The sequence below is a fragment of the Peromyscus leucopus genome, chromosome 22, assembly GCF_004664715.2.
Source record: "Peromyscus leucopus breed LL Stock chromosome 22, UCI_PerLeu_2.1, whole genome shotgun sequence".
Taxonomy (NCBI): Eukaryota; Metazoa; Chordata; class Mammalia; order Rodentia; family Cricetidae; genus Peromyscus; species Peromyscus leucopus.
In genome coordinates, this window is record NC_051081.1 from 55,673,095 (window position 1) to 55,817,273 (window position 144,179).

Consider the following 144,179-nt stretch of genomic DNA (forward strand, 5'->3'; position numbering starts at 1 on the left):
GGAAAGGCCATTGGCCAGACCACTCCCTGTTGGGAACTCCCTTTGAGATGACCTTGGTCTCATCTAACAACCTTTCATTGCAGCATCTTCCAGCAAATGCCTCAGGAGCCTGCCGAGAGCAACAAATCCGAGACCCTCAGAGACACACGGTATCTCAGACTCGAGGAGGGCAGCTGGGGCATGAGGCATTCGCAGCACCCTTCTGGAGTCCCTGTGGACTGTAATAAATGCCCCTGCCATTTGTTTACTGTCTCTAGACAGTGAGGAACATTCAGATAAATGAAGTCGGCGCCTGTAAGATTTATGATGCCCTTCTGTGCTTCGTAATGTTTAATCCGGAAGTCAGCATATTATAGTGTAAAATCCTTTACATGCATGTACAAACTGAGGGCTGCCATTAGCGCTCTGGCAGGCTCAGGGGTCAAGAGGCACCCCAGACTCTAGAGCTCCAAAGGTAATCGCAAAAAAAGCCACACATGGCTGCAAACAACATTGGTGAAGACTGGAGCTTGCCCCCCCACCTGCTCCCACCCCGCTCCTGCCCCCTTGTTTCTTTCTATTTACTTTTTCCTCCCCTCCTTCATTTTCTCATTTGGGATAGGCAGTGTGCTGAGCAGTAACACAACACACATACTGTGCTCCTCCGTATCTGGGACCCACCAGAGAGCGAGGGATTAGAGGAAGGTAAAACAGGGTCAGCAGAGGTGGCGGAGGTTAGGGTGTTTGGACAAGGCTGGGAGCCTGTGGGGGAAGCAGCATGAGCTATCCCACCTGGAGGAGGAGTCATGGCTCCAGCCCCAGTGCCATAAGCCTGGCTCCATGAAGTCTAGCCAACATCTGGAATGGATATCAGGAGACACAGGAGGCCTTGCTGGCTCGCCCAGCTACCTTTGTACTTTTCATTGCAAATTGAAAAGCAAAACAGACATCAAGGATATATTTATATAACTGTCTTCAAGTTGCATTTTCTACTCCCATCTGCTGCACATGATAAGTTTCAAGTGTTTTCTAATAAAGGGAGTGGGGGCCCGGGGTGGATTGGAAGGAAGACTCGGTGTGCGTACAGCTGCCTGAATGCCTGGCTCCTTATTTGGTGTGGAGACTGATCTTGCTTAAGCTTCATTTAAAGATGCTAAAATGCCCACTGGCTGGAAGCGCTTCTGTGGAAAGACGGTCCGATATTTTGCATGTCATATTTATTCAAAAATGTGTGTTGGATCCCATTAAAGGAAGGACGGAGTATCTCCTCAGACCCTTCGGCCCTTTTCCTTTGGTGGCAATGGAAGCCGCACATATTTTTGTTGTTAAGTCTTTGGAGAGAGGAGAGATGTGGGGGCGTGAGATGGCAGGAGGAGATATTTAGAGAAAGAAATACAACACAAGATAGAAACACATCAGGGCCAAACCAAGATAATTTAGGTTTGTCTACATTTAGGTAAGTACGTGAATCCAGATGTGACCTTGCTGGCTATTCATGGACAAAGCTGGAATCTCTGTCAGCCAAGTTCACTGCAGAACTGAACACTTGAGTTACCAGCCAGGGCTGAAACTGTTCTTTTCTTCTTTTTTTTTCACTTTTCAACTAATAAGAAAAAAAAAAAAAAAAAACTCGGATAGAAGGAATCTATGATTTTCCTTGTACCGTGGAGCCACCCACAAAGAGAATCACAATACAACTAGGCAGGGACCATGGTTTAGTCGGTAATGTGCTGGTGGCTGTTCAGATATGAAGATCAGAGTTCAATCCCCAGCACCGGCATCAAAGACATGCTGGGAGTACATGCCGTGGCAGCCGTAATCATGGTACTAGGGAGGCAGATGCAAGAGGATCCTCGGGGGCTTGCTGGCCATGCAGCACAGCTGAGCTCCATCCTCAGGGAGAGACCCTATCTCAAAATACAAGGCAGGAAACAACTGAGGAAGACACATGATATCATTGACCTCTGGACACATATATGCACACACATGTGAACCCCCATTCACTTGAACGTGTGTGTGTGTGTGTGTGTGTATGTGTGCATGTGTGCGTGCATATGTACCAAAAAAAAAAAAAAGACAACTACCCAGATAATTTGGAATTTAACAAAACAAAACACTATGCCTAAAGATCTGGATATACAGGGTTAAAGGAGAGCATTCTCCAAGCTTCACTGGTAGTCTGTTATTCGCTCTGAGGACAGTCTATCTGGAGCTTGTTGAAGAAAAATTAGAGTGTCCAGGCCAATTATTGATCAGCCCCCAAGAAGTTTCCTTCTGGTCATTTTTTTTTTTTTTGCATTCAAATGAAGATAAACTATGCTGATCCAGAAACACCACGGTCCCTATTAACATGCTGGACACAGAATGGTCCAGGAGCACGCAGCAGAGTTCTCAGAACACAGCTGGCTGCAGCCCCAGACAGGGGTGGAAAGATCGAGGCCTTGAAACAAGATAGATGGAGGTCCAGTTCTGCTCTCTACCACTAACTGCCCTGAGAGCTGCATAAGCTTTTTAATTCTTGGTGACCTCATCTGGAACATGAACGTGCCATGGGGATAACATGTGTATAATGTCAAATGTGTTCTTCTAGGTAAACAACATATAATTTTACTGTTCTTGAACCCCTAGTAAAGTGGGATATATATACACCCCCCCCTTTAAGCCCCTACCTACCCCAGGTGGACATCCGAACATACCCTCAGCACTGTGCCCTTCAGATGAATTTTCATCAAAACTCAATACGCACAAGTCACTCTAAGCTAACATGGTCTGTCTTGGTCTTACTTGGGCCAGTCTTGTCATCAGGAGGAAGTAGTCACGGAACTCATGTGTCAGGGGCCTTTCCCATTTGACGGAGGTACATTTCCCTTCTAGGAAGAGGTGCAGAGGACCTGAACATCTGAACTTCCTGCACCAAATACCCCGCCTTGCTCTCCATCTTTCTGCCTTTGTCTCCTTATTTCATATCCCTCCCTTGCTCAAGGACTTCAGATGGCACCAGAAGTGAAGACAGAAGTTTAGAAGGAGGGATGTGGAGCCTCCCAACAGAAGAGGCCAAGCTACATGTTAGCACGGTGTGTCTAAATGTAGGAACGGCTATTTCTGGGTCACACAGAATATTTTACTGAAATAATGTGTGCTTTAACTAAAAACATGAAGCACATTCCTCGGAGATAGAATAAGGAATTCTGCTTCTCAATTTCACACTGCGATGAGGAAAGAGGCACTGAGAACCAGAGAGAGAGAGGAGACTGCCTGTCCAGAGTTTGCTCTCCTCTGCAAACTCAGAACCTAACGAAGCTTGAGGCTTCAGAGTTTACTGGTGTCTGAGTCATTCTGAGATTGAATTCTCTGCATCTTCCCTCCTTCCTGGGGAGCCAGCACAGGCTGGAGACAGCTGGGACAGAGAGAGATGGGCAAGACTGGACTCTAACCTCTGCATGGAGACTGAACAGAGAATCCAGCAGGAGACAGCAAGTTTGCTGAGTCTACTTTATCAAAGTAGACGGGGGAGATGAACAGTAAGGAGATGGTATGAGTTAGACATGGAAATACTTACTATAATACCAGTATTTCGGATGCTGAAGCAGAAGGATTTTGGGTTCAAGGCCCGAAGAGAAGGGTTGGGGACAGACACTACATTCCAATGCCAGTCACCAAGCCAGACTATGAGCCATCTGGCCACATAGAGTGCCACAGCTTCAGAGGTATAATGGAGACCAGGAGACCAGGACAGTGGCATCCTGGCCTTCTGGATTTAGGAGGCACCTGGGAAGGCACCCACTCCTTGATGACTGAAAACTATGAACATCCTGTGATTACAACCAGCAGTGTCCCAGGGAAGCCCTCAGGAATGTAGGCTCATGACTTGGCATGTGACTAAAGGCATCACAAACATTCACCCATTTACTTCAGAAGCCCAAACCCTGCTCACACCTCTGATAATTGCTGACGAGTCCATATAGCCTTTAAAAAGCTAATTTCACTTTATTGAAAACAAAACAGTTTTATTTAGTTCAACAGGCCAAAACAATGACTTTTTTTTAGGATCCTGAAACTTAAGAACTATGTCCATTTATTCCTAGGAACCATGTATAACTAATTTTGTAGCAAACTAAAAACACGTCACATGTGTCTATTTGTCAACATCCCAATATCAGGCCATTGGCCTGGACAGGGCCCCTGCTCTGCCCCCCCCCCCAGACTGAGCCAATGTGGTGTGTGGCTCACGGTGACATTCTCCCACACCCAGCAGTTCCTCCAACCTTCTGTAAAATCAGCGGAGAAGGAGGGAGACCAGCCAAGTGCCTGAGAGATGAGAAAGCGCCTCAGTGTAACCGTCACAGGCAAGAGATTTCACAACAGTGTGTCCATCCTGTGTTCCAATCCCATTTCCTTGGCCCTTTCTTGTCGATGATGTGAAGCTTCTCAGCCCCCTCCTCAGAATGCTCCTTCTAAGTTCAGAACAGAGTGCCGCTCAATTCATAATTGCAAATAGAGGCCAAGTAAGATCTGTAACTATGTTCCTTGTGATTTTCCCTTAAAAGTCCTGTGAGTATGCGTGTATGCACACTTTCTCATCTTCAGACTTGGGGGGGGGGTCAGTGTCTAGCGTATTTTAAACATGAATGTTATAACTGTAAGAGGAAAATAAAGTCTTTTTACAAAGTCTAGCAAGCATGTTGCTGTTTGGTGAACTTTGGCTATTGCTCACTAATAAAATTTTCAGTTTTGCCTAATGGCTAGAAGAATGCTGGGAATAGTTTGGCCTCTTACCTCAGCTGTGTCTGAAGAGGTTAGCATCAAGCCTGCAAGACTCTGATCCAAGAAGGGATAGGCATGTTTTCAGTCATTCTGAGACAGTTATGAAATATCGCAACACAGATGTCAATATTGAATCTGTCTTTAGTTGCCTAAGGCTCCCTAAAACTAAAGACCAAACCAGAAGGTGGGAAATGAAAAGGCTTGTGTGGTCCACAAAGAAAGAGGCCGTGCTATAGTTTTGTTGGGATGGAGGGCAGCAGGGGTAGAGGGGGTGGGGCCAGGCCAGGAGGGGAGAAGAGGGGAGGGCAGCAGGGGAGCAAGGGAGCATGTAAAGGAAAATCCCTTGCCAAGCTTCAGAGCATAGACAGTTTCGATCGGAGTTTACATTTTGAGTCTATGATCCAGAGTCTCCACTGCTTCCTCCCCAGCCACTTCACCTGTGAATTAGGAACCAACATAGTAACTCCTTCACGGTATTTATAGGCTGGGAGGAGCAGACAATTTGATGTATTTTAAATTCTTAGGATAGCGTCTGGCACAAAGTTTTAATCCACTTTGTGATGACAGGACAGGACTGAGTGAAATCCCGGCACTTAGAGAGGGAGATGCAGAAGCAGAGTGACCGTCGGGGCTGGGGTGAGCAGTGCGGAGGACCTACCTAACAGGTATGAGTGACAGAAGTACACGGCACTAGACAGCATTTGTCACACAACACCGTGAATGTGTTAAACGCCAGTGGACTGCACACTTGGAAACCGGCTAACAGCTCATTTGAAGTTATATGAACTTTACTTCAAATTTTCTAGGGAAGGAGGGAGGGAGAGACAACCACTGATGAGCCTAAACGGACCTAGAAAAGGATGACTTTGTGAGTGTGGATTGTGTGTGTTTGTGTGTGTGTATGATCATGTGTGTGCAGGTGCATGTGAGTTCGCGTGCACATGTGTGTATATAAATTCATGTGGCGGCCCGAGGTCAGTCTCAAGTGTCCTTCGCTGGGGTCCATCCACCTTGTTTTTTGAGATAGCTAATTTGAAGTTAAGTGAACTTTACCAAGCCAGGGCCTTTCTGCTGCTGTCTCACCTCAGATCAAACATTGAGCTAGACAGGACACGCCCCTGGACTCAGCTGCGACAGAGGAAGGATATGAGGTCCAGGACAGTGGCTGATCAGAATGCATAAGAGGCAATCAGAACAGAACTTTCAGGGACTCTTCCCTCTAGGGAGGTCTTCTTCATAGTTCGGGTAAAGAATCCAGGAGAGCAAACACTCCATTCCTTGTATTTGTAAGAGACACGAAGTCTCCTAGCCAGGTCTGGCTCTAGGAAGCAGCAGAGCCCCAGACCTCAGCCTACTTTATTTTTTTCCTCAAGCATGCTTGAGAGGCTGCAGATGTGCCTACATCTGGAAGTGAGAAGGGAGCGAGCCCTCAGGTCTAAGGAGTGCGGCGCAGATCCAACTGGTCGGTCCCTGCCAGCTTACAGATGCACTTCACAGCTCTGAGACACAGCCCAGTTCCTCCACCACTCCCAAAGAGTGTGCATCCTTCAGTCCATTTCCCAGCATCCCTCACCTCCAGGGGCAGTGATAACTGCTCCAATGCTGGCAGCTGCCAAGCAGGAGAGCACTTCCAGCCAGCCTAGCCAAGCATGTTCAGAGGGCATATACCTCTGGAGCCCAGGCAATGGCTTAAGCACCCTGGCTTCCCTGGCCAACTCTGTCTCTCTCTCTCTGTCTCTCTCTGTGTCTCTCTCTCCTTTCTCTCCTTCTCTCTCCCTCTCCATCTTCCTTACTCCCTCTCTCCCTCTCCCTCTCCCTCTCCCTCTCTCTCTCTCTCTCTCTCTCTCTCTCTCTCTCTCTCTCTCTCTCTCTCTTTCTCTCCCTCTCTCTCTCTCTCTCTGTGCTATTTTTCAAAATTCAATTGTTTACTACATTTGCTAATTCAATAAATACATACTGAAGACGTTCTGTATGTTCAGCATGGGAGAAAAAAATTAAAAGTAGTCATCAATCACTTTAGGAAGGGCAGGAGCTCCATGGGAAAAGATGTTTGTACCTCGAGAGATAAGGACTGCCCCTTCCCCAGGCTCCTTCAACCAAGAGTCAGGAAAGATGGTATCCATGAATCTTGAGATTTACTGTGTGATAAGAATGGTATTTCCCAAAGAGATTTCCTACTGAGGCAGCCTCCAAAGCTTTATGAATTGAAAATGATGTGTTTATAGTACTTTATTCACTTTCTCATTGCTGAATTATAGTTCCTTTCAGAAGGAAGAAAAGTAAGAATTTCAAAGAAAGTGGAGGAAAAGAAAGAGAAAGAAAGAGAGGAGAAATGGAGAACAATTTGTGACTTGGTTCCAACCTCATAATGAGAGAGTTCAATAACCAAAGACTAGAAAGAGGGACTGTACTGTGTCAATAGCGTCCACAGTGAAAGGGCCATTGAGAACCCAGCCAAGTACTTCCAAGACACCTAGACTGTCTATGTCCATCTGTGTATGTTTGTAAATGGATTTCACTTTGACTCACTATAAGACCCTTCCAATCGCGTGATTTTCCAGCACACCTGGATTTTACAGGTTCTAGAACATATTCCTTCCAAAGCAGCAAGCCGCCAGGATGGTGCAGAGTTGGGGAAGAAGTCATCTCTGTGTTTAGGATGAGGAGAAAGCCCAGGAGAAGCTCGATGTCCATCCACTCACACCAGCCAAGAAACGGCATCTAACTGCTGTTTATCCGCAGCTATCGGCACAGATCACAGGACCATCTGCCTCAGAAAACCTATGCATCATGCTCATCCAAAGGCAATCAAGAGGAAATCAGGAGCCCTCTCAGCCTTAACCAAGACAGGCACTGCAGAATTGAACTCTGACTCTTAGGAGCTTGCCTAGCTCTAAGAACCATAATTTGGGGTGTCTCCTTAAAAGAAAATTGAAGAGCCTCCAGTTTCATCAGATAAAAAATGCTTGAGGCAAACATTGTTCTCAGGTGAGAACATTCCTGCAGGCGAACAGAGATGACTCACACCATCATGGAGTTCTTAGAGTCAGTATGCTTGGAAGGGCTAGCAGGTTCTTCACAAGCATTCCTTGCAGGTGGGGAAACATTAAAAAGTGCCTGGACAGAGTTAGGAGCCTGTCCATATGTCCACTGACCCTAAGCTCAGGCAGAGAGTCCATCCCTGCCAACCATAGACCTCGCTGGCACAAATCACAGGTCAAGAAACCATCTGGAATACCCCACGAAGAGAAAACTCTCACTTCAGAAGAGCCGTCGTCGTCTGCCGCAGGGACAGAGCAATGCCATTCCTGTGAAATCTATAAACTTGAAGCAGGGACAGGGAACTAGTGGCTGCCAATAACTTTAACTTCATTTATCTATATTTGGCAAAAGCCGCGCTGCAGCTGGGCATGAAACGCTGAGCTGGATAACTGCGGAGGCGTGAGCCCCAAACAGCAATTACTAAAGCTGCGTTTCCTTGTGGAAGATTTCACTTTTATTTATTGTTTTAAAGCAACACTATAACCCGGTACCAGTGCAGGCCACACTGTCAGTGTGTCCGCAAGGCCTGGAGCTCAGAAGCTCTTGGGCTCAGTTTGTCTGGGAAGGTGTGTAAAGGGAGGGGAAAGGTTATCCTAGAGGCCACCTGAGTGCAGCTTTGGCACCAACCTCGACATCAGAAACACCTCTCTCTTGTCCGTCATTAGAAGAAACTATTTTCACATTCAACCCAAACCTTGGCTTATCGTATACTTCACAACCATGATGATGTCTCCCCCTCCCCATTTTTTTTAAATCAGTAAAGATATTGATAATTATAATTGGCAGCAGGAGAAAGAAGGCTATAAATATCTCATCAGCTGCCACCAAGCAGGGAAGTGGGGGAGCAAAAGAGGTGGTCTCTACAGCTCCGAAGGGGGCTGGCTGGGTGGGGGAACGGAGCCGCTCAGCCATTGTCTCTCCAGCCAACATCTGTTTCTTATGGTGGGTGATGATTTTCATAGAATCATAGAAATTAGAGCTAGAGAGGACCTATTAGGTCATCTAGCACAACTCTCTGCCAGTAGAGGAGGATTCTCAAGTGGGGAGACCAGCCCTTTGTTCTCTGTAACGCTCTAGCACTCACACTCAGGGAAGGCTGGAAGTAGAGGCAACAGCGTTCAGACATTATTGAAAGTCTACTTCTGTGCAATGGGGGCCTTTTGTATGTTTACAAGACACGGAAAGATGGGATGTCCACATTTTCCAGAGCCCAGGACTAACTCCACCCATAACATTAGAACTCTGAGCAAATGCAATTTCTCTCTCTCTTTTCAAAAAACAAGGAGGAATAAAGAGCTGGCCATGCAGCTATTGAAGTTATTTTTTAATCCAGTTCTAAAATGGTTTTTAAAAGTTGAATTCTCTGAGGCTTGGCACATCCTTATGTGGGTGTGACCATCACCCACTCTACCTAGATGTAAACAAGATGGCTCACCTTCGGGCTAACTCATTCATTTCTGTTTCTGAAGCACTCTGTGTCTGGTGCTGCTTGATGCACTGCACACGTCCCTGACTCTCAGATCCACCTTTATCTACTTTGGTCTCTCCACACCACAAGAAATGCAGAATCTTCGTACTGAGTACCTGCTACTTCTGATTCATACTGCTGAGAGGGATCATGAACTTGAGAGAATCACCAGCATCAAGCCAACAACTCCTCATGCTTTCTAATCACTAGCAACCAGACCTTCTGTTTCCTATCTTTGACTCCTTTCTCTTATCTTAGGCAGTAACGTGTGTCTCAGCTTCACACACATCTGTGAACTCCTGCCCATTACGTACGGCCCAATAACAGACACCACCTCAAGATCAGAGGTCTGCCTTTCAGCAAGGAGTCACTCTGAAATGATGGGAAGAGAGAGTTCTCTCTGACTTGATGTCCTGCCATAAGCAAGCCGGACTCTTACAGCCTGGCCCTGGCAATGCACACTCAACCCACATTTAAAAAAAAAAAAAAAAAAAAAACGATGTGTCTGCTGTTTTGGAGAGCGATGCCTGTCAACTTCTGAAGGGATTTCACACCCCCAAATAAATGTGGGGCTCAATACTTTCTCCACCTGGGAGCTCAAGCAAAGGAGCACCAGTTGACTGAGGTGTGAATGGCTGCTCTCACTTCTTCCAGCCAGGGAGTGCCATCATCTTATAGCAAGGATGGAGTCACACTAGGATCTACAATTCGTTGTAACAGGTTTGCAACCATGTAAAGTGCATGTCTGCCAATTTGTCGGGAAAATCTTTAGACCTTCGTACAATCTTTTCTCTAATGTCATGACAATGATCCAAGAGTTGTTAGTAGTATTTATTATTAGCAATTGATAGCTAATCTGTTGTCAACTTGACACACCCGGAAAGAGAGAAGCTCACTTGAGAAAAGTTCTGCATTGGATGGGCTTGTGGACGTATTTGTGGAGCATTTTATTATTTGCTCACAGATGCAGGAACCCACCATGGGCAGCGCTATCCTTTGCAGCTGTGCCTGGGCTGTATCAGAAAGGTAGCTAAGCCAGCCAGGAGAAGCAAGACAGCAAGCAGCATTCCTCATGGTTCCTGCCTCCAGATACAAGCCTTGAGCTCCTGCCTTGCCTCCCCTCCACAATGGACTGTCACTTGTAAGCTGAAATAAACCTTTTCCTACCCAAGTCACTTCTCAGCATGGTGTTTTCTCAGCAACAGAAAGAAAACTAGGACACCAGTGAAGTTATGACTACCACCCAAAAGCCATTTAATCAGAATCTGTTTTGAGCAATGAGACCACACAATTAAATTATCCTTATTCGACTTATATTATTTGATGTAATAATCACAGTTATTCCACAATAAACTATGTCTGATTATCCATTATACACAAAGCACTGAGCATGGAATAGGGGTGAGAATTTGAGGATAATAAAAGGATGCATGTGCTGCCTAGCACAGTTAAAAGGACCAGCTCAATAAACCAGGGAAGCACAGAGAAAGGCAGGAGACATAGTCTCACCTTCCAGAAAGTCACATACCAGTCATGGGTCTCAATAGTGTGCCAGGGGGAAATGGTTGGGGAATGGAAACAAGTGAATGTGAACAAATCTGGGATGTCTCTCAACTAGTCATAACATAACCTAAACCCAAAGAGGTAGATCACATTACAGTCTTTTAAGAAATGCATTCCTCATCTTAATGCAGGATTCACCTTAAACCAAAGACTAGCTAAGAATCAGGAAACCCCCTTTGTTCTGTCCTATGTCCTCCAAGCCACCTTGGCTATGCCATGCCTTCACTTGCTGAGGTCACACAATGCAGTCATTTCACATCTGTGAGCATCAGTTTCTAGAAAATGGGCTCAAATATATCTACAGATGAAGACAACAGACCACACATCCAACCTATGAGGAGGTATTATGTATGCTGAGTGATTTCTCTTTCTAAATCAGTAAATTTAACCAGTTTACTCATTACTTATGCATGAAAGTGATTTGCTAAAGACATTGAGCAGTTGTATTTCTAAGTCAGTCTTTGAAAACAATCATAGATGCAGACAATGTAGGTTAGTCATCCCCACCCCAACTCCCTCCAACTCTCTAGGGCCTCCTCAACTCATCTCCATCTTTACACCTTTTTTTCAATTAGTGCTGTCCATATGCCCATGAGTATGGAGCCTTCCTCTAGGATGCAGACAACCTACCAATGGCCAACCCCCACCCCTGCCCCAACAAAGAAAAACAATTCTTTCTCAGCAGCCATCAATTGCCATTAGCTTCTCAGCAAAGGGCAGGACATCAGGAGCCCCTCTTCTCCTGATGAAATTGAACTGGTTTGATCTTTTGCAGGAAAACACAGCTGCTAAGAGTTGGTTTGTGCAACACCCAGGACATGCATGGAGGTCAGCATTTCACTGTACTCCTCCCTATCCTCCGGCTCCTGCATTATGTCTGCCCCTCCTCTCTGAAGTATTATCTGAGCCTTGCAGGAAGAGGGTGTTGATGAGGATGTTCCATTTATGGCTGAGCATTCATGGCCACCTATTCTCAGCACTTTTTTTTTAACAGCTATGAGTTTGTGAGTTGAGAAGGTTCTATGACCATGGTTGAAGCTGCACAGACCTGTTGCTGCTGGCACCTAGGAGTCTAAGCTTTTTTTTTTTTTTTTTTTTTGCCATCCTTAGACTTCGTTTCATAAACATGTAGTAAGTACTTAGTGTATGCTGAACCTTGTCAGAGTATTTCAGGCATTACAACGCATCCCTAGATCAAGAAAAATCTGCAGAGGGTTTAAACCTTAGAAGGTATTTTTGCTTCTCCTATTGATATTTTAGGTGGGCTCTTGTAGCCAGAAGTTTTCTTGTATCCTGCAGCTGCTCGATCCCAAATAAACACACAGAAACTTATATTAATTATGAACTGTTTGGTCTATGGTTCAGGCTTATTGCTAGCTAGCTATTACATCTTAAACTAACCCATTTCCATTCATCTATGTACCACCACATGTCTTGTGGCTTTACTTGTGTTCTATTACATCTTGCTTCCCTGACTCTGCCTTTCTTCTCCCTGTGTCCTTGCTTTGATCTCCCACCTGGCTATAACCTGTCTTGTCATAGGCCAAAGCAGCTTCTTTATTAACCAATGGTAGCAACACATATTCACAGCCTACAGAAAGACCATCCCACAGCAGGTTCTGTGTCTGGTTCTGCTAAATTTCTTATGGAAACTTGCTTACCATAAACCACATGGGTTTCTTGGTGCCCATAGTCTGAGGTTATGGTCCATGTAGTGGTTTGAAAGAAAATGGCCCCCAAAGGGAATGGCACCATTAAGAGGTATGGCTTTGTTGGAGTACGTGTGGCCTCCTTAGAGGAAGTGTGTCACTGTTGGGGGGGGAGGGCTTTGAGGTACCCTGTGCTCAAGCTATGCACAGTGTGGCACTCAGTTCACTTCCTGTTGCCTGAGGATCAAGACATAGGACTCTCAGCTCCTTCTCTAGCACTACATCTGCCTGCATGCTGCCATGTCCCACCTTGATGATAATGGACTAACCCTCTGAACTGTAAGTCACCCCAATTAAATGTTTTCTTTTATTAGAGTTGCCATGGTCGAGGTGTCTCTGCACAGCCATAGAAACCCTAACACAGTCCATCATGGCAGGCAAGCATGGTGGAAGGAGCGTGAAGGAGCTGTTCAGTCGTGCCCATGGTCAGGAAGCAGAATGAAATGAAGGCTGGCGCTCAACTCACACTCTCCAGCCCATGGAATAGCACCACCCACATGCGAAGTGGGTCTTCCCATCTCAGTGGACACATTGTAGAACCTCCCTCGCAGACATGATGGGCTGGTCTCCTGGGTGATTCTAGAGCCTGTCAGGTTGACAATTTAAACCATCACCGACATCGTCACTGTTCCTTGGATGATGACCTTCTGAGGGAACACATCTGATGAGTGTTGCAACTTGGTGATTCTAAGCAGTTGACCAAATGATGAAAACCCCAATTCTCTCTCTCTGCAAGGAAACAGGAGGAGAGCCAACATCCCGAGGTCCCTCCAGAACCCAGCCTCTCCATTTCCACTTCCTTCAATGACCCATGACAGCAGCAACTGATTGGCCACACTGAAAAACAAATGTATGCTTTATTTCTAAAAAGCACTACAAATTCATTCTCAGCAAGGAGATAATATTAAGTGCTGGTAGAACTGTAAGGGGTGCCGGAGCTGTAGGGGGTGCTGGAATAAGGAGGTGCCAGAGCTGTAAGGGGCACCAGAGCTGTGAGGGGGTACCGGAGCTGTAAGGGGGTGCCAGAGCTGTAATGGGGTGCTGGAGCTGTAAGGGGGTGCTGGAGCTGTAAGGGGTGCTGGAGTAAGGAGGTGCCAGAGCTGTAAGGGGCACCAGAGCTGTGAGGGGGTGCCGGAGCTGTAAGGGGGTGCTGTAGCTGTAAGGGGGTGCTGGAGCTGTAAGGGGGTGCCACAGCTGTAAGGGGGTGCTGGAGTTGTAAGGGGGTGCCACAGCTGTGAGGGGGTGCCGCAGCTGTAGTGGGGTGCTGGAGCTGTAAGTTAATGCTGCAGCTGTAAGGGGGTGCCACAGCTGTAAGGGGGTGCCAGAGCTGTGAGGGGGCGCTGGAGCTGTGAGGGGTTTCAGGACAAGGGTTTGACATGGGAACTGGGATTGTTTCTTTGATGCTGTCAACATTTTCTTACAATTGGGTGAAAGATGTGGGTGAGAGCAAATGTTACCCTTGATCAATTGTAGCCGGCTTCCCATCACAGAAGCCTGAGAGTTCCCTTCTCATGAGCATCCTTGCAGCTGGACAGGTCTCACTTCCCTCATCCATTGTTACTTCCCCTCTCCACTTTCTGCACATAGAGGTCAGACCCTCTGCACCACACCGGACCTCACGCTGCTTCCTCCACATGGGGCATGGGCATTCATTATTAAGGCTGTGCACGTTTTCTGAAAAGCTCTTTTCCTCTGTGTTCCTGAATTCCTGTTTGCTCCTCAACATCCAGCCCAGGCCACTGTCTGTAGATCTGCACTGTGTTCCTTGGCTCCCCAGACTTCCAACTACTCCCTCCTCTGGCTCAGACCCTCTTTCTAGCAAGCCATGGCATCACAGTGGTTCTGACAACATAGACTTCCCTAGCAGGCCTCTGGGTTCTCCCAGACAGAGATGTCCTCTTACTAAGCTCACATCTGCACCAGCCTCAGTAGAGGAGACAGCTCCACCTGTGCTTCCCCGTCTCAAGGCGAGCATTAACAAGCCATTACTTATTTGGCTTTTTGTAACCCCATCACTGAGTAGGAACACTCTTTATGTGAAAAAGCCAGTCTTAACCCTAGCGACATCAGAAGGACAGAAATAACAGCCCTGGCATTGAACAGCAGGGCAAGATGTCTGGCAGGCAGGAGGCAGGGGCAACCTCAGCCACTGTTGGGCCCCCCTGTCTCTCATGTGTTTCTCTGGGTATGTTAGAATGGCTTGTGCTTATGCCTACCCCTTCTAAGAGGTTGTATTCTCCCTAAGGATGCAGTCTTCAACTGTATCCTTTGGTCTTGCTGACTAACAGAGAGCACGTGCAGACCACAAGGACAGAGGTTCATAGGATCGCTCACTGGTTGAAGTTCTTCTGTGAATCCCATGTTTAATAGCTCATCCCATCCTCGTGTGACCTAGTACGACATCAAGTAGAGTAGCTGGACATCCCCAGGAGCAGAACAGCGTGTGTATAGGGTGGGGGACGATCGGCTCCTATCACTGTGAGGTGGTGAGTCGTCTGCAGTCGGAACGGCAGTCGGAACGGCATCCCCACAGGCTGGCAACCCCAGGAAGAACTGAAGCAGCAGCTGGAACCTGGAGACATCTGGAGGCAGAAGCCTGTCTTCCTCAGAAATTTCCACCTTTTTATCTTAAGGGTTTCCTGATTGGATGAGACCCTCCCACCCTGTGAGGGGCTTCTGCTTCAGTTAGGTCCCTTGACTTAAATGTCTTCTCATCTGAAGAGCATGAACCTACTTCCTGACTAGCAGTTGGTTGAATATGGTCCCCTGCCCCCGACCCAGCTAAGTTGACATACAACATTATCAACTATAGGATGACACCATCCCCACCTCCATTCCATGGAAGAGGAGGAAACATCACAAACTGCTTAAATAACTGCCCAAGTCACAAGATGATAAAGGGACAGTTGGGACAGTTTGTTTCCTTAAAATCCAAGCTCTGGCATTTTCCTACCAATTATTGCCTAGTAGCAAATATTTTGCCAAAAGGCTGTGTCTTAGCTATGTGATTGCTGTGATAAAACACCATGACTAGGGGAGGAAAGGGCCTCAAGGAAAAGAGTCAGGAAAGGGCCTCAAGCAGGGTAGAAATCTAGAGGCAGGAGCTGATGCAAAGGCCATGGAGGGGTGCTGCTTACTGGCTTGCTCCCCATGGCTTGCTCAGCCTGATTTCTTACAGAACCCAGGACCACCAGCCCAGCAATGGCCACCCACCCATGAGGGAGCTGGGCCCTCCCCCATCAGTCACTAATGAAGAAAATGCCCTACAGGCTTGCATGCAGCTGGATCTTCTGGAAGCATTTTCACAACTGAGGCTCCCTCCTCTCTGATGACTCTAGCTTGTGTCAAGTTGACATAAAACCAGCCAGGACAGGCTGTGTGATGAGGAACAGTGGAAGATGAAGCATGCCTTTCTGACACAGCCAAGTGTGAAATGTTATAAGACAGACGTAGCATTGAGCAGAAATGCTTGTCCAGGAAACAGCCCAAGAAGATGGTCACATACCTAATTTGGTCACATGTTAACAACCTGAACATTAACCTTAAACCATTGGGCTATTCATGGGAAAGTTGCTGCTGGAGGCCCCTATGCATGTGCATGTGTTTGCTTTGATTTGGGGGCTGGTGTGTGTGTGTGTGTGCGCGCGCGCTGTCTGTCCATCCATATGCTTCTTGAGGAACCTGCTTCTGGTTCTTTGAAGTTGCTAGAGCTATACTTTTCTATTCTGACATCTACACCTGCCTCCTACTGCGAAGGACTGGACCCTGACTGGGCTACATTTGTCTTACACCCCCAAAAAGAAAATCAAACTTGCTGTGTAGTTAAGAAGACTGACTCCAAATTCGGTCTCTTACTGTCTGCTCAATGCTTTGAACATTTACTTAATCTTTTCAAGTTCCGATCTCATTCACGCAATGAAGCTAATGGGATACCTCCCTGGGACAGACAGTTGCCATGGTGACCTAGAAGGAAGGATGCAGGTAAGCACGGCCGCCTAGGCCTCGCTGGAGGAGTGGGCACTGTGAATGTGAGTCATTATTTTGAAGGATAATTAATGTGTAAGTTATCTTCAGTATTTCCTTACCAAACCATTTTAATTACCATTTTATGACTCTGTGTTAATTATAAATTATATAATTTATGGGTAAAATTAATTATTTATTATATTAATTATAAACATGCAATATATAATTAATTATACAAAGTAAAGGTTTTCATTATAACATTTCCACACATGCATATGATTTGCTGATTAAATTCATTCCCCCTATTAACTCTTTCTCATTTTCAGGGCTTTAAATTTCTTCCTACTGTGTGTGTGTGTGTGTGTGTGTGTGTGTGTGTGTGTGTGTGTGTGTGCACTCATGCATGCCACAGTGAACATGTGGTGGTTCACAGTGAACATGTGAACTTGTAGGAGTCGGCTCCCTCCTCCCATCGTGTGGGTCCCAGGGACCTAACTCAGATGGTTAGCAGCAAGCACCTTTGCCCATCGAGTCCCCAGTGACATTTTAACAGGAAACAATACCTCAACCAAGTAACCTCCACATTCAGAGCTTGTCTACAATGCAGGGACTTCAAGAATCATTTAAAGATTGTCCCAGCTGACACCCAGATCCTTGCATCCTTCCTTGCTCTTCCCATTACCAGCTTGTGGTGACTGACCCTCCTAGCTCCAGGTCCCCACCCCAACAGGAAGCCTTTCCCAGTTTCTCTCCAGACACTGGCCAGTCACCTTCCAGTACCTTCCAATAGGAAAATGCAGTCCCAGCCAGGGAGCATCTATGGGACCCCGCTGTGTCTGGTTACTATCACCCTCACACAGAAGAAACTACAGATCCCCAAATGACCCCTATTTGTTCCCAGGGGAAATGTTTCCAGTTATACATCCCTGGGCACCCTCCTTCACCTGCTCTTCTGCAGAAAATTAAGTGGATATGTCGATGTGTCTTCAGAACTCTGACATTATTTCACATACACGAACACTGATCCAGGGCTTAATGCATTCCAGCCATCCTCTGTTCTCAACTTCTGCTCAGTTCCTCTGCCACGAGTCAGAGGAGAGCATTTTCTCACAGGGCACCTCCATGTTCCTTTCCAGTCTCTGACCTTAATATTGAACCCTCTCCCTTTGCAGAAACCACAGAACGTATGTAGGAGCCTCCTGGCCCTCACGGACAGTGAAGGACATTCACTGAGCTCCTCACAGGACAGTGAGGGCTCCCTGCCGCTGCTGCTGCCACCCCACACAGGGAACAGCAGTGATAATGGCAGTGAGGGCGGAGACTTCTGGGCATCACAGCTGATGGGGGCAGGAAGTGTGAAGACCAGAGCTCCTTCCAGGAGCCCCTGTGAAGAAGCCAGGAGTGTTGGCACTTGCTTCTAACCCCAACGCTGAGGAGGCAGAGACAGGTTGGTCCACTGGCTTATTGGAAAGCTACTTCAACCTTTTCGGTGAGCTCAAGGCCGGTGTGAGGCCCTGTCTCCAAACTCAGGTGGATTGCACCTGAGGAGTAACACCTGAGGTTGTCCTCTGGCCTCCACTAACACAGGTACACGCATACACAGACACCCACACCCCAATGCATGTGCGCGTGCACACACACACACACCACATACACACATCACACACACACACACACACAAAACACACACACACACACACACACACACACACACACACGACATTTTCCTATCATCGCCAAGCTGTCATCTCCAACTTAACACATCTTAAGTGAAGAAGTGAATCAAGAGTCTGAGGACTGAGCAATTTGAAATTTATCTTGTTGTTGTTGTTTTTAAGTTTTAAAAGCACAAACAAAAACAAGACGTTGATGTCAGATGAGAGGGAAAGGTCATGGTCTGGAAGTGAGAATGGGAGAGAAAACACTGAGTGGCATTTGGTAAAAGACAAAGCCTCTCACTGAGGCTTGGGGGTGAGATCGGGCAGAGGCAAGGAGAACACACACACACACATACACACACACACACACAGAATTGAGGTGTGCACAGGAAGAACCTAGGCAAGGCCTCACACACACAACATGACTATGAGAGAGACACAGCACCGGGACCAGTGTATGAGACTTAGCCTCGGGGGCTGGAGAAATGGCTCAGCAGTAAAAAGCACTGGCTGCTCTTCCAGAGGTCCTGAGTTCAATTCCCAGCAACCACGTGGTGGCTCACAACCATCTGTAATGAGATCCGGTGCCCTCTTCTTGGCCTGCAGCCATACATGGACACAGAACACTGTATACATAATAAACAAATCTTTTTTAAAAAAAGAAAAAAAAGACTTAACCTCAATAAACATCAGGGCGAGGGACTGAAACAGGAGTCTGGGCCAGGATCCCCGAGGTGACCCCTCTGCCTGTTGGTCCTCTTGAACCCACTAGAAAGGGAGAGACTCTCCTTGTGGTGATGAGAAGTGACAAATTCGGCTTAAGGAAGGAAGGCCTTACTGTGGCTCACAGTTCAAGGTGACAGCCCATCACAGCAGGGGGCGGGGTGGCAGCTGAACATGGCATCCGTAGTCAGGAAACAGACAGACAGATGGATGCTGGTGTCCAGGACCCCAGCCCATAGGAGGCTACTACCCACATTCATGGTGGGCCTTCCCACCTCCATGAACCCACTCTAGAAACTCCCACCCAGACGTGTACAGAGGTTTGCCTCTCCTCGGTGATTCCAGATCCTGTCGGGTTGACAGTCAAGACTGACCATCCCAAGGATGCAGCTGGCCACGTAGTGCGACGGAGGCTGAGCCCAGGGCGACAGAGAGAGACACATTTTGCAGTGGCAGGTTGCACCTCATGTCTCCCGAAGGAGATGCCATTAGCTTTCTAAATCATCCATCAGGCTATCGAGAGGCAAAACCTGCTACGCGGACATGGAGGAGCAGGTGGAGTTATAACCAGTGTGGAGACATCTCTGCACCCCTGGGGTCCCATGAGACACAATGGCCACACACTGCAGACATAAGGTATTAAAATCATCTCAGAAACAACTTCTCCAACAAAAATGGGACCGTGTCATGCCCGTCCTGAGGCTTCATGTCTCTGTGAAAGCTCGACGGATGGGCTGTCCAGTCTCCCTGGGACAGCGCTGGGGATGCTGGGAGCCATTGGTGCTCTCTGCTCACCCTACACCATCCCGCACACTTGGACCGTCAATGGTCCGATATCTAGTATTACGATCATCACAGCCTTTTTGTGGACTCAGCACATGGTGTTGGAAGACTCTGTTCACACCTCTCCAATATTTCCTCCACTCAGCAATCCTTCAAGTGGATCTTGCTAACTCCATCTCACAGGCGAGAAAATTGGGTTCAGGGAGGTTAATTGACTTGCTTGTGATCCAACCGTGAGCAAATATTATGCTGAAACTCAGATGTGAGTCTTGGGCCTGCACATCCAATGCTTTCCTTGTCATAGCATCTCTTCTGTCCTAGTCACACGGCTCTTAACGTCTCTGTGCCCACTTCAGCCCTGTGGCCATTCTGTGCCCCAAAGTCAGAGGGAGAAGCAGTGTTCAAAAACCTCCACAGAAGCATCCCTTAAGCTTGACAACAAGTCAGCAAGTGACCCCACATCTGGTTGGATTCTTACCTGGAAAACGTCATAGACTCTTTCCTGCGTGTTTCCTCTCTAAGGTCTTCAAGCCATAGAAACATTTCCCAAGTTCAGACCCTAGTGGCTGTGTGTGTGTGTGTATGTGTGTGTGTGTGTGTGTGTGTGGTGTGTGGTGTGTGTGTGTGTGTGTGTGTGTGGTGTGTGGTGTGTGTGTGTGTATGGTGTGTGTGTGTGTGTGTGGTGTGTGTGTTGGTGTGTGTGTGTGTGAGTGTGTGTGTGGTGTGTGTGTGTGGGGTGTGTGTGTAGTATGTGTGTGTAGCATGTGTGTGTGTATAGTGTGGTGTGTGTGTGTGTGTGTGTGTGTGTGTGTGTGTGTGTGTAGGTATGCATGTACACTGGCTTCTTTAATGCTGACGATGTCTCTTCTATGGGAAAGGATATCAGCGGTATCTTTCACACATTCATTCACAGACAAGTCATTTGGTATGAAACAGCAGTTTGAATGGAGAGTGTCCCCCATAGACTCACGCACTTTAAACACCTGACCCCCAGCTGGTGGCGCTGTTTGGGAGGTTATGGGACCTTTAGGAGGTGGAGCCTTGCTGGAGAAGTTTGTCACTGGGGGTTCTTTGTCACTTAAAGTTCTACAGCCGGTTTGCCCCACCTCCTACCTTCCCTACCCCCGCTTTGCTTCCTCATCTCGAGCTTAGTCCCACACTCCCTACCACTTCCATGCCTCCTTCCCTATCAATGGACTTAATCCCCTGGAACTCAAGCCAAAAGTACACCCTTTTCTCCTATAATCTGCTTTTGGTCATGGTATTGTTATCACAGACGGAAAAATAGCTAATACAGAAACCATTTCCATTTCACACGTAACACTTCTATAGGTCCCATGAAGTCTCAAGGGAGCCGCATGACCTATCTCCATAATGAAGAGGCTCCTGTAAAGAGGCAACCCTCTTCAAGTGGCTCTGAAAAGCATCGCTCTGCCCTAGACGATGACCCCAGGTCATCTCAGCGCACGAGATGAGACATATTGTCAAGTATTTTGTCAACTGCTCCTAGCTCTGTTTTCACAGGAGATGAAGGGGAAGTTAGCTCCATCAAGAGAGGGTTGTTGAACCACTCTTGTTTCTGATCCTTAACGTCCTACCTCTGAGGACAAGGACAAGTCTACAGAGCTGCAAAGAGATTGGGGACTGATACTGGAAATGGCCCATAACCATCACAGCCAGAGTAGTCAAAAAGGGGCCACAGTCAGAGAGCAAGGAGGGCAGTGGGGTACAGGGAACCATAGGGAGACCTGGGGAAAGGAAGTGATTGGCAGTAAGACTCAGTGTCTGCACCCAGACCTCTTCTCTGTCTGTAGCTGGTGAATTGTATGAGACGACCATCACACCACCGCCTGACTGGTTAATGAGGAATAGATTTCACCTCTGTCCCACCAGTAATGAGCCACTTGGCTGTGGCCAGTTATACCATTTCAGTGACTGGGTCCTCGCTCTGCACACAGGAAATGACAACTTCCCACAGTAGTGTCTTAAGGACTGAATAGAACACTGTGTACGAGAGTGCTCAGCATATTAGCCAAATGACAGTATGTGGATGTAGCCAAAACGAATGAGCTAACTGAACAGCAATAATAACGACAAACACTTTAGTCCCTTCTGAGTAACCTATACAGTGACCTCTATGTGTGTAATCTGGTTCATCTGCCAGAAAGCAACTCCTGGGGGAGGGAGATCTTCACATCTGAATTTAGTAGATGAGGGAAATTAAAATACACACCAAATTACCACACAGCTAAGGAACACTAGAGACAGTTCAAATGCCTGTGATGGATCTAAAGTTCACATTATTAATCACAAAATCGGGGAGATAACAGGAGGGGAAGGAAAAAGAGAAAGTGGACAAAGAGGAAAGAGGAAGAGATAGAGAAGGAAGGGGGAGGAAGAGGGAGAAGAAGAAAGAGGAGGAGAAGGTTGAAGTCTCATAGCTCTTTTGAGCCTCAGAGTGATTCTGAGTCAGGTATTGCCTCAACCCATTTCACAGGTAAGAACACTGAGGGGCTGGAGTCTGGCTGATGAGCCTTCATTAGTGGTTTGAAAGCAGAGGGAGTCATGATGACCCAGCAGCACAGGGTGGTGAACAATGGGTTGGTCACATGGTCAAACTTCACTCAGTTCAAATCTCAGCTCCACCACTTGCTCTGTAGCCTCAAGCAAGCTGCTTGGCCTTACTGTGCCTTAGTTTTTTCCCTCTGTATAATAGGGATGTAAATGATTACTGTGAGGATTAAACACGTTCATCAATGCAAAGAGCCTGCTGTTCATTGTAGGATCTCCACAAGGTCCACAGCTCCTGGAAGCCTGTTAGAAACACAGCCTCCGGGCTGCATCAGCCACTCTGCCGCAGGCTGACTTCTGAGAAGACCTGAGAGGGACATGGCAAGATCTCTATTGGCTCATGCCTCTGGGGTGGGTCGTGGCTGGGGCAGATTTGCTGGAGGAGCTGGGAAACATGGGGAATGATCTAGGCCAGGGGGCTGAGGCTAAATGGTGAGCGGTCCAGCCCGGGAAATAAGGACATAGAGAGAGAGATGCCCTGGAGGGTGGGGCTCTCCAGGCAACAGGGAAATAACAGAGAATTCTCCCCCATATGCGAGCAACCAGACAAACGACTGAGCCTCAGATGAGCAGGCACCGTTAGATTCTCTGACTGCAAACCATACCCACCCGATTCACCCAGCTATGGGACATTCTTGACGCTCATAGAGACACAGCAGGCACAGACTCTACCCAGGCCTGTGTGTCTCAAGTCTGGCTCATCCAGGACCTACCATACCGATGAATTCCTTTTACTCTTCACCCCACTGTGAGTCCATACAATCCTAAAATTGTCCTAGTTTCCATCAAGGTCTATTACAACCTGGGAAACTCTACCCAGAAGTGAGGATCCAGCTTGGACATCAGGTACCTTCTAGTAGGGAAAAGCCCCAGATTTCCCATGAGCGGATTATAATCATGAACTTACGGGTAGAGACTGAGGACAGGGAGGAACAGCCAACATTCCTCTACAGTGCTAAAGAGGGTGAGACTGGGACTGGTGTTTCTCAAACACAGTTGAGCACCCAAACCTTCACATGAGTTCATCGTGCTCCCAGAGCTGCTGAGCCAACAGAATCTGGAATGTGTCATCCAGCTGGGTTATAATGCCAAGCATCCACAATGGATCTCTTAGCTATACTGTTACTGTATCTCAGCTCTGAGGGTCAATAGGCCTAGATAAGACCATCTACTGAATTGGTGGCTTCAAAGTGCTCAGACCCAGTCTTAACCCTGTTTCAAGAGCTGAGTTGGTCATAAGTGGTGCCTCTTGGCTTGTGGGCCCATCATCCTTGACTTCACATTCAGAAAGTACTTGTCATATACATGGGTTATTTTATGGGTGTGGGCTGATGCCAGTCCATGCATGGAATGAGGACATAGGCACCTTTAGGATGTCTTAAACTTTCCAGCTACAGGGAGACTCAGCCTCTTGTGGAACTAAAACACCTTCCCTTAGCCAAGGGCATTTTTATTGTTCTCTAAATTTACACTTTTAGCAAGTTGATTTCCATATCCCCCAGAACACACTGACAAAGCTTCCCAAGGGTCAATGCCAAATGCAAATTCTGGAATAAGGAATATCGATCACAGTGTGCTGGATTTTTCCCATTCAAGTTTTACATACGCTTTGTACCCTTGGGAAACTCCTCAGACAAGATTCACATAGAGGGTAACAAGAGAAACAAGAGACAGATTAAGGTTAGATGCTAGCACTCTGAAGCCAAACCAGGCATAGCCCAGTGGGAATTCTCCCACATACATGGATAGCTTCCAGATTTTTTTCTCTTAATAAGGACACTGGTTACATTGAACATTGGTGCTCACACTCCGATATAAATTATCTCAACAATGTGCATATGCAACTACCTATCTTCAAATGCAGCCCCATCCTAAAGGACAGCAGATAAGACCTTAGTATGTGAACTGTGAGGAAACACCACTTACTTCATACCCCCGGACCTTATCTTGCATATAAGTCTCAGCCTCAATCCCTAGCAGAGTCCAGATTAGAACAGTAAGGAATGTGTGTGCCCTCACTGCCAGACTCCCTAGAATTCAGCAGGAAGAGAGCTCCAGGCCTCTGTAGCAGGATGTCTCGAAGCTTCGGCCCATCCGTGTCCAGCTAGTGAAGGCAGTATTCATTAGGCTCACTGGTCTTCTGTCACTCCTGGCCCTTCTCCTTCCCAAGACTCCAATGATTCCCAAAAGAGCTGACAATCTGGGTTTACTGCAGTTGGTATGATTGGTAATCCGGCGTGATTGGTGCCACCGGTAAATTGAACCACAGTCTAGAAGTAGAACACTCTCTGTTCATTAGACCCCGTGTTGATGGCTGCATTGAACCAGATAATTTTTCTGCTTATAACAAAGGAAAGGAAGAGGAGGAAGGAAGAGCAGGAAGGGAGGAAGGGGACGAGCAGAAGAAAAGCCAGTCGTGACGACAAGGCTCTGTTGCCATATGAGACTTTGCAGTTTTGCTTTGAGGGCGAAGCCGCCCGAGACGGATTGCAATGTTGCACCAGCTCTGGCCCCATGAAGGCTGGTGAGATGTAAAGTGAGAAATCTTAATTTTTTTGGTGGCAGTCGCACAGAATCAGAGCTGGAAATCCAAACTACCCAGAGTCCTATTCCTCTCATCACGTAGGCACTGGCTGCGCCTTTGTTTACCCCACGGCGGCTGCTTAGAGCCATCTGGACCCAAGGCTCCTCTGCGTCTCCTCAGACCCCAGACCCTCTGGGGTGAGTGCCTTGGGGGGTCCTATCACCAGCTGGAGGACGCTTGGATTGGATGAGTTAAAAGAGCACACACACATTTGTAAAAATCTATGGTTTTCCAGCTCAAGGCCCTATTTTTAGCCATCACCACAAATGTTTTGTTTGTTTTGAATCTGGAGTCTGCCTCCCTCTCGTCAACAGAATTCCACGGTTTCCTCTTGTCGGCCTTTCTTTCTCACATACCTCACCTATAGCTCCTGGAGATATCAAAGTGGAAACAAAACAACCACCTTTGAAATAACAAAGGAATGCCGGAAGAAGAGAATGCGAGTCGAGGGGCTTTGTTTTAATGTTACAGAGCTCAGTTGTAAAACGGCCCTGGTTTTTACCATTTCATCCAGGGATGGGAAACCTTAAGACATCAAAAGTCCTGTGTGAGCATCCTTGTCCATCATCCCTGCTTTGGGTCCACTTCACTGCCTGCTGAGAAAACAACATCACTAGATGGACTCAAGCCATTTCTAGCCTCCACCCTCTTCCTCAAAATTGGGCCTGCTCCGTGCCAATGGGCAATTATTGGGCTCACATGGTTCTCTCTTGTCCATACCCAACCTCCACATGACCCACCCCTTTCTCTCCTCCAGCCGTTCCTCAGTTCTCACTTCCAGTAGAACACACCTTTCTGTCGCCACAAAGATGCCCCTGCCTCCACCCAGGGGTCAGGCGTCTCTGCTCTGACACTCTCCCCTGCTAATCTCTCTTGACTTGGTGTTAAGTATACCTCCATGTACTCCTAAAACTAACTCTGCTTCCTGTCCTGAGAATATGTAATATTTAAAATATCTCTTCTTCCACCCAAAACTAATGTTATTGAGACACTCCAAGTCCAAGGATCGCCAATACCCTCAAACTTCTGTGTCTGCAGGGCTTTGCCACATAGGTGCGGGACATCTCTATTCAGGCTTGCACTCTGACTCCAAGGATAACCCCTACCCATGATACATGCTGACTGTATGTATCATGTACCCAGGATGGCTGACTGGCCTCAACATGGTAGCTTGCGGCTAACTTAGTCTCATCCACCTGGCTCTTCCATGACCTTGTACCTTCCACTCTCTTCCCAGCCACGCAGCCCTAGACTTTCTTCCATCTCAGGAGCCCTGATGTCCCGTCCCACCTCTCTGTCTCATAGGCCACTGTGCCCCTCATGGGTGGACAGCTTCACACAGGATGTTCCCACACTTCCCTTCTCCCATCTAAGTCTCGTCTCAGTCCGTTTCCTGTTACAGCTCCAACTGTCCAGCAAGCACTCGCCTGTCCCAGGCTCTTCGCCCCAGGGCATCCCTAGACTATTGCCCCCACGCCTGCAGGAAGCTGAGTAAACACATCCAACTCAAGCAGAGATCTATGCTGGGGCCGCACTGCTGTTCTACCCTGCAAAGCACACCCAGCACAAGATGGATACGTACGTGCTCAGAGAGCATTTGGAGCTGAGGAGGTGGCACAGTAGGCAGAGCTGGCTGAGCTGGCATGATGGCCACATTTACATGCCCTGGGACTCACACAAAGGCTGGGCAGATGGCTGTAATCTCAGAGAGAAGAAGAAAGAAACAGAGAACAAGAAATAGGGAGAGAGAGACCTGAAGCATACTCTCTAGCTGGACTTAGCAGAATCAAGGAGCTCTGGGTTCAGGAGCAGACCCTGACTCAAATAAACTAAGTTAAAAGGTGTCAAGGAGGACACCTAATGTCAGCTTCAGGCCTACACACACACACACACACACACACACACATACAAACTCGTATATACACACTCAAACAAATACACAAACTTGTACACACATACACATATACACACACACACTCAAACAAATACAGACACTCACACATATATACATACATACATTTACACTCATACTCAGAGACACACACATACTCACACACACATAGACACATACACACGCTCACACAAATACACAAACATATACACAGACACATATACACACACTCACAGAAACACACATTCACACACATACACAGACACCCACATACATATGCACACACTCACACACAGACACAGACACACTCACAGACACATACACACACAAATACACACTCACACACACCAACACACACATATACACAGACACATACATACACATACTTTCACACACACACAGACACACACATATACACAGACACACACTCACACAGACACATATACACAGAGACATATGCACACACACAGGTGCACAAACAGAATCAATCTTATCTCTAGTTTCCAGGATTCAAATGATACAGTGTATGTGTACAGCTCAGGGATTCAAATGATACAGTGTATGTGCACAGCTCAGGGATTCAAATGATACAGTGTATGTGCACAGCTCAGGGACATTTGAACTGTGCTCCTATGGAACTTTCTGAAGAAGCCTGTGGAGGGTTACTGATGCTCCATGCTGCCAGCACCATGTGTCTGATGCTTTCCTTGGAGTTAAGGTCAATGACAGAACTCTTCCAAGCTGGACACAACCCACCTCTAGGCTCTCCTTTGTGAGCTCCATCCTATCTCCATGACCTCATGTTCTGATTCTCTATCACCTTGACCTCTAGGCCCTTTTCTCAGAGGTCCTGTGGGACGTCTTTCTCTATGCTGTGAATATGTGTGGCTCCAATTGGATAGATAATAAAGAAGGTTATTTTGGCCTATGGCAAGAAAGCTTACAGCCAGGTGGGAAATCCAAGTAGAGATACAGAGAGAAGATGCCAGCCACTGCCCAAGGAGCAACAAGATGCCAGCAGACATATAGATTAATAGGAATGGGTTGAGTTATAAGAGTTAGCTAGCAAGAAGCTGAAGCCATAGGCCATACAGTTTGTAATTAATATAAACCTCTGTGTGATTATTTTATATGCAGGCCGAGTGGGACAGAGAAACTTCCACATATTTGTACACAGAGCTCTCTGCTGAGAGTGGTGCTCCAGGAATGTGTTCAGTTCATCTCAACTGCCACCTCTAGAAGTCTAGCCCCACCTCCTCAAGTCACTCAGAGTGGGCGTGGCCATGGCTTCTTTTTCTTTCAATCCAGACTTTGTTTCTCAAAACGCCTGTGCCTTACTTATCTCTAACTGGCACTAAGATGCTTCATTTCGCTCCCCTCCTAATGAATACAATTCTCTTCCATCATGCCTCTCTGTTTACCCATTAGTTTCTCAAATAAATAACTCAACGTCAGCGACAAATCAGCATGCAAGTAGGTTGGGGCTGCAATCATCCTCCCTGTGATGTAAAAAGGACATGCATAAAATTTTGCATCACAGACCTGGAACATAAAGAGTGCTCAAGACCCAACAGCTTCCATCCTTTTTCTAACACGGCCAAGTGTGGTGTATTTTGCATGATGATAAAGTTGGACCCCATGTAGATTTATGTCCCAGTTTTCTCTCTATGGCTGTGATAAAGACTGTGATTGAAAGTAACTTAAAGAGGAGAGGGTTTATTTGACATGTATGTACGAACCACAGTCCACCATGAGGGAAAGCCTACAAGAGGTCCAGGCAGGAACTTGGAGACAGGAACTGAAGCAGAGACGGTGGAAGAATGCTGTTTTACTGGTTTGTTCCCATGGCTTGTTCAGTTTGTTTTCTCATACAACCCAGGACCACCTACCCAGGGGTGCCACCATCCACGGTGAGCTAAGTCTTCCCACATCAATTGTGAAAGAAAGAAAAAAATGCTCCCACAGACCTGTCCATATACCAATCTGATGGAGGCATTTTCTCAACTAAGAGTCTCTCTTTCCAGATGATTCTAACCTGTATCAACTTAACAGAAATGAACCAGCACAATATTCAGATACCCTAGAGGTCACAGTGAAGAGTCTCTGGATAATTCCTGAGTATTCTCAGTGTTTTTCAAGCAAAAATTGCCTTAGTCTGATGTCTATCCAAGGAGATACTTCTCCAAGAGACATCAGCCCAACCTTCACATTACACAGGAAGAGATGCTTAGCTTCAGAGAAGAGCAATGTGACACGTGACACCTACTATGGGACAGTGAGAAAGCTCCAGTTGACTCTAGGTTCTGTCCATGACTGGTTGGAGCACCTCTGACCACCATCTCAGGTGAACATTATCCATAGTACATCACACCATGGAACAGAGATATAGATGCATCTTAAATTAACCCATTTTTATTAATCTAGGTATCACCACATGTTCCGTGGCTTTACCTATGTCCCATTACATGTTGCTCCTTGGACAACAGTTTGGCGTCTCCCCTGAGTCTCCTTTCTCCTTTCATTATCTCTCTTGAATTTTCCCACCTGCCATGCCATCCTACATCCTGCCATGCCATAGGCCAATGCAGTTTTATTTATCATCCAATCAGAGCAACACATATTCACAGCGTACAGAAAGACATCCCACAGCAGACCCCTACCAAAGACCTACAGAGAAAGGACAGCAGTTCTGCAAGGCTACCCATCCCTCTTTCCCACTGCTTTCCAACACAGGTTCAGACCCTGGTGTGGCTTGGACCATTTCTCCTTTCTGGGGTCTCAGACTGTGTTTCATGGGGCCATTCTCTCGTGCTTTAAAGTGGTCCATCCTTTTAATGGTTCTCAATATCCTGCTGTTCTCTTCCAACTCATTTGGAGTAGACAGATCTGGAGGTAATTGTCATTTTGATGAAAATATATAAGAAGCTCTCTTAACTAGCATAGGCAAATAAAAGTACTCTGCTTTGAAAGCCCACCCCCCAACAAAAAAACTTGTGTGTGTGTGTGCGCGCGCGTGCGCGCGCGCGCACATGAGTGCATGTGTGTGTGTACATGCGTGTATGCACGTGTGTGTGTGCATACGTGTGTGTGTGCGCGCGCGCACGCGCGCACGTGTGCGTGTGCATGTGTGTGTGTGCATGCCCCAGATGGCTCAGCAGGCGGAATTGCTCTCCAGGAAGCCTGACAACCTGAATTCAGTCCCCAGAATCCACATGGAAGAAGGAGAGAACTGACCCCTGCAAGTTGTCCTTTGACACACACCCCCCCATGCACATGATGGCATGTGCACTCCCACATGTACATACACATGCACAAGCGCACACACACACGCACACACACACACACACACTAAATATGTAAAATGTAAAAACATATTTACATGTATGCCACTCAGCCTGGCTCTCACACCAGGGTTATCTGATATACTAGAGTTACCTCTGAACCAGTGGGCAGCTGCAGGGACCACGTCAACACTCCTGCTGGCCCCCAGACTCCCTCCATGCAGGAGAACTGTATTAGTCACCTTCCTGGTTGCCGTGATCAAATGAACTAGAAGCAAATTAAAGGGAGACAGATTCATGTATCTATTACAGTGCGGAAGGCAGCAGTCCATCGTGGTGGGTAACTCATAGCAACAGAGCATGGAGTAGCAGGTCACACTCCTTCCACAATCAGGAAGCAGAGAGGCCTGCCACTAATAATTCACTTCCTCCAACAAGGCTCCTCTTCCTAAACCTCCCACCACCTTGCCGAAGAGTGACACTAGGTGGGGACCAAATGCATAAATGCACAAGCCGGTAGGGTGTGCTTCACATGCAAAGCACCATGGGAACTTTAATCCACTACATGCTCTTAGCTTTCAGATCTGCCTTGGGTCTTTGCAATATCCCTTCAGGGTCCACTGAGGAACTAATCAGCTTCAATTTATTCATAGTTAAAATTGGATGCAGTGCTCAGTTTGGAATTAAAATTGTGTGTGTGCAATCATTGTTGTGAAATGAATTATTAGCAGGGGCTTATAAGAAGGTATTTTTAGTTCAGTTGTCCACTCTGGTCCGTAGATTTGTCCTCCAAAGTTTCCATTACCAGAGGACAGCTGTGTTCTGATGTGGTAGAGCAGTGGTTCTCAATCTGTGGGTTGTGACCCTTTCACAGGGGTCACCTAAGACCATGGGGAAACACAGATATTTACATTATGATTCACAACAGTATCAAAATTACAGTTATGAAGTAGCAATGAACATAATTTTATGGGTGGGGGTTATTCCAGCACAAGGAGCTGAGAGAAAACCTTATTACAAGGGTAAGGGTGAGAGAGAGAGAGAGAGAGAGAGAGAGAGAGAGAGAGAGAGAGAGAGAGAGAGAGAGAGAGGAGAGAGAGAGAGAGACGGCATTCACAGAATTCTTATTCTAGTGTGTAACTACAGCATTCGATCTTATCAATACTGCCAATGTCTTACTTTTCCTGACCCATAAATTAATCTTTGTCATAGGGGTGAGGAAAACAGTTCATGTAGGTAGGGCTAGGTGCTATTTAGGGCTTCAGCCATCTACTGAGGTCTGGGAACACATCCCTGTGGATAAAAGGGAGTGCTGACTGTATAGAGAAATCTATAGGGTGGGACAATATCTAATCAGGAAAGTGCTTGCTGGGCATGTATGAGGACCTGAGTTCAAGCCCTGGGTCCCAGGTGAGAAAGCTGGGAGTGGATGTATGTGCTTACAATGGCAGCACTGGGGAGGCAGAGACAGGCGTGTCCCTCCGGCCTGCTGACCAGCCAGCCTAGGTAAACTGGGGAATTCTGGTTAGTGGGAGTGCCTCTGACCTCCACATGAAAGCATCCTTTCTCTTTCTCCCTCTCCCTCCCTCCCTCCCTCCCTCCCTCCCCCCTCCCTCCTCCCCCCTCTCTCCTCTCTCTCTCTCTTACACACACACACACACACACACACACACACACACACACACCCATGAACACATGCATGGACACAATAAAAAAATGAGACACTGGCCGCTCTCACATGTGAGAAAGGGAAGTCTCATATATTGAGGACCTGCAGGTCTCAGTACATTTGTGTTCCTGACATCCCTTGAGCCTCACACCAACCTAAGCAGTAGGCAAGCTCTTCCGGGAGACAAGAATCTGGGCCTCATCTGGGGGTTGTGCTTGAGCCCAAACCTCCTCCCGTTGATTTTCAGAGGTCTGTGTTCCTCTGAGTCGTCAACAAGAAACCCTGGAGACAGTAGACTTCTGAGAAGTGTGGACCGACCGGCTGCTCTTTTCTATTTAAGGGAATCTCAAAGCACACACCATAAATTATCCTCTCCTCGGCACTCTTCACAGGCGCTGGGTCCCGAGCCAACCCTCCAGCTTGGGACCAGGCAGAGCTGGTGCCCCCCCCTGTCGGGCAGCCACGGTGAGGCACAGATCCTCCCCACAACACAGGGCTCCCTTCACCATCATCCTCCTCTCCACCCGGGTGACTGACAGTGCCAGGCTGCCGGGTACCTTTTTAAAACTTGATGCATATACTCAGACGTTGCAAGACGCTCAGTTTTCACGCAACCCACTAAGCACTAGCCACTGAGATCACCAACCATTCATTACCTATTCTTCACACTTCTTTCTTTTATTGAGCAGCCCCCGTCTCTGTTTTTCCAAAAAGAACAATCATACACAGTATTTAAACAAGCAACCAGCTTTGCTCTCTCTCATTTGGAGACCAAGGTAGGGGAAGGCTAACAGCCCACCATGGTGCAACACTAGCCCCACTGGGTCTGCTGTGCCCCAAGACAGCCCTTCTAGAAGCCCCCCATGGCGTAGCAGCCCAGTTTTCTTCCTGGAATTCAGCTTGCCTTCTAATACACTGACAGTTGCATCTTAAGAATAGAGTGATTTTCTCATCCTGGGTTTGTCATACAAAACTACTGGCAGGGATATATTCCTGGGACAGCTTTTTAAAGTCTGTCTGCAAACAGCACCGAGACTAAATTGGTGTCCCTGAACAAGCGGGGGCGGAGCGTGTTGCCAAGAGAAGCCAAGAGGCCAAGAAGGTGGAGTCTCGGCTCACCCTGCCAGGAGGTCTAGACAGCAAGTGTCCGTCAGTTGAGACACACGCCATGCTCTCAAGTGACAGAATTCTAGTTAGGAATTCAAGGCAGTTTGGCTCATTCCTTAAAACCAGTGCTGAAAATCCACATCAGTAATGATCATATGGGCTCACAGTCTATGTCACAAGGCTTTCAATAATATACATGAAGAAAACATGACTACAAAGCAAGAAGAGATTCCATGTGATTAGAAATGGACAACAGTTTTGTGGCTGGGTGGTTTCTACTATAGGTTAGTCCCCCCATCCACTCTCTGCCTCCAGTGTTCCCCTCGGTCATTCTATGGCCATGTCCACTAGACTACAGACAGTTGTCACCTCTGGCTGCACTCTGGGTGTGAGTTTTAGAAAGAACAGGCAAGGGAGGAGGCCAGCTTCCCTTCTCAGACCGACTGTGTTCATGGTGTAGCTCACCTGTGAACTCTTTCTGGCTTTGTATGAGAGCAGGTGAGCATGAAGCTGATGGGTAGCCAGAGTCTGCAGAGTATTTATTATTTTTAACAGAGCAAATTGATCTGAAAAATCCCTTCAAACAGGTGCATGGTGCTTCTGTGGGTAGAAGAGGAAAAGTCTTATCATTTTTCACCAAAAGGAATTTATTTTACAATCATCACTATCATGAATACAGAATTCAATATCATACTGTTGATAAAATGAGGTTTCAGAAATAATGTGTATAGTCATATTTAAAATATCACGAATCATTTTCTAAAAAATATACAAAATATTTCAGAAGTATAGAGTTGAGACTACTTCATAGAAAGAAAATTATATGATATTTTACACACCAAACAATGTATGTGGGTGTGTATCTATCAATCCATCTAACTGCCAGCATGCCTAAACAGTAGTTTTGACCATAGGGATACTGAGGATACTTTCACTTTTTGTAAGTTTGGGGGCTGAAGAGATGGCCCTGTGGATGAAAGTACTTGCTGCTCTTCCAGAGGACCCAAGTTCAATTCCCAGAACCCATGTGAGAGAGCTCCCGACTGCCTGTAACACCAGCTACAGGGCATCTTATGTCTTCTGGTCTCTGCAGGTGTATGTACACACCTGTATACAGATACACACAAAAAATAAATTTTAAAAATTAATATGTTCTTACAGATACTGAATCTTCAAGAGACTATCTTATTTCCAACCAACAAAAAAGTGCACCAAAGCCCCCTTTCCAATAACATCTATGTGTTTTAGTCATCCCCTTAGCAGGAAAGGACAAAGCGGTATTGCCTTGTTCTCTGATTCTGAGAATATTTCAGCCTTTTGAATACTCTAAATCTAATTTACACTTAATAAGGGGGAGACATATTTCCCAAGAGGCTTCCAAATGGCTTCTTCAAAACTGACTTAAGACGTAAGACTACAGAGCAACGCTAGGTCAGGGAAGGGGCATCCTCTGCTATGGGACTTGCATTTCCCATGCTCTGCTGTATTTTGGTGTGTTGTGAGCAACCGCTACAAGTGAGTGGATGTTCTATTTTCTTGTTGGCACAATTGGTGAAAAACTAAACGACGCATCTATTCAACAAACAGCAGATATACTGGGCACCAGTTGGAGTCTGCAGAAGTGAGAGGATCGTTGAAGATGCAAAACCAGGGACCATCCCACTGCAGGGCACACCTCAAGCCAGACATTTTCCTTTGCACAGAGATGTTGCTTCCTAAAGCATTTTTTTTTTTTACCTTGGGGTAAGAGCGAGGTCTCCTATATCCCAGGCTGACCTTGAACCAGCTCTGCAGCTGGGTGTGCCCTTGCATTTCTGATCCTCCTGTCCTTACCTTCCAAGAGCTGGGGTTACAGGCATGCACTGTCATAGCCAGGTTTATATGCTGCCGGGATCAATCCCAGGGTTCCCTGCATGCTACACAAAGATTCCACCGAGCCACCCACCAGTTGCACAAGTGTGCAGTTCTGATGTTTGTTTTTAGATAGAGGCCCCCTGTTGTGGTTTGAAATGTCCCCCACAGGCTCTTGCCTTTACAGACCAGGTCCCAGGCTGGTGATACTGTTGTGGAAGGTTAAGAAATGCTTAGGAAGTGGGGCCTGGCTGGTTGGCTGGGCAGGGGTGAGATCTCTGAGGAAAGAAAGACCTTTGAGGGATCCAACTTAGGGTCCTATCCTACATCCTGGTCCTGACATCATGAGAACCTTCATGAAATACTGCTGGGGCCATGGGGCTCTTCCACCAGGCCTCCCTGCCATGGCAGATGGAAGTTTCCTGAAACCACTAACCAGAATAAATTCTGGCTCCCGTAACTTGCTTCCACTAGGGTGTTTATCCCAGACCCTCAGCTTGTGTATTTGTTTTGCTCATTCTTGAGAAAGTGGACTGTGTTAAGAGTGAATGATAGAGGTATCCCAAGCGTATCCCGGTAGACTTTGGGACCTAACAGGCGGGACCTGACACGTGCCCAGTGGAGGCAGCTGGAGCTGCAGTCCAGCCCCTGTCCCTTCGTCCTGCTTTAATTCACTCTCCGCAGTGAGCAGGACCACAAGGACCCACAGGGGGCAGGCGGACACACTGCGATTCTTACAACCCGCCAACAGTAAGACTGTGCTGGATGCTTCAATGCTCTTTCCTCTCCCAACCCTCCTAGATTTCAAAAATCGGAATACTGGGTAGGGCCAAGGGCACTCAAGTTGCCTGGGTGCTGGGAAGCTAAGTGATGAATGGCCCACGAACAAAACTGAATGTGTGAGTGATCGAAAGCAGACAGCACTTGAGAAATTCCAGGGATCAATTTCTAACACATTTTTAAACAAAACTCATCTGTTGGGAATTTTTTTTTAATTTCAAAGCATAAAGCATAAAACAAACTGTTAAGTATACCACAGGATACAACAGTGATAGTATCAGGTAGCCATAAAATTCCCCTTTAAACCTAAGCAACAGGGAAGGAAGAGAAGCAGAAGTGGGAGGTTCCTTCGGAAGCTGGCGGGCCAGCTAGACTGCAGCCCCAGCATTGAGAGGAGAAGCTGGAATGTGTAACTGGCATGCGCTTCCCTTTAGATGTTCTTAAATTGTTCCCATTTATTTATTTGGGGGGGGGCACATATGTAGAGGTCAGAAGACAACCCTCAGGAGTCAATGCTCTCCTTCCACACCTGGATTCCGGGGATTGAACTCCAGTTTTCAGACTCAGCAGGAAGCGCCTTTGCCCACTGACCCATGTCTTCCTTGGTTTTTTAGCTCAAAGATAAGAGACTGTTGTGGTGATATGTTGTGTACTCAATAAAGCTGGCCTGAGAAACAAAGAAGCAGAGCAAGCCACAGCCAACCTCACCTCACCAACTCCTCAGCCAATCCTATTTCCATGAATCCTCGGACTGAAAGCCTCCGAGTCCTCACCCAAAAGGCCTCAGCCAAAAGACTCTTTAGTTCCTGTCTCCTCACACGTTATGTACCTTCCTCTGCCCTGCCATCTTACTTCCTGGGATTAAAGGCGTGTGTGCTTCCCAAGCAAAGGCATGAGATCTCAGGGGCTGGGATTAAAGGTGTGTGCCACCACTGCCTGGCTCTGTTTCCAGTGTAGCCTTGAACTCACAGAAATCCATTTTTTCTTAGATTTAAAAGGGAATTTTATGGCTACCTAATACTATCACTGTTGTATCCTGTGGTATACTTAACAGTTTGTTTTTATGCTTTGAAATTTAAAAAAAAAAAAAAAAAACAAATCATTTTTTCTCATTAAACTTGTTTTAATGGGTCTCAAAATTCTGTGACAGATTTTTGGCCAAGTTGTTTCCATTAAAAAGTACTGATTTTGAAAACTAATAACTTAAAACTGACACACACACACACACACACACACACACACACAAATGGTCCACAAAACATTCTCTTTTCCTTCTGAAGATTTTATGAAGCATTGTTATCATTAACCAGTCTTTTACTATTAAACTTAAATGGCCAATTGTGACAAACAGTTCTGAGACCGTTCTTCCACCACTGATTAAGACTGGGGTGACAAGTGTTAGAGAGAATATGGATCTCAGCCAATTGGGTGCTAAGATTAAAGGTGTGTGCCACCACTGCCTGACCTCAATGTCTAATCTAGTGGCTGACTCTGTCCTCTGATCCTCAGGCAAGCTTTATTTGGGTTACACAATTTAGCACCATACACCATGACCAAGGTAACTTACAGAAAAAACTATTTGGGGCTCACAGTTCCGGAGGTTTAGAGTCCACAGCTATTATGGTTGGGAGCATGGCAGCAGGCAGGCAGGCATGGTGCTGGGGCAGTAGCTGAGAGCCCACATCTTGAGACACAAGCATGAGGCAGGGGTAGGGGAGGGGGGAGACTGGGAATGGCATGGACCTTTGAAACCTCAAAGCCCACTCCTAATGACATACTTCCTCCAACGAGGCCACACCTCTTAATCCTTCCCAAACAGCTCCACCAACTGAGGACCAAGTGTTCAAACATATCCTATGGGAGGGAGGGGGTGGGGATTATCATTCAAACCACCACATTCTTTCTTTTTAATGCAGAGAAAGTCAAATTGCAAGAGCCACAACACATGATATAGCAGGTGGTTTTCAAGCAAGCTCTGAGCTACATTTTTAATTTAAAGTGTCATTTGAAATCCTTAAACATTAAATCTCTCTATCTAATTACATATGTATGGGGAGAGATAAATTCGATAAAGTGCCAGAGCCCAATAAAGTAATGCAACACTGCAAAACCTCTTATAGACAGCTTGAAAAGCACACTAGGAGTTCATTCAAGCACTGGTTAACGTCCTCTAAAAGTGTGTGGTGACTGAGGTGAAGTTCTGTAGCAAGCAGGCACACTTGAGAGCAGCCTGAGTCGGATAAGCACTGTTTTGGTTTCCACTGAATATGTGATTGAAGAGTAAGCATTGGTCAGCATCACTGGCAATTCACCTACGTTTATACATTTCATCCTGTACTTTGCAGGAAAACACCATCAGTCATGTCCAGACATGAAGTCACAAGGGAAAAGTATAGTAACTCCAACGGCAGCAGCAGCAGGAGCCAGGACGAGATTTCCTAAGGACCAGGGTCTCATTGTCCTGTGATAGATGACACACACCCATAGAGCAACAAAGTGGCTGCCAACGACCCATGTGCAAACAGGAGACAGGGGTTTGCTCCATAACATGTGCATAAATGCATACATGTCTTGCAGACAAGGTGGGGATGTGTAGTCCTGTATCCAGCCTATCGGGAATGAAAACATTCTAGAGAGACCCTTGTACCCCTCCCTTCGGGTATTCAGAAATTAGTTCTCAGGAATCTAGAATTCTGCCCCCCTCCCAAGAAGGAATAGGCCAAAAACCTGATGCCAGCCAGAGGTGCACCTGTCTCCCAGAAAGATACTTCACATATTTCTGACAACTTATCCACTTTCCAAGAAAAAACGAGAGTTTAGACAGTGAGGACCACACCTCAGCCAGGATTTCTTGCCCTCTAAACCTAAGCCTCATGTCAGATCCCAAAAGATGGACTTGGGGGGTCATTAAGCCTTGCTTGTTCCTCTTCCCAGTGTGGCTGCATTAAATAACCCCCCTTTCTCTGCTTTTCACAATTATCTATTTAATTGGTGCAGGGGGCACAGGTTACTGAGATTATCTTTTAGCATTTTCAGATTCCAGGGTCCCATCAGAACAACTCCACTAACAGTCCCAGCTGCCCAGGAGGCCGAGGTGACAGAGTCATTTGAACTTGGGAGTTCAGGGCCATCACAGGCAACAGAACAAGAACCTGTCTCAACAGAAGAAAAAAAAATCTTATCTTGATTATTAAAAAATGACTACTGGTCACATAAAAAGGTATCTAAAATACAAAATGAAGGGCTTGGAAAATGGTTCCATGGGTAAGAGTGCTTGTTCTTCAAGAATGAGGACCTGAGTTTGAATGTATTGTGACTATGTAAAAAGGGTCAGTAAGATAAAGACCCAGCACTGGGGATAAAGATATAAGGATCCCAAGAGCTTGCTGGCCAGCCAACTGAGCCAAGATGTTCAGTGTTCGCAGGTATGTTTCCCCATACAGTCACTTCAATGTGTGCGCGCGCAAAAAAAAAAAAAAAAAAAAAAAGCAGCCCGCTCGCATGCGCGCACACACACACACACACACACACTTTAATGCACAACTCATGCATACACATGTATTCTCTTTAATGCATGTACAAGTGCACACACACACACACACACACACACAAAGAAATTGTACAAAAGAAAGAAAGCAATGCCTTCAGTTCTTTGGTCCTTCCTTTTAATATATCTTTTTCATTTGTATTATTTTGCATGTGTGGGCATGCATGCCAGAGCATGCATGGAGGTCAGAGAGCAACTTAAGTAAGTCAGCTCTCTTCCTTCCATCATGTGGGTTATAAGGAACTCAGGTCATCAGTGCCCTTATCCACGGAGCCATGTCCTCGGCTTCTGGTTCTTCCTGTTAAAGTCACTCGGAGACCGCACTTTCCAAGATTTTGTAATTACTTCATCTTTTTGTTTTGTTTTGCTCTTTGGTTTGTTTTTAAACTAGAATTTATGGCTATACAAAAATCCATCTCATGCACACAGTGACACATCTTTGCAGTTTCTATTGCACCAAGTATTGAAGATTAAAAAACATGGAATGAAAACATTGCAAATAGCTAAGTACGGTACTTTGGTAAATAAACATTAAAATGGTTCAGATGAACACAATCTCTAGAAAGACGTCGCCTAGGAAAGATGGGCTACAGACACCAGACCAGGGCCACATCACCACGCTCCACAGACAAAGCAGAATAGCCCATCTATGAGTCACAACACCATGGAGGTCTTAAATCTCTCCAACTGCAGCCACGAGTACAGTGCCCCAGCGAAAGGACCAGGCCTCTCCCTGCAGGCACACTGGCCCTCCTTCCCGGGGAGACTTCATGTGTAAGTGTTGGCACTGTGACTTCAGCATCATGTTGTCCCCGTGACATTAAATGCTCTTTGGTAAGATAAATCACGCTATGTTTAACTGCTCCTTTACTCTCGGACACTTAGCTGGTAACCAATCTTCTGAGATAATAAACAAGATCACAGAGAATGATAAATTTTATGTTATACCATTAAATTAAAAGCACAACAACCCAGTGACATAATTCAATCTGGATTTAACCTATCTGATTTTGAACACTGAGCAAGATTATCATAATAAATCCTAGGTCTAGCCATTCCATCTTTATAATCCCCAAACTTAATAAATGTGGCTTTTAATGCTTTCCATGATACCATCAGTCAATGTATTGGGAGATACAGGTTCCGGGAGGCACCTTGAAATTTCACTGGGCATATTATTCAGATTCGTTTAAATATACTAGACAATGGAGTAAAATCTGTCCAACTCTCACAGCTCCCAACTCAAACTTTTCCTGGGACGTTAATGAATACAGCCTGTGAAAGTCTACTAACGCGGCAGGAAAAAGACCCAGTGTTTGCCATGTACACCTCAGGAGTCAGGATTCTTGGGACTCGCATAGAAGCTGAGCAGGTATAGTAGACCGCCTCTAATCCCAGCACTCCGCATGCAGAACTGGGATCACCTGGAACAAAATGGCTAGGCTAGACAACTTGAAACTGGCAAGCTATAAGTTCAGAAGGAGACCCTGCCTCAGTATTCAGTAGAGAGCAGTCAGAGATGACGCTCATCAACACTGGGCCTCTACACTCACGTGCACACAAGTGCCTGAGCACCAGAACACACACAGCTGCACCTACACACATCCACACAACCCACACATACATGTTCCCACCCTTCTGTACTCAGCCCAGGCCTCTGCTCATAAACACCCATTAAGCACTCAAACATTCCTCTGCAGGCGAGGACTCCGTTCCACGGAGCTGACCCTTCTCATCCTGTGCCAAGTTCTTTCGTTTGGCTACCCTTCTGTCTGTGGCGACAATCCAGTCCTTCCCGACACAGCCTCCCCAAGTCATCTCACTCCCCAGCCCGTTCCTGGAGGCCCCCAGTCCCCAGACGAGACTGACTTGCTTGCTTCATGTGAATGCCTCTGCTGCCCCCTTTGACCTGGTCTCTGCCACCTCTTTGTCTGAAGTCAATTTTTAGCTCTCTTCTGGGAAGTTCCTTCATTCAGACTCTCTTCCCTAGAGAAACCTGGACTCTGAAATCAAACACTCAAACTTCCTGTTACTACTGTGTGTTCCTTATGCTAATTTGCCTTTGAGGTTTCCTGGCAGACCTGAACCCCAGCTCAAATGACTAAAGATTAAAGTCTGCCTTCTCCCAGGTGGAGTCTAGCATGAGCAGCACTTTCTACCTGGGAGTTGAGAATTGTCTATCCTCATCTCTGTGGGCAGCTGGACAGTGAGCCAGACAGAGGGACCCAGACATAGAGTCTCCCAGTCCCAGGGCAGACTGATTGATATCTAGGACTCAGCTAATAGCTGGACACATTGTGATGATCTTCACATCAGTATCTGACTTCCGGCCCAGAAGTCACCTACTCTTTTTCCTTATCAAAACGCGGTACTGCTGCTACCATTGGAAGCTCCTGGTGAATGTATAGGCTGCTTAGAAGCTAAGCTGAACAGTACCCTGTACAATTAAACATTCACTGCAGGACTACAAGCTAATGGGAGTGTTACCTGAGTTAATGGGAGCGTTGGAGAGGATGAAGTCCTGAGCAAACGTGTCGTTGCTGACATGAGCAGGACCCACGTCAAGGGCCCGACGATGCCTCAGTCCCACAGCAATGGCAAAGCTTCCTCTAGGGTAGCCACAGAGGAATGGTAAAGTCTCTGGTCTAACTAGGAGTGTTTGAGAACCACTGATCAGTGTGTATGGGAACTACCAGGCACAGGTTTCTCCTCTTAGATGACCACAACCTGAGACGGCTCCTCTACAGAGACCCCCTGTGAAGATCAGCCAAAATGGCTTCTTTGTTGAGCTGTATGCAATAGCCTACCTCCTCAATTTAGATGCAGAAAACAAATATGCCGTTTCCAGACTGCCATTGGTGTATCTCCATCAGAGGCACACCCCACCTCACCTCAGCTTTCCTGTACATACCTGTTATTTCTTCATTCCCCATCACCTGAGTCAGGGCGGTCCCTAAAGACATGCAAGATCACGGCAGTTATCATCTACTAAACACCAGGACACCAGCATCACACCCTGTTAATCAAAAGAGAGGGGAGGGGGGACATTGCACTCATTTTTGTTTTTGCTATTCATGGTAGCCTATCACTAAATGGCATATCAGTTACTTTCTTTGTTCTGTGACCAAGTTCCTGACAGGAAACAAGGGGAAGGAAGGGCTTGTTGTGGTTTATAAGTTCCACGGGCTACAGTCCATCACGGCAGAGAAGGAGCGGCAGCAGACAGGTAGCCACACTGCTCCATAATCAGGAAGCAGAGAGTGGACTGGAGGTCACGTTGACCTATCAAACTTCTAAACCCACCCCCAGGAACTCATGTCCTCCATCAAGGGTCCCTGCCCAAGAGATCATAGCCTTCTAACAGAGTGCCAACAAGCTGAGGGCCAGGTATTCGAATACAGGATACTATGGAAGACATTCCACATTCAACTCACAAAGATGGTTACTTCTATACTAGAACGGATGTTGCCGTGTTCGCTTCCAGATTCAAATGTCCTAAAAGCGAGTACAATTCTAGTAGCTCCAAATTCAAAATCTCTGAAACCCAAGAGCAGCAAATTGAGTGGGGCTTCCAAATGACTGCTTCCAGGCCACACATTCACCACACACAGTTGACAGCTATCCAAACAAGCTCCAGCTTTTGTAGTTAAGCAACAAGAATTGAGATGCAAATATGCACAACACACACAGAGCTAGATGTGTTTCACATACGTACCATGGGTTGCAAGACTAGAGTGGTAAGCTAGACAAAGGAGAAAACTACCTTTTTCTAAGTACCCGAGTGTTGCAGAATGTTTGTTTAACTGTGCAAAGATGTGCTGCATTTGTTTATGTTGCAGAATATTTGTTTGCCTATGTAAAGATGTGTTTCATTTGTTTCATTATGCAAATATGGCTTGCTGTTTTAGTTTGCCTGCCTAAGGCACCTGATTGGTCTAATGAAAAGCTGACCATCCAATAATGAGGGAGGAAATATAGGCAGGACTTCTGGGCAGGGAGAGTAAGTAGGAGGAGGAATTTAGGCTTGGGGTAAAAAAGAAAAAGACACACCAGGGGCCAGACAGACAGACATGGAGGAAGCAGGAAAGCAGGACATACAGAATGAAAAAAAAAGTAAAAAGCCCCGAGGCAAAATATAGATGAAGAGAAACAGGTTAATTTAAGTTATAAGAGCTAGTGGGACAAGCCTAAGCTAAGGCCAAGCATTCATAATTAATAATAATTCTTTGTGCATTTATCTGGGAGCTGGTTGGTCATCGCCCAAAAATTCCAGCTACACCTGAGGAAAGGGAACTTGTCTCCATTCCAAGAAAAAGAGTCTAAAATTTCTGTAGGGGCCACCTTTCTAGGGTAAGGACCTGCTCCCAGCCAATATTCCCATGTCTGACTACTTAAAGAACCAAGAGTTGTAACAACAGAACTACTCAGTTTCTTTAACATTCTTTCGAAAACTCTGAATATTCTGTTTACTCTTATTTTGTTACAGCCTCAGGAGTCTGCTGCCAGGGCATGGCAGGAGGAATATTCTCCTCTTTCTCCACAGTGAGTAAGCTGTCTGAAAACCTCCTCTACTTCCCTTCTCAGGAGGTCTCAGTCCTGTCCCTGAGGATGCTTTATCCAGTGAGATCTCTAAGCACTCTCAGCTAGGCAACATTCCTCATTCCTCCTGCTGCCCTAGGACCTGCCACCATATGGATCCGCTTATCTCTCCTCCATTCCACTGCCCTCAGTGCTGGGCACTGCCTCCCCACCCTGTGCTCCCGATCAGCTCTGACAACAGATTCTGAAACAGCAGCACCCCTGGGTCTGGGAACTGTCTGGTATGGATTCCCACCCAAGTCTTTGTCAAGGGCAAGGAGTGGGAGAAGTATAATCCCCTCCCCCTACATCTCCAATGACATTACAGAAATCATGAAAGGAAGGAGAGTGAACTCAGCCCCTTAATCACATTTGAACATGCTATCTCTGAGTGAGTTCAAACAGCTGGAGATATCAAGACAAATTACCCAGTGTCTATACAGAAAAAGAAAAAAAATGAAGAAATTAAGCTGTACTAATAATTTAAATTTTTTCATTAAAGCAAAGATCTTCTTAGCTATTGTTATTGTCAAAATGTCAGGACATTTTGTGAAAAGCTGAAAGACCTTGTAATGCATAGGGAACTTGGTAGAAACTTCCAGAATATGAGACCTTAGTGATAGCAGTAAGTAATCTTAGAGCAGTGCCTGTCCCTATCACTTTATCAATGCTTTAAAACAAGCCTTGGGGAAATTTCTGCTTTGGGAAAGATGGAGTAGACACACTTCCAAATACCTCAATCCCCCTGGACACAACATACCAAACACACACAGCAGGACCCTGACAGCTGCAGAGAAGAAAGCTGGTCAACTGGGAATCTAGAAATCTAGATGCCCCTGGGATTCCTTTCCATCTTCTATAGATAAAATGCCAACAGCAGAGCCCTCTTCATCCAGAGAGGGCCCAGAAAGAGGCAGTGCAGTCTAGCAGAAAACCTTAGATTCATCTAGTCAAATCCCACAAAGGAGTTAATGGCCAGGGCTCACCTATGCCAACAAAGACCGGATGGAACCAACATCTCCCCCAGCTGAGATGTGATTGGATACATTCTAGTTCCAGGTAGGAAGGTGCTGAGGTGTCTTTGGCTGCCAGGTGGTCATGAACCTAACACCTTTGATGACAATGGAGACGATAGGAGAGAGTGGACTTCCATTTCCACACTACCGTCCTCAAGTGGTAGCCTCTCACCACAAGGGTGGCATCATAGGAATCCTAGAAGACAATCAGGCATCTTAGCAATGTCAAGCAATAAAGAACCCATTCACTCAAGGAGGTTCCCTGAGACCCAATAGCAGGGCCTTCCTATCCTGGCTGCCGTGATGTAGTCATAGGGGAGAGTTGCAGGTCTAGCCACACTCATAGAGATGACAAATCCTCCAGGTGACAGAAGCTGACAAGAGTCAAGAAGCACACCATCCGATTCCCCTGGAGGAGTTTGTTAGAAGACCCTGAGATTTAGACAAAACTGAGGGGGTCTTATGACAATATTAAAATGCCCAGATTGCCATAAAAAATGACTTGTACTAAGAAACAGCAAGGTCTCCACTTGACTGAGAACACAGGACCCTACACTCCGACGTCAGCATGGAGAAAAAAGTGGTTCTAGAGCTGCCATCGCGGCTCATCATACTGAGGACAGGAAGCTATCAAAACAGAGAGAGAAAGCTACTGCACTCCAGCAGCGATGTGACGGAGAGGTGGGAACAACATCACAGATCTCACGGCTATCGCCATAAGCATAACTCAAAGGCAGCTCAGAGCCTGCCCAAAGCAGACTCAGAGCAGAAATTCCCTGCCACAGGACAGAAGATGTAAAGGAGAACACAGGGATCTTGTCAACTAAGAATAGCAGTAATGAAAATGCATCAGCTTGGTGGATGCTCCGTTGTAGAACTAGTTGCAAGTCTACATGAAGCTTCCGTCTAGAGGCTTGCATGGGTTGCCACTCCCTGGGGGCTGGGTTTCAAGGCTGGCATTGTCCAAGTCACCTGTGTGATGCAGATAACCCCAGTGAATGCATTAGTGAACTAAGCTGGCCTTGGGTACCATCATTTCTTTGATCTGTTGGTACACTACCTGGGATGAATAGGTATTGGATAGCACATCTAGTCAGAGTGGGCACTTAGCATCCCAGGTGAACTTGGCCTTCCATGTTCACAATGCCGAGCCCACCCTTACCACAGTGGGCTCTGGGTGGTGATGTTGATAGACCCCAGACCCAGGGTACTACCTTCTCAAGTGAGCGCTCCAAGAACCCAGACTCCGGTCCAGTTGATGCAAACAGCAAAAGGTTTATTGAAGCGGCTGTACAGTCAGTCGGGCTACTCTTGTCCTGAAAGCAAGAGTCGCATTCTACTGCAGCCACATGGGTGCTTTTAAAGGAAAAACCCACAACAGCCACAAGATTACAATTCCCATACAATTTCGTTTCGATTGATTTATGTCTAAAGGCTAATTTCACAAGATCATGGTCTGATCACAGAGTGGGTACAGTCACACCCGCGTGCACATTCTTCCCGAAACCTGAAGGAGGGTATCAGGGTGGGAGTGAAGGTTACACAAAGGTTACAGTGGTCTTTCCTGGAACACTTGCAACTATTCCAGTCACAGTCCAGCGCATCTCTTAACAGAAATCTCTTTACATTGTTACATTGTGGCAGGGGTGACTGAGTCAGTTTGCCCTTGGAACTAGCTTTTTAGTTCCTCATTCTCCTGGGACTTGGGGGGGGGTGTAAGCCTGAAGGGTTAGGGTCTTTCAATGTTTAAATATTCTTCTCTACAGCAGTCCCTTATGTTTCTGTTTCTTTATCGTGTCCAAAACCTCCTTCTTCCTGAGTGAGCCCCACTGATGTGCACAAAACCACACAGATCTTGACTTTTCCCCCCACTGCCTGTTGCTCTGCTAGCTCTCTCTAGATCTCATGAAATTCTGTGCTCCTCTGTCAGGACACGGGCGCTTGTGGCCTATTCATTCTTGGGATTTTTACATATGGGACTCCTTTAAAGTTTGCAAAGAAGTTGTAAGTCCACTATATTAAACATAGAGGCCAGACAGTGGTAGCACACACCCTTGATCCTATCACTTGGGGGCAGAGATCCACAGATCTCTGAGTTCAAGGCCACACTGGGAACAGAGTCAGGCAATAGTGGCTGACTATTTTAATATTTCACCTTTAATCCCAGCACTTGAGATCTCATGTCTTTGCTTCGGAAGGACACACGCATTTAATCCCAGGAAATGACATGGCTGGGTAGAGAATGGTATATACAGCGTGAGGAGACAGGAACTAAGCAGTAGTTCAACTGAGACCCTCAGGGGTGAGAATTCAGAGGCTTTCAGTCTGAGGATTCATGGAAACAGGAGTTGGCAAGGTGAGGTTGGCTGTGGCTTGTTCTGTTTCTCTGATCTTTCTGCTTTCACACCAATATCTGGTTCCGGGGTTTTGTTTTTTATTAATAAGACCTTTAAGATTCACGTAGCAGTGGGCTCCACTTCAATTTCATCCTTGAACATTTGAATGTATATTCCTCCAAGGGCCTCAGGTTTGTGAGAAGATGTGTTCCTGTTCCATGACCCACCTAGGGTAGGCATGGGCCTTGTATTTTCATTCTCTGTGCTCATGGCATGGAAACCAACCAAGGTCAAGAGACCAGGTCCAGTAAACACCCTCAAGGGAGGATACAGCACAGGAGGAGGCTTACCTACATTTTCTCCCCCCACTTATTTTCCTAGCTACAAATAAATAACAAATAATAATTTACTTTCTAACCAGCTCATCTGTGCATTTAAGAAGCAAGCTTTTAAATTTTTAAATCAAGTTATGATATTTTGATGCTTTTGAAGCAGAAGAGCAGCCTGAGTACCTGACTCAGCATTTTATTAAAAGTATTTCTAGAAATTCTGTCACTTCAGGTATCCTTTGTTTTGAGTAGTTCTGTTACGTGCCATTTATGAAGGATCTCTCTTCCTTGGATTCTATATCTATTTTCCATCAGTTGCACATAGAAGCACCACAGCTCAGAGCTTTAAGCAGAGAGCTACGACAGTATCCCTGCCCCACAGAGCCAGCCCAGAGCTGCCTTGCTTGTCCTGGGTGAAGCGCATCCCTTGGCTTCCCAGGGCATTCTGAGTAGCAAGAGCATGGTTGTTCACCTTATACTTACATCACTTGCTGCTGAGACAACCGTCCCACTCACAAGCATCCTGTGTCTCCTCTCTAAGAGGAAGAAACCAACGTAGACATCAGTAAGAGTGGAACTTTATCAGGAGAGTAAAACTGAGCCAGAACCTTCTCCACTTATTTTCAGCACACAGTGGCTCAGCTCTGCCACCCAGAGAGAAGACAGGATCCAGGGCAAAGGGGCATAGGGAGAGAGAGCAGCAAGACAGCCAGCCACCAGCAGGGTCTGCACGGCTGTGCCCTTTCATCTCGAAAGGCAGTGTTAGCTAACAGCTGAACTATTCTTGCAGATCTTAGTTTCCTTGGCAGCCTAAGAGCTGATAGGTCAGTGTAAGACCGTCTGATGTCACTGTGATTATTTGGCTTTATTTTGCTATTATATTTACTTACTATTTTTTTAACTTTACAAATTGTATAATTAAAAAAAAAAAAATCTATGCCAGGAAAACCATACTCAAAGTTTACACATCCCATTGGACTTTACACTTTTACTACTGAATGTATTTTATGTACATATTCACTAGCAAAAATGGAAAAAATGCATGACAGAATCAGAACTAGAAAAACAATTATCATTATATTGTCATTCATAACTCGCATCCATTGCCTACATTTGGTCCTTCCTCATCCCTCCCCTAACATCTAGCCTTTCTTACTCTTTCCTGCATGTTACATGTACGTACATTTGCATATGTACATGTATTATTGGCTAGATTCCACATATGAGAGAGAACATTCTTTTCTGAGATTGTATGGCATCTCTTAACACTGTACACTCTAAGTCCATCCATTTTCCGGCATAATTCTGTATTTCATTTTTTCCATAGAGCAGAATAGTATTCTCACACACATCAGATTTTCATTACCTCACGCATCTTTTGATGGACGATGAGGTTGTTTCCAATTCTTTGCTATGGTGTAAGCTGAGGAACGCAATTGAAATTTACTTGTAGCTGGGCATGGTGGCATGTACCTGTCACCCCAGCACACAGAAGACTGAGATCGAAGGATCATTGGTGTAAGTTCTGCTTGAGTTACATAGTAAGAGCCTTCTGTGCTAAAAAGGAGGAAGGGAGGAGGAGGGAGGGAGGGAGGGAGGAGGGAGGGAGGGAGGGAGGGAGGGAGGAGGAGGGAGGGAGGGAGGGAAGGAAGAAAGGAGGACTTCTTTCTCTGTTGTGCTTCACATGTGTACAGGTTGTTCAGCTCACATTAGCATGTTAGTGTTAACTTGTATGGTAGATTTCACTGTGATTTTTATCATAGTGACAGTGATCATCGTCATATTGTCCTCTTTAAATTAATGTGGGAAGGCGGGGCACCTACATTCCCCGTTGTGCATGTGGAAATCAGAGGGCAATTTTCAGGAGTCAGTTCTCACCTTCCACCTTGTTGAGGCAGAGAGTATCTTTGTATCTCTTCTGTGCTATGCACTCCAGGCTAACTGCTCCATGGGCTTCTGGATAATTTCCCCGACTCCTCCTCCCTTGCCCTCTGTAGAATTGCTGGGGTCGCAGGTGCGAGCTGCTGCATCCAGATGTTGATGTAGGTTCTGGGATTGAACCCAGGTCCAGCTTGGCCAGCCAGGGCTTTAATCTGCTGAGCTGCCTCCTCAGCCCTGGTACTTTCATATTTTGCAAAAGCATATAGAATATGAGCTTCACAGCTCCTCATTTTTATATGTATCCCATCACATGTAACCCTGCCTGCTACAGCCGTCCTCAGTTTGGATGTGCATCTTAAATGCCTCCATCTCACCATCTAAGTTCTGAGGGATTTGTTTTGTTTTGTTTTGGGGTTTGTGTGTTGTGTTGTGTGTGTTGTGTGTGTGTGTGTGTGTGTGTGTGTTATTATTCTTAAGCATTTATAGCATTTACATTGAATTCTCTAATCACACTGCTCACTGCTGGGGATGTTTTTCTGTATGCTATAAATGTGTTGCTCTGATTGATTGGTAAATAAAACGCTGATTGGCCAGTAGCCAGGCAGGAAGTATAGTATAGGCAGGATAAGCAGAGAGGAGAATGCTGGGAATAGGAAGGCTGAGTCAGGAGACACTGCCAGCCACCACCACCACCGCCATGAGAAGCAAGATGTAAAGTACCGGTAAGCCACAAGCCATGTGGCAACTTATAGATTAATAGGAATTGGGTTAATTTAAGATGTAAGATTTAGCTAGCAAGAAGCCTGCCAGGGCCAGTTTGTAAATAATATAAGTCTCTGTGTGTTTATTTGGGTCTGAGTGGCTGCGGGCCGGGGTGGGACTAGAGAAAAGCCCAGCTACAGCTCACCACATCTCCTTTAGGGGTGTTACCTCCAACCCTTTCCCTCTGTTCTCTGCTCCTCTTCCCTCCTTCCCTCTCCTTACTCTGTCTTTGGCCCCCTTACCTCTTCCCTCCCTTCCCCTTGATGGAAGGATCTGTCAGCTCCTCCTTGCCTGACTTTTATTCTCTCTCAAGCTGGTTTTGTTTCTGTGTTTTGTGTTTGTTTGCCTGGCTGGTTGGTTTTGTTTTCTCCTTGGATTTCTGGAAGGACCATGGGTGAGATTCTTCTCTGCCTTCTTGGAGCTACCGTCTCTGCACTTGGATAGCAGCTAGGCTGCATGTAAATATTTTGAAGTGCAGTTCCTGCTCTAAGAACTTCTAACACCGTCTTCCACTGAGTGCTGTGCAAAGGTCTGGGGATACCCTGCCTTCCCCGCCCCCACACTGACAGCTGTCATAGAACTGTCTCCAGTAACTTTAGTCAAGCAGTTATGTTCTGGGACCTAGAATATCCTTTCAATCTGTAGATCACAATCTTTCCTTAAAATGTTAAAAAAAAAAAATTTAAATATCAGTTTAAAAGTGCTTTCCAGGCACACACAAAGCCCTGGGTTTGATCCCCGGCACTACAGAAACTTGATTCAGGAGCATATTCCTCTAATCCCAGCACTAGAAAGATGGAGGCAAAAGGATAGGAGAGTTCAAGACCAGCCTCTTGGCTACATTGTGATTTTTGAGGCCAGCCTGGAATATGTGAGACATTGTCTCAAAATCAAGAAATAAAAATAAAATAGGCGGCTCGGCTATGACTCAGCCAGTGAAGTACTTGCTTGCAAGCATGAGGGTCTATGTTGGGATCTGTAGCCCCATGTGAAAACCACGGCACAGTGATTGATGCACGGTGATGATCTCAACACTCAAGAGGTACATCGAAGGATCCCTGGGAAATTCTGTGCACTCTAGATCCAATGAGAGGGCCTGTCTGAAAAAAATACAATAGAGAGCTATGAAGACATTCAACACTGGCCTCCATAGGCATGCATATACATATGCATATTCTGTGTGTGTGTGTGTCTGTCTGTCTGTCTGTCTGTCTGTCTCTCTCTCTCTCTCTCTCTCTCACACACACACACACACACACACACACACACACGGAGGAATACACATGCACACACACAAAGACACACATTCTGGCTTTCTCGTCCTCTCTCCTGCTTGTCTTCTGTATCTTCTTAGTTTTATCATTTACTAAATGATATAGACAGGTAAATGCATTTTCTCCAGAGAGCTCTGAGTGGGCCTGCTCAGCACTATCTCAGGACTCAGAGCTTCCTCTCCTCACCTTTCCCAAGGAGGGAGATTACACAATGCAGAGAGGGATCATGCTCACACAGAAACACTAGAATGCAGCTGGAAAAACAAAAGAAGTCTCTGAATAGTGTCCTTTCTGAAGAAAATCCCGGCTGAATTTCTCTATCACAAGCAAACACATGTCAGCTAAACACAGTAGTTGGAGGACTGAGCTGAGTGGTTACATATTTAAACACGGCTTGAAACTTACCCACAACTAGGCTGGGAAGCTCACTCACTAGGGGAGATGCTTGTCCCCCCAGGAGCTTCAGAGTTTGATCCTCAGAACCCACATTAAGGTGGTGTGAGTCTTGTAATGCCAGTCCAGGGGAAGCTGAGACAGGGAGATCCCTGGGACTCACTGGCCTACCATCCTACCCTAATCTATGAACTCCGGGCCAGTGATAGATTGTCTCAAAAAACCAATGATAATGGCATGGAAGAATCCTAGCATCATCCTCCAATCTTCACATGCAAATACACACCACACACACACACACACACACAACACACACACACACACACACACACACACACACACACACACAAACAAACAAACACACACTAACCTGAAATGTTATGTCCAGATTCGAAACACCTCAGGGATGGGCTTGCATAAAAAAAAAAAAAAAAAAAAAGCCTCAGGGATGAGGCTGTGTCCATTTCCAACAAGCCTTTCTCAACCAGTAGCCAATCTGGAAATGACCCACACCTGCTCAGGCCGGAGAGTGAGGGAGACAGCAGGGAGCTGCCCCTTCTTTCTGGGGGTCATAGGAGGTAACTTCCAGAGGGCATTCAGCCTGAATTGCCTCTAACACCAGACATCTAGACAAACGATGGTCAATAATCTTAACTATAATAAATTCAACCCTCATTATTGCTTTCAGCTCAAACCAGAAAACCGTGCATACCACCCCAAGCAAAGAGGAGCAGGAAATTATCTCCCAAAGTGTCCCAGAAGGGTTGATGGTAATCAAAGAGAAGAGTGCATTTAAAGATGGATGTAGAGAGCCAAGATTCCAACTGTTGGATCACTTCCTGAATTTTCTGTGCAAAAACACTGAGTTTTAAAATAAGAACTACTGTCTACGAATGCAAAACACACCAAAAAAAATTTTTTTTAATTAAAAAAAAAAAAAAACTCTTTCAAAATGTACCTTGTATCATGAATGTGTTGGGTACCTCCAGCAATTATATCAGGGCCAAGCTGATGTTGCAGACTTTGTCCCCTTTCTGGCGCTGTCATTAGAAGCCGCCTGCGTCCTGTCAGACTATACCTCTGCAGACAGAAGGCTAAGCCCAGCCCTGCTCACCTCCGACTCTGTGCCTGTGCCGCTCCCAGGACCAGGCGAATTAGCACAGCCAGAGAGGAAATGTCCCCACAGGGTGAATCAATGTGCAGCAAAGGATAATGGGATCCGTGCCCCAGCAGCTGTGGCCTGCCCCTCCCCTCAGCACCTGTCAACCAGGGTAGACAGGGCGGGGCCAGGGCAACCATTCCACTCAGCTCCCACATTGCTCATTAGCCCCAGCCGGTGCCTGCGGGCCCCCCACACTGCCAAATAGTGTAGTTTCCCCCCCAGATGCAGAGAAACAATGGCTGCTCCTAGAAGAGCTGGCATGGTCCTTGTTAATCTTTCCTGTTTCGCTTCTGTTTTTGCCCTTTGCATGGTGCATATGAAGGGGTGGACTGGAAGGTGGGAATTAGGTCATTCAAGTTAATTTCACCAGCTCTACTTAGCGGCTGAGAACCATGGGAGCCAGGCTGCATCGCTTAAAGCGTGGAAATAATAGGGCACTGATCCTGTCAGCTGAGGTGATCAATGGCTCCCCTTGGGAGCGGTTTAAAAGCCATTTGCCCCGTGGGCTTTACATGGCTCAGGCTCTCCTCCCTCTTCCTACTGCAGCAGAAGGGACTAGGCATGGAGAGAGAAACTGGGCATTTCAAAGTTTACTGACAGCCTGGAAAGCAACCAGATTTCTGTTTTTGAATTCTCAGTTTCAGAGTTCAGAAACAGCCATATATATTTACGTCTGTAAGGCTACAAAACCTCAGTCTGGGACCAGGTACTTGTCACCTGTCCTGAAGGTCAAGATGCTTTTCAGGGGCCTGTGTAGGCAAAGACCTGGAATGTTCTCAGGAATTCACACTATCGGACAGCAAAGTGCGGCCTCTGTTGGTTTTGGTGCCCGTCTAATAAAATTTGGCCTAAAACCACCTCTGTGTATATCAAGTTATAACCTACTTAAGTATGTGAGCAAATTGCGACCTAACTAAAGAGTATGTTCTTGTAGCAGAAGTAAGTCCCTGCCAATCACTGCAAAGTGAGCCTTAGCCAATCACAAGCTGCTAAAAGATCATTCCACACCCATATGAGGTGAATGCCAACCGAGGCCAATTGGTTTGCTTTCTGTCCCTCGATTATAAATCTATACAGTCTTACACATCTTGGGATGGAAAAATCTGGGCCCCCTTTGGACTCGATAACAATAAATTTTTAGATTTCTTTCTTTCACAATACAAAGTACAGTGTTTGCCCAAGAGTCTTGGTACCTCTTCAGGAGCATCAGGAGGGTACTTCTCAATCAATGTGCTGCTCAACCAATGTGCATCTTTTTTTTCATTGTGCCTCTTTCTTTGCTTCTTCCCCATGCTCCTCTTTTTCCATGGACCTGATTTTGCACTTCACACCAAATGTTGTGTGGATATTTAATCCAGCCACCTGCTCTTCCTAGAATAATCCTATTGGTTTCAGTAGGAGGAAATCAGTGGCACTGCAGAATGTCAATAATCGATTATTAATCATCTCTCCCACACATTTGCTACGGAAACCATTCACAGGCAGGCATGGCTCACTGACTTGTACCAGTGCCTGATATGCAGAAGGCACTGTTGAGACTTGGTTGTGGGGATTGACTTAGGGCCAGGAAGGAGAGGAAAAGGATCCTGTTTCCACCAAATCTGGATATTAAGGACTCTGGAAACCAGAGACCAACACTCCTTAAATTCCCTAACAAATCACATGGGTTAGCCCCAGATGCAGGCTCCCCTTCCCTGTGAGAGTCTGAACCTGTGCAGCCACAGATTAGAAAGTGAGGAACATTCACGCTAGAGATAAAAGTGAGAAAAAGATAAAATCACATTCCCATAGTCAGCATTCAGAATGTTTGGTAAGCATCCCCCGCTGTGTGTGTGTGTGTGTGTGTGTGTGTGTGTGTGTGTGTGTGTGTGTGCCTGCCTACACATGTACACCTGTGTACCTGTGTATGTTTTCTCTTGTCCGTCATGCCCAAGCCCCTTGGCATTTTGAACCACATGGAACTGTTGATTTCAAATAATTTTGACTTGCAAAAGTGTCATTTCCTAGGACTCAGCCTGACATTGAAGACAGTTTTTGAAACCAGGATGGTGGTCTGAGTTTGTTCCTATCCTGACATGTTTTCCTTTAACCATGTAGGAATTAACACTCTGGACAAGGAACACAGTCTTTGTTTCCTTCTGTTTGTGTGATGAAACAGTCTGTCCAAAAGCAATGTGGAGAGAAAAGGGTTTCTTCGGCTTACCCTTCCATGTCATGTCCATCAAGGAGGGAAGTCAAGGTAGAAGCTCAAGGCAGCTACTGATGTAGAGGCCATGGAGGATGCTGCTGATGCAGAGGCCATGGAGGATGCTGCTGATGCAGAGGCCATGGAGGATGCTGCTGATGCAGAGGCCATGGAGGATGCTGCTTCCTGGCTCAGTCTCCAAGGCTGGCTCAGCCTGCTTTCCTCTTCACCCCAGGACCCATATCCATGGATGACCCTGAGCACAGTCTCCCACATTCATCATTAATCAAGAAAAAGATTCTGCTCGTAGGCCAGCCTGAGGAGGGCAATTCTTCAACTGAGGCTCCTTTCCCAGGTGACTCTAGCTTGTGTCAAGCTGACAAAAAAAAAAAAAACAAAAAAAGAAAAAAAACCTCAACCAACGCAAACATTGTAATGGATTACAGTTAAACGTGGGCCTGGGAGAAGGCTCAGCAGGTAAGAGCATTTGCAGTCAAGCCGGACCAACAGAGTTCAATTCCTAGAACCCACATAAAACCAACTTCTGTAAGTTGTCCTACACACACACATGCATGCATGCATGCACGCACGCACGCACGCACGCACGCACACACACACACATGCACACACATACATACATACAAACGCATGCACACAAACATACATATACACATGCATACAAACACATGCACATACACACAAATATACACACATGTAAGTAAATGTAAAAAAAGTCTTGAGTTGAACAAACTTAAATGATTTCTCACACTTCTCCATGTTTCATGCTACGAGTATAAAATAAACGCTGAAGACAGCAAACTAAAGAGAAATGTAAGCTTCTTACAGATTCATTTTGTTGTGAGAGAAAAATCTACATCCCAGACACATTCCCGTCTTTGGTGCTTTGAGGCCAAACATGAAGGATGGACTCTATACACCAAGGGCCAAGAGGACCACTTACCACTTTGTAAATGAAGGCTGATTTTTTTTGAATGATTCCTATACATCAAAGCCCATACGTAGCCTTGATCCCCCACGAAATTAGTTCCTGTCATCAACAGCTTGTGCTGCCTAAATATTTACCTTTGCCCTCACTAAGACACATGCGGTCATCTATTTGTTGACATGTTCCTCCTGATTTAATAATGTCCTTTCCCTCGGGGGACATCCACAGTGAATTGTATCAGGCTGACTGCCGCTCCCCAGCTCCCTGAATATTGTGTTATACCGGTGACTATGAGCCAGGGCCGGGGGAGGGGTGCGAGAGGAACACGGGCTCAGAAAGCCGCTCTCCCCGAGGCTCACCTTAAAGTCTGAGATAGAACAGAGGCCGCAGGCTCCTTGGCAAAAGCTTCGGTGGGTTACAAGAGGGAAGCCGTGCATCTCTTCATCCACAGAAATCCTCCCTGGAGATGAGTCACCAACCCTGCACATGCCTCCTCCGTGTGTGTCTTCACCAAGTGCGCAACACAAAACAACTTAGAAAACACCCCGAAAATGTCATGCTTTCCCCACCCCCCCCAGTCTCATTCATGTCCCAGATGGTAGGATGGGAGATCCAAGGTAGAATTCACAGGCTTGTTAGATATGTTTCTAAGTTATTCAAAAACAAAGCATGAAACTTCTTCAAGAAACTACACAGAGCATTAAAAATCTTGAAGAAAAAAAATTCTTCCTCCCTACATAGTGTTTAAATTTGAATGTACAAGATTTGCTTTGGGGTTAAATCCAACCTACGTATCCCCGTACATGGAAGGGTTTAAGCCAAAGAGCCCCAAGGGTCTGCGGCAGCCTTACAGTGTAAATTCTTACTCTCTGAAAGTCTCTCTCCTGATCTTCCACACTCCAGGGAATGCACTTTCTCTTAAAACATGCATTCACTGTGGTATCCTTCCACGTCTCATCCAGAAGTGGGAGTAAGATGTCGGTCAGCTGCCTGTAAATGGAAGGCCTCAGCTGAGGCAGGGCTGGGATCAAACCTTTGATCCTATCTTCTAGTTCCACCCTCAGAGAGCTGTGTGACCTGTCAGCCCATTTCCTGTGGCTTTCTGGTGATGAACGTGGGCAGAGCCAACCTGTGGCAGTGAGTAGCAGAGGCAGCTGAGCAGGCCACTGGCTCGTGCTGGGTAGAAAGGCAACGTGGATGGGCACTCGTGTCCGAACAGCACATGTGACTGCCTCTGGGGAGCATGCTGCAGTCATCATCACCGGGGCTGCAGAGTCTTTTGTGGTCCCTGAGATGATTGATCACATCTTCCCAGTCGGAGATTAAACAGAGCCAAAGATGTAGTGATTGCTACCCCCATCCTCATTCCACAAAGGGCAATAAACGGGGATCCCACAAAGCAGGCCTCCTCCACGCGGCCAGCTGCCTCTCCTGCCCACCCCTTACTGAGTGGTGATTGCTAACACGGTTGTGAAATGTCAAACGCTATTTATGTTGACATTAAAAATATATATCTTCTGAGAGAGAAAACAGCCTTTAAAGATGCACGGTCCCAGTGGTAAGTCTGCGGCTTTGAGAGCCACTGTCCCCTGTCCCCTTGGGCATGGCAGGTGTCTTGAAGCTGTGCACAGGATTGAGAAGGAACATGGGTCCTCAGAAGTGATGTGTCGATACACTCATCTGAATGAAACTGCATTCATGGGAAACCCTGCTCATTCCAGGACCAGAGGAGATCAGACAAATAAACACAGAGTCATTGTCGACACCCTAGAAAATCAATAGATCAGACGAATCAAGACACAGTCACTGTCGACATCCTGGAAAATCAGTAATACCTGCTGAATTCATTTCCTGTTTTTTGAGAGATCTATCAAAATATCACATTGATTTGCTCTGCGGACAAGCTCTTGTCCCCAGACTGAATTCTATCAACCTTCTTATTTGTACATGGCATTTACCGATGGCATCATTCCTTCACACACGGGACCATGCTGCTGTCAGACTGAAGCAGGGCTGACAGCAGGAGACAGATAGCCGCAGATGCTGAAAATTTAAGATCCAGCCCCTAGTAGAAAAAAAAAAAAAATGACAACGTGTGGTTTAATCTATAAGATGTGTTTCTTATGCTAGAAAAATTGAAGGAAAGATGAAGGAGACACTTCTCCAGAGAAGATTTGGGAGGGGCTGCCTGAAGGAACATATCTCTCCTGCTGAGAGAATCATCTCTAGATCTTCCTACACCTACAACCAGGTGAATAAAGACGGTGGGGAAAATGCAAGGCGTGGGTACAAGTCCTCACACAGCCACCAGTGAGGCAGAAGGGGGCTGCGGAGTGCCAGGGGGATGTCGGAACCGGTGGACGGACGACCACCCCTGCCCTCACACTCCTCAGTCTCCTCTGCCCGCCAGACCCCAGACCTTCAGCAGCTGCTCAGATGAACTTGTTAGATGCTTCAGAAATCAAGAGGAGTAAGAACTAAGTGACGTCCTAACCTGGATCTTACAGAAATGCTGGCCGCTTCAATCAGAATGGGTGCGGGGAGACGGCATGCACAGAACACAGAAGTAAGCAGGTGGTGAAGAACAAGAAAATGATGCTTAGCAGAGTTGCCAGAGTTTCTGTAAGAAAAGAAGGCAGAGACGGACAGGGTTCTCCTTAGAACAGGAGGCCAGCTCAGGGATTTTTTTTGTTGTTCTTGTTCCTGGATGGTGTGTGTCTGTGTGTACTTTTCCACGTGGGCTGGCTCATCCAAAAGGTTGAAGTCAAAAGCATAAAGCTGATCAACATCATGGAAGATCTGAAAGGAACACAGGAGGGTCAGGAGGAGGTGGTGGCCTCGGCCTTGGACAGCAGCTGGACCTGCCTTGACTTTGAGATCTCTGGTCACTGGGGGCATTATAACCAAAAGAACATCACAGTGGTGTGCAAGGCAGCCCCCATGTGCCTGGAAATGGAGGCAGATGGTAAAAGGGCCAACAAGGAGCAGCTAGTTAAAGAAACAGCTGAGTACCCAGGTACTGTGACTACATTTCCAAGGTACCCTATGGCTCCTGTCTGACCTTAGAACCCTTGTCTGTACCAGGACCCCCAGGGAGCGCCTGAGAAACCCCCACCTGTCTTTAGACCTGAGTTTCTGAAGAAGCTTAGTGTTTTTATGTCTGTATTTGCATACAAGACACAGGAAAACTCCATGCTTCATACAAGATGGAGAGCCTGGAAATCACGAGAACAATTAAGCTGTAGAGTAGGAAGCCCTGCTTGCTGCCGGTCCTGACTCACTGTTTATAATAGCGCTCATTCAGAAAACAACATCAAGGAATTACTTTGTCAACATGTGCAAATTTAGCCTCCGGGGACGTGGGGAGGGGCCAGGGGAGCATTTCTGTAATTACAAGTCCTACAGAGGTACTTCAAGCTTGGCAGTGATGGGGATGTGCAAATTGAAAACTGTGCAGTGACAGTTGGTGGCAGAGATTCTGGGGAAGACGGAGCCTGCCAGGTACCGATCCGTGCGTGACAAAACCCTCGCAAGTGTACCGTGACTCACAATTTCCTCCTATGACTGAAAGCTAGCTCCCTAGGATGAGCCTTCTGAGTGGTTATGGATCGACCTGCCATCACATGTGGTCCCTGGTGACACAAGCACCCTGCTTCCTTCTCTCTCCTCTCCTACCGAAGACTCACAGGATTTTTTTTTAAATGTGGAAGGTTAGAACATCCAGGAATCAAACTCTTAGTCTTGCATTGTAATGATGTAAATGAAACAAACAAAATCACATGGCTTATAGGAAGCCCTGTCTCAGTGACCAGCCAGAGCTGTGAGCAGTCATAGGAAAGGGGACTGTGGGGTTCCATGGAACTTTCTCCTTCCTGTAGACAACAGACACTCACAAGGCACTGTGTACTAATAGCATACAGAAATATTTAGTCTTCCATTGGTGGACGTCTGTGCCAGGATGCAGCTGGGCAGCCATTCCTTACTCAGCCTGGGAGCCAGGATCTGCTCTGTGGGTCCCGAGCTTCTGTGATCTCCTCTCTGGCCATCTTGGGTAGCCCATGCCTGTAGAAGCCCCAGCCAAGGCTAGCCCCAAGCTCACATAGCGGCCCCTGCGTTTGCTCTCTTTTTATTGTGCTTACTCACTCAGAACCCAACCTGATGACCTCATCCTGCCTGGGTCCCAGAACACTAAGGTCACGCTCTGAGGTTCAGAACATTGGTGTATCTATTTCTCCTCCTTTCTGTTTTATTTGTTCATTTCCCTTCTTTTTTTTGGGGGGGAGGGGTGCACTTTAACTCATAAAAACATTTACTTTAAGTTTGTTTTTTGTTTTTTAAGACAAGATATACTCAAGTAGTCCATGTTTACCTCAGACTTACTATGTGGCCAAGGATGACTTTGAACTTCAGATGCCCCTGCCTGTCTCCTGAGTGCTAGGATTACAGGTATAGGCGTTCATGCCTGGTTTATGAGGTGCTGGGGATGCAGCCCAGAGCTCTGTGCTCTCTAGGCAAGCCCTCTACCAACTGGGCTACGTCCCCAATGCCTGTCATGTACTTCACGCTTGGCATCGTGCTGGGCGTCAAGGTTATCGTCGGTACTCATAAAGTTCAGAATGGAGAGGAAAGGTGAGTCCTTTCACACCCTGAAGACTTGCTGTGCTGACGTGAAGACAAGGGAAATGGCAGCTTCCGTTGCTGTATCCAGTGGAGAGATCTGGACAGTCAAGGGTCAAGATGTGCCCCGGAAGTAACTGGAAGGCGGCTGGGTAGCACTGAGGGGTGCCTATCAGGGGAGAGCAGCTGCTGCCTGAGGCCAGCGGGCGCAGTGGGGGCTCTTGGCAAAGGGAACGAGAGGAGACTGGGAAGCATATGTCTCTGAGCTGAAGTCGTGAAGAGAGAGGGAGAGCTCCGCGTCCCCACCGACTGCTCTCTTATCTCCCACAGTCAGTCCTGTTTCCTGCCTACTCCCTCCCCTCTTCTTACAGCACCTAGAGCTATGTAGTCTTGCATTTTCTTAGTTTTCAGGAATATATTCATGAGCAAGGCCAAAAGCCTGTTTCTGGAATAGTGGACTTCCCGTTCCTCATCTCTAGACACCACCTCATAACACACCCACCCTGACGGCCCCCTGCCTCTCTTTCACAGATCTGGGCACTCCTTCATACATCCCAGCATCTTCTGTAGCGCGGCCATTAGGAGCCCAAGTTCTGGATTCAGAGACCGCAGAGAACCCAAGCCATGCTGCAAGAGCAGCCCCCTTGCCGTACCTGGTTCTCTAGCACATGATTTGTTAGAAGGGTCAGTTCGTGTACAGGGCTAGAGAGAGTTCCTAGCATAGAACACAGCCTAACACATCTCATAGATGTCAGCTATGAGAACATGTAACATACACACCACCTGTTTTCCATCTCTTCTGAGATTAAGGACCATTTTACAGAGTGCTTTTCTCACAAGACCTTAAAAAGGAGACAAGGCCTTTAATTCCAGCACTCAAGAGACAGAGGCAGGAGAATCTCTGTGAGTTTGAGTCCAGCCTGATCTACAGAGTAAGCTCCAGGACAACCAGGCCTACCCAGAGTAACCCTGTCTTAAAAAACAAACAAAAAAACAAAAACAAAAAAAAAAAAAGGAGAATAAGGAAATAAGCTCTAAGAATAAAGAGAAGGAAAACTAAGAGGGTGAGATACTAAAGAGAAAAGCACAAACTCCTGGCATTGAAGACAAACAATAGGGAAATGTATGAAAAAAATAGTGCTTTGAAAACTCAGTGTTAGAGCCTCGGTAGCAAATATCCTCTGCCACATCGTGTGTTTAAGGACTGGTCCTCAGTGTGTGGCACTGTTTGGGGAAGTTAGGGAGCCTTCGGAGTCTGTGGTCTACCCAGCACAATTGAGTCACTGCTGGCAAAGACTCTGCCTCCTGATCCGCCATGATGTAAAAAGCTACTCTACAGGCTCCTGCTGCCACAGCCCAGCCTCGCTAGCCACGTGCTCCCCACCACCAGCACTGCCACAGCCCAGCCTCTCCAGTCACCGTGCTCCCCACCACCAGCACTGCCACAGCCCAGCCTCTCCAGTCACCGTGCTCCCCACCACCAGCACTGAGTCCTCTGCAGCTGCAAGCCCAAAGAAACCTCTGCTCACTCATTTCTGTCAAGTATGTTGTCACAGTGACAGAAAAGTAACTAAGTATGACCAGCAAAAGTCGCCAAATCTCTAATAAGAAAAAAGACAGAAGTCACTGATGAATGGAACAATGAATATCCCTACCGACCCTGAAAACACTAGGCACACAATAAAGAAGCTGTGACCAGTCACACACAACAGTGTGGTAGTGTATTAGTTGATTTTCTGTTGCTGGGATAAAATTCCATGACCAAAAGCAACTTAAGAAAGGCTTTATTTTAGCTTAGAATTCCCGAGGGATAGAGTTGGCACGACATGGGAGTAAGAAGCTGGCTGATCACATTCCATCCATACACAGGAAGCAGAGAAGGAGGGAGAAAGAGTGAGTGAGAGAGAGAGAGAGAGAGAGAAGAAGAAGAAGAAGAAGAAGAAGAAGAAGAAGAAGAAGAAGAAGAAGAAGAAGAAGAAGAAGAAGAAGCTATACACCCTCAAAGCCTGCCTCCAATGATGTACTTCCTTTAGCAAGACCCCATGTCCAAACAGTCCCATGGCCTCCCCCAGCAGCACTACCAACAGAGGACCAAGTGACCAAATGCCTGAGCCTATGGGGGACATTTCTCATTCAGACTGCCACAACAACTTAGAATAACTGGGCCCAGTGCTCAACATGCACAAACTATGAAAACTCACAAATGATCAATGTGTGATTTGAATAACACCATTGCCACTAAGGGAGTCCAATTGTATGCATTTTAAACTCCCAGAGAAGAGAATTCCAGGCCGAGTCAACTTTATCAGAGAAGTTTACCAAGTGCTTAAAGAATAATACCAATTTTGCACTCTCTTCCAACAGGGAAGATTCCCCAATCTATTTTGGAAACCTGCTATTGCTACACTGACAAATATCTAAATCAGACCAAGCCAGAAGAAATAAAAAGAAACTATGGCTAATTTAATCTTCCTCATGAATGTAGGTATTAACACTCCTTAACAAAATATTAACAAACAGAAATAAATCATCAAACAGTAAGGGGAGATACCTACCGTATGGAGCACTTTATTCCCAGTACACACCAATGTTTTAACACTTGAAACCAATCAGTAGGATCTGGCATACTAGGAATCTAATGAAGGAAATCTCAGGGTTGTATCTATCGACCCTCAAAATTTGTTTGCTAAAACCTAATACTACTTACTCGTGGTAAAAATCCCTCAGAAAGATAAGACTAAGGGACGCCTTTTGTCCTCATGAAGAACGGTTATAAAAATATAGCTCACAATGGTAACACACTGAATGCTTTCCACTCTGAAATTTGGAGCGAGGCAAAAATGACTACTTTCCCTGCTCTTATTCAACACGCCATGGGAAGTTCTAATCGATACAATATGGCAAGACAAGAAAACAAAGACATTCACATCAAAAAGGAAGAAATAAAACCATCCCAACCTGTGTACCTCGTCACCACCTACATAGGGAATTCCAGGAACTCTCCCTATCTCCACAGACTTCTAAACTCAGTAAGTTCATCAAGGTATAAGATGAATATTCCAAAGATAAAGACATGTCTGAATACCGTGGGCAGTGACGTTAAGAATACAATAGTATTTCTAGCCACTCAAAAAAATAAGTCCCTAGGTGTAGATTTAATAAAACACAGGAAAGATGATTGGCTGACAACTATAAACACTATTTACAAGAAATCAAGAAAGATGTCAGACCCCTACCCTGAACTCTCTAGCCAGGGTGGCTGGGCTGCCCTTCTCTATACAATCTGGGCATTTTTGTTACCCTGCTCTCTTTTGGGGCTTTGGGCTGCTGCACATGGTTCCCCTCTGTCCCCTGACCCACCTCTCCCCTCACTGTCCCACATGTGGCTCAGGGTCATGTCCACTCTGGACTCTCCCAGGTATTCCTACCTCTGGCTACAATCTCCCTCTTATCTACAATAAACTTTCTCCATCATTGTGAGAGGGAGAGGGAGGAAGAGAGAGAGAGAGCAGTGAATGGAAAGATACCATGGAAGATGTACCTTAGTGAAGAGACACACTGTGCTGGTTTTGTTGTTGTTTTTTATTTTATTTTTATTTTTTATTTTGTTTTATGTGTCAACTTGACACAACCTAGAGTCATCTGGGAAGAAGGAACCTCAACTGAGAAAATGCCTCCATCAGACTGGCGTGTAGGCAAGCCTGTTGGGCATTTTCTTGATTGGTGGTTGAGGTGGGATTGTGCAGCCCACTCTGGGTGGTGCTAACCCTAGGCAGGTGGTCCTGGGTGGTATAAAAAGCAGGCTGAGCAAGCCAGGAGGAGCAAGCCATTAAGCGGTGTTCCTCCATGGTCTCTGCTTCAATTCCTGCCTCCAGGTTCCTGCCCTACTTGAGTTCCTGCCTTGACTTCCCTCCATGATGGACTGTGATCCAGATGTGGAAGCCAAACAGCCCTTTCCTCCTCAAGTTACTTCTGGTCAAGCCTTTACCACAGCAAGAGAAAGCAAAGTAAGACACACACCATCTCCACGGAATAGGAGGCAGCAGAGCAATGATTCCAGTTCTCAAATTGGTGCAGAAGCTTAATCTGTTTGCTATTTTTCATAAACATGGTGAAGATTAGTTTCAAATTCACGTAAAAATGCAAAGAAATGACAACGATTAAAACAGGTTTTTAAAAAACCCATAAAGTGGGAAGAATCAGTGCCTATAATTCTGAGAAGTTCTGTAGCTATAGTGTGGTATGGGTGGAGGTGCAGACATAGAAAGCAATGGGGTACCAGAGAGAACCCAGTGAGCATGCATGGTATGCCCAACTGACTTTTAGCAAAAAGAAAGGACAACATAGAGGAAGAAACACAGAGCTGTGAACAGATAGGACAGGAGTCACTGGACATCCCCAGGGGAGGACCCCAGGTATTGATGTAACCAACCGTCTTATTAAATAAGAAACACAGAAATAATGCAAAAGAGAAAGCCGAGAGGTCAGAGCTCAGAGCTAAAATCTCACCCTTCCTCCTGCGGTGTCCCAGCTTCCCGAATGAGGGCTCTATTTCCTGTCTGTTCGTCTATTTAAAGTATTTTGTTCTGCCTTCTCATTGGTTGTAAACCCAAACACGTGACTGCCTCGTCACTGTCTGAATGTACAGCCCCCTAGGTCTTAAAGGCATATGTCTCCAATGCTGGCTATATCCCTGAACACACAGATATCTATGGGATTAAAGGCGTGTGCCACCACCGCCACAGTCTGCTATGGCTCTAATAGCTCTGACCCCCGGGCAACTTTATTTATTAACATACAATCAAAATCACATTTCAGTACAATTAGATTACCACCACACCCAGGCATACACACACACACACACACACACACACACACACAAAAAAAAAAAAAAAAAAAAAAAAAAAAAAAAAAACTCCCAGAACTAACTTACAAGTCACAAATATCCATCAACATCCAAGAAAATAGGTCAAGGGAACATAGGATCTTTCTATTTTATTGCATATCTAGAAACAAAAAATTCAGTAAAACAGAATTATTTTTAATTCAAAACTCTCCCCCGCCCGACACTGTGTGTATGTATGTGTGAAAGTATATGTGTGTATGTGTATGTAAATGTACACATAAGGAAGCCAGAGGGTCAACATCAGCTGTCTACCTTAATTGCTTTTCACTCTTTTGTTTGTTTGGTTGGTTGGTTTGGAGAAAGAATCTCTTCCTGAAGCCAGAACTCACCAATTGGTGAGGCTGCAGTCAGTGAATTCCAGGAACCCATCTGTCTCCACCTCCCCAGAACTAGGATTATAGAAGGTCACTGTGTCCAGGTTTTATTATTTTATTTTCTGTATGGATGCTGGGGACCAGAACTCAGGTACTTATGCTTGGTGGCAAACACGTCACCAGCTAAGCTGTAGATGGAGGGTTTTCTCTCCAGATTCCGCCAAGCCCCGGCAATCCAACAGCCTACTTATAATAAACACACAGACGCTTATATTAATTAAACTGTTTGGCCTAATGGCTCAGGCTTCTAGCTATCTAGTCTCTTACATCTTAAATTAACACATTTCTATAAATCTATATCTTGCCACGTGGCTCATAGCTTACTGGCATCTTCACATGCTGCTTGTCATGGCGGCGGCTGGCAGTGTCTCTGACTCAGCCTTGCACTTCCCAGAATTCTCTTCTCTCCTTGTCCCACCTATACTTTCTGCCTGGCCACTGGCCAATCAGTGTTTTATTTATTGACCAATCAGAGCAACACATTTGACATACAGACCATCCCACAGCACTAAGCCCTCTCCCCGGTACCAAAATACTGAAGATTGACAGGCAATATATGAAGTTTCTTACTATCCCTTCCTCCAGCCATGATGTGAGTGCCAAGAGAGCTGGTCATGAGGCTTGGCCACTTGTGTGCCCCTACACCAGGACCCTCAGAGCTTTGTCATAAGCCAATGCAACTGCACGATGAGTTTGCCAGAGCAGTAACTGTGAAACTACAGCTCATTGAAGAATGCTGAAACATAGGCAGGGTCCTGTCCAAGGCTGAGAACAGACCTCATTCCTATGTACTGGCTTTATAGGTGGCTGTTTGGGAATTCTTCAATAATGCTGCAGACTGGGTAGAGGAGTGTGTGCCGTGGTCCTGTCTCAGGATGCACTCTGCTGAGCCTGCATTTGGGGAATATCATCAAACATGTTTCTGATACTGGAAGCCATGACCATTTACACCTGCTGTGGAGGTCCTCAGCCCTTACCTAGTTTCCCACTGAAGTTCCCAAAGACTGAAAACACCGTTATGGTAACTTCAGAAGGTGAAAGGGAGATCCACTGGAGGGTGACAGCCTGTGGGTGCTTGGCGAAGTCTTCAAACCACTGTCTGGCACACATGGCACACACCGCTGTCTGACTCCTTCAGCGTGGCTTTTCAGAGCAATAGACTGAGCTCTAGCACCTGGGGTGGTGCTGACTCGGCGTTTCCAGGGGTCCTCTGTACACGGAGTGTTTGGGTCCAGCCGTCCCTCGCTCCCTGTCTCCCTTTCTCACTTCTCAGGCCCGCTTTACAGGAGCTGTTAGTTCACAGAGGATTGTTAATTCAGAGCATTTAGAGACATTTAAAAAAAAAATCCAATTTCGTAAAGCACCAGAAGAAACTAGAAAAAAAAAAAAAAGAGTGCCTGTGTGAGTCTAAGGAAGTGAAAACAGTTATAAATTCTCTCCCACTCTATTTTTCCAAGTCAAATGTTTTTTAAAACTGCTATGCCAATTAAAGTTTTTCTCAGTCCCCTGATTTTTATATTTTATAACATTTGATAAAAATGGCTCATCGGGCCCTGGGGCCGGAAGATGGCTTTTAAACCATTTTGTTGTAATGGGGATGTTTTTTTGAAAAATTCTTCCACCCCTTTGAGTACCTCATAGCACATGGGGGGTCCCCAGGAGAGGCCCTTGTTTCCCATGATGAGAAAAAAGACATGGCTATGGATGAATTAACTGTTCATGTAGAGAAAGAGTATAGTTTCTCTGTTAAAGAGTGGGTAGACACTAGAGAAAGTTCTAGACAAGACTCAACCCATCAAACTACAGGGGCACCTGAGGGGAAAGGCAGGAGCATACAAGGAAGCCATGAGGAAAAGAACTGTTCAAAAGGGCCCCAAGGCTGCAGCTAGAGCCTCAAAGATGGAGACTTCATAGTGGTTTTTGTACCAGAGAACACAATAGAAACATTTTCCAAATCTCCCATCAAAATTCTTATCCCCAGAAGTTACCTCGAGTATTCACTGTGATCTGGAAAAACTTACAAAGAGATTCCAACTTCTGAAACAGGCTAATGTACCTGTTAGCTAAATCATTTGATAAGAAAATTTTAAAACAGTCATAGGTATCTTTTGTTTTGTTTTGTTTTGGTTTGGTTTGGTTGGTTGGTTGGTTTGGAGACAGGGTTTCTCTGTGTAGCCCTGGCTGTCCTGGAACTCACTCTGCAGACCAGGCTGGCGGTAATGTGAATCTTAAGAAGAATAGTTCTATTCATTTACAGTAGCACAAAGTTTAAGTCTACCCTGAGGTTATCATTTGTAGCTCATCTAGTTTAACTTCCCTCAGAATCTTTCCCAGGAGTGACCACTCTGAACTCTTGACCTAGTATCTCCTGGGGATGAGAGGAATTTGTAAGAACAAGGTCATGGTGCTGAGCTGTTTGGTGGAGTCACCAGAGAGGCTTCTAAGGGCCTGGACTGCAGCAATTCTGCAGCTCTCCCAGCCATCCTGGCAGGAGTGAAAACGTTCTACAGAGGCACACTCCATCTTTAGACCTCACTATCGAAACCCTGCTCCCCCACCCCCATCACCCACCCCAGAAATCAGAACTCCCCGGGAACCTGGGAGAAGGAACAGGCTGGAGGCCTGGTACCAGCCAGAGGGAGAACATGTCGCCAGGAAGAGAGTTCACACAGTTCTGACAATCCATCAGGCCACCTTGCAGAGGACTGGAGCAGAGACAGTGATAGGTGTGACCAAGACTGCTCCTCACTTAAACCTAAACCTCTTTTCTGAACTCTGAAAATAGACTTCGGGGTCCCTGGACCCTTGGTTTGTCCCTCTTCCCAATGTGGCCGCAATGAACAAATCTCCTCACTCTGATTTTCATATCGTGTGCCATGATTTAATTGGCACATTGAGGACATGTAGCCAAGCCTAGCTTCTTGAGGCTGACAGGGTCCAACCTTGGACCTTAACCACCACCTATCCCATGATGTAAGAGGCGAAGGCTCATCAATGAGACCCATAGTGCCATGGTCAGCAGACCACTGCAGAAACAAAGGCAAGACACAGGCTGAAGGTCCAGCACCAGGGGCTCTGAAGACACAGGTCATTGAAATCTCTCAGCACGTCATGCTAGGTTGGCAGACCTAAGATCAACTATCCTCACATGGAATCACATGTTTCTCCTGAGTGCCCATTCTACTCCAATCGAGGAACTGATTCACCCAGCAAGTGTCACAGTGTGTGTTAGTCTCTATGGCCTAGGATACAAGCTCTTGTAGATAGGTAAACATCTCCAGGCCACTTGACCTAAGGTCATTCTCAGAACCGCATGTGAACTTATGAACCCACCTTTCTGTTGGGATGAGGTAAAGCCTCCTCAGCCAGTTGCCACTCACACACTTACCACCACAGCAATGGCTGGCCTTAGACACCAATGAGCTGGTATGCCCTTCTTAACATATGCCATGAATGTACAGCCCTTTGCTCTGAATATTCGTGTCTTTTCGATCACTTCCTGGTGATGGGAGTAGTGGTTGTTTTCCTATAGACACTCATGGCTTGGGTACCCACCATCTTTCTCCTGGTGGTCAACTCGATCTCTTGTAAATACTTCACAGAGAACTGCTTTCCTGGTATTGTCCTTTATCTGTGAGTTACAGTACAATAATTACCTCCACTGAACGCAGAAGCTCAACTGTGTTCCAAAGCACACACATCTATTGGTCAGAAGTCAATACTGATAGGCAAGGTGTGTTTGCACTGAGGCTCCAATGCTTCTTTTACCATGCACCAGTCTGTTCTGATTCTCTTCCAGCCAGGCCATGAAGCATCACAGGAAAACACTTGAGTCCAAGGGTAAAAAGGATCCCTGGAGTTGTCAACTGTCCCACAAATGCACTGTGTCATTAGTACAGCAGGAAGCTGGCTCACCCCTCCACACTTCCTCTTGTGCCCAGATTCTCCACACACCTCACTCGGTGAACTCTCCTACACCACCATAGAACTGAGCTATTGATAGAGACATACTGGGTCGTATTCACCATTTCCACTTTGCATTCCAAAAGCCTTGTATGAAACCAGTATTTTTGCTTGCTTTTTGAATGTTGCAAACATTTTATCCCTGATAATACAGAGACCATGTAAGTCTCTGAACTGAGAACAAAAGACAATACCCTTGCTTTAATTTGGATTTGAAATGTGTCTGAATAACCCATGCAGTAGAGGCCTGATGGCCAGTATCAGACACTATTGAGAGATAGTAGGTAGAATCTTCACTGGGTTGTGCCTAGTGGAAAGAAATTAGGTCATCTGGGTGTAGGTGGAGTTTCTCTGTGTCTTAGCAGCTGCTCCCAAATAACCAGAATGAAAATACTAATTATAAAAGCTCAGCCAATAGCTTATGCTTGTTACTAGCTAACAAGCTCTTACAACTTAAATTAACCCATATTTCTTATCTACACTCTGCTATGTGGCAGTACCTTCTTTCAACACTGCATGATCATCTTGCTTTTCTCTGTGTCTCTCAAGACTCCCAAGACTCCGCCCTTCTTCCCATCCTCCTTTGTGTCTTCCTGTCCCACCCATACCTCCTGCCTAGCTACCAGCCAGTCAGCTATTCTATCCAACCGATCAGAAGGTACCTTGACAAAGACACATCTTCACAGTGTACAAAAAGATTATTCCATAACATCTGGGCAGGGTATTATCGATGGATATTGGGAGCCTAATCGCCCCCTCTCTGCCTCCCCTAATCAGATGAACAACCTCCTCCATCAGCACCTCAGCTATGATGGGTGCTGCCGAAGGCCCAAAGCAACAAGGCCAAGCAATGGAACTCTTGGAAATCATGAGCCCCAAATAAACACTTTATTAAACTGATCTTCTCAGGTATTCTGTGACAGTGATGGAGAGTTGGCTAATACAGCTGCTGGAGAACTTGAGGAAAGAACAGAGACCGCCCCCCTCCTCTGCCACCCAAGCTCACCGGGACATGTCATCACATTGACCATATGCTTCCTTTTATGAAGACTCCATTTCAAGGCCAGCATTGCTTTATAATACAGAGATAAAAGTTGATAAATTCTGTGCCTAACTTATTTTCTTCTTACTTGGAATTCATTAGTGGGTGTTTTCTAGATGATGGGGATTCTTCAGTCATCATCGCTGTCTTTATCACTTGGGTCCGTATTTCCTATATGTTAGCCCCTGCCTAAATTACATCACTTTCTATCTCACTTTGCCAACATTCCTTTAATTATATTCTCATTTCTTTTTCACTAAGGTAGAATGCTCTCCCAGAGGTGTTTCTGGAAGCCTGTCATTTCCATTGGGATGGTATCTTTTATTCTAAACATCCACAGTTGCTATTTTGAGATCTAATTGTGTGGCATTGAATATCTGCAGCACCAGTTTGTTTTGAAGAACGGCATCTTTTAACTCCAGCCTCTGGGTTAAGACACACCTGCCTGCATGAAAACATGAAGTTCCAGCCAAAAGTAAGGGAGGGGGAGAGGGAGAGCGACTGAGAAGCAGCCAATGGGAGGTAAGGAAGTGGATCTACCTCCTTAAAGGGACCCTGTATGAAGCCTTACCTGGGCTTTAGACTTTTTACATAGCAAAGTGGATGCATGTTCCAAAAGATGACTTAGAACAGAAAATAAGTCACTGAGAATTTTGTTGAGAAGTCTGCATGGATATCAAATTCTGACAAGAATTGTTGGGAGGAAGGGAAATTATTTAGTCACCCATCATGGCCAACATAGAAAGCAACTCGTGTGTTTTCAGAGTCTTGCACCCAACCAAAATTGAAGAGATGAAACCTTCCATGCCATACCCACAGACAAACAGGAGGTCTCCTCCTAGCAAGAAACTAGTTTTAAATAACTGCATTCAAGCTATAACTTCCATCGAGATAGGTTTTTAAGTCCCTCTCAGAAACCCATGTCAGAGGGACAGTGGTATTTTTAAAACAGAAAAAGACACAGTTTGGTTTTTTAAAGGATATAATAATACAAGAACTTGGACTTTTATGCTGAGTTCAAATGAGAGGATTTAAAATTACATGGACGGAATAATTTCAACCATCATAAAAATAAACGATATGTGCACATCACAAATGTCCCCTTAGTGAGCTGTTTCCTCAAAGTGAAGTGAAGCAAAATATGCATCACGATTGCCCTTCCTTGATGGTAGAGCCACAAGCTATTTTTCTTGGATTCTCTTCACTTTCTAGAACTTTCCACATTTTTAACATGTTTATAATACTTTAAAAATACTTCTGTCACCCACCCCTAAAAAAATCGAATAAAGAATAATAATAATTGCCACCCAAAGACAGTATCTCTCTGCAAACTTTCTAAGGAAGTTCCCGGGGCAACATCGATCTGTCTGCTCTGTCCCCACAAGTGAAAACCTTTGATGTCTTTAAACCTGTGGAAAACCCTACATGGAGCATAAAGGCACTCCCCTATTGGCTGGGAGCACTCCATCAGAGCCACAAAAACAGGACAGGTAATTCTGGCTAGACGCCCAGGAGTGCCACGCAGATTAAGGTGCCTTGTTCCAGACTCTTACAAAAGCCACATGCCCCCTGCTTGAGAACTCCATGGCTCCTGTCAGCAGCTTAAATTCTCTGCATAATGTTCTGAAATAGGTATGTTCTCACGCTCACCCAGCCCAAGCCCAGTGGATCCCATTCATGCCCTGAGTGGAGGCAAGAAAAGAATATTAACCCAATCCATCCCAGTCCCTAGGGACTATTCAGGACTTTCCAAATATCACCTGGAATCTCTACAGTAGAAGTAGCATATGGTCCTCTGCCCCAACACCTCCATCACTCCTGGGGTGTTCCATGCCCCCGGGAAAGTCCTGGAATCTACCCAAAGCCACAGTTTCTCCAGGTCAGGAAATAGGGAGGAGAAAGTATCTATCCAGCTCGGAGATGTGTGCTGAGTTGTTTTGTTCACAGAACAGCTGAGCCTTTCAAAGTTCTAGGAAGCTGTTAGGGGCAGTTTCTCCACCCTCACCCACCCTCCCACCCCACCCCGACCCCACGTTGGCTTTAATGATGGACAGGGGAGGACAGAAGGAAGAGCTACAATAAGCTCCTTTGTCAAAGGAGAGAATGGCCACAATAATGTCCCTTGCAACCCTCTGGGTCCCCTGGTGTTAATGAGTCTCATTAGTATGTGCAGGTGGGTGACCCCAGTCCCCAAGATGCTAGTGTCCAAAGGCCTGGGGAAGAAAGCCTGGCGCTCACTAAAAGGATCCTGCAGTGGGTAGAGTCCTCTTGCCTTTTGTCGGAGGCAGAATTAAGGGAAGGGGCACACGGAGAGGTGCTGTTTGGCTCTAGTTAACTCTGCTCTGGTAAGGCCATTCCCCAAGCACAATTCAGTCTCTCAAGACTAGTCTGTGGTAGGAGTTAAAACAGAACTGATCAGACTGAATGGACCCCATATTTACAAGAGAAGCAGCTATTCACTCACTAGATCAAAACTGCTGCTGAGAAAGGAAAGGTAAGATCACGCTCTCCCAAACGGTCCTCCATCTGCTCAGCGTTCTGCCGCTAGCTTAGTTTGGGGTGGGTAGGTAGCTCCATGGTAAAGGGCCTCAGCATAAGCATGAATACCTGAGTTTGGATCACTCCCACCCACATGAAAGCCTGGTGTGGCAGCATGGACTTGAAATGCCAGCACTGAGGAGAGATAGGGGGATCCCTGGAGCTGACCTGACATAAAGGACCTTGTGATGTGTGCAGATAATCTCCTATGCCATTCCTGGGCTGGCAGGGGTCTGGGTCTGGAAGGATTCAGAAAGAGAATCAAATAATCTTGGGATGCAGAAGAACTCCCTACGGAGAGGGAAGCCATTCTGCACTCAGGGAGTGAAGGAGGGCGGTTAACTTTTTTAGGTTTCTCTTCTACAAACCCAAATGCCAGTGTTTGAACTCAGCTCTTCCTGGTGCTAACATCCCAGGTGGAGCGATGCTTTGTTCTGTTCATGCCCCTAACCGCTGTGCCACCATCAAGTCCACTTGGGGACTTGTCACCAGGAAGTGGCAAAGTCCACAGCTCACAGCTGAAGCCCTGCCCTCCTCTCCCGGTCACATTCTAAGCTGCCATCTGTGGTGCCTACACAGGCTTCAAGCCATCTACTCCAGGCCCTACTGCACCCTGAGCACCTACTTAGAGTAAGATGCTCATCAGCACTTTGACAAATTACTGCCCAGCATCTGGTGGGAACTGGGGTGTGAGTGAATGCAGGATGATGTTCTCAATCTACCCCATGCCACCTGGAGGTGCATAGGGCAGAGGAAGGATGAGTTGTGCTGACCTGAGATGGGAATGCTTGGGGCTCAGGTGAGTGAGGCTTTAGAGGGAAGAGTGGGAGGCAGGACTCGGGGACCTGGGAATAAACGTGGTGCAGCAGAGTGGTCCTAGGTGCCCCAAATGTTACTCATGTCTGACAAGACATTTTAGTTCCCATCACACTCTCCCTACAAGCCATCCAGAAAAGGATCAACCACATCAGAGACGCTTAGATCCATCCCCAAAACCTGCGGACCTAGGGCCCCGTTCTGTCCTGTTCTCTCCATCTCTGTTATGACCCTGCCCATTTCCTGAGGACCATCTGGAAGCAGCTTCCCCTGTCAGCTCTGTCCCTTTGGTTGAAAGCCTTTGCCCATGTGCCCCACAGGCTGCCCCATCTTTGAAGGAAAGAACAGCCTGCCTCAGTTCAGCACTCCCCCTCCCCCATAGTGCCTTCCCACCTTGATCCTGACCTACAGCATATGATGGGGTTATCTGTAGAAGTCAACTGGGCTGGGCTGGACTGGACTCATGGGGTTTGGGGGAAAATCTAGGAATCAATAGCAAATGCACAGAAATGGTCAGTTAAACAGTTTGAGAAATGGAGATATAGCCACAGAGGAGAGGTAGGTCAGCAAGGCCCAAGGACAGGAGGGAGGCAGGATGGGGGCTAGAGAAACCACTGGTGGCCACCTCCACCTAGTCACAAAAGGAAACATGAGGCTGTCATTTCCAGAGGAGTCTGTGAAGAAAACTGGAGTCCTGTAGACCAAATACTCCGTATGTTCTGAGAAGCCTTCAAATGTTTGTATAACCTCTTGAAAAACAGGATGTGACAGCAACAGCGGATTGTGCTTTCTCTTCTCCGAGCAGCCAAGTTCTTGACGCCACAGCCAAAATGCTTTGCTGACTCCACACTGAGAGTCAGATCACTTGGTGCCCAATGATAGCCTAAGAGCTGGCCTGTTATTGGGGCAGTCTGAAAAGCTGGGGCTGGGATGGAGTTGGGAGAGGCTCCCACCCTGGCCTGGAAAGGAGATGGGTCCTGCTTAAGTCTCTCCAACTTACTGTGCCAGTAAAAGCTTGGACTGACTACTTCCGGTGCCATTCCCAGCAGAGGATGCGCAGTTCTCCACATCTGAGCACGAGCACTCAGGGCCTCGAGGCCGCCCAAAACACACCAGCCAAGTGTCCTCAGGGGCTCCCTTTCTTCCCCTGGCCTCTTCTAGTTGCATGAGTTGGGTCTATTGTACACAGAACAGTCAGCAAGCAGATGGATTTGCTCAGGTGGTCCCTGGGAGACACCACTGATGGACGTTTCCCCCCAGCACATCCTGATTCCCACTGTGTCCAGTCTGAGAAAGAGACACACCAGGGCCTGGGTTCTGGACGGGCTTGTCTGTTGGCTTGCAGATGGCTCTCTTCTCTGCAAGGAGGTCATTCCTCAGTGCAGGAATTAAGAGAACGCTCTATGTCTCTTCCTCTCCTGAGGACTAACATCACCAGCCAAGGGCCCCACCCTGATGGCTTCAATCTTTCTTACTCCCATCTCCAAAGACAATTGCACCTGGACAACAATTCAACACATAAACTATAGTTCAAGAAGCATAACCCAATCTATAGTGCTGACCTTGCTGTCAACATTCTCTCTCTTCTCTCCAGCATGCACCTCAATGTAGCCTTGATCCTGGCTTTCTCTCTTTCTACAGTTCCTGCAGGAGAAATTCAGGATCTGCATCCAGCAGGAAGTCTGGTAAGAAAAGAGGTCCTGAGAGCTTAGGCCTCGTGCACGGGGTTGAGATATAATGAGGCCTAAGGTAAGTGTCCGACAAACTCCAAACTTTGCCAAGGAAAATCCCCAGGTGAGTGGACAGCTGGACAGAGGGAATTACTAATGTTTAAGCAAATAAGTGTATCACAGGGCCACTGCTAACACCTACTGGAATATTCTTTTCCTGCTTTGGATGAGGATGGCAGAGCCTAGGAGGGTCCCACCCAGGGTAAGCGAGCCCAATACCGAGTGACTGGCTCATTGCCAAACTTGACTAGTCCCAGTTTTCAATCAAATTAAATTACACTAAGTCAACCAACACAAAGGCCACCTCTGCAGCTGGGGGCGAGACCTTAGGAAGGTGCAAGAAAACCAGAAAGTTCCTTAGAGAGAAAAGAAACTCAAAACACAGAAAAGATTATTTAAAGCCCCAGACTGTGCCGGCGCTGTGTCTAAGGTTGGTTGTCAAACTGGATCACACAGTTAAGAATCCCTGATGGCAAGGGGAGCCCCCAGGGGGATCCACAGGGAAGATCTACATAATGTCTGCACAAACACAGCAGTGGAACCAGTAGCTAATGGAAATGGTAGGGAGAAGAAAATGAGATTCTCCAGAGAGAGGGCCACTCAGACACTTCACAGAAGCAGGCAGGCAGTAGCAGGACCGGTAACCCTGAGTCCACTCCGAGTTCCCCATTCACTGTCTTCCCAGGCTACGGAAGCCCCAGGCTGAGTGGCATGGGAAGTGATTGTCTTCAGACCTCGGTGGCCACTTAGACTCTTGATGGGGAACGTTTGGACTATGGGAAAAAGAGAGATGGGGGTGGAGAGGAGTGGATGTAAGGAAAGGGACTTGTATCCAGAGAACTACACGCCCTACCATAGAGATATTTGAATTCCCGTGTTTATTGCTGCTTTATTCACTAGGGCAAATAATTGGAAATGACTCCATTGCCTTCAAAAGATGGATGGATAATGACAATTGGAGGTAGAGGTGTGTGTGTGTGTGTGTGTGTGTGTTGTGTGTGTGTGTGTGTGTGTGTGTAAATACTACAAAGCTCTAAAGAATAATAAAGTTTGAAAACTTTGCAGGAAAATGCAGACTTGAATGTATGATATGAAACAAGGTCACACAATCTCAGAAAGAAATAAACCTCATGTTTTCTCTCATATGTGGAATCTAGCCAATAACATGCATGTACGTAAACAAATATCGACGTGGGTACAGTGTAACATGAAGGAAAGAGCATTAAAAATGAGTAAATATAAGGGGATAAGGAAAGACTGAACACAGGACATTCTCTTCTTGGTCTAGGTCTGTCATGGGACCTTTGGTTTTGGTGGTAGATAAATGCATATTTGATGGTGAAAGTATCAAATTTAACGTGAAGTTTTACAGCTTCCATTTTGAATGCCAGTTCTAATTGTGCATGAGCTCACTAAGTTGTACAGTCTTTGGGTCTGGTTAATTTTGGTGTCTGGTGTTTTTTATTTATTTCCAAGGGTTTTATTTTTTTAATAATAAAGTGAAAAAAAAGAAAAGAAATAGACTCAGATGTTTGTAGAGGGCAGGAACTGCAGTACAGGCCCACAGACTGCAGACTTTCTAAAAAAGTAGAGATTTTGCAGGAGGAAGAAAGAACATCCTCTTCTTTGGGGGAACTCAGTGTTTTCTCTTATGATCTTGAACTGATTGGATGAGGCCTGCCCACTGAAGTTTTCACAGAGAACTGATTCAATTGTCCACCCCATCTACAGAACTCCTTCACAACATTAGCACAGTGTTTGACACAACATTGGTGACATGGACCTGCTTCATGGATATGCAGCAGACCTCACAAAGGGCCTGGGTCTGTCGTCTCAACCCTTGTGGCCTTCACTGAGCAGAGAACGCTGCACTTTGGAAGTATTTAGCGAAGAGCTGGCATATGGAAAGATGGATGGCTCCATGGCTTGCTTTTGTCACTGGGAGAGAAGCTGCTGTATACCAGAGACAGCCTTCCAGTAAAAATCCATGTTCAATGGGTCATGACACAAAACAAGTGGACATTGGCAAATAAAAGCCCTCAGTCTATTTCGAGTCTTCCTCTCTGGACCCTGGAGGCCAGCATCATCCACAGTCCACGCCAACTGCCCATCCCTGCCCTGACTCATACCTGGAAAAAGAGCCCCACATGGAGACGGTAAAATGAGAAAGGGTGGGAGTCCCGACCTCCTGCCAAGAAACTGGCCACTACTGCTCCTGTCTCCGGAAACAGCTAAGGGCTAGAGGAAGCCACCACAGGTGTCCCCCAGATCCAGGGGAAACAACATGGCAGTCCTGCTCAGTTCCCAGGGTCCCGCAAGTCCACTTAGAAATGTCCCTAAGAAAGGACTGTCATTACATGGGATATCGCCGGGGATAAAGACACTCAGTGGAACCGTCTGAATGTAATTCAGATTAAAGAAATAAAAATCATACGGATCCCAAATAGAATTATTCACACAACGGAACATAAAGCAGAGGCCCAAGGAGGTCAAGGGTGAGTTCAAGGTCACAGAGCTGAGGGGTGAAGGGAAGGTTCAAGGTCACAGAGCTAAGAGGACTTGGAACCTAAGCCTCCTTCTGGTCCTGGTCCAGAGATTCACAGTTTCCACTGTGGTCTGCCATCATGGAGGAAAGTTACAGCCTGGCACACTAATAAAAGCAAGCAGTTCATCTGTAACTCAGGGACATAAAAATGCTTTCTGGCCGAATGGTCGAATCACAGTTTAGATCAGAGATAAATTCCATGATTTCCCCGTTGCCAAAACCAGTATTTATGGCATCTGAGTGAGTGGTAAATTACCGGTTGCCAGCAGAACATGTGCCGTCTCTGTGTTCGCAAACACTCCATCACCTCTAGCACTCCCGCTGTAATACAGTATATGGCAAATTAGTTTATTATATTTGAGGTAATTTAACCAACAGGCTAATATATATTATACTAATATGTGTGCATGGTTCCTAATTACACTGAATTGGGTCTAAACTCATATTAATAGCCCAAGAAGCCACTTCAAAGTGAATGCCAGCCTTATCTCATAATCCAAGTTTATCTTTAAAATTTTATAAATATGAGATGCCATCTACCTGAGCAAAACTCCACTCACCCATTCAAGAATCCCAGTGGCAGCCAGCTTCAAAAGGAGCAGGAGAGGGTCCGATCTACCAAGCACAACGAAAACATGCTCTGAAGACTCCCCATTCATCAAACTCAGGGACACAGAATGTAACCCCAACTGAAAGACCCTGAGTTTCCTAAATAAAACCAAAATCGTCAGCCCCTTGACATGGCAGCAACCAGAACAATTTTCTCATCTGTCTGGTAGATAAGCCTCCAGGACCGATATCCACACTTGAGCAAGGCCAAGTCAGATGATGAGAAGGACATCTTTTTCCTCATGAACCCTGACAGATCCAACCATCAGCCCATGTCCTCGGCCTCCATGAAGTCCCTGTGAACTCTGGTCTATGAGACGGCTCAATAGGAGATACCTCAGGAAAGGGTGTTCGGTGACATCCAGCTCTTGAGTCTGCACATTTTTCTCTAGATCTGAGATAATACTCTGTGGGTTCAGAAACAACTGGGACCTTGACAGTGATGAATAGTTGCTTGAGATTGCTCTTCCTGTCCATCGCCTGTTCCAGATGGTAAATCCCGTCCTTCTCGCTTGTACAACGGGCACTTACAGGTGCATTTCTAGGGAGCATGTCCCCTCTAGAAGCCCTTTTCCTAATCATCTCCCCTCCCCAGGACAGCCTCTTCGAACATTCTTGTTGTTGTTATTGTTGTTATTGTTAATTGGGTTTTTTCTTTTGTTTTTAATTAATCTGGTTCAGCACAAAGATTTGGAACTTTATCCTTAGCTACTTTGACATCACAACATAACATCCATTGCTTTTGCCTCAAGCCCTACACAAAGAGGCACAGAGATGCCCTGTCACTGTCAACAAATAACTGATTGTCACAGCAGCACCTCTCCAAGACTGCAGATCGAATCTGTCAGTCATCTCCAGGCCCGTGCCTCATAAGCTCTGCCCACCACTCAGCCAAAGCCAACAAGCATCAGTTTGTTTGTTTGGTTTTTTTTGGTGGGGGGGAATTCCTCCCCTGATATTCTCAGGAAATGTATGCTTCTCTGAGTTGTGAATTCTACGGAAAAAAACAATCATGAGAATGGGAAAACCAGAATAGGGTTATAATCTTCCTGTAAGAAATAGACTTAGCAATCAGGATATTATGAGTTCCATTGAAACCGCTAACTTGAGAGCAAAGTGGGAGCAGGAAGTGCCAAGCAAGGAGTTCACCGGGGAGCACAAACGCTGTGGAACCCAGAGGCGGTACTGCCAAGAGCACAGTGAGCGGTCAGGCAGGCTCTTGTAACTGTCACAGTGTTACAGAAGGGTGTTCTGGTCCGGTATGCTCCTGGCACTTGCCATTAATGCTAATAAAATAAATATTAACATGTTTATGCACAGACTACATTTTCATAAAGCCTATGAATGCTGTTCCAAGAACAAAGAAGTTTTGGAAGGAAAATAAACCCTTAAATTGGCAGTATTCTGCATAAGACTGCCCACCATGCCAATAGATGCTTGTGTTACATTGTTTGAATAATATCCAATACCACTCTCTAGTATTTTCTAGCATTCAAGGATTTGCTGTAGGCTACTTTTCTTTCTTTCCTTTTTTGGATTTTTTTCCCCAAAAGAAATGGAAAGAGAATACATCACCACTGTGGAATCCTTATCCATGAAATCAGAAATTGACAAAGAATTCAAATTAACAGAATGGCATTGATTTCAATGGTAACACCCAATGTGGGGCCAGCAGACACAATGCCATAGCTTCAGTAGACAGTAAGCCCCATGGAGCACGAGGCCTGAGCAAAGATGTTTGTATGTGCAAACACACAGCTCTCCCCTCACAGGGAATAATAGCTCATCTTGAGCCAGCAAGGTGGCCCAGGGGATATAAGCACTTGGCATACAAGACTGATAACCTGAGTACAGTCCCCAGAAGCAACCAATGCCCTCCATTATACACACACACACACAGATAGACAGACAGACAGACAGATTCGGCAAACCCCCAAATTCTGCATTAAGTTTTTATAGTAAGAAAACACAGAAAATCATAGATTAAGACACTTCTCAATTACATCGGTAGAAACATCAGGTAGCATGGTAGCCTCTGTTCTTGGTCTCAGATGTTATCTAGTGACATTCTTAACACTTGGGTTGGTAGAAGCTGGGTATTGTGGTTAGCTGTTCAAGTTTTGACTTTGAATCACTGCCCTTAGTGAGGCTGCAGGTAACTGCCATGCCTACCTATGACCTGCCCCTGGGGCATAGCCGAGAGAGGAGCCCTTAAGCTCCGTATATGCTGACCCTCTTGGTTCCTCATGATCCTGGGTGCTGGATTGCAGACCAAGTCAGAGTTCTCCAGAGAACCATGTTGGACTGCACCTCACCTCTCCTGGATCCTGTAACTGACCCCTTTACTGGTTATAAGTTACCCCGAAATAAACCTCCTTTTAACTACCAGATAAACTACGTGGAGTTGCCTTGTTAAATTCCCACATTAGCTGGGGTCTGTTCATACATTCCAAAGAAATTGTTACCTCATAGCCAAAAGAATAGACAATAGATCAAACTCAGAAGTGAGCAATAAGTGACTCTTTGGAACTGTGAGCCCCAAATGAACATGTTCTTCTATAAATTGCCTTGGTCACATCATTTAATCAGAGCTATGGAAAGCCCAAGATAATCTGGCTCTTGACCTGCAATCATTCCAACTTGGGCCTCTGTCTTTAGTTACTTTCCTATAGCTGTGATAAAATGCCATGACCAAGGCAACTTATAGAAAAATGCATTCATTGGGGACTCACAGTTCCAGAGGGTGAGAGTGGATCCATGACCTTCACGGCACAGTGCATGGCAGCAGGCAGGCAGTCATGGTACTGGGACAGTAGCTGGGACAGTAGCATCCTGATCTACAGGTGGCTGGCGGAAAGAGCTAACTGGGAATAGTGTGGGCTTTGGAAACCTCAAAGCCTACCCCAATGACACCCCTCCTCCAACATGCCTACACTAATTCAAACAGTTCAGTGGAACCAACTGGGACCAAGCATTCAGATGTGTGGGCCAATGGGGCCATTCTCATTCAAGCAACATAGCCTGAAGCTTCGCAGTGACCCCCTGCCTACTCATCCTCATCCACCTCTGCTGGTGGTCTGCCGCTGGGGCTCTCCAGGAAACACAGTTCAGAGCACAAAGGTTTCTCATGGAATGACACCCATTAGGGAGAGAAGGGGAGGAGGGTGGGACAAAGGAGTGAGATGGGGAGGAACTGGCCAATAACAGAGTGAGGGGGAGGAGCTGGCCAATAACAGAGTGAGGGGGAGGAGCTGGCCAATAACAGAGTGAGGGGGAGGAACTGGCCAGTAACAGAGTGAGATGGGGAGGAGCTGGCCAATAACAGAGTGAGGGGGAGGAACTGGCCAATAACAGAGTGAGGGGGAGGAACTGGCCAATAACAGAGTGAGGGGGAGAAATTAGCCAATAACAGAGTGAGGGGGGAGGAATTAGCCAATAACAGAGTGAGGGGGAGGAACTGGCCAATAACAGAGTGAGGGGGAGAAATTAGCCAATAACAGAGTGAGGGGGAGGAACTGGCCAGTAACTGACAAATGACAAGCAAAAAGGGAACCCTCTGCTCTGGGGACCCAAGGCAAAGGTTGCCTTTTAGAAGAGTTAGCTAAGCCCTCTTCTCACCACTGTGTGGGGATGTGGGCTGGGCAAGAAGCAAGCCCATTTTTGAAAAAGAAAAAAAAAAAAAAAGAAAGAAAGAAATGCAGAGCTCTAGATCAATCAGAGAACAAATGTGAACCAAAGCATGCACACAAAAAGTCAGTAAGTTTCCCCCAAGCTCTACCCAGCTTTAATACAGTACTTCCAAAAATGTAAGAGAAGTTCCTAGACTCAAGAGCATAGCAAAGTGTGTACCCCAGCCGGGCCTGGTAGTATACATCTATCATCCTAGCCAATGGAAGGTAGAGGCAGGAGAACCTGGAGTTCAAAGCCAGTCTGGGACACATGAGATCCTGTCATTAAAAACAAAACACAAGCTGAAATGTATGGAGCCAGATCGGGGTCGGGGTGGGGGTGGGGGTCAGGATTGTGCACCACTCTGACTACATGACTGCATATGCGTAGGTCGGGGTCTTGTGTCATACATCATCAATAGGCATTGGCGACTGCGTACTGGTGTGGTCACACAATCTGTGCCTTAAAAGCTGGATGCAGACCCCACACTCTCTCTGCTCTGCTCTGCTCCCTCTTCCTGCCCCCACCATCTTTCTCTCTTTCTAGGCCTGGCCCTCCTCTTTCCCCTCCCCCCTTTTCCCTATTAATAAAGCTCTGAAAACTAACACTGAGTTCTGTCATGACTGTGACCTTTCCATGCAGTAACCAACACCACAACCAGTGCTGTTTATCATCTTTTCATTGGGGGGGCAAGTATTCTTTGTCCAGATTCTTCTTTATGAACAGCTCAGAAGGTTACAACAAGTTCCACAAAATCATGGCAACTTTTAGGAATGAGACCCGCTTTATAGAATGCATCATAATAAATAAAGGAGAGGCAAAAGTCGATATGGAGCAGTCAGTCTATAGTACTTGGATTTCTTTCTAGAGTGGAAAAGTACAGGAATATTGGTCCAAAATTACTGGCATTACTCAGTGTATAGCCATTTTCTACATCTCTTCCTGGAGTTATTTTCTATTTGCAAAGGCTGAAAAATCAGACACCACTGTGGCAACTTTATAAAGAGCACTCCCCGTTTCAGGTCAAGCAATTAATTGGAAACACAGAATCTGCCCCACAATGGCCTAATTGCAGATGCAATTAGACAGGACCCCTATTTAGAGCACGGTGACAGGTTATTGGACAGCAGGCCCAAGGATTTTGACATGCAATTCTGTATTCAATGCTGTTCACAGTCCTCAAAGTTGATAAACAGTGGGAAGGACTCAAAGATAACTCTCTTTCCCAAACTAACTTTCCATGACAAAAAAAGACACTGTTTTGATGTTAGGTCCCACTCATGAACTTGGGTCAACACAAGAAAGTCCAGCCTCAGCTCACTCAAATTCCTTTAGAAGTCTACAAGAAAGGAGAAACTGCAAAATCATCTTGGATCCCCTGGTAATCTTAGTGCTTGTCCTGTCTAAGCCCATCCCAAATGTATCAGCGTGCATCATTTATTTTGCCAAGATTAAATCGTCTATGTGTCAGAGACAGAGATGTGAACGTGACTAGGACCCCATCCCTGCCAAGGAGCTCATCGTCTCCCAAGACGTACGATCTGTAAATGAGTATGTGTTGTGAGGTGCAACCGTGGAAGAGATGCAGGGCAGGAAGAAAAGGTATCCCATCTGCCTGGAGCAGACTCTAGGAAGGACTTCCTAGGGAGATAAGCTACATTGAAAAGAGTAAACTTCAAGGCAGAGAAGGGGATGACCACTTGAGAAAGAAACCCCTGCCAATCAGGGATAAAGTTCTGCCTACTCATAGTGAGTTTTAGTTTGTAAGCTGTAGACAGAGTGAAGTGTGGGGTGGTGGGGGTGGGGATGGGGGGTGGGGGAAGGTGTTAGTGTGTGCCTATGATGCCAGTAGGAGGCAGAGATAGGAGGATCGAGAGTTGAGGATCATCCTCTACTCCTTGGCAAGTTTGACTCTACCCTGGGCTGTGTGAGTCCTTGTCTTAAATATTTGAGTAAGTAAATATTTTTAATTAAAGTAATTCTTTTCTATGTGTTTTATTATGGGCCAATCGACACTCTCATACATGCTAAACATCCCCTCTGTCTCTGAGTTACAGCTCCAGAACTCTTTACTTTTGTAAAGATTCTTCTTCTATATTAGTTAGGAAAAACAAAACCGAACATATGTTTTAACTCAAAAGCCACAGAAATCCAAATACCAAAGTCATAGATTTCAAGCTGAATAATCAGCGATTTCATTAAATATAAATAGATTACACGCTATACGTCAAAGACAAAAGTTGTCAGACTGAATTTACAAATAGCAAAATCCAACTACATGCCTGCATATAAGGATATTGAAAGGATAAAAGTAAAAAAGGGGGCACCATATGCCATGTAGACAGACACCTGACCACAGAAATGCTGGTGCAGAGGAGGTTTGTTTCATGATGACAAAGGAAGGCAGAGTTATAAATAGCTGTTCGGAGGGGCTGGAGCCGGCCCAGCAGTGAAGAGCACTCTGCTCTTGCAGAGGACCGGAGTTCAGGTCTCAGCAGCCATGTTGGGCTACTGACAATCTATGAAACTTCAGCTCCAGGGCTCCTTGGACATCTGCATACATGTGTAAGTACACACACATGCAGACATATATACACATATGCATAATTAAAATTTTAAAAACAAATCTTTAAATAAAATGAAATAAACATCAGTTCTATTGAAGATGGAATAGTATAAGCAACACATCAGCACATATAGAACAATACACCCCATGGCTAAAATGTGCATTCACTGCTACTGCAGTACAAGGAACATGGTAACCATGGAGTGGCCCAGGTACTCAACAAATGAGGTTGAATAGGATTTACACACACACACACACACACACACACACACACATGCATGCACACACACACACCCATATGCACACATACATGCACATGCACCCCCATAGACCTCAGCAGGATTTCAGGATTTCACCTTCCATTTTCACCATCCTTACCTGGTCCCCAAAATTAACCAACCCAACCACAGAGATTTACGCCAGTTTTCTCATCTTCAAGTTTCTACAACCGTGGAAGATACTTTACAACTGGTTGTTCTAGTAAGCTCCTTGAGGCGAGAAGTGTCATGACAAAGTTTACTCCCAACTGTCCTCTAAGGCAGTGGTTCTCAACCTTCCTGATGCTGTGACCCTTTAATACAGTTCCTCGTGTTGTGGTGACCCCCGATCATAAGATTATTTCATTGCTACCTCATAACTGTGATTTTGCTATTGTTATGAATCATAATGTAAACACCTGATAGGAAGCATATCTGATATGCAATCCCCCCCAAGGGGACACAGCCCACATGTTGAGAACTGCTGTTCTGATGCTGTCTCTCTTCTTACTACTCCTGACAAAGAGGAGGTGGATGCCTCATGCAGGTGGCACTGTTTTCCCCAGTCCTGCGTGGCTTTCAGGAGTGTACACCAGTGAGAGACCTCGGCCACATGGTTCAGTCTCTACACCCATTACTACGTTCTTCATCAATTCTAAATCCACCTGCCTCCCACATATGTCCTAACACTCTCTGGCTCGGTTAGTGCTCCCATTGCACTCTGGGAGAAAACATTTAAGGCGCCTCCTTCCATCAGACAGACATGAAACAAATGCAGTGGCCTTGTAGCAGAACACCTCTGAGTGTGAAGCTGCCACCTCCACGTGATTATGAATGACATGCTTGCCCTGCCGCGATGACCTGACTGATGTCAGTACATCCCCCTAAGGGAAATTGCTGTCCTGAACACATGCCAGTCCCCAAGGACATAGAGTCATATGGAAATAGGAAGCCAGCACACACTTCTAATGCCTGTGGCCAAAGCAGCTGTTTCTGTGTCCTTCTGCATTCATTCACACCTGCCAGCCATCGCCAGTCCCGTACAAAGTCCACCCTGGGCTGGTGCTCCAGGGGCCAGCGTGAGTGGAAGAAAGGGAATCTTCCTTAGGCCACCTGACAGGTGTGGAAGTTGGCTCCCTCCTCTGTTCCTCTTATGGAAGGGGACTCTCAAGTCCTGTGGTGACAGGCACCCAGGGCTAACACTGCAGCACCCTTCTGAGGTGGCTCACGCATCCACCATGCTCGATGGCGGGGTGTGGCTGTGAGTACCAAGTCAATCAACTGAACACCCCTCCCCACGCCCCTCCCACCACTCCTCCCCACGCCCCTCCCACCACCCCTCCCCACGCCCCTCCCACCACGAGCTATTCTCAAGAGAGGAGAGCAGGTGCCCAGCTTCCTGTGGCTGAAATGACTGGGTTGCCAGAGATGACTCAGTGACATGTGTCCTGGTTGTCTGACACAACCGGGGTGCCTCACAGCCCAGGAAAGGTCCCTGCCCACAAACTGATCAAGGCTGCAGCCCACAGCCCTGGAGCTCCAGGCACCCAGGCACAGTCCATCCCCCAACTCCCTCCCCGGGAGCCAAGATGGACTTTGTTCACAAAGCAGGTGTGGGAAGGGGAGGGCGGGGAAGCATTCCCCATTGTTTTTATAACAATCCCTTCTCATTTTCTATACTGCAGCCTTCGGTCCATTACAGGCTATTTCCTGACATCACCCAAGCTCGAAAGGCCAGATCAAAAGTACAGAGTGTCCCAGCTGTGTGGGGCTCGCTCAGACTGAGCATTACCCACAACCCTTGTAGATAATTTATTCCACTGGAGACACCCTGTGCTTCCTCCCTGGGTGCCTGGCCCTGCTGTCTCCTCCACACTGCAGTTGCAGAAGTACTCCCTCCATGGACTCACCTCCCCTACGACCTAACAGTCTGCTCCATCTCGGTTTCACAGCTGCTGGGCGCACAGGGTTTGAACCCACTACTGGGACATATAGCGGCTCAGGAAGCTGAATTTTATGTTAGCAAATTGTATTTGTTTTATGATGTTAGAAGACCCTAAGAAGAGGATGCTGGTGTTTGGTGCACAGTAGGTGATGGAGGAATGGAAGCAGAGGCAGGAACAGAGGTTCAGGAAAGAGGGGTCAGGTGGAATCCCTGGGTGGAACCAAAACCAGGAAGGTAACTATAGCACAGAGAGATGATATTGGCCAAAGATCAAGGACAGTGGCCTCGAGATTTGTTAAACAACTTATTACGCTGTTGTGTGCGCACTTGTGTGCATGTGCGTGCGTGCGTGCGTGGGGTATGCGTGCGTGTGTGTGTATGTGTGTGTGTGTGTGATAGACAGCCCCAGGGGCTGTCTATCTTGTTGTTTGGAACAGGATCCCTCAGGACCATGCCCAGTGGGCTGGACTGGTTGGCCAGTGCATCCCAAAGATATTCCTGTCTCTACCTCCCTGGTGCTGGGAATACAGGCACGTACCACCATGTCTATGCCCAGTCTTCTTCACAAGTTCTTGGGTTGGAAGTCAGGTCCTCGTGATTCTGTGGCAAGCATCTTACCAACTGAGCTACCTTCTCAGCCCTGGAAGAACTAATTTTGCCAACCAAAGACAATGACCGGAGAGTAGGATGGACATTGGAAAACAGCCATGTCTGAAGGCTTTTATAGTTTACTTTTTTATTCTACTGAGACAGGGTCTCAAGTAATCCAAGGCAGCTTTGAACTTCTGATCTTTTTGTCCCCAATTCCTCAGTGCTAGGATTAGAGGCATAGGTTACCACAACTACCATGAAGGTTATTAAAAAAAAAAAAAACATAAACAATATAACTGCAGGATAAGGTAGTTTATGCCTATAATACCAGCACTGGGAAGGCCAAGTCAGGAGGATCGAAGATAGCCTCAAATATGATGCCAGCATGGGTGACACAGTGTGTTCCAGACCAGCTGAGACAATACTGTGAGACCTAGCCAGAGGAGGAGGAGGGGGAGGGAGGGAGGGAGAAAGAGAGGGAGGGAGGGAGGGAGGGAGGGAGGGAGGGAGGGAGAACTACCACCACCACCAAAACAATATAAGAAAATAGTTTTAGAGCCGAGAATGTAGTTAAATGATAGGATGCTTGCCTAACTTATGTTAAGGTGGTGGATAACATTCCCCAAAACAAGACGAGAAGGGGAGGGGGAAAAGGGGAGGGGGAAGGTTTTTTTTTTTTAACAGCATCCTGAGCATCAAGCTCCATGCCAAAGCCTGTCTCTCCAGGGAGAGTCAGATGCATGCAGGAAGTTCAGCATCAGTGTCTGAGGTTTGGGGAGATTCAGTTTTCACTGGTTACAACAAGAGCCATATCCATGAAATACAGCAGGTACCTCCTGGCCCAGTTCTGCATGCCTGCTAACATTTAAAACTGCACTTGTGGTACATAAAAGATTTATAACAATCTCACTCACAAATATAAATTTTGCCCCACACAGCCTAGAAAGACCTAGAAGCAGAAGCAGCGGACAGCTGAATGGGAGCACAGGGTTGTAAATCTGTAACGCTTGCAGGTTTGGTTTTTCATAATCCCATCATAAATGAGTCCGATTTCAATTTAATTTATGGGCTTTTACAGCGAGGTCTAGGAATGTCCTTTGAAAACTTAAACTTTAGAAACAACAACATGTATTTGGGATTTCTAAGAAAATATCTAGCATGTCAGGTGACCCTGACAAGACAACCTTGGGCAGTCCCTGGTTATGCAAAGTCACTGGAAGATGTCTCTAAGACAGCAACAGCCAATTTAGAGTCCTGAAGGCTCAGGGCCACACACATATCCACCCATGGTGCACCAGACACAGGCTCTGTGGGGGAGTTACTAGGGGAAAGCCTTGACTTCGTTCAAATGGACAGATCTAGGTTCGAGTCTAACGAAGCCTCCTGGGTTGAGGGAGCATCACACGGTGCTAATGCCTGCGGATCTCCATGTCTACTTGAATGAAGTATTTAAGGAGCTGTGGATATCACACAAGAAAGCAGTAGCTCTTCCCAAGGATCAGCTCCTTGCAGCTTTCCCTGGAACTTCACGGTGCATTTTCAAATCCCATTTTACACACAAAGAAACTGAGGTACCCGGGGTTCATAGCGTTTCCTGGCTCTCACTGCTAAAAAAAAAAAAAAAAAAAAAAAAAAGTGGTGAGAATAAGATGAGGGCAACCCACCTGGAACACTCCCACTGTGAGCAATGCTCTTTACTCTCCAATACAAGGCAGGCTGGGTAAGGTGGTGTGCACCCAATCCCAACACCTGGGGACTAGAAGCAGGAGGATCAGGGGTTCAAAGTCATTCCCCCACTACACACGATCAAGGTCAGCCTGGACTACAGGCTGTCTCAAAAACATAAATAACTAGAGCTGGCAAGATGTCTAGGCAGGTAAAGGTATTTGCCACCAAGTCTGAGGACCTGAGTTTGATTCCTGGAATCTATATGGCAGAAGGAGAGGACCAATTCCCTGCAAGTTGTCCTCTGATGTCCACACATACACACTGGCACATGAGCACCCACACATTTACATTTATTTACACACAAAAAAAAAATTAAAAATAAATGCAAGCTGGGTCTACTTCAGAAAATGCTGCATTGTGGATGAAGGAGCCAGGATGGCACTCTTCCTTGCTCCCATTCTGGAGATCACGCACCATCTTGTTTCTCAATAATTCATCGTATTGGCCCAAAGAAAGAAGACAGAATCTGTCCAACTACTGGTCACCAGTCCACCAAAACTGTCTTCCACTCAGCCCGGCGGACCCAACCCCTACCTGAGCTTAGAGCTTAGCAGCCTCTGACCCAGCATCCTAAGAGCCACACAATTCTCAAGACCCTTAAGGTCAATTTTCTTGCAATTTCAGGGAAGATGTATCTCATCTTCAAAATCGAGTCGGTGTGAGTCTCCTTTGGAGTTTCTCAAAGTTATTCAGATGTTATTCTCACAAAGAACAAAGTAAAGCACAGGAACACACTCTGTCAGATGTCACGTACTGGAGACACCATGGCACAGCTGACCTAGCTGATAATTCAGGGTGTAGATAGCCAAGAAGCAGCAAGGTTGCAGCCAACAGTGTGGGGCTGCATCTGAGCTGAGGGGTAAACAGAGTAGGCAGAGAAGGGCCACCTGAGCTATTGGGTGGCAGGCTGGAGGTCAGTATAGCATACTTTCTTTTGGGCCACCAGCAAGCTCCCAAATCATGACATGGAGACTTATTATTAATTACGAATGCTCAGCCTTATCTTGTGTTTTTTCCACTAGCTCTTGTAACTTATTTTAACCTGTTTTTCTTCATCTATGTTTTGCCTTGGGGCTTTTTATCTTTCTTTCACTCTGTATGTCCTATCCCATGGCCTGCTGCCTGGCTAGTTTATCTCGGGCATCTCCCTCTCTTTCTCCTTCACTCCTCTTGTTCTCTTCTCCTACTTATTCTCTCTGCCCGCCAGCCCCACCCATCCCCCCATTGCCTAGCTATTGTCTATTCAGCTTTTTATTAGACCAATCAGGTGCCTTAGGCAGGCAAAGCGAAACAGCAACTCATCTTTTTACATAACTAAACAAACGCAGCACAAACAAATGCAACACACCTTTCCACAGTTAAAGTAAGACTCGGCAGCATTAACAAATGTAACACATCTTTACATAGATAACGTAATATTCCACAACATGTCAGGGAGAGAGAGTTCAGAGACCAGGGTCCTTGAAACTGGCACAAAGCAAAAAAAGGATAACCTCAGGTTAGCCTAGAGGAGACACCGAGTAAGTCATCGAGGGAATGTGGCCTGTGGGCAGAAGAGGCCAGATGCTATATATACCAGGAACTATCCTAGGCAGGTGGTGTGTTTGGGGACATACTGCCACAGACTGGGACAAGGGGATGAAAAAGCAGCACAGAGAGTAGGAATGAGAAGGGAAAGAGTCATGACATGAACCAAACATCTCACCAAAGCCCAGATTGTCAACATCATCTTCAGTTTTATGACTGACCCTAGAAGCAGAAGAGATGCATACAAAATGATAGCCCACCTCTTTGTTCTGCATACAGAGCCCAGTGGGCATACATAAAAAGACTTGGGAATGAATGAAAAGGACAATATGCTTATTGTAAGTGGAAGTTTTTGTCCTGCCAGCAACTCCAAAATACCTAGCAGCAGCTTCCCAAATTACCACATAGATGCTTATATTAACTATAAATGATTGGCCAGTAGCTCAGGCTTATTACTAACCAGCTCTTATTCTTAAATTAACCCATAATTCTTGTCTATATTTAGCCATGTGGCTTGGTACCTTTTCTCAGTAAAACAGTCTCATTTTACTTCCTCTGCATCTGCTGGTGACTCTGTGACTCTGCCCTTCTCCTTCTCATCATTCTTAGTTTGGGCACCCTGCCTATACTTCCTGCCTGGCTACTGGCCAATCAGTGTTTTATTAAACCAATTCGAGTGACAAATCTTTACAGTATACAAGAAGATTATTCCATAGCACTTATTGAAAATTCTAGCATCAAATTTGATTTGTGGCAAGAACCACACAGTTCCTGGGGTCTTTTCTCACCTTTTCCCTCAACCCAGCCTTTAGGAGGTAATCCTTCTACCCACTATAAACTTCGTTCAATGATACTGTGTGTGAATCTGTTAACATGTGAGACGCTCATGTCCATCTATGCAAATCAAACTCCATTGAGTCAAAGGTGCTTGATATCTTGGGGAAGGGAGCAAATAATAATAACTTTTCTGCTTGAAGTCCGGGAGTTCATTTCCTCATGGAACAACTTTTTAATAACGTTGGCTACATGGTGGGATTTTTGTTGAGTTTTGGATCCTTTCAAGTTACCATCTTCCCTCCTGGCTACGATGGATCTTTCATCCATGGTAGCCTTAATATCCCTGCTAATCTCAGCACAAAAAACTTCATAATTTGAAAAAAAAAAGAAGTTTAACAAGCTACCAGGCTGGTTGTTTGCACAATCAGAACATCTAATTGAGCTATAGTATTCTAAACCATGCTTGCGTGCAGGGAGATAATTTTTTCTTCATTTCCTACTTTATCAGAAAATTAACCTTCATTTAAAACACTGTAGTCTGAAACACTTTTATAGCTACGTTCTCTCCCCGCTGTTCCTATGAATTTGAATTTTAAATTTGCCAACCCGGTCTTTAAAAGTGAAATGAACTACGGCTGCTTTAGGGACCAGGTGTTTATGATCAAACAGACATCAGAATGTGACCCGGGTCCAAAACACTGCAATTGCCATCCAAGGGGACTATGTCACCATCTCTTTTCTTTTTTTTTTTTTTAAACTAAATCTTAGTGAAATAAGGAGGCACAGCAGCCGCAGATACCCCACGTAGCCCTGTAGACACTGACTTAACCCTGTAGACACTGAAGCTTTTGTTCAACGTGGCTGTGTGTGTAGCACTCGATCTGGCCCCAGACAGGCTCCTGAATCCTGCGGGATGACACACACTTGGCCACAGTACCAGTGACATTAGGTAATGCACTTGATGAACAGCATGCCAAGGACTGACCACTCATGAGACACACACAGCTGGAAGGGCCCCAAGTTCATTCGGGGTCACCTTGTCCCGTAACAGCCTAACAAAAGACCCAAACCATAATCTCACAGACCGCTGATAGCTCTCCCAGAAACAGTCTCCCAAATATCTTCCAAGATCCTGAGTGACCATAGAACTGTAAATGGGGTACACACTGCATCTGGCGTCGACCATGAGTTTAGCTACGCTGCCACAAAAGTGGGAGTGTCCAAGTTCTAAACACTTGGTGTGTGACCTTATTTGGAGACAGAGTCCTCGTGGATGACAAGATAAAAGGGACCGTTATTATTAAAAGGGGGCCTTGACCCAACAAGACTAATGTCTTTATGAGAAAAGGAAAATTTGGCTGTGACTCATGGGAGAAGCGACTCGTCAGCAGAGACGGAGCAGAGTGAGGCTGCTGCAGGCCAAGAGGCACTGACCAAGTCTGCACACACCTCCTTCTTCTCATTTGCAGTGACCGAGCGTGGGGGTGGGGGGGGGCAGCCAAAGAAAAGAAGGGTTTACTTTTGGCTCACAGTTTGATGGCACAGTCCATCACGGTGGGAAGATCATGGAAGCTGGAATATGAGGTTGCTGGGCCCATGTCAGCAGTAACAAAACAAAAAGATGGTATGGATGCCCATGTCACTTCGCCTTCCTCTGTTTCCCTGTTTTATTCAGTCCAGAAACCCTGTAACATGGGCTGCTGCCACCCACAGTCAGGGTGGGTCTTCCTCCCAGGAATCTAACTCTCTCTCTGGAAACTCCCTCACAGTCACACCCAAAGATGTGTCTCCTGGGCGATTCTAAATGCACTTAAATTAACCAAGACTGACTGTCCCAGACAGCCAACACTGGAAGCTAGACGAGACTCAGACAGATCCTCCCCTAATTCTTCAGTGTGTAGAGTCCCACTGCCATCTTATTTGGGATTTCTGTGGTTCAGAGCGATGACAGAACATGCAACCACCTTCTCGACAGCCCGATCCCCCCACGCTTGGCCCACCAACACATCTGTCTTTCTTGCCACTTCACTCCAAATGTGGACAGGACCCCAAACTGGAATCCTTTAGAACAGCCTAGGATCTGGAGCTTTGACTGAAGGGCAGGGTATAGAAGAAAGGAACCAACACCCAGACCAGAGATTGAATGGGAGACCCATGCTGAGGAGAATGCTGGTGCTCTAAAGCAGTGGTTTTCAACCTTCCTAACGCTGCAACCCTCTAATACAGTCACTCATGCTGTGGTGACCCCCCAACCATAAAATTATTTCCATTCTGACTTCATAATTGTCATTTTGCTACTGTTATGAATTGTAATATAAATATCTCACACACAGGGTATCTGCTATGTGACCCCTGTTGGGGTCACTACCCACAGGTTGAGAACCACTGGTATGAGGGCCACCTAGGTAGGGGGCAGGGATAGCCAACTCCCTCCCTGTACTCTCAACCCAGCTGCCACCATTCTTGGCTCAACCCTCACTCCTTGGGTTGGTTATTAAGAGTCAACCCCGCAGCCAAATGAACCTGCTCCACCTCTTTCCTTTCATGTATCCTTTGGCCTCAACTTCTCAAGACAGGCTCCCAAACCTTGCCCTGAGCTCACAGCCCAAGAGGTGACTCCTGGGCTGCTCTGCAGGGAGAGAGACAGCGTATCCTCCCAAGTGTCGAGGAAACAGCTAACGGAGCAGCTGTCCCATCCGAAGTACCTCCAGGATTCTTCCCCTGGCTCACTGTACTGCAGCTGCTGTAGGGAGGAGGTCAGAGGCTGCACACAAGGATGTGGGTGACCGAGAACCACAGCTCTAAAGCCACAAGCGCGAACTGGCAGCCAGCCTTTAAAATAGCAGCAGCTCTTCACTTCCTCCCGCGTAAGCACACCACAGGCATGATGCCGAGAGTCTTCTGCACCTCTGTGGGTTCAGCTCTGTTTCACTCCCTTTCTCTGTGGCACAGCTTCACACCTCAGCCCAGCACCCTTCCAGCTCCCCACCCCCATCCCACCCCCACTCCCACCCCCCGCACAGATGGGCTTCTGAACTCTCCCTAACTCTCCTCAGCCCCAGAGACTCATCTCACAGGAAGCACAGGCTCTTCACAGTTGCTTTTGAATCTTGCCGCCGCCACATCTCAATGAATACTTCTTCGAATGTTCTCAGAACAGGCCACACGAGGCTCCCTACTTCCTCGTGTCTTTGTTCCTTTTCCTATTGGTGCAATAAAATGCTCTGACGAAAGCAACTCAAGAAAGCAAGGGCTTAGACTAGCTCACAGTTCAAGACACAGTCCGCCACAGTGAGGGAGTCAAGGCGGCAGCTGGTCACATCGTGGCCCCGTCAGAAGCCGAGCAAGGCTTGCTTGACTGCTTGGAGTTTCCTTTCTCCACAGCCCAGGATCCCAGCCAGGGAATGGCCCCACCCACAACTGAGACAGGCCTTCCTGATCGATCTCTCACAAGCATGTCCAGAGACCCATCCCTCAGCTGTTCTTGACTCTATCGAGTCTACAAGCAACATGATCACCTTATCTTGTATCTATGGAGACGAGCAGGTACTCTGCATCAGGTACCTGCAAGATTGCAGGGTAAGCTCATGCAGACTGACATCTGCAGTCTCCTGGAGAGAGATGCTGGTTGGCCAGCTTCGGGGAGAAAGCAAGTCACAGGGCCATCATGAGGTAAGTCATCCATCCTTCCTGCTGAGGACGTTCTAGAGCAGGAAGTTGACAAACTAACATCTTATAGAGGAGTCCAAGAACTGGTAAGGTGCTAGAATCAACGGGATTTGAGTTTAACTGCTGAGATAGACCAGGGCACTGAGGACTCCTCGAAACTGCAACTTCAGGGGATTTTTAGAAGACATCACCAAGTGTGCAGTGCTATAAGATACAGCCACCAACCTCCTCTGACCCATGCCCCTAAGTGAGGTCCAGCCCATCAGACACTCTGTTCCTCCATGAGGTGTTAGTGGAGGTTGTCTTGATGCTTATCTATTAGGGACCCAGGCCACAGTCTTCCGTAGGTCAGGGCTACTTAGTGTCCTTCTTGCTATACAATAAATCACATGAAGATCCCTAAACTTGACACTGTTTCCAATTGACTTGGCCCCCAAGTTCAGCAGGAGTAGATCTTTATGAGTGTTTTACAAACATTCTATATTCATGGACATGGTGTTCTTACTAATGTCCTTTAAAGGTCCAAATCTTAAAAAAAAAAAAAAAAAAAAAAAAAAAAAAAAAAAGCCAATAACCCTGTTTGCTATCAGCCTGTGTAGTGTTCTGGGTGGCTATAAACACTACAGTTCAAATCACAAGCTGACATTCTCCTTGCAAGCGTTTATAACTGGGCCTCGATAAGTATACATGGGACTGTCACCACTTTCCTCTGAAAAATCACAGCAGGGACACTGGCAAGCAGGGGACCATCCACAGGCAGATCTGAAGAGTTTCCACAGGTGATTTCCCTCTATGAGATATCTAACTGGGCTTTGTGTACACCAGGCCCAGGTACCAGATATGGCTTGTCTATCCTCACCCCTGACACATCCCAGGCTCTGGTACCAGACCAGACCATCCAACCTAGGCCTCCTTTGAGCCTATATGTCCCAGGCTTTCTGATACCATAGGCTAAATTTGTTCCAGGGCTGCCTTCCTGGATAGTGGGAGCTTCCAGCTCACATCAACTGAATCCTCAGACTTGTTTCTTCCCTCAAGGGCATAGCTGCCCAGAATCCAGGATATCATGGCCTCTGCAAGCCTGAGACTCACCCACCTCCCAGCACAGCTGGGCCACACTGTGAGCTTCCTGTCCTTTCCTGTCCCCTACCTCAGCAAAGCAGAGGAGTCCACATCCCATCCCACCATCTCCCCAAACACAATGCACATGGGCAGGACCCTGAATGCACTGAAACTTACAAAATCACCCTGTAGAGCCCCAGAGCAAACACAGGGTCACGTACTGTGTGTGGGTCTCCACACCTCCTCCATACCAGGAGGCTGTGTCAGGGCCTGGCCCGGAGTGCACCATCAAGGCAGGACAGGAGCTCATGCTGCATGGCTCCTTTCCATTGGGTGAACTCCCCACCCCCACATACTCACTTCTATTTACTGTTGAGTTTAATTTGCAAGTTCCTGGCCTCACCAAAGCTACTCTCTGTTACCGGGAATTTTCCAGTGTGTTTTAAGTTCTGTTCTGATTTTATTTTTTTCTCTCTCTCTCTCCAGAGCATCTGTATTTGGCATCAGGATTGTACCAGTGACACCCTCTCAAAGCAAAGGACTCTCCGTCTGACAGGATGTCTGTTTCAGAAAGGAAAAGGTGAGTGTTTCCGTCCTTTGAAGGCTTATGCTTGTCTACAGGCTCAGGTCTCGCTACCACAGCCAGGATGGTTTGGAGGAAAACGCAACATCTGGGACCTCGCTTGAGGCTGGTCCAGGCTTCTGGGCTCTTCACCCAATCCCTGACCACCCCATGCCCAGTCTGGAGTGTGGCCACCAGTAGCACTGGGCCTGGTTTCTGGAAGTGAGCTGCCGTTGTGAAGTCTGGTCTCCCTCTCAGAACACCACGGCACGGACCGGCTAGCGCCAGCTAGACTCTACGTGTCGAGGGTAACGTGCTGGCGGGCACACTGCTCCCAGCCACAAGCTTTCCAGCCTGGTTGCTGGGCCAGGCTGAAGGGTGATGTCAGATGTTCCTGCCCTGAGCTGAGCGGGCTTGTGACTAGACAGTAACGTGTGTGACCAGAGAGCAGCTTCCCTTTAAGCTCCGAATGGGAATCCCGGTTGACACTGGAACCCTTCAGGAAGCTTTTACTGACTTTTTCCAGAGAGACAAAAGACAGCTCACCCCATGCATTGCTGCTTACATCGGAATGAAGCAGGAGGGCTGGGGATGGAATGGCTCAGGGCAAGCCCTCGCCACAAACACCAGGATGTGAGTTCAGTCTCCAGAACCCACATAAAAATGTCAGAAATGGCGGTAAGAGTTTCCAACCTCAGTGCTGAGGACCTGCTCAGGCAGGTCCATGGGAATCCCTAGGCCTTCCTCGCTGGCCATCCAGCCAGCCTAATGATCCTGTCAAAGAAAAGCTGTGTGAGCCCTGAGGAATCACACTGAGGGTTAACATCTGGCCTCCCAAGTGCATGCACCCTGCAACACACACAGAAGCTACACATACACACATATACATACACATCCACACACATATACATCCATATAAGCACACACACACACACATATATCCACATCCACATCCACACACACACACACACACACACACACACACACACACACATTTAAGAATGCTCTCACCACCCCTGATGAGTGCAGTTCTTACCCTGCATCAACGAAGCTTCATTTTGCAGCAGGTGAAGACAGTGATGGACCCACAGCTGGTCACACTCAGAGAAAAAGGGTGTGACCAACTGTGACACACTCATGAATCTGGCCGCAATTCAGGCTCAGAGAAAATCACTGAAGAGGACACAGGAAGACGGTGAGAGTCAGAGGGCCAGGGTGCCCGCTGCTGGACAGTGCCTCCTGGACATGACAGGGAACATGCATGCCTCCTGGACATGACAGGGAACACGCATGCCTCCTGGACATGACAGGGAACACGCATGCCTCTTGGACATGACAGGGAACATGCATGCCTAAAAAACAACTGACATGACAGGAACATGCATGCCTCCTGGACATGACAGGGAACACGACATGACAGGGAACATGCATGCCTCCTAGACATGACAAGGAGCACGCACCTGTCATATCTCAACAGTACAGTTGCCTAAACGAGATCAGCACAAACACAACACCAAACAATTTGCCAACACGGACAAGGGAAACTCCACACGGTCCCAGCCCTGGATGAACACCACAGGTGGTCCACAGCTGCAGAAAGAAAGTTGGTTTTCTCCAGTGACAATTCCTGCGTGGGTTGTTCAATCCCGAGTGGTCAGCTATGGAGACAGGGACAATGCTAAACGGATTCAGTAGCTTGAAAAGACATGATATCCATGTGTGCACACGTATGTGTGTGTGAACATGAATATACATGAAACAGAAACAATTAAAGAAGAGATCATGAATTTGGGAGGGGAACACAGGAGGAATCTGGGAAGGAGAGAAGGGCAGGGGTAATTACACACGATGTTCATGTAGGAAGTTCTCAAAAGAAAAATAATTTTAAAAAATGTTGTTTGGCATCCATCTGCTGCTGAGGCTGTGGTGTACACCTGCAGCATTTCCCTGCTCTCCAGATACCCACAGGGACCTATTAATGCATGCTCTGTGAGTCTATAGCCAACAGACCCCACAAGCGCCACATCGAAGGTGCTACCTGCTCCCCACTCTGTTCCCACCTGGCTGCCGACTCCTGCAGTGAAACTTCTGAGCCCATGCCATGCTCTTGCCTGTCTGTCTGTCTGTCCACGGCATTAGTAACTCCTCTACTTACCCCCAACATTCCGTCCCAATGTCCCTCTTAAGCCCCACTACCCAAGTCCCTTTCAGTACATAAGGAAGTATAAGCACATTAAAAAAAAGGAACAAGACACGGTTAGGGGAGGCCAGCTCCCACCTTTTCCAGGGTTCCTAGAAAGAGGAGAGAGAAATAAGAAAATATTAAATAGAAAGATAGAGGAAGAGAAGAGACACAGGATAGCTTTGGGAGGACCTGGGTCAATACCCAATGGCCCCTTCTGCCTTCTCAAAAGGGCTTTTTATAACAATGTCAAGGGGTGGGGCAAAAGACCTCCCTCTTGCTAGATCAAAGCACACCACAAGTGTAGACCCTTCCAAACATCTAGTAACCATGCCCATGGTCAAGCCATCCCCTTATGCATCCTTACTGGGTAAAGCAGGCTCAGATTCTCTGACCCTGAATAACTTCGGCTTCCACACAGGGTCAAGACAGGGAAAATTCTAAGGCCATGGGAAGTAAAAGGAGCCTGTCACTTCCAAGTCTGGTGGAGACCTCTTGCCAGCTAAGAATCAAGAAAGCCAGCACAATTGACATTAGCTATAAAGCATGCCAATACAGAGGTAACTTTTCTTTTGTACACAAATTAGAATGTGAAAATAGCAATAAACCAGGCCTAAGGACTACGTGTATGTAACCTCAGGCAAGGCCTTACTCCTCCCAGGACATGTATCAGAAATCTCATAAACAAAACTATTAACTTTTGATATCCTAGCTCCCAGCATCCCCAGGATGGAGAGTTTCATTTTATCTAGTATAATCCTGCTGAAAGCACCTCAGGAAATATCCTGCAATCTTATTTAAACTTCTTGGCCACCATTTGGAGAAAACAGCTTCAGAGCTCTGTTGTGGAATATTAGTTTAAGGCATGTTACATTTGTTTATGCTGTGGAATATTTGTTTAGTGATCTGAAGATGTGTTACATTCTTTTATGTTGCATTTGTTTAATTCTGTAAAGCTCTGTTACTTTGCCAGCCTAAAATACCTGATGCTCTAATAAAGAGATGAACAGCCAATAGCAAGGCAGGAGAGAGAGATAGATGGGGCTAGAAGGCAGAGAGAATAAACAGGAGGAGAAATCTAGGGAAGAGAGCGAGGAACAGGAAAAGGAGAAAGAGAGGAAGATGCCAGGGAGCAGCCACCCAGCCAGCCACGGAGGAAGAAGGAAAGAACGATATACAGACTAAAGAAAGGTAATAAGCCCAGAAGCAAAATGTAGTTAAAGAGAAATGGGATAATTCAAGTTAGAAAAGCCGGCTAGAAACAAGCCAAGCTAAGGCCAGGCATTTGTAAGTAAGAATAAGTCTCCTTGTATTTGAGAGCTCAGTGGCGGGCCCCCAAAGAGTAAAAAAAAACCAACTGCACTGCTCATCAAAACTCTATCTATGGCTTTTGGAAAGACAATAAAGTATAGTTCTCCTTTGAGAAGCCCACATCACGCTCCCATGTGTACCTTCTTCTTTCCCTGATCACCTCCTCTTTACAATTTCTTTTAAAGTTTTATTACTTTTTATATGTTCATGTGTGCACCACAGCACATGTGTAGAGGTCAGAGAGCAACCTACAGGAGTCAGTTCTCTTCCTTTCACCATGTGGGTCCCAGGGAATAAACTCAAGTCATCATCATGACAGCCGCTTTTAACTACTGAGTCTTCTTACCTGTTCCACGAACTTTCTATTCACCCCTCTTAAATACGGACATGACTAATCCACACATCAATTCACAGCAGTGGGGGTTGCCTGTACGAGACCTGCCCAAGTTCCATCCAGTCAAAATCCCAGCGTGGGTGGGGGAGGGGCACTCAAGCCGCCACCGCCACCACCGCCACCACCACCCCCCCCCCCCCACACACACACACAATGGAAGAGCTGTTGGCTGTTGAGGGAGGGAGGAGAACCATTTTTTCTCTAGGGATGTGATCACTAGTAAGCTGCCTATTCCCAAGAAGATAACTCCAAAGCCATTCATGCATGGTCTGAACTAGTTGAACCCAGGAGGACGATGATGATGATGATGATGATGATGACGATGACATGAAATCATGAGGGAAACAGGTTGGTGTGTCATAGGGTAAGTTGGAGGGTGGTAGAGAGAAGTAGGTACAATCAAAACAAACTGTACAAATGCATGTGGTTTTCAAAGAATACATTGTGGGGGGTTCTAGACAGGCTTTCTCTGTGTAGCTTTGCGTCTTTCTCACTCTGTAGCCCAGGCTGGCCTCAAACTCACAGAGATCCGCCTGCCTCTGCCTCCCGAGTGCTGGGATTAAAGGCATGCGCCACCACCGCCCAGCAAGAATACATTTTTTAAATGATTTGTTTTAGATGTTTTTTGAATAAACTGTACCTCCTCTTTGGATTGGCTCCTGAAATTTTGCTTCGAAGCCCAGGATACAGTTGAGTCGTGGTCCCTAAAGAATTAAGGGACCACAGGCTGCTGTGGACATCAGCTTATGACTGTGCATCTCCTGCCAGCCTGAAGAGGGAAATGCTGTCACACCTTCCTCAGTGCCTCCCATTCTCACACCCCGCTCTTGGGATTTATTAAGACCAGAGGAATGCTGCTATCACAGGGTTTTAGTTTTTGTTTTGGTTTTTTTTTTTTTTTTTACTTTGTAATTATTTTTAAAAATAGATTATTTTTAACATACTTTATCTTGATTACTGTTTCCTCTCATTCTACTCCTCTTAATTCCTCCCCACCTCACCTCCTATTCAGATCCACTCCCTTTCTGTCTTTCACTAGAAAACAAACAGGCTTTTAGGGATAATAATATACTACTAATATAAAAAAAACCAATACATCAGAATTGGACACAAGGAATCAAGAGAAAGAAAAGAACCCAAGAGAAGGCACAAGAATCAGAGACCCACTCAACTGCATACTCGGGAAACCTATCAAAACATGAAGCTGGAAGCTATAATATCTGCAAAGAGGATCTGCTGCTGACCATGAAGGCCCTGTGCATGCTGCCTCAGTCGCTGTGAGTTCATACGAACTTTGCTTAGTTGGTTTAGAAGGCTTTGTTTTCTTGCTGTCCTCCATGCCCTCTGGGTCTTACACCCTTTCTCCTTCCTTATCCACAGGATTCTCTGAGTTCTGAGGGGAAAGATTTGGTGGAGACATTCCATTTAGGGCTGAGTGTTCCCAGGTCTCTCGCTCTCTGCATATTGTCTACTTGTGGGTGTCTATTTGTTCCCATTTGCTACAGGAGGACACTCACTCATCTGAGGATGGGTAAGCAAGGCACTGATCTGCTCCCCTGGCCGGAATGCTATCATAGAGAAGTTTTATTTCTTAACTAAATATGTCATGGCAATCACTGTGCAATCAATGTCTGCATAAGAGAATTGTGAAGTGAAGGAAAATGGTCATACTTGCTTTAGAAAACAAGACGACATGTTAATGCTTTAACCTCTAATGCCACCAAAGCAGGAAGCAGAGTCTGAAGACACACGTTTTCAAAAGTAAAGTCACCCACAGGTAAGACTCGGGGTTAGGGTTAGGTTATAGGAAACGGACTTCAGGTACCACCACAGTGTGAATATGAGGTCTGGGGTGGGGGTGGGGGACTAGGAAGGGGAAATGATCAAAATTTGTTGTACACATGCATGAAATTCTCGAGGAACAAAATATGTATTTTAAATATAGAAGCTAAAGCACCGAGGACTGGGTCCACTCAAATGAGGTTCCCTCGGAACTCCTCCCTTATTCCCTGCTTAGAGGTACACAGCCAGATCAGTGCCCCATGTGTTCGCTGAAATCCAACTGAAGACACAATGCTGAGGGTCACGGACGAGGTGGTTTGCTAGCCTTCCAGAAATAGAGCTATGACTGCAGTCTCCACCTGTACCCAGTCTGCACAGATAACCTCTCCCTAGGAAGACCACCCAATGTTTACTTTTAAAGGATGCCCCCCGCAAAGGACTGCAATTTGATGACAGCTCTCCTGTCTGTACCCCGAGCCTGTGACCACACTCTCAGCCACATCTGCCCATGGACCTCTCCTGTCCAGAACCCAGCCCTCTAGGTTACAATCGCTCATATGCTCCGGGTGATGACTTGGATGGTTGAATTGAGAAAATACTCTGGGTTTTTTTGTTGTTTCCACACATAACATGTTCAGCTGGACAGTACTAACTGACTGAAGCTGTGAGGCTGACTTTTGTCCAGAGATGCGGAGTAAACCCCACTTACACTGACAAGTAATGGGGATCCAGCAGTGCAATACAGAGTACCTTACCTTCCCATAAAAGACCCCGGGACTTGACTGTGCTTCATCAATTGGCACAAAATGGCACCTAGCTCCCCACCAGGGCTAGAACGCCTGCCTCTCTCAGTTCTCCACCATATCCTTGCTGACCTCTCCTCATTCTCCACCACCTCCTTAGAACCAGTTGCTGGTGGTGGCAAAGCTGGTGTCCCTAACCAACCTCTTTGCAAGCTCTTTGTACGCAGTCAGTCCCTCTTGTCAAGGCATGAGGGAGGGCAGAGATGGAGGCTGCTTCAGGTTTTTACTGTGTCTTGGGGCTGCTCCTGGGAACTGAGCACGGTAAAAAGAGGAGCCCCAGATACCAACGGACTTCATCCAGCACTTTCACAACCACTACCCCATGTGGCTCCCTCCTGGGGACTTGAACTGAAGGACTTCAGCAGCCAAGTGCCAACTGCCCCAACAAATGGCATTCGCTGTGAAACCTGTGTGTCCAGAGACAGTTTGGTACTCAGCAATCAAAAACATCTTCATTCACTGTCTCAGCTAGGGTTACCATTGCTGTGATGAAACACCACAACTGGAAACAAATTGAGAAAAGGGTTCATTGGGTTTATACTGCCACATCACTGCCCCTCATCAAAGGAAGTCAGAGCAGGAACCTGGAAGCAGGAGCTGATGCAGAGGCCATGGAGGGGCGCTGCTTACTGGCTTGCTCCACATGGCTTGCTCAGCCTGCTTTCTTAGAAAACCCAGGACCAACAGCCTAGAGATGGCACTACCCATCATAGGCTGAACCCTCCCCCATCAATCACTAATTAAGAAAATGCCCCCCAGGCTTGCCTACAGCCCAACCTTATGGAGGCATTTTCTCAACTGGGGTCCCCTCGTCTCTGATGACTCTAGCCTGTGTCAAGTGGACAGTAAATCATCCAGCACACTTGTCACGTTGTCAAGTTGACACAAAACAACTCTTTAAGACATAACCTTTCCCTTTTCTGGTTCATCCCCAAGATTGTAAATAAATATCACAAATATAAAACATATTACAAACTTGTAAGTCCCACAGTTTCTACTAATTCAAACATTTTAAAAGCTCAGTCTCTGTCAAAATCCAAAGTCTCTTTTAAAATCTGAAATCTAAATTCAAAATCTCTCAACTGTGGGTTCTGATAAAATAAAAAATAAGCTAAACACTTTCCTACTTCAAGAAGGAAGAACCAGGGCACAGTCACAATCTGAAAAAAAGCAAAACCAAACTCCAACAGCGTAAATGCTTCAGTGTCCAATATCTGAGATTTACTCATGATTTTCTGGGCTCCTCTAAAGGGCTTAGGTCACTTCTCCAGCTCTACGTTCTGCAGCACACACAGCTTGTCTTTGAGGCTCCAGCCGGCTCCACTCCACAGCTGCTTTGCTCTTGGTGGTTGTCCCTTGGTCCTTCCATCTCAAAATGCCGGGGTCTTCTGCTTCAACTGGCCTGCACCTTCACCAGTGGCCTCCCACAGTGCCAAGCCTCAGCTGCTCTCCATGACTCCTTTGTGCCCTCAAAACCAGGACCACCTGGTTGACTCTTACACTATCCAGTTCAGCTGCCAGGATGAGGTTCAACCTTAGACACCTCTGAACACAGCTTGCATGTTCCGGCCCTGAGGAAACACTTCCCTGAAAATTTCACCTCAAGGATGCTGGTCTCTTCTTAATCACAGCCAATTCTTCAGCCCCAGCTGACCAGCATCCATTGTCCCAGCAAAACAAAGGTTTTCACTTCAGTGGTTCTGTTCTCTTGTTAATCACAGCTATTTTCCTCAGCCCCAGCTGACCAGACACCACAGATTCTTCATACAAATGGCCCAATAGGGTCTGTGCTTCCTTCTGAAACTTCGAAAGCCAGGCCTCCACTGTCTGCACTGATATCAGCATTCTTTTCTTCAAAGCTCCAACAGAGCTCTCAACACTCAATAACTTTTCTAGCCCAAAGTCCTTGTACAATCCTCCTCAAAACATGGTCAGGCCTGTCACAACGATTTGCTTCTGTTCTGCTACCAGTTTCTGTCTTTGGTAAGGTTACTACTGCTATGATGAAATGCCATGACCAAAAACAAGTTGGGGAGTAAAGCGTTTGTTTGGTTCACATTTCCACATCGGTAGACCATCACTGAAGGAAGCCACGACAGGAACTCAAGCAGGGCAGGAACCTGGAGGCAGGAGCTGATGCAGAGGTCGAGGAGGGTGTTGCTTACTGGCTTGCTCCCCATGGCTTGCTCAGCCTGCTTTCTTATAGAACCAGGACCACCAGCCCAGGGATGACCCCACTCACAATGGGCTGAACTTTCAACCATCAATCACTAATTAAGAAAATGCTCTACAAGCTTGCCTACAGCCCGATCAAATGGAGGCATTTTCTCATTTGAGGCTTCCTCCCCTCAGATGACTCTGGCCTGTGTCAAGTCGACATAAAATTAGCCAGCACATTTGCTCTTACTGAAACTTGAGAGCCTGGCTCATCTTATTTTCATCTTTGTTTTGATCAAAGGTAAAACATGCTTTACAAAAAGACATTATTGGATGGTAAATAATCTGCCTAACTCATGGCATTTTTTTAAGGTGGGAAGAGTGTGGACTTGAGGCATCCAACAGAGCAGACTGAGGCTACTGTCCATCTGGCCAGGAGCTGGGCTGTCTTGGTGTGCACTACAACCAGTGGAATCAGAGGCTTCAGATCCATGGGGTGGGGACTTCTCTCTCGGTCACTCTTGTGTCTCTTAAGCCTTCCAGCCTAACCAGCTATCACTACCTGGGGCACCAGGGTGTCATGGAAGCATAGACATGTGCCTGCCCTTGTCTCAGGGATCCTGCACCTAGTTTCAGCCTGCATGGGATCTGCTGTTTCTGTGCCTCTCCAGGGGCCATGGTCACTCTCTTGCCCTTTCTGAGCTGCAATGGGAATGCCTACAGCCTGAGAGCCATGTCTCTTCACGTGGCCTTCCCTCTCCAGACTTGCCACCATGGACACATCTACAAGGACACTGGTCATGTGGCATTAGTGATTGCCTTAATAACCACACGTTGATGTGTTGCTTCAATCAAGGTGCTTTCTCCCAGCGAAAATCACTTTGCAAGGTCGTAGAGCTGACAACTCTAACATGTGAGTTTAGGTATAGATGTATCAGTGCCACATACCTATGGCATGGCCTGACTGGTGCCTGGGCCTTCCCAGCCATCTCTACTGGCTCATAGTCTACCATGAGCCAAGCATGATGCACACTGCTTCCTGCAGTTCCACAACCGCCATAAGTTCCTCATTGCCATCTCTTTGTCCACCTAGGAACTCACCCCCCACCAGGAAGAACGAACCCTAAGATCATCCCTCTCCAACACTGCCTGGCCTCCGGTCCCACCACTGATCTCTCAGCCCAGATGACTCTGCACATGTGGACTTCTGGGTTGGACCTCCTTCCCACTGGCCCGCGCATCTCACATCACCTCCCTTCTGACTGGTGCCCGGGCAGTACTCTTTCACTAATAATGTGGACGACAGAAGGAATGGAAAATCATCACACCAACACCCCCCCTCCAAGCCCAACCCCCAATCATGGAGAAAGGCTCTGGTCTCTCCATCTGCTCATCAGCAGCTGGAGAGGTAGCCATTCGTCCTGAGGACTGGACATTGTCTCCTGCGTGCTCACAATGTTGCTTGGCAATTCTGGACTGTTGTTCTAGGGAGTTCTCTGCCAAGGAGGGAAGAGCTGGAGGGGGCAGGAGGGTGGAGAGACCCTCCCAACTTGTGCTCACTTCTCCTCACCCCATCCTGACTCTGTGCTGTGCAAATGCTCACAGCAACACTGAGATTGTCTCTCAAGTCATGACAGTCACACCTGAAATCGCCCTGCTGTCCCAGAAATGGCGAGATGCCAGCCCTCCCCAGTCTGCAGTCCCAAAGGGAAGCACGGGCTTCCTGAAGGTGGCTGTGCCTGGTAGAGACCCAGTGTCTCTCTGCTGGTGTGTCCCTCAGAAGTTCAAGGGCCCAGAGGTCATGGGTTCCCTTGATTTTTTTTTTTTTTTAATCAACTGGTCCTGCCAAACAACCGTTTCAACTGCCAAAGTCCAGAAGTTTTTGCTCCAACCTAATCTCAAAGTGACCTTTTGTTTTTTGGTTTTTGTTTTACCTGCTGGCTTCCCTTCGTGCCACAGAACACATGATACAAGGAACCAAAAAACACGGAGCTCGTGGGAGTCTGGTGACAGGCATGCTTCTGAAAAAGAAACGGGAAATTGTAAAGGAGAAATGAAAGATAACGTGGGAAGAATTAGCAACGGGCAGATAGGCTGGGTGCCTCTCCAGGCGTAGGGATGGGGAGAAGGAGCCTGGGCGACTGTTGTCATCCCTGGCTGTAGAACTCACTGAGGACATGCCCACTGTGGCTGCTGCTCTTTAGGTTGCATGCTTCTTCTCCCATCTCCCTTGCTTCCCCCAAGGTAAGACATGTCCCCATGCAGATGCATGCTGGGATCACTGAGGCGATGCCTTTCCCATCCCCCACTGGGAATTGATGCCACATGCCAGGTGAGTTCACACACTCCCCACTTGCAAAGGGCACTAGAACACAGATCGATTTCTGTTGACCTTGGCTTGTTTGGGTTCTCACTCTCAAAACCCATCTTCTCAGCTTTTCCTCCCTCTCCTCCTCCATCCCCAGCAGAGGGACTGTGTTCACTCTGGGAGCTGAGGAGACATGAAAGGCTTGAGCCAGACCTCAAGCAGCATTAACCATGTCCAGGGGGCCACTCTGCCACACCATCACACAGAATACACACTGTGGAGGCAAGGATGCAAGCAGGACAGCGTGGGCTCATTTGAAATTCAAAAACCATCAGACTTACTCTTCGCTCTGAGGACAAACCCCCTCCCCATTCATCTCTCTCATAAAGAGAGCTATTTTAGAGGTCATTGTGCAGAAGAACGTCGCTTTAATCCTTCCTACACCCAAGGAAGCCATAAATATATCTTCTGCTGGGAGGCGACAAGAAAAGCAATAATGTTGCCTCTTTTCTTCACAGGAAAAAAAAAAAGATAGCTTCTTATTTTTATGTAAAAGAGTTGTCAAGACACTTATATTTTTCCTAGCATTAAAAGTTATTTTTTTTATTCCACTTAATTGTTCATTGAGATTTCAAAACCAAATCTGCCTCCTTGCCAAATATCTTTGTAATATGTACATTTCCCACTGGCTTATTATAATAGGTTTTCTCATGGGATTCAGCCACCCCGGCATCTGCTTTGTTATGATATTATAACAATAATTAACATTTCTCACTTTTACTGTATAGCCAGCCTTTGATCCATATTTTAACAAAAAATGTAATAACAATGCTCTTTCACAGAGCATCCTTCAACCCAGAGCCTCAAAGTCGTTGGCAGCATCATATTATAACCAGAGAGAGTTGCATTCAGTCCTGAAACCCTCTCGACACCCCATGGGGTCCAGACACAGCAGGCAGCTTCCCTGGGGGGAAAGGGGGGAGAAAGGTCAGTGAATTGCCAGGCAGTTGAGTGGATGGCAGGAAGCTTGGATAGAAAGGAGACGGTTCAGCATTCCGGGTCAGGGATCCGAAGGGAAGCATCAGTGGGATCTGCGTTTAAAGTAAAGAGAGGGACAGAGAGAGGCAAGAGGCCCTGAGCTTCCTGTGATGGGGATTTGGACAAATATCAAGTCTGACTCCGTACAAGAAGCTGCTCCACCGACGCTGATGAGCACCAACTTCTTGCTTGTTTCACATCTGGAGATAGGACCCAGGAGAAGGGACCAGTGAGAGGCTCCTAACACTCCAAAAATGATGCTCCCTCTCCCTCCCAAGCGCAGTTGGCAACCACCAGGAGGCGCTGTTTGTACTCAGGCCAAGAGCAAACTGCACTCAAAACACAGTAAGCTCATCTCTCCTGCTTCCCCCTGTGGGCCCTAACCCCTAACTCTCAGGCTTCCTTACTGAAGGAGTTAAGTTCTTTCCGGGGTAATGCACTGTGATGACAAACCGAGAGAGGCCAGGGGTCACTCTTGAAGCCAGAAAAGATGAGTGTTAACTAATTACAGAAACTGTCTCAGTATTCATCTAGCTCCCAGTAACCACAGTAATGCTTCATCTTCTCTTAGCTTCCCTCTGATTTACAAAAGCTCAGTCATATGTAAAGATGGGCCGCCAGGGCATCCATGATGGAACCAGCGTGCTCACTACAGAGAAGGAACTCAGAAGGGAACTGGGATGAGCAGGAACCCAAGGGCTGCAACATGAGCAGAAAGGACAGCCCTGGTCCGGTGTGAAGCAGGTGCCTCAGCAGCCAAGGTTCCCAGGAGTCGCTTGGGTTCCACAGCGCTCTCCGTGGGTTGAGACACTGAATGTGGCAACAGCTTTATGATGAGACCATGCTATCATGCCCGTTCATAGATAATGAAGCCGGCAGGTTTAAGATTTCCTGGGGTAGGGATAGACACAGGAATGAGAGTAGTGTGGTGTGAGGTACGCCAGAGCCGTGGGTTTATACAGCTGCTAGGGGCACGCATGCAGACTCCAAAACACTTCAGATATGAGTGAAGGGAAGAGAAGAAAGTGGGGAGGGGAGGGGAGGACGATCAGCACAGGCACATGGAGAAGAGATAGAAGGAAGAGGAAGGCAAGGAAGAAGCAAGAAGAGGGGTGGATGGCGCAGGAAGAGTGTGGCAAACGGCGAGTTTACATCCTCTTGGCTGCCCAGCTCTCCCTCCTCTGTGTATTGCCATCATGCCAACCCCAGAGGCCCCACTGTTGTCCCTATTATGGGAACAAACTTCCAAGCTAGCTCAGCTAGGAGCCATCTCTAGAGGAGACACAGCCGCATGAAACCATCTCTGGCCCCTCCCACTCTCCCGTCGACAAGGGCGGAGGACAAGTGTCAGTAATTCTGAATCCACTGTAGTGAAGTAAAAGCCAGTGTCCACTCCTGCCAGTTCTTCAAGGGCCCCCAGACCCACACACTCTCCTCTGACCCCTGGCACTCCGACTTTTACCTCTGCTGAAATAAGAACAGACACCATGACACCAGTGTTTCGATAAAGACCATTTCAAGCCAGTCCATGCAGCACACATTTGGCTCGATTTTAAACCCGGTTTAGCCCATCTCTGCACTTCAGCGTGTGTGTCTCAGTGGGTCCTCCTTTCAGTAGATTTTCATTCCATGTGCAAATAACAGGAGCAGGAGCAGGGCTCTGCAGCCGGACAGAGCACGCGCCTCCCACAGCAGAGCACACAGTGAGGAAGGTGTTTGGCTCTCCTCCCGGGCCTGGAATCCCAGAAGCCCATGTCACGGTGTGCTTCCAAAGTCACTGTTGGGAGTTTTATTCCTGTTGGTGTGACGAACACCACGACCAAAGGTGACTGACAGGAGAAAAGGGCTCAGCCCTCGCTTACACTTTGGGCTCACGCTCCATCACTGAGGGAAGTCAGGGCAGGACCCTGGAGCAAAAATCAAGAAGGATGCTGCTTGATGGCTCGCTTTGTTATACAGCCCCAAACCACCTGCCCAGGGAATGGTGCTGTCCTCCGTGGGGCTGAGCCCTCCTGTGTCTGTATCAATCAAGACAATCCCCGACACACACTTCAACAAACCAGTCTGGTCTATGGGATCCCTCTTGGGTGACTCCAGGCTGTGTTGAATTGAGAGATACAATAGTCACCATCCCACACAGCCCCAGGCCACTCTGCAAATGCAAGTCCACAGCTCTGAGAAGCTCAAGTCCATTCTCTTTTCCTATAAGTTGGGAGAGGAGGCTAAAAGTGTTATATAAAAAAAAAAAAAAAAATGTTAATTTACACCCTGGTGCCAACAAGGGAGGCTGAGCCAAGTCTGTTTCCATTGCAAAGAGAATGTTTTTCATTTGTGTGTGAATGATTCCAATGTTGCCTGTCCCCATGGGGTGGGTCCTCAGCTCTCACCCTCCTCAGCCACATGGGCTGACCTCGAATACTCTTTTTTTTTTTTTCTTTTTTAACAGAGGGCTTTTAAATACCATTGTCTTTCTAGAAAAGGAGCTAATCTAACGAACAATGCTTGATCTAAAAAGCTTTACCATAAAAGCAATGGAGGGAATCGAGGATTGTCTAAATAAGAACGTGCTCTCTCCACACAGCTATGCAGAGAAGGCCAGTCCTAGAACACATTGGTGATTAATTCAGTCAGAAGGAAAATAAAACCTGCCGCAAAGCCGCATGTTGGAATGTAGGTGGTGTCCTGGAACACGGAGTCCCGAGCCATCAAACATCTGAGCTTCCTGTGTTTGCAGCTCCGATACTCACCCAACTCCTTCAGAAAGGTGTGAAAATTCGCCCCCCCCCCCAAACACACACCAGTGAGCTTGGCTATATACACAGCTGACAGTACTGTCCTTGGACCCTTCCAGGGCTGAATCATGGCTAAAGAAGTGGAATGAACTCATCCAGAGAGTACTCAAAACACTGGCTGTATTTCTCAGGCTGCTCAAACATCCTATGGGGAAATGCAAACACGTTCATGGTTCTCTGGGCTTCCTGTAGTGTCAGAGGGCAAATGCTAGCCAGCAGGGAAAATGAAATCAGACAGATAAAAGGGAATGAAGATGATAAAATAAAATCATACAAGACCCTGACCTCCCTGAGGAGGAGCTACAGGCAGTTAATGGGTTGCTGGCTGAACGGAGACGTTTTCTACAGTGGTGTAGCCACTGGTACATTGCCCATGTTCCTGTAAACAACCCCTAACCTGGACCATGATCCTGTAACCAACCCTAAGGGATTCACTGAGACACACACACACACACAGACTCACTCTCTCTCTCTCTCTCTCTCTCTCTCTCTCTCTCTCTCTCTCTTTTCTCTCTCTCTCTCTCTCTCTCTCTCTCTCTCTCTCTCACACACACACACACACACACACACACACACACACACACAGACCTGTGCCACACACTCACAAAAACCATGAAAACAAAAGGGGGCTATTGGGAAGAGGAAAGGGTTGATGGGAGTGAGTGAGGGCAATGGGGAGTGAATAGACCCATTATAAACATCTATGAAAAATGTTGTAATGAAACCCAGTGTTATGTATAATTAATATATGCTAATAAAACACTTAGAATGAAACTTAATAAATAAATAAAAGAAGGATGTTGACTATCTATTTGGATAGGAAGTCACCCACCTGGAGAACCAGAATTATCCTCCTGCCCCTGGTAATGGCTCTAAAGAAAACCTCACTTATGATTGTGGTCCCAAGCCTGGAACGTCATTGTTTACAAGTTCAGATAAAACATTACTAAAATTCATTAAAAGTAAAATGTTGGAACAAGGCCCAAATTGTAGCACAGAAAGCTGTACTTTGCTTCCCAATGTCCTTCCCATGCTGTCCACAGGAGAGATGCCACAGCCTGTGGCTCTGCCCCAGAGGATAGCCCAAGTTAGCCAGAGGACACCCACTTTTCAGCAGCCGATATCTGAGTGTGGCATACTGACCTCAGTATTCTGGTCATCTACATGGCCTGAGATTTGGGGAAGGCCAAGCTCCTGCCATACTTCCTCAGCAGGTAGCAGATTCAGAGAAGGGCAAGGTGGGGTGAAGGAGGGGGAGAAAGAAGAGAGAGAGGGAGCTTACAAACTCCCAGGCACATGGCCTATTAATTAGGAAAACTGTGCAGTGTGAGAGAGGAAAGGACCTTAAGACATTGTTATGTGGAATGGTATTGCTCCTCTATCTGTTTCATAACCCTGGGGAGATTGGGGAGAAATACAAGTTCTGATTTGAGCCGTAATGAACTGGTAAACGATGCAGCTTCTGGCTGGATAATGGCCGCATTAATTCACCAGCTCTGATGTTAAGCCTCAACAGAGGCCCTGAAGTGACAGGATAGTTATCTCAGCAACAATTAATATTCTGAAAATGTTGTTCAGAAATAGCCTCACTGCTCACTCTGGTACCATGAGAGGAAGTTTTGTTCCTTGGGCATCTTTATAAATCCTCATAAAAATGTAGTAAGTGTGATATATAAGTTTGTGCATATATATATACATATATATATATATATCTCATTTACTACATTATATATGTGTGTGTATTTATATATGTTAGAGAGAGAGAGAGAGAGAGCACAGTTCCTATTTACAAATAAGTGTCAGTTTCAATTTGATTTCTGATCTCCAACTTGAAAATCACATTGAAAGTAAAAAGGCATTTCTATATTATTTTCTTGGCTGTGATGAAGAGATTGGGTTTCTCCCTAAGCTTGGCATTTCATCAGCTGGTAGACCCTTATCTGTTCATTTGCCCAAAGATTATCCCCCTACCATAGCACTTTTTCCTCCCCACAGTGAGCAAAACTGCTTTTAAGTTTAATTTGAGACCCGAAAGACAGCTGCCAATGAAGCAACTGAACTTAACGCGTAACGAGATTTATCACACTGTTGGCCAAGTTTACAGAGTCAGCGTAGACAGGGCTCACAGGGGATTGTTTGAATTTTATATAACTGCTGGGGAAAGACACCCTGGTTAGTTCAGAGGACTGTCTTAGCAACAGGTCGACTGCAGCCACGTGGTGTAATTATTCCTCACAGAGGAGGGGGTTTCCATCACTTCTGAGTGTAGCTGCATGATGTTGAGACTCCCCTACCGAAAGACATATTAGAGCCCCAGGGGCAGAGACGTGCCCTTAGGGGAGTGTTGGAAATTAGTGCCTGAGTTAGGCCACACTTTCCTGCTTCCAAACTGTGGTCAGGGTCCTACTTTTGAAGCCCCCTGCCAGGGAGGCTTCCATTTCCAGTCTGCTAATCATGGCCTCAACTATCTTCCATGGACCCACCTTCCCTCTAGAAGGATCCAATCATCGTCAAAGACAAAGTCTTTCACTGGGGACTCACCAGGACCCCATGAGCATCAACCAGGACAGAGTTTATGCTGCAGTAAGAGGAGACCACCGGAAATCTCCTTTGCAGTGAGATGGGCAGGAATGGCCATTAGCAAATGTGACAATAACAGTTTTTAAACTTCAAATCAACTTCAAGGTCTGTCGTGATATCCAAGTTATTGCTGCATATTCTAAGATGAGAAGTCCATGGTTTGGTCCAACTCTTGGAAGATGGTGTGTCTTGCAAGGAGCCTTTCATAGAACCAGCATAGAATCTTCTAAGTGGGAGACCCAGTGCACTCTTCCACACAGCTGGATGGATGGAACATGAGCTTCCTCCCTGGGTCATCCAGTCTGGCACGGTGGTCATTCTGTCTTAAAAATTCTGCATTTTGCATTTAATTGATTGACTCTGGCAATTGACATGACAATTTTTTTCTTAAAAAAAATTGAACAGTCTTGAAAGAAAAACAACTTCATTTGATAAACGTAATCAAAGGGCCAGCCAGTTAAAGCACAAATGTGACCACATGGTCTTGCTACAATGCCAGCTCACAGGGAATTGTTTTAGAGTGCACAATCCAATACAACAAAATATTGACTAAGAAAGTCTCATCAGATACACACAGTATACCTGGGCAGAGAGCTGCACCTGGGTCCTATAAACCATTGACACATGAAACTTTAAAATTAATAAGTAAATCAAAGCAAAATCCATGCAGATTGTAAGATAATCACAGAGATAAACAGAGATGAAGCATGGGTATCGTCCTACAAAAATGCTAAACTGAACAGGAGCTAAGGCCTACTCTTTCTTTACTTGATGCACAGTTATATTACAGGAAAGGAAAACAGAACCATAATATGATGCCACCGGCAACTGACTTCAGGTACCATCTGTATATATTCCTGGCACTATTAATTTGCAATTAACAAGGGCCTTATGTTTTATCCCCTGCAACTCCCTGTCTTAAAGTGTGAGGGAGGGAACTTAGCGGAAAGGAACACGCAGGTGGGTGGCGAGCCTGCTAACAACAAATAATCGTGAATCACTGGATGTAAACTGCTCTCTCCAGCTAATGAAAGGTTATTTGTTGATGGGAGATGGAATTTTCCACTATGCTAAGACATGAAACAACTCTTTAAAGTGTGGGAGAATATCACAGAAGTCAATGATGCACCGTGCCACACAGGCTGGGTGACACCCTTTGCTCTACCAGACAATCCCTGATGAAAGTTCTTGTAGAGTATCCAAACTCCTCCCCTCACAGAACAGGCAGGGAAGACCCAGATCTTCTGTGAGTGCCAGGAAGGGATGTGTGAGGCTACAAATCCAGTCACCCCTGGCTTCTGAGCCCCAGTCTGCTATTGGCCAGCTGTGGGACCCTAGAGCAGCTGCTTACCCCCCAAGTGAGTCCATTCCCTCCTGCAGCTAATCATATGAATGTTCACTTTGAGGGTTCAATAGAATAATCATGAGGGTCTGCCATGGAGGTGAAGCAAAATTGGAGACCACTGCATGCCATTCACACCAAGACCCCTATCTGGTTGCCTCCGAGCGTGCTATGTTTTTAAAAACACTCCAGCCACTTGAGAACAGCCATGGTATTCCTGTCCCTCTGACTGAAAAGGAACTGGGTGTCCCGGTGACCTTCCAACACTGCTCAGCAATGAACACCGTGCAAACCTGAGCTTAGCCACAAAGGACAAGCTCTTAAGGACAAAGTCCTTCACCAGAGGGCCAAAATGACATAGGTAACTCCTACATTTCAGTCAAATTTATCAGGTTTTTTCAAAAGAAACCATATGAGTCTGGAGTAGGACTTATTTTGTTTGAATTTATTTTTCAGGCATGTCTATGTATATACGTCTTCATGTGTACCCATGTGTGCTGATGCGCATGCACATGTGCATGAGTGTGAAAGAGGGTGTTGAGGAGAGAGGTTGGTGTGGGGTGTTCTCCTTAATCATGTTCTACCTCCGTGTTTGAGGCACGGTTCTCTCACTTAACGCAGAGGGAGCTCATCAATTCAGCTAGACTGACTGGCTACTTTATTGGGGCTAGAATGTACAGGAGCATACTAGGCCCCTCATCTTTTTACGTGGGTGCTGGCGATCTAAATACAGGTCCCCATGCATGCATGGTGAGCATTTTATCAACTAAGCCGTCTTCAACATCCTGGGATAACATGTATTAAGAGAATGACATGTTGAATCAAAATTGATCTGTGGCCTAGAAGTAGACGGTGAATAGAAACTGGCCTCTTTTTTTTGTTTGTTTGTTTAAGATTTGCTCATCAATGTAGCATCTGATGCCTGAGAGAGTTAAGTGAGTGTGATATAAAGCAAGACAATTCCAAGTTGACTAGAAAGCCATAGCCTACTGTGAAACTCCAGGAAACAGGGGCCCTGTCAATGCAGGCCCAGAGCTGAGGGTATAGCTCTGTGGCCGAGTCCTTGCTTAGTATGTGCAAGGTTCTGGGAACCACTCACAACACTGAAGAACACTAAGATCATTTGTATCGGGCTCTGAACAAGCTGGGGAGCCTTGTCCATTGGATGTAGCTGTAACTCAGTGGTAGAGCACTTCCCGGGCATGGACAGAGCTCCAAGTTCAATTCTTCCCACTGTGGTGGTTTAGATGAGAATGGTCCCCACAGACTCATCTATTTGCTTCCTGAGCCCCCAGGTGGTGAACTGTTTGAGAAGGATGAGGAGGTGTGGTCTTGTTAGAGGAAGTATGTCATGGGGTGGGGGTGGGGAGTGGGGGTGGGTGTTGAGGTCTCAAAAGCCCATGCCAGGCCAAGTGGCTTTCTGCCTGCTGCCTGTGGATCAGGATCCAAAACTCTCAGTCACCGCCCCAGCACCATGCCTTGCTTGCATGTGGCCACCCCTCCACACCATGATGATCATGGACTAACCCTCTGAAACTTTAAGAAAGCCCCCAATTAAATGTTTTATTTTAGGAGCGTTGACTTGCTCATGGTGTCTCTTCACAGCAATAGAAAACCTAACTGAGACACTCATCAAAAAAGAGAGACAGACAGACAGACAGACAGACAAAAAATAAATCAGTTAGTAGAAAAAATGCAGGGTTTTCTGTACCATCCCTCAATCTCACCACTTCCAAAAAGAGCATTTCATGGTTGGTGGAGACAGGGACACAATTCCCTGGAACATCCAACCACTCACTACTGAGCCAAGATTTGGAGACATGACTCATCCCGAGTGAACGAGGCCATATTCTGTGGGCAAAATGTCTCCACACCCCCAGATGTCAGCCAATTTCTGCTTAACGACCTGAGACTCTGTGTGCTGGCACATGTCATAGCAAAAGCTTCCAGTTTCGTGAAAGCCGTGAGAAAGAGAGGGAAGGCAATGGGGCGGGGGAGGGGGGGGGGCTTGTGTTTCCTACTCATGGGGATCCCATGAGTTTCTATGACTTACACACAAAGCATTGACCAAGAAGTTCCCATTCACTTAGTGAAGGATCTTATGTTTTACAAGGAGGTCAGTAGAAATCAAGATATATTTATTTATCATCTTCTCTCTATAAGAAGATTCCAGAAATAAAAATTTGAGGGACTGATAGTAGAAATGTAGAGAGTTATTTTTAAAAAAAAAGGAGGTAAAAAGTATCAGTGGAACAATTCTTAAACAAGAAAAGCTAAATATTAGAACGTGTAGAAGGACTGACTGCAGGTAATGGGCATGGATTTTGAAAAACAGATATAAAGCTAATTGTTTTTCTAGTTCTAACTCTGTCATTTTTTGGGGGGGGGTGGTGGATAAGTGCATGTAATAACTCAATAGTGACAGTGTCAAGTCCAATGTGAGGCTCTGTGACTTTGGAATGGTTAATTCTAAGCCTACCTAAGTTTATTGAGATGTATAGTCTTTGGGTCTGATTAATTTCAATGTGTCATGGTTTGTTTTGCCAATTTTTTATAATAAAGTTTACAATAAAGAAAGAAAATGATTCTTTCTACCAAGCTTTTTTTTGTGTGTGTGCTAATCTACTTTAGCAACCTTTATATGTGATCAAATATGAGTTAAATAAAACCTAACAAGGCCTTCTACAGAAGGGTAGAGGAAAACTCATTAGTTCTCATCAGAAAGAGTCAGAGGTTTCCATGGAGAGCATCATACAAATATGGCCTCTGATTCTTGGTGTCTTCAAAAATTGCTTCTTCTAGCTCATGGTTTCAAGCATACATCTTCAGATAAAATATTAGATGACTCAGGAGTTATGAATGAGAAGATTATCTCAACAAAGATATACTGAAATCCCTGACTCCAGGGACTATGATTTGTCTGTATTTAGAAACAACGTCTACAGAGCTGGTAGAGTTAACATAAACTATCTAGAATGGGCCTGAATAGGAGATAACCTGTATCCTTGTATTAAGCTTGTTCTCTGAGGATCAGAACCCATAGAAAGAACCTATATTAAATGAGGATTTATCAGATTGTTTACACAACATGGTCTGGGCAGTCCAACAATGGCTGTCTTCATAATGGAAAGGCTGAGAACCCAAGTAGCTACTCAGTCCATGAGGATGGATGCCTCAGAACTCCCAACTTGAGACTGAAAGCCTAGAAGGATTTTTGGGGAGCCCCTGGTCTTCAGTCCACACTGGAAGACAATGAGGCAAAAATAAGAGGAGAGTTTTTCTCCTCAGGCTCCCTTTTATCTGGGCTGCTACTGGAGGGCTACCCTTAATGAGGATGGGTCCTCCCACTTCAAATAACCTAGTTAAGAAAATGCCTCCCTGGATACCCAGAAGCTTGTCTCTTCCAGATTCTATCAAATCAGCAACCAAGTTTATCAATCACAGTACTCATGGGAAGGAAATCTGAATGCAGAGCCAGAGCTGCACAGTGGGATGCTGGTGGATGATGCAGGGGAACCTCATGAGGATGAAGGCCGAGAATGAGGGGATGCTTTACAGCCAACAACCACCAGAGACAGCCCACAAGCCATTGGAAGCCAGGGGACAGGTTGCGATGGGTTCCCCCACATGGATTCTTTGGAAAGAAACCACCTCACCAACCCTTGACCTCTGGCTTCCAAACTCCATCCCATTGCATTAGTGATTTGTGGCCCGTTCTGTGACAGCACTAGCCAACTAACACAAGAGGTTTGCATTTTGGAAGCCTGTCCCCCTAAGATCTAAAGCCCAGACCATTGTGCTCTGAAATCAAGTGAGAAGAGTCATGTCAGGCTTCCCAAGGCTTCTGCGTGTCTCATGGGATTACTATCTCCAGTATTGCCTTTTATAGTCCTAAATTTCCCCTTTGGTTATGGAGCCTAACTCTAGATTTTGTTTCTGCACATTGCAACCAAAATATTATGTTGAAAATCTGTCTCACTTCATCTATGGTGCCTACCTTAGTTCCTTTAACAAACTGATTGACAGCTCTGTGATGTCCTCGTCCTCTAACTTCATCCATTTCTTTCTGCCAAATGTTCATTTAAATCTTGATTGTTTTGATCCCTGCTCCTGTTATTTCATTTTATTGTTGTTGGGGGGGGGGTGCATGAGCACATGCACCTAGGAGTTTGTTTGTGTGCACAATGATGCCCCACAGAGGTCTGAATGAAACCCTTTCTAATGAAGTAGAGTTTTGCTCTGGTAGAATATCAAACGCAAGCCTGGCAAGCCTTGCTTGGTATAGTCTATTTCTATCTGGGCTTAAGTCCTGGGGTTTACCCCTTAATCCCACAACCATCCTTTCTGGGACTTCATTTAAATATCTGGGTATATTATCCCAAGTCTTAACTACAAACTGAAGATAATACCATCTATCTTGCATGTCTATGGTAAATTTTAAAGAACAGAAAGATTTACTTAAGCACAAGAAACCAAGGTCTGTGTGTCTATTCCTTTGCCTTTCAAATACCTATTTCTCCCAGGTGAACACATCAAACTTATGTCACCCTAAACTTTTATATTTGTGACCCTAAAGTCCACTATGATTATGCTTTTAGTTACCAAAATATATGTGTATTACCTTCTGGAAGACCTAAGAATGCATACCAAGATGTTCTTTGATTTCCAGAAAATAAGAGTGATAGTACCTACCTTGGAACAGTGCCATAAGAATGTATGTAAAGCACCCCACAGTGTCTGTCATAGACCCTCTTCTCTCCCAAAAGAAAAGCCCTAGAAGGTACAAGACTACCATTGAATCTAACCTGCCATCTTTCCCAGGTCCCACAGGCTGCTCTGAATTCAAACTAAGTCCGTATATCTCAGTGTTATCATATTGTGAATGCAAGGACCTCGTCTCCCAGCTGGCCTCAGAGTGTTGAGACACAACTGTGAATAGACAAAGCTGTCTCCAAAATATTCCACCCAAGGATGAAGTCATCCCAGACTTTCAGCTGCAAGAAAGTGAGCTATGTGTGGAACTGGAGAAAGGGACACTTTGCCTCTCCCCTCTACACCCAACATAAACACTCAGGTGTCTACCTGTACTGTGGCCCTCTGGAAAATGGGACTGAGCATAGAGGGCTGGAGGGACATATTCTTCTCTCTCGGATCCATGTTGATATAAACAATTTCTGCAAAGCGATCTCAAGCCCAAGAATATTAAACATCCCCCTCTGAGAGGCTGCATTCGAAACATGCTCTGAATTTGACGTAAATGAAACTAAATCGTGTTGTTTTTCACTGAGATACGGGGCCAAATAGTTATTTCAGAATATGTGCAAGCTTTGAATTAGCTCTGAAAGACACAAATTGAAAAGTCTGAGATCCAACAGCCCGGCAGCCACTGAGTGTCTGATTTATGCCTAATTCTAGGGAGTCAAAAATATGAATTAGACCCCATTTCAAGATCATCTGAAAGAGTAAGGACAATGATAATGTGTAAGGTTCTGGTCAGCAAGGGGCTTCTCTTCTCCCATGATCACATTACCCTCAGACATACGTGTGGACATGACTGTCTATCATGTCTGGTGCGAACTTGGTACCACGGGAACCCAAGGAAGAAGTGATCATTGAGGGCAAGGCATCTCGGATAGCATGTGGAACAGACAGCAGGAGCCGTAAACAAGAACACATGACAGCTGACCTCATTGTCTCAAAGTGACTCTTTCAAAGATTTTATTTTTAATATGTGTCTGTGCATGCAGGGGAAATCACACCTGATTAAAGGTGCCTGTGGAAGCCAGAAGAGGGTGTTGAGTCCCCTGGAGCTGGAGTTATGTATGGGTGGTTGTGAGCCACCCGAAGTGGAATCCAGCTCTTCCCAAGAGCAATATACATCCTTAACCTCTGAGCCATCTCGAAGTGACTCTTGAAAACAATGGCAACCCTTGCTTCCCTTTGCTGCTGTTTTTGTTCCACTCTTGGGGTCAGGCTCTCCGACCATTCCTGCTGCCACCAATGGAGCCCTGTGACTTTAAAGAGCTGCATGTGCCCATGGGTGGCTGGTAGAAATGAACCCTTCATTTGCCCTACACATACAACCATGAACAGATCATCCCAAAACACTCAGGACCAGTGTGATTGAGAAAGCTCACCCTCTGCAAGCTCACAGAGCCCATTGTCCTGGCTCCTGGAATCTAGCTGTGGCACCCCTGTGGTGACATATTGTGTACCCTAATAAAATTTGCCTGAAGAATATTGTATGCCCTAATAAAATTTGCATGAAGATCAGAGAACAGAACAAGCTACTAGATTAAACATAGAGGCCAGGCAGTGGTGGCACACACACCTTTAATCCTAGCACTCTCGAGGTAGAGATCTGTCTGGATCTCTGTGAGTTCAAAGTCACCCTGGACTACACGAGATTGACTCAGACTAGGAGAGAAACAGAGCCAGGCAGTGGTGGCACACACCTTTAATCCCAGTACTTGGGAGTCACACATGTCTTTAATGGCTGGGCGGAAAAAGGTATCTAAGACATGAGGAGACAGGAGCTAAAGGCTTTTCCGGCTGAAGCCCTTTCGGCTGGAGCTCTTTCAGGCTGAGGTAAGAGGTGGTGGCTGGGGCTGGCTCTGCTTCTTTGATCTTCAGGCAAATCTTATTAGGGTACGCAACATATCACCACACACCCCCACACCCCAGCTTGCCCCCTTAGCCTGTGGATTGTCAGTGAGGGGTTGTTTGGGGAAGGGGGGGTGGGGAACATTCTTTTCAACTCCTGTCAGAACATTTGCATTTTTGGAAGAGTTTCTTTCTTTTTAAGACTCAGAGTGAGTGAGAAGCTTTGAGAAAAGCTAAAAATATCTGTTAAACAAGAAGGGAACACCCCCCAGCCCGCTGTTCCTTCTGAGCAAAAGGCTCGCCAGCCCGGGTGTGAAGTCCTCTCGATGTGCTACAAGGACCCGGAGGGAGAGGTGTCATCTGCTCGGTTTCTTAGAAACAAAGATACAGGGAGGTGAAGTTGGAGGTAAGGATAGATAACAGAAAGCCGTGAGTAGCCGCCAAGCCACTGCCGCTTGAAGCCGAAAATGGCCTGCGAAGCTGCTGCATGCGCATTTCCCCTGAAAAAAAAAAAAAAAAAAAAAAAAAAAAACAAGAAAACCGAGACAAGAATGGACTATGGACTTAAGACGCTTGTCCATTGCCACCACATACGAAGAACTGCACCCCGTGGGAAGGAAGGCCAGGCTACCCTTGCCTGTGTGGGTCTCAGCATCATGCCCTTGTACCCACAACCCTCAGAGAACTTGGGAAAAGAGGTAGCCCTGGCTCAGGGTCATGTTCATTTTTGCTTGAGTTTGCCAGCAGCCTAGATGGGCCATAGAGACCTGCAGTCAGGATCCGACTCCCAGGGACCACAGGGACAGACAATTTTGAACACTGGAGGTCTTCCTCTGGCCTCAATATGGGTACATAGGGGCATGGGCAGCCTTGAGTATGCACATACCTGCACATGCAAAACATACACACACACATGCACACAAACATGCCTACTTTCACAGACACACCAAAAAATTATGTTTTATTTTTTTGATTGATTGATCTGGGCATCCCTTGCCCATCATATTCAATTATCCTTCTAACTCTAAGTATTATACAGAAGTCCAAGGAGGCCCCTTGCATGCCCACCCCAACACTGATCAAAGGTGACAGGGACACATTTAGAAATGGTGCTCCTGGTCTCACAAAAATGGCAAAAAGAAGAGTCAAAAAAAAAAAAAAAAAAAAAAAAAAAAAAAAAAAAAAAAAACCTGACATCAGCAGCAGCCCATGTGCCCTTACCAACAGAGCTTATCACTTTTAAGTTCCTCATGGAGGATTGGTTCATGACCCATTTGCTCACTAGGCACACACACACACACACACACACACACACACACACACACACACACACACGCACAGCTTAATCCCTATATCATTGGCTGCCATAGGTTCCCTAAGAAGCTTAGCGGGGCATGCTCTCACTTCAACAACGACCCACTAATAGCTTTACATTTCTCCCCAGTATTACAAGCTCCTATCTCCTAATGAAATCAAGAAATCAAGGAGACAGCTGGAGACTGAGCAAAGACACGCAGAGCCAAGGACACCCTAGGACTCCGCTGAGCCACAAATAATCACCTGTGAGCAACAATCAAACCTTAACTTCCTCTTAGGAAAACAGAGCTGCATCTCTCTAGCTGAGCAAATTTCCTTCCCACTGTACTTGAAAAAGGGTAACACACCCCATGTGTAGCTGTGATCTGGCTGACAGGGAACGTGTTCTCTTTCCTGGGGAGGGTTGCTCAAGTGTCTTTCAACTGACTGTCAGCTTCTAGCGTCTGATGCCCAGGTCCTTCTCGGGGTGTTCGTGGGATCAGTGTCTAGGACAGAGGTTCCATGTTAGATGATGCTCAATGTGCTTCAACCTTGGTGCGCGGCTCGGCTCACTCTTTGCCGATCTGTCCCTCCGGGTTACGCTTTGGTCTTGACTTCCTGGTGTTTTCTACTCTCGTTTTCCTGATTCCCTTAGCCATGCAGCACATCAGCGGGGCAGTTGCTGGCCACCACATTTTGTTTAAACTCCCTTGGTAGCTGCTTGCTACTGCGAGAGGGAACCACGAAGGTTGTGACACGGCCCTACCTACTTCCCCTGTCCAGTTCCCCTTTCACCCCCAGCTGCATGCTGCACTGTCCATGGCCACCAGCATGAGACCTGGCTAACTGACACCCTAACTTCTCCATCGTCCGACACCAGGGTAACTCCCTGTGTCGTCGCCTGGCCCTCTGCACCGAGTCCCACACTCACCACTCACTCACAGGAGCCACAGTCTCCCATTGACTTCATCGTCAGCCCTGGACATCCGAGCGAACCGTAGACCACGTAGACAGATTAGATACGGATACAAGTGTGGATACAAGGGCAAGCTCAAAGCTGGACACCAATTTGGGAGCCAATAGCTTATAGACAGTGTTTGGAACCAAGGTGAGCCTTAGTGAATCCCTTTCGGAAAATTTGCCAAGAGAAGAAAACGGGGCCAATGACCTAGTTTTGAGTGTTCTAAAATTGATGGGGGATGAGGGGGGGGACACGGACAGCCTGGGGTAGAATTGCTGTCTGAATAATGAACCATCAGAGATGTCCACATACTCATCCTCAGATTCTATCATTGCGTCATCTAAATGGGCAAAGGGACTTTGCAGACTTGATCAAATTAAGGATGCTGAGGTAGGCCTGGTGGCATAAGCCCAGAATCCCGGCAACATGGGAATCTGAGACAGGAGGATCCCAGTTTCAAGCCCTCAGTGAGTTACAGAGTGAGTTTAAGGTCAGCCAGGCAACTTAGGAAAGAAACCTGCCTTAAAATAAAAACCACAAGCAAAGCTTTGGGCACACAGGCCAGTTGCAGGGTACTTGTCGAGCATCAATGAGGCCCTGGGTTCAATATAATAATAATAAACAAATAAATAAATATAAATAAATAAAATTAAGGGTGTGGCTATGGAGGTGTATCTGGGGCTGTGTGTGAGGGTTGAAAATATTGGCGATACTCTGAAGTCCCCAGAAACATGAGCCAACATAGACCCTTCTCTCCCATGTTGTTTCCGTTGGTGTTTTGGCCACAGTGGCTCAAAAGTACTATAGTCTGGGTGAGCTGAAAATAATTGCGCGGGTCTTTGTAAGGAGACTGGAGAGTCATAGACAATGACAACGATGTCCTCAGAAGCAGTGGACAGAGAGGAGAGGTGATGCTGGGTCTACAGTGAGAACTTTGGTAGGAGGGATGGTCCTACAGAATTCATGTGTACAGCAGACTCAGGCTTTGCTGGGACGCGTTAAAACACTTTAAAACTTAGTTTTCAATTTAACAGGATTTTTAAAAATCAATTTAAAACATGGTCATCAGCCATATAAAATCTGCTATCATTTCTTACTCTTTGGAGATTCCATTTAATTTAGATGTTGAACTACTTTCAATTTTCCTCAGCCTGCATTGCTGGCCATATGTTTCTTGAGGGTGGGGTGCTGTTTCCACTGCCTCCCCTACTTAATGAACGATTTTACAACCATGAAAATGTGATTAATTTATTTATATTTAAGCAAAACATGCCACAAAAACTCGCTAACTTACTCCTGAGAGCTTTGCCTCATAGATGACAGATGAAGGGGGAGGGGTGAGGACTCGGCAAATTAATCTGATTTTACCATCATAAATATTCAAATCGTGTATATTTGTCCCACAAAACAGTTGTTTAAATGGTTTTAATTTATTTTCAATTTTATTGTCTCAACCATATTGTGTAAATCAATTGTTGAAATAGTTTGGTAACATCGTCACCCAGTAAATGTTCAAGTCTCTCTCTTTCTCCTCTCTCTCTCTCTCTCTCTCTCTCTCTCTCTCTCTCTCTCTCTCTCCCCTCTCTGTCTCTGTCTCTGTCTCTGTGTGTCTCTCTCTGTCTCTCCCTTTCTTTCCCCTCTCTCTCCCCCTCTCTCCTCTCTCTCTCTCTCTCTCTCTCTCTCTCTCTCTCTCTCTCCTCTCTCCCTCTCTCCCTCTCTCTTCCTCTCTCTCCCTCTCTCCCCCTCTCTCCCTCTCGCTCTTTCCCCTCTCTTCCTCTCTCCACGCCCCCAGCTCGCTCTCTCTCTCTCTCTCTCTCTCTCTCTCTCTCTCCTGAACCTCCTGGAGTTTCCTTACACTCCTAGCTGAGTCTCTACTGCTGTGATAAAACACTGACCAAAGGGAACCAGGGGAGAAAGGGGCTTCTTTCATATTGCAGTTTACAGTCGTCCTTGAAAGGAACTCATGCAGGAAACCCCCTTCTCTCTCTCCCACATGCAACTGAACCCCCTAGAGTTTCATCAAACACTGACCAAAGATAACTTGGGGAGAAAGGGATTTTTTTTTCACCCTGCAGCTTATAGTCCATCATGAAGGGAAGTCAGGACAGGAACTCCAGGCAGGAACCTAGAGGCAGGAGCTGAAGCAGAGGTCACAGAGGACCACTGCTTACTAGCTTGCTTCCCCCTTGATTGCTCAACTTGCTTTCTTATACAGCCCAGGACCCAGGGATGGCACTGCCCACATTAGGCTGGGCCCTCCCACATCAATAAATCATTAATCAATAAAATGCCCCCCACAGACATGTCTACAGTCCAATCTAATGGAGGCAATTCATTAATTGAGATCCTCATTTGAGGTTCCTTGGGTGACTCTAGTTCATGTCAAGTTGACAAACACTGACCAGCAACATATCCTGTAGTCCCCCCTCACAATCTAAAGTGGTTGCTATGATGAGACCTACTTCCTGCAGTGTTCATGTGAGTCCATTACCAACATTATCAATAACTGGGGGGGGGGGTGTCACAACTTGCCTCTGGGAATTCTGTGTCGCTGTAGGTAAGGCTGAATACTCACAGTAGACATTACACACAATTAGTAACTTGGAAATTTGTTTTAATTCTCAAAATGAGGACTCAACAGACCACAGTCTAAGAGGCAGCCAGAAGCAGAGGCGAAGAGTTGCCTGAAGTCACTGTTACCTCAAGAGTGACTGGAAAGCTGTTATTTTCTATTTTTTTTTTTAAATTTTAACTTTTGCTTATTGTGTATGTATGTGTAGGGGCACTTGAGTATGAGAGCGCATGTGTGGAAACCAAAGGACAACTTTCGGTCATCATTTCTCTCCCTTTTTTCAAGTGGGTCCCATCAGGCTTGGTAACAAACACCTTTACCTCTGGAGGCAGCTCTGGCCGCAGCTGTCATCTTCATGACACAGAGTAAAGTGGAGTAGGAGACTCCCACCTCTGGGAGTCTGGGGTCCCAGAGGACTGTAGCCTCAACACTGCGGTGTGAGAACAGGCTTCATGCTCACACAAGAACAGGGACTGCCTTCGTGCTGAGAAGTCAAGCCTAGAAGCAGGGGGCTTTGAGAATTTGTCAAGAGGCAGAACTTCCTACCCAAGTAAATGCTCAGTAAAGCTAACATTCTAACTTAAAGTTTCTTGGACTTAACAGCAAAACCCCCAAGTTACACCAAGAAGAGCTGTCTTAAGATCAGACAAAAACAGATGATGAAGAAAAAGGCCACTGGAAGTAAAGAAGGTAACAACATGGAAGAAATATGACTTCAGGATTTGTTCACCAGGTTTTAGTTGGTTGCTCTTGCTTATGATTCACCCCCACCCAAAATCTTATACATTCTACAAAACCTCTTACATTCTGAAGGCCTGGCCTTTCAAACCTGGCCAGCACACGATCCCTGGGAATGGATTCTGAGGCACAAAGCTGCAAGAAAATCTCTTGGGAATTCCTGGTCCATCTCCATGGGAGGGAAGGAGACAGATTTAAGGCAAGGAAGGAAATGGCTCTGCGGAAGGCCAGACCTATGACCTCAGCCTTCCAAGGGAAACGCCAGAGCAGTAGAGCCATAGATCTCTGTTCCATGCTGAGAAAGGACCAGGATTTTCTATCCCTTGGTCAGCCAGCATGTGAACATGGTACACCCTCTGGAAGGAGATTTATCCTCGGCTGAGGCATGTCCTTGTCTCAGTTGAGGAAGCTGAGCCACCAGAAGCCCATCTGTTGTCACCGTGGTACAGTGGGTGTGGTGGCTGTGGAGATGGGTCTGGGTAGACCCCACAGTATGCACCTGCTTCTTCTAACACATGTGCCCCAGGGGAGAACAGCTGCTTAGGCTCTTGCTCAAAGTAGTTCCCAGAGAGCTCATAGATGGCAAGTAGAGTCAATGAGCAGCCTGCCTGCTGCCTTTATCTCCAAGCTCTATCTGATATGCCTCATGCCCTCCTCCATAACTAGTTCAAGATCCCTCTCCCATGGGCTGGGGACATGGCTTGGTTGAAGAAGTGCTTTGATCCCCAGAACCTGAACCTCCCCACCCACAGAGTCAGTCCTGGCAGAGAGGGGAAGGGGCAGATCCTCATGTAGGGCACTGGGGATGATGGTGAGTGTGACTGGTCCACTAGTCTCCCTGGGTTCCCAGGAGCACAGCCATCACTGATGTCATGTATACACTGTCCTGAAGAGTTAACAGTCACTCTCGTGGGTAACATTCCTGTCTTACTTTCTCTTCCATTTGCTGTGATAAAAATATTCCTATCAAAGCATTTTAAGGGAGGAAGGGTTTGGTTGGCTCACAATTCCAGGTTATAGTCCATCATTGAGGGGAAGTCAATATGGCAGGAACTAGAAGCCACTGGTCACATCACACTCACAGGCAAGAGCAGGGAGGGATGAATGGACAGGTACAAGCTGCTGCTTGGTCTATTCTGTCTACCAATGATGTCATCCCCAGCTGGGGGTGAGGGGGTCCTCTCTCATCAACTCACATAAGGTAATCCTTCACAGACATTCTTAGAGACCCTTCTCCTAGGTGACTCTAGAGTATGTGAAGTTGGTGGCTAAAGCCAACCGTGACAGTTCCTAACCTGTCACCTCTGCCACATTTACAGGAACCCCCCCCATCTCAATCAGGTTAGCAGCCCCCAGGTAATATCGCAGGGAAACTGTGAATCCTGTGGTCATGTGTCTGCCACTGTAATTCCTTTGTGATCGAGTGAGTCACTTTAGTGATGCTGAGTGGAAGCCAGTGTTGGTGGGAGTGGTGTTAAGGATGTTGTCCCTGTAGGCAGGAAATATACCTATACCAAGACAAGACCCCAGTCAAGAGGAGTCTCTGGTCCTTCCACATATTCAACTTCCTCTTGAAGACTGAGGTGGAAACTCAGTGTTGTTAGTCTCTGTGGCTAGCGGGTTAGACATTTGGAAGCAAAGGTATGTAGATAAGGCCTACATAATTGAAGGCCCAACCAATGACCGATGGATTCATGCATGGCCTTCTTCTCCGCCACTGTGACACCCAGGCCTGTGGTGGGGTAGTTGATGACAGGCAAGATGGTGTCAGCTGCCCTTCATCCTGTTTTCTCGATAGCTTACTGTTGCTAGAGTTTTCCTGCCTTGCCTACAGTCAGGACAAATCTTTGTCACCCGCCAGTCCCACAGTCGCTAAGACCCAACCAAGTAAACACAGAGACTTATATTGCTTCAAACTGTATGGCCATGGCAGGCTTCTTGCTAACTGTTCTTATAGCTTAAATTAATCCATTTCCACAAATCTATACTCTGTCACGTGGCTCGTGGCTTACCGGCATCTTTTCATGCTGCTTGTCAGGGTGGCGGCTGGCTGTGAGTCCTTCCGCCTTCCTGTTCTTTTATTTCTCCTCTCTGTTAGTCCCGCCTATACTTCCTGCCTAGCCACAGGCCAATCAGTATTTTATTTATTGACCAATCAGAGCAACTTGACATACAGACTATCCCCCAGCACAGCCAAGTGCAGACCATCTCAGACACCTGCACTCAGGCCCATGGTCTTAATCATCCTCTATGCAAACCTGCTGGGTAAAACCACGAGGAACCTGAGAACGGGCTCCCACAGGACATACAGAACATCCCACAGCAGCTTACCACCACTTCTGTAGAGGTGGCACATGTGTGGCCCACGGGTCTTCACACTCTCCACTCACTTCCAGGGGTCTTTCCCAAGGCTGCTTCGCCTTCTATATGTCTTCTTCTTCTTCTTCTTCTTCTTCTTCTTCTTCTTCTTCTTCTTCTTCTCCTCCTCCTCCTCCTCCTCCTCCTCCTCCTCCTCCTCCTTCTTTCAAAACTTTACACTGACAGCAAGATTTGCCACCAACACCATATCCGTGTACTCTTAGCTCGAGGCACTTTCTTTCTCCTACAAAGAGGATGACCAGATGACCTCCCCAGACACATGTCTCTGAGAGGATTTCTCCTAGCTGCTGTTCTTCCAGGAAACCCCTGGGAGGAGCTGCCTGCAGTCCATTTCTACATGCACAAAGGAATCAAGCCACCCATAGAAGATCACAGGAAGAGCCGATGGGGAAATGTGAGAACAAGGGTGGGTGATATGAGGTATGAGGGACAGGCCAACCCTCTGGGCAACTTCCTTGTTCTCTCTGGCTTTACTTGTGTCCAGTCTTGGAGAACCTACTTCTCTTTTTGATGGGCCCACCCAATCTTTCAAGTTAGTGATTCTGACAGAACCCAGGGCAGCCATGGGCTACTTAACATCTCAAAGTCACATGCACAGCTATGGCCAAGAGGCATGCAAGGGGGCCACTCCTCACACAGTGATTCCACTTTTCTGGCACTGATGAATTGGCCTTTCTCTAGAAGGCAAGTGATTATCTTGAGATCCTTCAGGCTTGGCCACAGCTCCCTTTGATGCCTGCCATGGTTCATATTGGTTGATGGTTTGATATGAGCTGGCATCACCTGGGAATATACTTCGGCATATGTCTGCAAAAGTGTTCCTAAATTAACTGAGGTGGGGAGACTCACCTTAAAAGTGTCCAGCACTATTCCAACTATGCTGGTATCTCTGACTTATCAGAAAGAAGAAAGCGAGCTGGACATCCCCATTCATCTCACTCTGCTTCATGACTGCAGATGCAATGTGAGACCAACCATCTCCTGTTCTACCCATGATGACTTCTCTGTCATGGCAGACTGTAAGGTCAAACTGTGGATCAAAATAAACCTTTCCCTCCCTGGTTATTTTTCAACATGTTGTTGAAACAATGAGAAAGGTAACTAAGATGGAGTCCTTCCCTAGTTCACATGCCCTGGGTGCCACTGGGATCTACCTCATCATAGCCCATCATCCAAACAGAACTATACAGCATCCAAATAGTGCTACCAGTTGACTGACACCAACAGCAGGCTCCCTGTACCAGTGGTGGGAAGTGGTGGTATATCCTGATCAGCCTCCGGTTTCTTTGTGACTAAAGCCTTCACAAATATAGAACACCTTGGATTTTTCTCAGGCATTATCCTCGGTGTATACAATCAAGTTTCTTTGCCACTGCTTGCTTATCTGCTCCAACTGCACAACACGCTCATGTTCTAGACAACTATGATGTACAGTATAATGTCCAGGCAGCCCCCATGACTACAGATGGAAAAATACCAGACTCTACCAAGCATAAAAAGCTATTGGTAATCCCATACTCCCCGGAGACAATGAAATTTGTCTATTTTAAAAACTAAAGGTACATCATTTAGAAACTTGATCTCTCCCAGTTGAAAGCAGATGGTTAGGGTTTTATTTGTCGCATAGATTTTATGGACGAACAAACAATAGATGAGATTTTTTTTTTTAATAACAAAAGCAAGAGAATTTATGTGAACCTGGAACAAGACGGAGGATTACTCTTTGTTCCAGATCAATCCGAAAGGCGCTGATCTTCCTTTCTTCAGAGACCATAAATATCACCATCTTAGTTACCTTTGTTGTGAAGAGATACCCGGCAATAAAAAACTTCCAAAGGGAAAGGTTGATTTGGGTTTCCGGTCCATTATGGTGGGAAAAACATGACATCAGAAGTGACAGGCTGCTAGTCACATTGCATTCACAACCAGGAAGGAAACAGGATGTAGGGTGGGGCTATAAAAGCTTAAGCCCCACCCCCAGGGATCCACCTCCTCCAGTGAGACTCCACCTCCTAAAAGTTCCATAATCTCCTCAAGTGGCACCACCAGCTGGCAGAGTGTTAAAACACATGAGCCTGTGGAGGATATCTCACAATCAAATCACCACAACCATGGACCTGCCGGCTACCATTTCCCCATGGGCTCACCATGCTACACTCACACCAGCCATCCTGTCCCATCATGCTCTCCCCTCCACCTTTCCATGTGCAGAGCATCATCAAAACCACTCTCATTGTCTCTTCCTCAGATACAGAGTCCTGTGGGAAATGGCAGTATGCGGAGGGTGCCTCAGGACCACCTGGGAAACCTATCTCTAAGGAAATAAGAAAAATCAGAGTATGACACCTATTGAGGACATCAGTCTTCAAGTGTTCTCTAGAGTGGAAACACCCATAGCATTGCCTCAGGCCAGGTGAGGGGCTGAGCTTTACATGGCTGCTTCAGCCAGAGCCCAAGGCAGGAGGAGCAAGGCCATTCTGGAACTTCAGCAGAGGCTGACAGCCAAAATGCAGTAGGGGCTGCACCTCCCAGCAAGCAGAAGCCAGGGATTTGGACTCAGAATGGGAGAGCTGGGTAAACTACCCAAGAATTCACTGCAGCCGAAAGAGAGCAGCTCCCCCTCCACCCCCGACTGTCTCCACAGAGACTGCACACACAGTTCAAGGCTGTGGAACAGGAGGAACAGCACGGGTTTCAGAATGACCAGGTTGGAGGGGAAAACTCCCAGCCTCAGTCTCCACTGAAAACCATCACTTCCCTGCATTCCTGAGATCTCCATCTTTGGTCCACACCCTCTGCAACCACCCTGACCATGTCTCAAGGACTGTGCTGGAGTCTCACACATCCCTACACTTAGCGCCTAGCCCATGAGTACTGAACAAATAATAAAATCATTGGGTAAGTCACCCATAACGGTCATTTACACGGTCAGCGTGACCTTCTCTGAAACCCCTTCTCTTGTTATCCCCAGGCAGAGACCGAAGTCCTCAAGGAAAACTTGACCTTGTGAAGGAGAGAATCCTCTTGTGCTTAAGCCACCCCAATATGGGTACAGTCCCAGGGAGCCTGCACCCGGGAGACCCACCCAAAGGTTGCTACATCTGGCCTATCCAGAAACCAGCTGGAAGCCTGCTTCTGTGGTAAGTGACAGGAAACTAAGGAGATACACAGGCCTTGTCGGGGTTGACAGGGAGGGTCCTGTTGAAGCCAGACCTCAGGTTTCTGTTCCTCCCAGCTCTCATCCTCTCCTGTGAGTCAGGAATCACGACAAAGGCAAGGGACAGAAGATCCCCAGGGGCTGCCCTGAAGGGAAGCCGGACTACATCTCTTCCCCTTTCTCCCCTGGGCCCACAGGGGGGAAAGTATTGTGAGGGATCTTCCAGTGAGGTGCCAGAGCAACACAGGGTGGGCAAGACGGAGTGCTCCTGGACAGCAAAGCTCTTGTTTCATGTTCCATGAGACCGGCAAACTCAGAGAGGTTAGGATGTACATTGGGGGGAAGCAAATACAGATAGACAGACAGATAAGAGCAATGGTTTTTGTGTGTCAAAATCTTTGCAAACCCTCATTTTTGGAGCTCTGACTTGCTGACTTACAAATCATGTCATTTAGACAAGTTCCCTCAGCCTCCCAGAACCTGTGTCCACATCTGTGAAGTGTCAGTGACAGCAGAGCTTCCTGCCTCACCGGGTGGGGGGAGAAGGGGAGCCGAGGTCATCCTCACACCCCCTGCCCTGTTTCAGTTGTTCCAATTCACTGTGGATAATGGAGCTCATGATCAGCAGCTCCGCCCTCCAGAGCTCTTCTTCCCATGTCACACAGGCAGTCCCACATTTCTGAACCACAAAGCGCAAGGGACTTGCTCGCTCTGCCTGGAGGCCAGGACCTAGGGTTCTGGCCTCTGGCCTGCCACACAGTCACATTGTGAAGACTGCAAATGTCACTTGAGGGAGGGAGATGGAGCTGAACAGCACTGTAGTGTCTCCTTGTTCAACCAGACCGCTTCTACCAGGTAGAAGACAGCCTCAGGATTATTTCTCTGCGCGGTGAGTCTACGGCGTGTTGGACTTTCACCGGGCTTCCGGTCCGCAACCGAGAGTGAGGCTCAGACAACACTCATTGATTCACGAAGCGCCCACCTTCTTCAACAACTCTCTGGAGCTAAGCCGCCATGCAAAAGTTTACCTCAGGCCTTTTCCCTACCCTGGACCTCATTTGTTCTCAGTCATCAGTCAGATGCCCACTCACAGATTCCTGTGCCTGAGAGGAACCGCACTGGGAATCCCCATGGGTCAGGGTTGAATGATGTGAAGGACATTTTCTGGATGGTCCCATGGAACAAAATGAGAATAAGCTTCAGGGTAAATAACAAAAAGGCCAATATGATCACATCCAGTTAAGCCCATGTCATAGCAATTCCCACTGCGTAGACTCGTCCCCCAGAAGTCTATCTGCTGTGTGATGAGGGACAACTGGAGAGAGCCTCAGGACACAGGGGGTACAAAAATTCAAATTTTTGCAGGAGGCTTCCATGTATTTTGTTGACCTGGAAGACATGATTATACCTCCTCTAGCCTCAGTTTCTCCATCTTTGAAATGAGCTTTTGTGCCGGTTTTGAAACCCTGAGAAATTTTCAATGGCAGCTCTTTCATTCCTGATAGGGCCTGGGGTCAATTTGAGTATCTGATAAAAAAAAAAAAAAAATGTCAGCCCAGGCATGTCTGCAGAATTATCTAGAAAGTTCGTGAACATGGATGAGTGCATGCCCAGTGTGTGAAAGAGGATTCAGAGATGTCCTGGAGCCCATCTGAGAAGGTGGACTCAAACTTCTCAGTCCCAGAAGACGCTCAAGACAGGGTCTTTGAAAGTGAAGCAAAAGGTCAGCAGCCAGGGAAGGACAGTGGAAAATGGAACACCTCAATATGGAAATAAACACAGTCATGAACTTTTAAAGACTGGGCCGCTTTTTTTTTTTTTTTTTTTTTTTTTTTTTTTGGTTTTTCGAGACAGGGTTTCTCCGTGTAGCTTTGCGCCTTTCCTGGAACTCACTTGGTAGCCCAGGCTGGCCTCGAACTCACAGAGATCCGCCTGCCTCTGCCTCCCGAGTGCTGGGATTAAAGGCGTGCGCCGCCGCCGCCGCCGCCGCCGCCGCCGCCCCGCCGCCGCCGCCGCCGCCGCCGCCGCCGCCGCCACCACCACCACCACCGCCCGGCCGCAATTCCATCTTATCCTTGGAAATAAGATGTTCAAGGAGATTCATGGCTGTGATCAGCTCTGTGCTCTGCTGGGGAGGCCAGGTGGAATTACAGAGGCAGGTTCTGAAGGACTGGGTACCATGAGAACAGCCGAGGCAGTGGATAATGAGTTCAGCATTTCCCCCAGATGTTCTATGTGTGTTCCAGAACAAGAAGAAAGCTGGCTGAAGACCAAATCCATTTTTTTTTTAAATTCTTGTAAAGGAATGCCAGGCAATCTCCAGTTTCATCAGCCTGTGTCAGGCACCAAGGCACCAGGTCACACTCAGATAGCTCTCTGCTCAATCCTGTTTACTGAAGTCACCAAGCAAATGAACTCAGACTCGGAGTGCTCGGTGACTCATGTCAGAGCATAAATTGAAAAATCTATGCTTGCCCTACATGTAATCTAACTCCAGAAGACTCCATAGGACAAAATTCTCTATGGTGAATGCTGTTTGGGCATCCTGAAGGAAAAATTTACAAAATGGAAATGGGTCACCAGGGATGCATACTCACAATTTAAATACTTCCCACTCTAAGAAAATGAATAGAAAAAAAAAAGAGAGAGAGCCACTAAAAACTTCCATTTTATTTAGAAACAAAATACAATCATCTCAGACATGTGATTTTTAAAGTTATGCATTGATCAGGAATTGTCTACCACTTGATCACCCAACTCTCAGAAAGCAGTTTACATGAATATTGCTTTCCTAAAGCACAATGTGATGGTGGCAGCCATCTGTTCCTGTCTATCCCTATCGGTGTAGCCATGAAGCCAGGAACACCAAACACTGGTTTAATGCGGAGCCTTCTCCATCCAGACATCAGTGTTTGCTCACCCAGGCTCTGCAGGCCCGCCTGGAATAGCCCCAGCACACCTTGAAGGATACTCCTGTGTAGACAAAGCACACTGATCAACGCCATCCACAGCTGCTGCTCAGAGGCCCCTGGGCACTGCAGTGGCAAGAACGTCAGCTGAGAAACAGGTCAGCGAGCTCCAGCGGTGCCACCACCAGGGTGCTTCAACTCTTCTTTTGAAGGCCCCTCCTTGGCTTCCTCCCCTACAACACAGAGAGTACGGAGGAAATGGAACAGCCCCACTTAGCCTCATACCAGGCTTCAGAAGGGACGGGCCTCTAGTTCCTGCCAGCCAGTCTCCACCCACACAGGGACTGAAGTGGTGGCCGCTTCTCCAGGCTTCCCTATCTAAGAGGGTCTGAAGTCTGCACAGGAGACCATATGCATGCTACCTTTTCTTTCAAACATCTAAGGACCGGATTGGAAACGTGCCCTTGGGCCTACTTGGCTTCTCCAAGACTGTCAGCACTAAAGCCTGCTGGGAAATGAAATGGCCTCCGGAGGGAGTAGCCTTGGGAGCACAGTACAGCCCTGGGAATGGCAGAGGGGAGTGTGCATGGCATAGCAGGCCTTTCCTGGAAGGCGCTGACGGAGAAAGGGGGAGAAGAGAAAAGGGCGGAGAGGCAGAGGCCTAGCTTCAAGAGGGCTGTTCTCCCTTGGGCTAAATGACCCCTGGGAGCCAGAAGAAGGGGCATTGATGGGAGGCTGGCATCCAGAGAAGAAATGTCCGGAAAAGGTTGCTGGGGATGGGACTTCGGGAATAGCGTCTTGGGGGCTACTGGGGCCCTGATCCTCCTTGGCTCTCTTCACTAGGGTGATTCTCTCTCTCTCTCTCTCTCTCTCTCTCTCTCTCTCTCTCTCTCTCTCTCTCTCTCTCTCTCCCTCCCTCCCTCCCTCCCTCCCTCCCTCCCTCCCTCCCTCTCTCTCTCTCTCTCTCTCTCTCTCTCTCTCTCCCTTCTCCCTCTGTGTGTGTTGCTCTCTGTCTCTGTGTCTCTCTTTGTCTCTCTCTCTGTGTCTGTCTCTGTCTCTCTTTGCTCTCATACCCAGCAGTCCCAGCTCTCCTGCGCGCCTGTCTGCCTCAGGCATTGCTGTTATCTCACTGGACAGACTTTCACCTGTTTAGAATGCAGGTTCTCTGAAGCGGAGCATGACTCTGATGACCACGTGAGCATTCAGTACTGGACACAGCTGGTGCATAATAAAAGCTCAGTGAGAAGCTGGGCGTGGTGGTGCACAAATATTTATAATCCAGCTCTCTCTCTCTCTCAGGAGGCTGAGGCAGGAGGATGTCTGGCTGGCATAGTGAGACTCTATGTCCAAACAAAAGTTTGATGAAAGACTAAATGAATGATGTTGATCTACAAACCGGAAGAAGTTGAGATGACTCCGAAAGGCACTCATCTGCTGGGCACTTGCCAAGGGCCAACTCTTCTGCTAGATGGAGGATGCTGGGTCTCCCAGAGTTCAGGGGTGGGAAATGACCAAGCTTTGCCCCTCTGAGTGGGCCTGTCTCCCTCCAAGTGCTTGTTTAACCCCGTCCATGCCCAGTTCTGTGTCTCTCCTCTTTCCTCTGTCTGTATGGCAGAGCAGGAAAACAGGACAAATGCTGACATGGGGCCCCTGGCCACGAAGGGCTGTTGCTAGGTTTCCATAGGTAAATGTGGTGATATTTTATTTGTTTATCCGAGGGTCAGAGAAAAAAGCTAGCCACTATATTAAACATAGAAGTCAGGCAATGGTAGCACACGCCTTTAATCCTATCATTCGGGAGACAGGGATTTGGATCTCTGTGAGTTCAAGGCCACCCTGGGAACAGAGCCAGGCGTGGTGGCACACACCTTTAATCCCAACACTAGTTAACCATGGAGGTCTGGAGGTCTGTACAGACACACAGGAAGTGACAGAGCTGGGCAGGAAGAGGAAGTGATGTAGCTGGACAGAGAGCAAATGAGATAGCAGAACAGCAAGATAGAGGCATGGGTATACAGGAAGTAGGTCTCTTTGGAAACTGAGGGTTAGTAAGGTGAGGTTGGCTTGTGGCTTTTCCTATTCCTTTGATCTCTCAGGTTTTAACCCCGATATCTGGCTCTGGTTTTTTTATTTAATAAGACCATTTAGCAATTCGTTTACAGGTAAAGGATCAGATTCCCCTAGGAAAAAGGGCAGGGAAGCCCACAGAGCATGCTAACTTAGGGAAAGCAGGAATGTTCTCCAGAGGGAAGGGGGGGTCTGGGTAAAGCCAGACCAGCAGCCTGTCGTACAGGGAGAGAGCAACACACAGTTGGATGTGAAGCCCTAGGAAGGAGCAAGCACAGCTTTACTGAACTACCTGTCTTCTAGGTGTTAAGTCAGAGTTATGACAGAGATCTAAAGCCAGGCGGTGGTGGCATGCACCTTTAATCCCAGCACTCAGGAGGCAGAACCAGGCGGATCTCTGTGAGTTCCAGGCCAGCCTGGGCTACAGAGTGAGATCCAGGAAAGGCTACAAAGCTATATAGAGAAACCCCGTCTCAAAAAATAAATAAATAAATAAATAAAAATTAAAAAAAAGAAAGAAAGAAAAAGAAAAAAGAAATCTAGCTCGCTCCTAAGACCCTGCAGTCCTTTTCAGTGCTCTGAGATGAGAGAGCACAGGGCTTATGCATCTCACATTGTCAACAGACATGGATTTGGAAACTGGACCTCCTGAGCTCAGACTCTCACCGTCATGAGCTTCCTGAGACTCCGGGCAAATCATTTAGCTTGTCCGTACTTCAGCTCCCCATACACAACTGTGATGGTAACAGCAGTGCCCCCAACAGACCTCCCCTCAGGGATTAGATGAGTTAAGACACACAAAAGGCAGACGCAGAACCGGCTCTGGCATTCAGTCAGTACTAGGTGTATCGTAATCATTATTTATATGTTAATATAGGTCACGCAGCAAAGTCGAGTACATACGCCATTTCATTAAGCACATGACAGAGCTGCACCGTGATCTAGTTAGTAATGATCAGGTGAACAAAAGACAAGGCACACTTCTCCTCTGTGGAAACCCCGTGGCAGCCACCATTTGGTAGTGGCAGGTACGTGCACAGGTGTGTGCCTGAGCTCCTGCGGGGTATTTAGACTGAAACTGGTGGCCATCGCTTGCAAGTATTAAAATACTTACCTGCCGAGTGACAGTAAGTGAAAACTGACTAGCCAAGGCACCTGTGTTTGGGAAGCATATGAGACATTCGGTCTCCCTCCCAGACCCGGCAGCCAGTCCCTGAGTAGGACTCGGAGGTACTACTCAGCATCTCTGGATGTCAGGTTCCACGTGAAAAATACCAGGACTTTCAAACAGAAAGGACATGAAGAAGGACGCGTGTCACTTTAAGGACATTTGGTGAGCGGTGCTGAGTTACTTCCTGGGGGTCCCAGGATGCCCTTGGGAGTTGGTCAGGCAGGTTGTGTGGCTCATCTGTCCAGATGACATATGGATCAGAAGTCATTCGCCCAGGCTGCTTGGGATATAGCAGAGTTAGTGGCTGAGCTCATGTACCTTGGCCCTTCAGGGCTAGAAGCCTCACCACAGCAAGCCTGGGGGAGTGAGCTTGAAGGGAGAATGGGGGGATTTACTGAGTTATGCAACTAAACAAGAGAGGCAGGGAGCCTTTCTATTCCTCTTACGTCAGTGTGCTGGGCACTTGGCCTCTATGATTGACAGCAGGCACAGCCATATAGGGGTAGAGTTCTTTGATGATGCACAGCCTTGTCTGGGGTGGGGGGGGGCGTAGATAGGAGAAAGCGGCACTCTGGTGGTTTTGTGCAATAATTTTCCAAGGCTAACAGGATGCTTTTCTCTTCAAAGAAATCTGATGTCCTTGAGCCCCGCATCGCCCTCGGAGCTGATCAGTTACAAAGACAACTTTGCCAAGACAATCAGGCTCATGACTCCCCTTTGCAGTCGACCTTTGGAAGCCTGTGATGTGCTGGCCAGCACCCCACCCCCACCCCTCTGGGCACATTTTCCTTGGCTCAGTTATCAAGTCCATTTTGAAGCAGTATCTTTCAAAGACAGTGTCTTTGAAGAATAGCCATTTCAAAGAATCGTTGCAGTCAACATTTCTGCAAACAGCTGGACGGACATTGCAGTATCTTATCACTTCAGCCATCAGGCTGTCTCTGGTAGCTAGAAGCAATCCAGGGTTATCATGATCTCCAAGTCCTGCCCAAGAGGGACAGCACTGTAGGTCAGTGTGTAAGAGCACAGCTGTGTCTATCTGCCCATTCTCTTCATCACGGAGAGGCTCGCGGAGCTGTAGCTCCATGCTGCACTCCATTCTAGAGAGAAATGAGACAACCCCTGCCCTGGAGAGGCTTGCCAAATACAAGGAAAAGCAACCTGGTTAACGTCCTCAAGACAAACATGTTCTGCAGAGGATGCGCAGGATTTATTTGGAGGCTCCAAAGGAGAGGTGGGCCATCAGTGGAGCTGGAGAAGGATTCCAAGATGGAGACCTGAAGGACCATTGGGCCTCTTCTATGTCCCTTATCTTTAGAAAGTGGTGGCCAGAGGTGTGCCAAAAAGGGAAACACCATCTTGATGTCCTTAGTGTTACATTCCCACTTAACACAGAAAAGTTCAGACTACGCAGAAACACCACAATGACATGGTTGAGTGGTAGCCACCAACAAACAGTATGTCACCTACAAGTATGAGGGACAGCACCTTTGGGACAGCAGATAAAAGTAAAATAATTGGGAAGCGGCAGATTTGATTACTGTATTGCCTCTTCCTAGAATTTGAATTCCTTGCAAGTCTTTAGAATCGACTTTAAAACTATGTCTATGTTTCATAACCTGTTCCTCAGAGTACCATCCCCTCCCAGGTGGCAGCAGCCAGCTTCTTTGTGCCTGAACGATTCCGTCACTGTCACAGTGCCAGTTCAGAATGCCACCCACCCCTTACCGACACCACGCCCATTCTTCTATCCAGGCTCCATGCTGTGAAAGCAAAGGCCTCTGCTTCCGCTCTGTGGGCTCTCCAATCCCTTCTCCACCATGTAGTCCCGCCCCCCTCCTAAAACATGGGTCTGGCCATGGTGCTCAGCCTGATCAAATCCTTGTGTGAGCCTTTCATCCTCAGGCCCTCTGCCTCTTGGCCTAAGTCTTCCCACACCCGATCCTCCTAGGCCATTCTAGGCCTCCTGTGACCAAGTGCATCTTGTTCCTTGGGGTTTTCCAGCTCCACCATCCTTCCTGTGCAGTTAGATTTGGCTTCCTTAGAGAGACTTTCCCAGTCCCCAAGAAAAGAGACTCCCCTCTTTGGTGCCCCCATCGGATCCCAGGCATGATATGTGGAAGTTTCTACAATAGGATTTTGTTACCTGGTCTGGCACTTCCAACACTGAGCATGAGACATGACTGGGACTGCATGAGTGTGACCCTGGCTCTGTCACCCGCTAGCTGTGTGTCCTGGAACTCCTGTGCCCCGGTTTCTCTGTGAAAGGAAGAAAAGGACAGAGTGGAAGAATTTATCTACAGATGGTTATGTGAGTCCTGAACAACTTCTGGTGCCCTGGGCATTTAGACAAGTTCAGGACCCCAGGAAGGATGAAATAATTGAGTTGATACCAGCTTGAAGCCTGTGCCTGCTCTTAGGGGGGCAGACCTGTCTGTGTCTGCTTGCTCCTGTCTGCAAAAGTGCTGGGCATGCAGCAGAGGCTCAGCGCCCCTTCTGGAATGGGGCACCCAAGGTTAACCCACTTTGTGAAAGGCAAAACTGCCAGGCTCTGGCTGCTTGCGGCGTACCGATGAAGGGGTTGATTAGAGAAGGGTCTGACAGGCAGGGTCCAGGGCTCAAGGTGATGGGAGCAGGTGTGCGGGATCTAACGCAGCTGCAGGAAACCTCCCAGACGGTCCACAGGCAGTGTCTAGCTTAGACATTCTTTTTTGGAACACACATCTCCATTCCACACCCTCTATCAGTCATCTCGGGCTGCTGTAACAAAAATACCACATGCTGGACAGCTTAAGTCAGTAGGCTTTCTTTCTCACAGTTCTAGAATTTTAAAAGCTCAAATCAAGATTGAATGAAGTGGTTTTCCAGCCACAGAACTCCTACTGGCTTGTAGAGAGTCACCTGTTTCCTGGGGCCTGAAACAGCCTTGCCTTGGTAGGTAGATGTAGAGAGGGCACCAGTATTCTTCTGAGGACACAAACCCTTTTGGTTAAGGCACTACCCTGAGGGCCTCATTTACCCCTAATTACTTCCTTGGAGACTAGGCCTCCAAGACAACCTACACTGAGGATTAGGGCTTCGAATTCAGAGGGGACACCAGGCATTCAGCCTGTGGCATTCCCTTGTTCCACGTGCTCTGGTTCTTCATACAGGAAGAGCAACCCTGCCCCGGCCTCTGCTTGATGACGACAGTGTGGAGAGGGGAAGAGAGAAAGCCATTTCCCAACATGCCAGCTCCGCCATCTGCTCCCAGCCTGGCTGCTAATGGCAACCTCGGTGTGTCCACCACATCTGCAAACCTGAGCATTTGCTTCTGAACTGGGGACCTTATTTATTAGCTGCTAACTGCTGAGCCGAGAAAATGAGATGGGGCCTATGAGGCGCTGGCCTTTCCGCTCAAGTCTCCTCTCTGGGGCTTGTCTGGGCCACTGCACACCCTGAATTTTCTATCTTGCTTCACTTCTGTCAAGTAATTATTTACAAATTAGACTCCCAGGGAATACATGAGCAGAGGATGTGAGCATCGTATATGTAAATAATAACAAATGGTTTCCCAGTAAACAGCAAACCTTTCTCCAAATGCCCACTGACACTAGGGAACATCCCTCCCCCTGAGGGCCTGCAACTAGCTCCAGGTCGCCCTGCCTCCAGGGCAGGGGTGGGGGGTGGGGCAGGGGGAACTCATGCTATGAAAATTGTTGTGCCCTGGGCAGGAGACTCCGGAAGAGACCACCAGAGACACAAACTCATCAAAATGCAAAAGCAAGGTTTATTGAAGCAGTTCAAGCCTCGGCAGGGACCTCATCAAGCCATCCAACACAGTGAGGCTGGAGGAGGTGCCCGCCCCTCTGCAAGCTCAGGTTTTAAAGGCAAAAACCACAAGGTTACATCATTTAGGGGTGCTAGTACGAGTACAATTCTGATTGGCTCAAGTTTCAGGGGCTTTTCAGAATTTCTGTGTTATCTTACTTTGTAGTTTTGACTGATTGTCCAACTTTATTGACTACCTCCGGCTTTGGATGCATTCTGTGGTTAATCAATTGTTACCAAATAGTCCTTCAAACATCCTGACTTTGTACTTTTGACCATCTCCGGCATTGGGGCATTCTATGGTTAATCAGTTATTATCAGATGGCTCTTTAAACATCCTGACTTTGTCCTGAGACCTATGTCAGCAGCTCTGAGAATTCTGAAACTCAGGCCTGTTTCAAGCTGGGGTGAGGGACCTGCTTGAAATGGGAGGTGCTTTGGTTCTTCAAAAATGACTATCATATGCTCACTAGATGTAGAAGGTTTGTGAAGCAAGGTATCGAATCAAGATCCTTGCGTGTCTGGTGGAAGGGGGG